The 125,431-nt window shown below is 44.3% G+C and overlaps 1 protein-coding gene across 2 annotated transcripts; it reads left to right on the top strand.

Moving 5' to 3' along the window:
- The first annotated feature begins 7,142 nt into the window (after positions 1–7,142).
- LOC121577550 (retinoic acid receptor gamma-A-like) lies at positions 7,143–110,091 on the top strand. 2 transcript variants are annotated; one of them, XM_041891253.1, is made up of 9 exons: positions 7,143–7,354; positions 23,549–23,897; positions 98,234–98,382; positions 105,721–105,862; positions 106,251–106,414; positions 106,495–106,671; positions 106,969–107,173; positions 108,139–108,297; positions 108,583–110,091. In XM_041891253.1, exons 2-9 carry the CDS (start codon positions 23,729–23,731, stop codon positions 108,897–108,899), a joined length of 1,482 nt encoding a protein of 493 aa, XP_041747187.1. In that variant the 5' UTR covers positions 7,143–7,354; positions 23,549–23,728; the 3' UTR covers positions 108,900–110,091. The 2 variants fall into 2 exon arrangements, with proteins under 2 accessions (XP_041747187.1, XP_041747188.1); XM_041891254.1 differs by lacking the exons at positions 7,143–7,354; positions 23,549–23,897 and adding an exon at positions 65,587–66,237.
- The last annotated feature ends 15,340 nt before the right edge of the window (positions 110,092–125,431 follow it).

The following is a 125,431-nucleotide window of genomic DNA, read 5'->3' as shown; positions in this document are numbered from 1 at the left end:
TTAACTGTTTTGCACAGATAGGACACATGGAAATTAAGTTGCTTAGGCATTAATCATGCAAACACATTTCTTTTTTATTGTGGCACGGCATCAGTGATTGTCAAACCTATGATCTTCTGTTCTCTATCCATGAAATTAGTCCACTGTGCCACCAGGATGGAGCTAGCATGCCATGTTTTTTTAACTCATACAAAGCTGTTCATTCTAGGCCTAGATTCAATCAGATCAAGCTTTAACTGGCGTTAGCTGACACCTGCATAGCTGATGTTTTGTCGGTGTCGGAGGTGGATCTGCGTTGGAGCTGTCAAATCGGTGAGCAGCTGCTCCTGATCATTGTCATGAAGTCACACTGTCCCACTCACATTAGACGTTCTGAACGAGAAAGTGTAGGTTATATAGAAATAATTACGCTCAAATTTCATTAGTCCATTGTTGATATAGTCCCAAAATGTTTTGCATGTCAGCAAAATGCAGCATCATATGATGCAAAATGACTTTAAATATAACCATGAGGAAGCCTGTAGAAAACGTTATGCTAAAGTACTGACATTCCCACAGAAGAACGTTGTTTCTTAACGTTCTCGGAACAATTTGAGAACATTACTTTAAATAGAACCATGAGGAAACCTGTAGGAAACATTATGCTGAAGTACTGAAATTCCCACCTAAGAAACATATGGTTTTCAGAACATTATGTGCTAGCTGGGTATCCTGCACCATTCCCAGAATGTTGTGGGAAGGTTGTATGCAAAATAACCATAGGACAACCAAGCTCTCACCAAGTGCTAAAAAACATATGGTTCTCAGAACGTTATGTGCTAGCTGGGCTGTTACCAGCAGTATGTAACAGTCTGCTACAGTAAGTTTCAGTCTTCATTTCATATGCTGGTCAGTTACCAGCCATCTGTAACAGTCTGCTAGAGTTAGTTTCAGTCTTAGGCTAAGTTCATTGTTAGAACCTTCGTAGGAGCATCGTTAAATCTCTAATTTGTTTCCCAAAACCATAGTTATTAACGTTACACTTGAAAATGCTCTAACGCCTGCCTCAGACCACTCGTAGAACAGCTACAGTGCCTTGGAAAAGTATTCATACCCCTTGGATTTCTTCACATTTTATTGTGTTACAAAGTGTGATAAAAATGTATTTAATTGATATTTATGGTCAACAATCTACTCAAAATAAAAATTAAACATGTGATAACTAAAATATAGTCATTGCATAAGTATTCAGCCCCTTTGTTCAGGCAAGCCTAAATTAGTTCAGGAGTCAAATTTGGCTTAACAAATCACATAATAAGTTAGATGGACTCACTCTGTGCGAAATAATAGGGGTTGAGATTATTTTTATATGATTAACCCATCCTCTGTCCCCCATACATACAACATCTGTAAGGTCCCTTGGTCAAGTATTGAATTTCATGCACAGATTCAACTACAAAGACCAGGAGCTTCAGGAAAACCCATTGAGACCATGGTCTCATTCCCAAGACTACCCCTGATCACATCAATACAACAACCAATACAATGTCAAACAAAACAGCAATCAATACAAAACACAAAATATATGAAAAACAGTTGAGAGACCTCACCTCTTGAGGTTCCTCGGGTCTCCACCGAATTAGGTAAATCCGCTTTTAGTTTTAATGCGCCTCACTGCTGGAACAATTTGCAGACCTCAATTAACACCCTAAACTGCCCAAGCAGCACCAGAACGTCTAATTGTAATGAGGTCTGCAAATTGTTCCAGCAGTGAGGTGCAGTAAAACTAAAAGGGGATTTACCTAATTCGGTGGAGACCTGAGGAACCTCAAGAGTTAACCAACCCTGTGAACAGGTTTGGTAACTCATGTTTTATACTTCAACAATGAAGTTAGGTAAGTCAGAAGCTTGTGTAGTAGAGCTTTGTAAACAAAAAGGGAATAGTGAAGTGATCTATGGGACTTTAATGAGGAACAGCCAAGCTTTTGATACAGGATGCAGTGATGAATATTAAAACTGTCACCTGTGATAAAACGAAAGGTTTAAGCGTAGTGGCTGAGGTGACTAGAGGACTCCCTCTAGTAGAATGAGATGAATTTTCAGAGAATATCCAAGTACATCACTGGGGCAAAGCTCCCTGCCATTCAGGACCTCTATACCAGGCGGTGTCAGAGGAAGGCCCTCAAAATTGTCAAAGACTCCAGCCACCCTAGTCATAGACTGTTCTCTCTGCTACCGCATGGCAGCGTGTACCGGAGTGCCAAGTCTAGGTCCAAAAGACTTCTCAACAGCTTCTACCCCCAAGCCATAAGACTCCTGAACAGCTAATCATGGCTACCGGACTATTTGCACTGCCCCCACCCCATCCTTTTACGCTGCTTTACTCTGTTAAGTATTTATGCATAGTCACTTTAACTCTACCCACATGTACATATTACCTCAACTACCTCAACTAGCCGGTGCCCCGCACATTGACTCTGCAACTGGTACCCCCTGTATATATAGCCTCCCTAATGTCACTTTATTTTACTGTATATATAGCCTCCCTACTGTCACTATTTTACTTCTGCTCTTTTTCTCTCAACACTTTTTTTGTTGTTGTTTTATTCTTACTTTTTTTGTTTAAAATAAATGCACTGTTGGTTAAGGGCTGTAAGTAAGCATTTCACTGTAATGTCTGCACCTGTTGTATTCGGCGCATGTGACCAATACAATTTGATTTGATTTGATTTGATTTGAAACAGGTGGCCAGCTGAAGGAAAATGGTCATTAAAAGCATCACAAATGTTGTCTAGTATGGGACCAGAGGCTGTCAGAACCTGCTAGGGCAATGAGGGGGTGGAGTTTTATTTAAAAGATTTGACCATTTTCCAGAAGTTAGCTGGATTACCACCACTCTCTGATACACAATTCAAGAAATATGTTGATTTTGCTTTTCTAACCAGAGACAGACATCTATTTCTCAAATGTCTGATGGACTGCCAATCAGACATAGAATCAGTCAGTCTTAGCCCAAGCTAACTTTATTTCCTAGATGGGTAACAATTATAAATCAGACATTGAATATCTCTTTAAGAATGGTCAAATTAATAATTATGCTGTGGATTATGTATTAAACCACCCAGACACATCAAAGATACAGTCATCCTTCTGAACTGTCCTGCAGGACAGGAATGAAACTGCTCAGGGATGCTACAATGAGGCCAGTTACAGAGTTGACAGAATGAAAAGACTGAAAATATACAGAATAAAAATATACTGCAAAGAAACACAGAAAAGGAATGCACTTTTTGGCCTAAATGCAAAGCCTTATGTTTGGAGCAAATCCAACACAGCACATCACTGAGTAACAGCCACCTTATTTTCGAACATGGTGGTGGCTGCATCATGGTTTGGGTGTGCTTGACATTGGCAAATACTGGGGAGTTTTTCAGAGAAAAAGAAATGGGATGGAGCTAAGCACAGGGAAACTCCTAGAGGAAAACCTGCATCAGTCTGCTTTACACCAGACACTGGGAGAGGAATTCACCTTTCAGCAGGACAGTAACCTACATACAACACAAGGCCAAATCTACACCGGAGTTGCTTACCAAGAAGACTAATGTTCTTGAGTGGCCAAGTTACAGTTTTGACTTAGATCTGCTTAAAAATCTATGGCAAAAATTGCTGTTTAGCCATGACCCCATCTTGACAGAGCTTGAAGAATTATGAAAATAATAATGGGCTAATATTGCACATCCAGGTGTGTAAAGATTTTAGAGACCCAAGAAGACTCACAGCTGTAATTGCTGCCAAAGGTGTTTCTAACGTGCATTGACTCAGGGGAGCTAAATACTTATGAAACAATTATATTTTAGTTATTTAATTTCTATTAATCTTTAAAAAAGTAAAACATGTTCTTCCAAGTTGAGTATTTTGTGCAGGTTGTTGACAAAACATCCCACTTTTGTAACACAATAAAATGTGAAGAAATCCAAAGGGTATGAATCATTTTGCAAGGCACTGTAAGTGCGTTAGATGATTTTTTTTGCCCTTCCGCGTCACTTTATACACAGATATCAAGATCTCCTCTAAACATAGAATCACATGATTTATCCGTCTCTCTGTGATAATCGATAACTTCTGAACAAAGTTGACTACAAATAGAAAGTTGCCAATGTCTTTGCAATTGAAACAAACAAGTGACGTATAAAAATATGCTTCGAAATGAAAACCGAGATGACCATTAAAATATAAACAGTAGGCTATAGGCCTATTTCAATCATATTGAAATACATTTCATGTTCAATCAATTGAGTTCTATTTTGCTACTTGTAGGCTACTGTCTGCAATTTGTCTCAATATATTTCATGATATGTGGCCTAACATTTCCACAATGATGTGCCAAATCTGTGATTTAGTGCATTTTTATTGGGTAAGCATTAGAACAAGCCACCTCAATATTTGCAGCCGTAGGTGGTAATACTCTCTCTAGGAGCTGATCAGTCATCAGTATTGTGAAATAATTATAATGTTAAGGTAAGATTTGAATGGAGAAAGCTGATCTGAGAGCAGCACTTCCTTTCTTTCAATCCTATCAGTATCGACACCCGCTCCAACACGCGCTTAGCGACCATTCTCTCTGCGTGGTGTTTTGGGAATGCATGTTACATCTTTGGCCGTTGTAGGAAAGATGCATCGTTAAAACACTGTTAATTGTAAGTTCCACCGCTATCGGGAAACCGGGCCCTGGTCAGTTACCAGCTGTCTGAACCAGTCTGCTAGAGTTAGTTTGTCTGTTCAGCCTGTTTCAGACTGGTTGTCTCATTGTAAGGCAGACAGACAGATAGGCAGGCAGGTGAGGCAGAGAGACAGACAGAAGAGACAGGCAGGCAGGCAGGCAGACAGACAGGCGACACTACACACAGACAGACAGACAGACAGACAGGCAGATAGACAGACATACACACAGACAGACAGGCAGACAGGCAGGCAGGCAGGCAGGCATTTAGGCAGGCAGGCTTGGGTCCTCTGGGGCAGGGCTTGATGTAATGACTGGTTTAATTGTACCTCCATCAAACGCTTCCCTTACCAGAAAACCACACTGCTGATTTGCCTAGGAAAATCCTGGAGGAGGAACAGAGCAGGCTTCTAAAGAAATGGAGTTAAAAGTATGAAACCAGCGTAGAATGAACCCATTGTCCTTTACAAATCAAAGTGTGTTACGCACTAGTACGTGTGTGTGTGTTTTTTGGTGTTGTCAGATGTGTGTTCATGTGTAGTCTCTAGTGTGTGTGTGTGTGTGTGTGTGTGTGTGTGTGTGTGTGTGTGTATGTGTGTGTGTGTGTGTGTGTGGGTGTGTTTGCATGTGTGTGTGGGATTGAGGCTGAAAGGGGATAGCAGGGTAAGGGGCTGAGGTAAGGGTGATGGGGGTTCAGGAGGTTAGGGGGTTCGGGGGTTCGGGGAATAGGGGGTGTAATTAACCCATGGTAATCAGTTCCTCTGAGTCTGAAAACCTGTGAAAGGAACAAGTTAGAGGAGAACACAGTTAGTGGAGAAAACCATTTACTGTACAAACAGACTAGCCATTTACACTGCACGTTAGTGCAAAGGACACATTGCATAAGATTGTTTTTTCTTGTGAAAACCTGGATATTTCTCCTAAACTGAACGAAAAAGACAGAAAAGGGAAAAAAGAAGTATCCTTCACTCTAAAAGGACAACGAATGTAATATGAAATGTTTTCCCCCCCTTGGGTTGTCTATTTCACCTTCATTCCGTTCATTCCATTTTCCTCTAAGCCATTCATTGACAGTGCTCAACCAGTGGTTCATTCCAACAGACAGATGTTTACAGTACTCCCACAATCCTTCACATCTCCAAATTCAGTAGTTTCACTGCTTGTATCAGCTTAGCTTTACAGTAATAGGGTTAAGTGATTAGTGTTTATTATTACATTTAGTTTAGTCACACTTCTTATTGGTTTACTGTGTGTTAGTTAAGAGTTTGCCCTACTGATGCTTTTTAAGAATACAGTAGAGTTATTACAAACAAAAGCTGTTATTCCTTAGCAAATAGATCTTTAGGACATTTAGGATAAATACTTTTCACTATTTAATTTGTAGATTAAAGTAGCCAGACTTATATATTTGTTATTCTTGTTAATAATAACAAAAAAAATGTAAAGTTTAATATGGTATCGGTATTATTGTTGTCACTATGTAAATGACCTGTGCTATTGAGTCAGAGTGAGTGTATTTCAGTGTGATTGGGGAGATTTAGTCAAAATAGTGTGTTCAGTGGTCCGTGGCTCAAGCCCCTCTTGGGCTCCCAGATCATTGGCCCCAGTCCCACAGTTCAGGCATGGTAAACATTAAGCAAACACCAAGGATTGATACGGATATCCCCAAAGGTGCACAGCCTTCTGCTGCGTGTGTGTTTGTGTATGTCTGTATGTCTGCTAGGTAATGACTGTTTCAGAGCATATGTGTGAGGCATGTGTGTGTTTGCCAGCCAGCCACCACACACACTCTGTACTCAGACAATAGGGCCTCTGCTTTGCCCACAGGCTGCTCACTCATATTGTGAATTGTCACTTTTGATGGATGGCTTCATTAGTCATACAAATGGCTGGAGCTGGTCTGGTGTGTGTATGACTTTAAATGAAAATAGAACTTAGGAACATAGAACACGACAGCATGTTGGGACTGAGAAGAAAAACGAACAAATTGGCATTCTCAAAACTTTTGACCACGACTGTACATTCACATGCATGCACGCACATGTACAAAGTTGGGTGGACAGTAATTTGTTTTTAAAGGAAAATGCATAAAGGGAGGTATGGGAACAGTCAAGGAAATGAATCATCCAAGAATAGTTAGGTAACTGACAGTCCAAAAGTGTAGGACGGAGAGTGAAGGGAGAGAGTGAGAGACAAAGAAAGAGGGAGAGAGAGGGATAAGGAAAGTGAGAGGAGGGGGGCTGAGAAGCTGAAACCTAAGCTTTCTGGACCCTATTTTCCATCCCTTCAGGCATTCTGTGGCTTGTAAAAAATGTGCTGTATATTTGAAGTGTTGGATCACGTGACAGAGGCAGGGTTTGTGAATCAAAGTGCATAATGATTTCAGTGGGGGAGAGAGCGAGCAAGCAGAGAGAGAGAGAGCAAGGAGAGAGAGAGAGTGTGTGAGTGACTGAGCAAGAGAGTGAGAGAGGGGGAGAGACCGAGAGAAGGAAAAAGCGAGAGAAAGGCGGAATGCAACAGGCCATGCTTTATCTTCACTCTGAGAGGGACTTCTGACTGACGAACTGAACTCCACTACACTTCTCCTCTGTTCATCTCTCCATTCACTCTCTTCCTTCATCTGTCCATCTGTGCACCAGACCCACTTCAGATCCGGTGAGTTTGGGTTTCTGATTGAACGTTACAGACCAAAACATCCCTCTTTTTTCCTCTTCTTTCTTTCTTTTTCTTTCTTTCTTTCTTTCTTTCTTTCTTTCTTTCTTTCTTTCTTTCTTTCTTTCTTTCTTTCTTTCTTTCTTTCTTTCTTTCTTTCTTTCTTTCTTTCTTTCTTTCTTTCTTTCTGTGGATTGAAAGAGAAGGAAAGAGAAAGAGAACGTGTCAGTGCAGGACAGAGACAAGAGCGTGTGTGTGTGTGTGTATCTCTTGGGGAAGTGTGTGTGTGTGTGAACGGGGAGACGATTGAAACAGTGTTTGTGTGTGTTTTGGGAGGAATGGGACGCTACGAGCGGAGAGTTTGAGTTTCCTGAGGACAGCTTTAATTGAGAACAGAGATTTAAAGAGAGAGAGGAAGGAAAACAAGTGAGAAAGACATAAAAAAGGAAAGGAAGGAAAGAAGATCGCCTCTTTCTTGTGCTCTTGTGCTTGACCGTTGTTATGTGTGTGAGTGGATGTGCAGTATTGTATGCGTGAGTGCGTGTGATATGTTCAGGTTTCTGTTTGTTCTTTGTGTTCTTGTGTGTGTTGCCGATTGTATGACAACTTCTATCTTTTCCTTTTTAAACATGCTCAAATTCCCAATGTGCCATACTGGCATGACATGAACACTGTGTTTCCTATTCGTTTGCATGACACGATATGTGAAAAAACAAATTCCTTTCATGTATGCATAAACTGATCAAAGTGATTCCTCATTCCATTTAAATATTCTCACATGACATTGGCCTACAATAACTTTATATTATGGGGACATATAATGTTTGTCAGTGTAATGCACCTCCATGTCTTTATAGTATGTGTACTTATATGTCAGTATAGTTCCTCCCCATGTCATTATATATGTGTACATATATGTCAGTGTAATTCCATCTCAATTACTTTATAATATGTGTCTTTATATGTCAGTATATTTCCACCCCTAATGTTATGGTCACACACAGCACAGTAACACAGACCTATTAAGCGGTAACTACTGTAGGAGTAGACAAGGCCAGCCACCATACAAACTCTGTACTCAGACAATAGGGCCTCTGCTTTGCCCACTGCTTTGTTTGTGTGTGTGTGTGTGTATGAGCAGAGGTGTCATGCAGCCTTTATTTTAGAGGGGGCGCGAAGTTCATGAGAAAGGAGGAGGTGGTGGAAGTTTCTAGAGTCATTGAGCCTAATTCTATATAAAAATATGTATTTTTCTGCGTAAGTTATCTAAGCATACCTCTTTACCTGTTCAATTGTTATTTACATGAGGGTGTCATTCTGACTGATGTAAATCATAGATCTCAATGTACTGCACTAACATGCCTAGGATATTACATCCACATTTCAACACAGTACATGGGATCATAACACACATCATCAATACAGGCACATATCATGGTATCATAATTAATACACAAATATCATAATATTATCATAAGGTGCCAGATTACATTTAAACCAAGTATTTTTCTGCATATTTAAGCATACCTCTTCAGATGTCTGTAAATAAAACATGTAAGAAACTAAATATGCTTCTCTGCAGTGTGCTCCCTCCACAAAATACAGCTGATAGATTTTTTTTATAAATAATTATGATAAAACGTGGGTTTATAAATGAGGTTTAGTAATTAATTCAGCAATCTGACAAATCAAAAATAGGAGTGGGAAAAAAAGGAGGAAAAAGGAAAAAGAAAGTGGATAAATCTGAGGGGGCACGTGCCCCTGTGCCCCTTAGGGTATGACGCTTCTGTGTATGTGTGCACACGCTTACATGTGTGAACATGTGTGTACGCTTTTGCGTGTACTTGCATACACACATTTGTGACCTACTCATACAGTGTGCATGTGCACAATTCTTGGCAAAAACAACATGTACCCATCAATTTTATTATAAATATACAGTATTGAGTTATAAACTGTATGAACATTGTAACCCTGTAAACTGTTAGTTGCACTGTTTACTTCATTTGTTAAAATGAAAACTTTTACTATCTTGTCTGTGGACAAAGCTGTAGTTAAGCTGTTGTCTTCCATCTTGCTTTGATATAATGCTGATCAATAACACGCAACAGCTCAGTGTGCTGACCTTGGTGTGCTGATCTATGGCATTTAGCTCTATGCTTATCCTGCCCCTTGCCAATGTAGCGGACTCCCGACAAATCTATTCCAGATTTATTTTCCTAATGTCTGATGGAATGTTAGTCAGCACATCCAGTAACTGTCTTGACATGGAGTGATGAGGAGGAGAGATGAACACAACACAACACAACGCCCCAACAGATCCACAGATGATGCAATCTCTATTGCACTCCACACTGCCCTTTCCCACCTGGACAAGAGGAACACCTATGTGAGAATGCTATTCATTGACTACAGCTCAGCGTTCAACACCATAGTGCCCTCAAAGCTCATCCCTAAGCTAAGGATCCTGGGACTAAACACCTCCCTCTGCAACTGGATCCTGGACTTCCTGACGGGCCGCCCCCAGGTGGTAAGGGTAGGTAACAACACATCTGCTACGCTGATCCTCAACACGGGGGCCCCTCAGGGGTACGTGCTCAGTCCCCTCCTGTACTCGCTGTTCACCCATGACTGCATGGCCAGGCACGACTCCAACACCATCATTAAGTATGCCGACGACACAACAGTGGTAGGCCTGATCACCGACAACGATGAGACAGCCTATATGGAGGAGGTCAGAGACCTGGCCGTGTGGTGCCATGATAACAACCTCTCCCTCAACGTGACCAAGACAAAGGAGATGATTGTGGACTACAGGAAAAAAAGAGGACTAAGGACGCCCCCATATCTCATCGACGGGGCTGTAGTGGAACAGGTTGAGAGCTTCAAGTTCCTTGGTGTCTACATCACCAACAAACTATCATGGTCCAAACACACCAAGACAGTCGTGAAGATGGCACGACAAAGCCTATTCCCCCTTAGGAGACTGAAAAAGATTTGGCATGGGTCCTCAGATCCTCAAAATGTTCTACAGCTGCACCATCGAGAGCATCCTGACTGGTTGCATCACCGCCTGGTATGGCAACTGCTCGGCCTCCCGACCGCAAGACACTACAGAGGGTAGTGCGTACGGCCCAGTACATCACTGGGGCCAAGCTTCCTGCCATCCAGGACCTCTATACCAGGCGGTGTCAGCCACCCTAGTCATAGACTGTTCTCTCTGCTACCGCACGGCAAGCGGTACCGGAGCACCAAATCTAGGTCCAAAAGGCTTCTCAACAGCTTCTACCCCCAAGCCATAAGACTCATGGCTACCCAGACTATTTGCACCCCACCCCCATCGTTTTACGCTGCTGCTACTCTGTTAATTATTTATGCATAGTCACTTTAACTCTACCCACATGTACATATTACCTCAACTACCTCAACTAGCCGGTGCCCCGCACATTGACTCTGCACCGGTACCCCCCTGTATATAGCCTCCCTACTGTTATTTTATTTTACTTCTGCTCTTTTTTTCTCAACACTTTTTTGTTGTTGTTGTTTTATTTTACTTTTTTATTAAGAAATAAATGCATTGTTGGTTAAGGGCTGTAAGTAAGCATTTCACGGTAATGTCTACACCTGTTGTATTCGGCGCATGTGGCAAATAAAATTTGATTTGATTTGATTTGATATGTCCCACCAGAGTGAGGGCCAGCTCTAGTAAAAGCAGTGTGTGTATAGTGCTTGGCAGACAGCATGGTCGGAGTGTGTCTAAATATACTCCACGGAGAGTCCCTTTCTCTTATTCTCTACCACCACTCTCTGTGTCACTTACTCAGACTGGATGTCTTTCTCTGTGTGAGTGAAGTCAGTGGAGTTTTACTACAGTCATTCCTCACTGTATATGTGATGTGTCAGAGTAGTCATGTTTTTGTGTGTTAGTGATCCTGGTATTTATGAGAAGTGCCAATCATGTGTATAATATTTTATGTGTGAGTCACTGTGAATTGCACCACTGAGTGTAAGAGTGTAGTTAGCTCTCTCTGTGTGTGGTTGGTGCGTGTGTGTGTGTGTGGTTGGTGCGTGTGTGTGTGTGTGTGGGTGTGCGTGCGTGCGTGCGTGCGTGTGTGCGTGTGTGCGTGTGTGTGTGTGTGTGTGTGTGTGGCTGGAGGTATGAGTTTGAGTTAAAGATTCAAACACTTGAAGAGATTTTCATCACCCTGTAATGTTCCCAGACCCAAGAAGTCTGGAGACTGTCAACTAATGGCCCTCAGCAACAATTCTCTCAGTCCCACCGAACTCCCAGGTCAGCCACTAGCACCCAACGGATAAGAACAGGTCTAGGATCAGCTTAGCCTCTCTAAACCTTAACCATCAGGGTGGAAAAGGATAAACTGACTCTAGATCAGTGTCTTAGGGAACTTAATTCTATACGCCAATGACTACCATCTCTATGATCTCGATTTTGTTAGCTACATTCCCTGATTCACATATGGGGATTAGTTTAGTTGGTTAGATATACTATACGGATTTAATTCTTATGTGTATTCAACTGTTCTGAGAGTCTGGAAATGGAAACCGTTGTATAGCATTTGTTTATGTATAAATGTGTAGACTTTTGTAGTTTAAACTCATTCCCCTCTCCTGTGTATGCGTGCATGTGTGTGTCTGTGTGCGAGTGTGTGAAAGCTTGTCTGTCAGCACTGTGTTTTATAACCAAACTCACCTGACCTGACAGACTGACGTTTCTGGTCCTGTCTGGCCACACGCTTTAGATATATTCCCAGTATACACCCATTTATAAAAATGGACACGCATGTGTCTATGTAATATTTTCTCACACATTGTTTAACAAATGTAACATCTTTCACACACACAAACAACACATCTTCAGTATTTGTGTGCTGGTTATTACTGCCTAACTCCTTTAACTGCATTACAATCTTTGTGTCTTTGTACCCTTTGCTTTTCAAGAATGACAGGCCCTCAGGCCCTCAGGCGCAGAATGCTGTCTTCTCTCTCTATTTCTTGCAAAGCATCTCTCTCTCTCTCTCTCTCTCTCTCTCTCTCTCTCTCTCTCTCTCTCTCTCTCTCTCTCTCTCTCTCTCTCTCTCTCTCTCTCTCTCTCTCTCTCTCTCTCTCTCTCTCTCGCTCTCTCTCTCTCTCTCTCTCTCTCTCTCCCCCCCACCTACCTACCTGTCTGTCCATACCATCCCCTTTCAAACTGCCCCCCCCCCCCAAAAAAAACCCACACACATCTGAACCTAAATAATACATTTATTTATTTGTTTGAGTGAACAATAGGTAACAGCAAAAGTTCAGCTTTACTTGCTCTAAAATGTAAATGTCTCTCCTTCTCTTTTCCTCCTGTGTGCCAGTATTGGCCCCAACGGTGTGAGCATGTGCCTATTTGAAAGTTTTGGTGCTGTTGTCGACCTCTGTGTTTTTTCCTATAAATATAAATGGAAATTTCAATGGAAAAGTAAATGGCTCAGTAGAACAGAATAAACATGTTAGCATAAGTATAATACAGGGAGGCACAATTTATAGTCCAATATTTACACGTCTTTTGGGGAAGGGGGGATTGGGGGGGCAAGTGTTTAAATTGTGCAGTATTTAGCAATCATAATAAGAGTCTGGTAGCAGCAGTTGTGATGTGTGTGTCGCATGAATGTATGTGTGTGTGTGTGTGTCTGGATGTGTATATGTCTGTGTGGGTGTGTGCGTATGTGAGTGCATGTGTACTAAGAGAGAGTCAGTGCAGGTGGTCAGTCCAGTTCAAGTGTTCAGCAGTCTGATGGCTTGTAGATAGAAAACAGTCTGTGAGCCTGTTGGTATCAGACCTCATGCTCCAATACCGTCTGCATGACGCTAAGGAGTGAACAGCTCGTGGCTGGGGTGTGTGGGGTCCTTGATGATTCTGCAGGCCTTTCTCAGGCACCGTTTTGAGTAGATGTCCTGGATGGGTGGGAGCACAGTCCTAGTGATGTACAGGGCCATCTTCACCACCTGCCTAAGGGCCTTGCGGTCTATTTAACAGCTCATCTGTGTCTGCATTGTTTAAGAAGAACTCTCTTCAGTGCAGCTACTCATTATATTTAACTCTTTCCAAATGATAATTATACTGCAAGTTTGTCTATTCTTCTTCTTGTTAAAAAAATGCTTTGCTTCACTTTGTGGGTACACTGCTATTTACTTCAAAATGTATGTCTCAGAATTTACCGTGTTTGGCTCTTTAACACTGTGTTTAAGTCTGTTGAATGGTGGTCATTGTCATCGGGTCAGGTTGTATCATCTGGCCACCTGGTGTATCAGTGAAGCTGCCCTCTGTCTGTGTGTTACTTTAATCCCAGCCTCAGGCCTGCCTTCAAATCAACATCCACTAGGGGGGGAAGAAGAGTGAGAGAAGAGAAAAGAGAGGTAGAGAGAGGGTGAAGAGAGGTGGTAACGCCAGCACTAGGGTAGACAGACACAAACCCACCTCAGCAGAGCTAAAAGGTGCCTACCAAATGCCTCAATTAGGCATGACCCCTGACTTCTATCCATAGCCTGGAGTGACATGGGGTGACCTCAGCCGCAACCTGGCAACCCCAGAGTCAGCCGGAGGGGGTGAACGCCACATAACGGCACCATTGTGCGTTTCATTTAAACATAATTATTATCATCCTTACCATCATTAGTGCTGCTATTGCAGTCACTACTATGATTACCATTAGGAGAGTAACAATATTGTTGGCGTATCTGTAATTACCATAATTTATGACATGGTTATTAAGGGATTGTATAGGTTGTGACAAAGATTGTAAGAGTAACAGTGGTTTTACAAAACTACAAGTCATTTTTATGTTAAGCTTCAAATCATTGTTTGCAGTGGAAAGTATAGAAGAGAGTATAGAAACACATTATAGGCGTGGTTGTATAAAACCATAGGCGGTATTATGAGGTGGTGTGAGAAGCAGTTACTGCTGCCTAAACAAAACCCATGTTTCTTTCTTTAACATCCATCCGTTTGACAGTGAGAGATGCAGTAAGATGACTGTGGCTAGAGGAGAGAGGAGCTGTGGTGATCATTTATAAAGATTATTAGGAAAACATTCCACAATAAAAAATGAAAAGAACTTTCACATGAGGCAAAACATTTCATTCACACAACAGTATTTGTTAGTACAAGAGTCTAGTTTTCCTCAAAGAAGTTAAGTCGTAAAAAGGGCAACCTCATTTTTTACTTACCATCTTGGTCATAAATAGTATCCAAATATCTCTGTAATAAAGGACATTTCAATGCATATTTATGCAATATATTATAGCTAATCCAACGACATAATAGCTTTCATAAATTAAAAGTTATTGTTCGCAAGCCTCGACCACAATTTTGGTGTTACGAGACCGAGAGTAGCATGAGTTTTAGAGAGCCAGCTATATTTTGAAACATCATAATTACAAATATATGCATATAATCTCTAATTGAATTGTATATTGTTTGTGGGTAATTTACCCTGTGTGTGTGTGTGTGTGCGTGCGTGCGCGTGTGCATCCGTGCGTGTGTGTGCGTTTGCGAGTTTATCTGTCTGTTTGTACGATTAGCTGTGTGTGTGAAACTTCCCAGAGTGTGTATTCTGGAGTGTGTGTTGTGAACGTACCACATCCTGGTTGGTTTGTGGTTAATACTCGCAAGAACACCATGATTTATGTTCCATATTACACTAGCCAATTACCCATTTACATTTACATTTACATTTACGTCATTTAGCAGACGCTCTTATCCAGAGCGACTTACCCCTGTTGAAGTAATGGTTTTCCAGACTTGTTTGTTTTTGTAGGGAATTTTTTTCCCATTCGCACTCATAATACATGGTCATTTATATTTCTGGTGGAGTTCAGGTGTCACATACAGTACAAAGAGTGGTGGTAGTTGTAAAAGCAGGTATTTTTGTCCTGTAGTTGGGTGCTATTCATCCAGCTCCAGCTCCACCCAGACTCTGCTGCTTCAGGGTGTCTGAGTCAAGTGGACCGTTTGACCCTGTGCTAACTCAGCCACAACAGACAACACTTCTGTTCTGCAGAGAGTGAAAACACACACACACACACAAACAAACACACACACACAGTTATATACTTTTAGTCTTTCGACTACATAACTCCACTCTAACAAATAGCCCCGTTAAAAAATCCAGACGGCTTGATTTTATACATTTGTAAATGTTTTAAATTTTAGTCATTTAGCAGATGCTCTTATCCAGAGCGACTTACAGTTAGTGAATATTTTTTTTTTTTTTATACTTGCCCCCCGTGGGAATCAAACCCACAACCCTGGCATTGCAAACGCCATGCTCTATCAACTGAGCTACACCCCTGCCGGCCATTCCCTCCCCTACCCTGGAAGACACTGGGCCATTTGCGCCGCCCATGAGTCTACCGGTCGCGCCGGCTGCGACAGAGCCTGGATACGAACCAGGATCTCTAGTGGCACAGTTAGCACTGCGATGCAGTGCCTTAGACCACTGCGCCACTCAGGAGTACTTATACACTTCTCATTCATCATGCTTGGGTAGATTTGAGGGAATTGGGGTTTGGAACTTTCTCAGTTTGTGTCCTGCTGCATTTCGAATTTCTCCATCTATCCGGTCTTAGTGCGTCAACTGTATGTAGTAACTGTATGTAGTAACTGTATGTAGACACTGTATGTAGTAACTGTATGACCTGGCAGTTTGGACAACCGAAATTCGAATCAGTTCTAATACCAGTTGGGAAAATGTATTAGATCGTAACCGTCTTGTTCTATAGAACATTTATGGACAAAATGTTGAATAGTTGAGCTGCATGAGTTTCTCTCTAAATTAAGGTGAGTTAACTTTGTTAATCCAACTGTACACATGGAACAGAGGTGAAAACATGAAGCCAGTAGGTGAAACGTCTGGCAGGCAGAGAGGTGATTTAATAAGTAATAAAGAGTGGACTTGTCAAAAGTGAAACTAAAGTCGTCTGGCCATGGGGTCACAGAGCACAGTTTTTATGTGTTTGATTAAAGCACTCTCTGCATGCCCACCTCAGTAATGGCCTGGTGTGTGTGTGTGTGTGTGTGTGTGTGTGTGCGTGTGCGAAGTGCGAGTGTGTGTTTAAGTCAGTAATTAGAGGCATATTAAACCACCCCTCCATATTACTCAGTGTGTTGCGTTGGCCACATGAAAGCTGGATACTTAAAATCACCCAGAGTAGTCTCGCTTTGCCTCAGAAACAAGCTGTTGTTTGGGTTTAACTCCGTTGGAAAACACTATTTACACTGTACAGTGGTACATGGCCCCTGAAGAACCAGAGGCGGGTGCAGTTCATAACACTTCAGGATGCTTTTATTTGTGGTTAACTTTTTTAACTGGCTTTTATTGTTTGTTTTATTTGTAAAGAAAATTAGTAGTAGGATTAGAAACATATCCAATGGTCATAGTTATATACGCAGTGGCAGGTCTAGGCTATAACAAGCCTATGCTACAGTATACCATTAAAGTGACAATATATGAATACATTTTATAGTTATAGACCAATGTCAAATAATGTTATAAAAAAGAAACATTTTCACGAGACAGCCAGTGTGAAGAGGCAAGACATTTGTGTTTGTTTGGTGTGTGTTGAGGTCCGCCCCTCAGTTAAAGGCCTTGGTGGAAAAGAGATGGAGGAATGGAAAGCCCCGCAACACACACACACACACACCATAGCTTTTAATTCCTCTCCATTTGGAAAGGGGGGTGTCAGTCACCTGTGTGCCCCTCTGGCGTGTGTGTGAGTGTGTGAGTGTGTGTGAGTGTGTGTATGTGTGTGTGTGTATGAAGAGGGGGTGGCTCAGGCAGTGGCAGGTTGAATCAGGTCGGGACTTGGGGCGATGGTGGGGAGGAGATCACTGAGACAGCCCCCATTAACCCAACCCCTCCCACACACACACACACACACCCTGGTATCCTGACACTAGAGCAGGGTGGTGTGTGTGTGTGTTATGTGTGCGTCTCTCAGAAGGGCCAGACAGCCCAGTCTGACCCGACCCAGCCCCATAAAGGCAGCATTGAGTCCTGGAGGCACAGACACGCACAGCACCGCTTTTGTTGCCCTGCCCAAGGTGTGTTCCCCCTGGAGGCAGGGAGAGAGAGGGATGAAGAGAGAGAGAGAGGAATGAAGAGAGAGAGAGAGAGAATGAAGAGAGAGAGAGAGAGAGAGGATGCCCAGGCTGGTGTGACTCATTAGAGAAAAACTGTTCCCTGGCTTGGAGTCTCATTATTTTGTGGGTTTATTGGGGGAAATAAAACAGTTTCTTAATTTTTATTTAAGTTTTTTGGTCCACCACTCCACTACCCCATCTGTCCTCCCCCCCCCTCTTTCTTCACCACAGTCCTCTCTTTTTTTAATGTGGGAGTAATTTATGAAACACTACTCACCTCCTACTAATGGAGGAAAGGCTCCAGATGCCTGAAACAAACTCTTTCTTTCTCTCTTTCCACTTTTTTTCCTTCCCTGCTTTTCTTTCTTTCTTTCCTTCTTTTTCTCTTTCTTTCATAGTACTAGAGAGAAACTTGATTCTTATTGAGTGAATTGTGTGAATAAGCCTGTTGGAAATGAAGCGACACCAGGGCTGTCTGCGGTGTGGTTCTTCTCGACACGTCCCGTATTAACTTAATCTCTCCTCCATACTTCACCTCTTCAGGGTCAATTTGAGATATCAATGAAGCCTCAGACTGACCCTTGTTCCCACCAAACACTTCCCCATAAGGATGCTTAGGGTCAATGTGTGTGTGTGTGTGCGTGTGTGTGCGTGTGTGTGCGCGGGAGTACGTATGTGTGTCTGAAGGGATGTGGTCTTTGCACCACTTACTTTCATTTGGACATTGAACATCAGTCTAGTCCAGTTTATACCATCCCACCATACTTCTGAACTATAAGAGATTCTTGTCTCTGGAGGCCAAAAGCCTTTTTCCCTCTCAGTAAAAACATTTGGAGGACAGAGCCCACATTGGCTCTTACAGAGAATCGAAACCCCTGAAGATCCAACATTTAAAGAAAATATGTCAATAAGAAGAATTATGGCTTGAAAAACAGAGTTCATGCTTTCGTTTGCGTGTGCATGCATGTGTGTGATTGCTGAATAATGAGTTAAGGGGATGGTTATTCAGAACAGAACACAACAAGACAAAAGCAAACAAAAGAACAAAACCATAACATCCCGTAAACCGCCAGGTCAGAGCTAGGCCTAATGACAGACCTGATGGAACAAACAGAACAATGAGAACCAGATTAAAACCCTGGCAGATGAGAGATGTAGAAAGGGAGGGGGGATGTAGTGCGTGGACTGATTGGTAATGGTTGAGAGAAGGAGGTTTAGAGATGGAGGAAGAGGTGATTGGAGAAGGGGGGGCATAGAAACAGGAAGAAGAGATGGAAGGGAAAGAGAGAGAGGGTATCAATGACAGCTGTGGTAATGATAGATGGGTCAGGGTATGGATAGGGGGTGTAGAGTATCCACTGGGTAGATTTAGTGGATTGAATGTATTGGGTTGAAGGGGTAAGGCTATCTGCATTGTGTAGGGGGTTGTTAGCTGACCAGGAAAAACTCAGGGCTCTATGTATTGTATACTAGGTATGGGTATGATATGGTACATGGACTAGCGTGTCTGTCTGTGTGTGTGTGCGTATGTGCTTGTTTTTCTACCTTATCAGGATGTCCCCAATGTCCTAATAATTCACCCAAATGTCCTGACAAGGTAGAAAAACAATAACGTTTTTGAAAAGTTGGGACTTTTTTCATGTCCTGAATTTGTTCAAATGCTAATTTAAGCTTAAGGTTTAGGGTTTTGAGGTTAATGTTAGGGTTAGGGTTAAGGTTAGTGTTAGGTTAAGGTTTAGGGGTAGGGTTAGGGTTAGGGGTTAGGGAAAATAGGATTTTTAATGGTCAAACATTTTTACTCCCCAAAAAGTCCAGAAGTTTCACGAAAATAAAGCTGTGTGTCTGTGTGTGTGTCCTTCCTGTAACGTGGCTGGGTTGGCCAGCCAGCCTGGCCCCACATGTGGAACAGTTTACTGGAATGGAACTTTAAATTAACGGTGGTCTGAGGCAGCCCGCTGCAGTAGGCTGTAATTAACTAGCTCTGTGAACGAGGGAGAGAGATGGAGAGAAAGACAGACAGAGAGGGGGAGGGAATGAGAGAAGGATTAGGAGTATGTGTTTGTGCCCATGTGTGCGTTTTCTGTGTTTGTTGTGTTATGGTCTTTTTTGTGTATGAGCGTGTATGCGTGCTTGCATTGTATGCCATGCTACTGCCCCCTGCAGTGCCCCCCAGTGTGTGGAACAGGTCACTGCAGAGTGAGTGTGTGTGAGTATGTGTTTTTCCACTGTACATCTTACAGTTTTTCTCGATTGCTAAGACACATTTCTTGAAAGCTGCTCTCCTTTTCTCTTAACTGTGAACACAAACCCAATTTTCAAGCTACATTCACAAAACCTCAGACTCTTCTTGCAAAACCAAACTTTCACCTCAAAACAGTTCAATCTGTGCTCAAAACTGAACTATGTTGTCAAATCGTGCCCCGAGTCAATCAAAATAAAAACACTACTGAACAGTCACTAAACACTACGTAGAAAAATAGAAAACACAATGCTCAGGACATGAAGCTGGAGAAATAAATGTTTATTGTTCACTGTAGGCTAAATGCATGTTGCAAAACAAAAAAAACCTGTGCATTTAGCACTTGTACAAAAAGACAAAACAGAAATATTGTGCATTTACATGTAGCACTTGTAAAAACAAACAGAAATCTTATGCGTTTGCCACTTGTGTACAGTAAGCCCATGTAAAAATAAAGTACAAAAATATACAAATAAGTGCATTACTCAGCCACAGCATCATGTCTCCGTACTGGGTCAGGCCACAGGACTTCATCCACATCACAGGCCACATTTTGTCTGGCCAGGCAACGGGGAAAAAACCCTGGCATGCCGTATCCAGGCTTGGCATGCCTCCACACCTATGTCACCACAGGCAAGTCCCATGGCTTGCAGGAGATTTACCCTGGTGTAAGGTTGGCGTTCATATACCTTCCACCGCCATGAGGAGAAGAATTCCTCAATGGGGTTTAGGAAAGGGGAGTACGGTGGAAGGCAAAGATTGATAAAACCTTGGTTCATATTGTACCACTCTCTAACCTGGAGGGCTCTGTGAAAACTCACATTGTCCCAAACAACAACATAGATGGGATGCTCATCCTGCTGCCCCTAACAAAGCATCTCGCATGTGATTGAGGAAAATGAGGAGCTGGTGAGTGTTGTAGGGCCCCAGGTTGGCATGATGGTGGACAACCCCATGATTGCTGATGGCAGCACATAATGTAACATTGCCACCACGCTGCCCAGGAACACCAACAATGGCCCGATGGCCAATCACATTACGGCCTCTCCTTCTCCTTTTTGGTGAGATTAAACCCAGCTTCATCCATGTAGATGTATTGATGGGGTCTTTCCATTGCATCCAGTTGAAAAACCCTCTGTAGAAATAGATATAGTTTTGTAAGTGATACGGAAAAAGTGATTTAGGCCACTACAGTAAATCACTACTTAGAGTAATCAACATTGAATGTGTCTGGATATATGCCAACCTGTACATACTGGAATCTTTGCTCTTTGACTCTGTCTGAGTTGCGATCAAAGGGAACTCTGTATAGCTGTTTCATGCGCAGTCTGTTGCGCTTGAGGACACGATCAACAGTAGAGAGGCTGACACTGTTGATACCCTCAAAATGTAAATGGTCCTCAATGATCTTCTGCTGAATTTAGCTCAGTTTAATGGCATTTTTCTTACAGACCATATCAACAATTAGGGTCTCTTGGTGTGTGGAGAACATACCTGTCCTCCCACCCCCATGTGGCAGTCTTTCAATTCTACAAAAGAGAACATGGAGTTACAAAAAAATATACATGGAATACTAGGCCTACAAACAGTTAGACCAACCCTCCATTACAATACTACAGTACATTGGTACAGTGATGTACTGAAACATATATTCACTTACAGTATACTGTGGTACAGTATATAGTATGTCATACAGTAATTGCTGTCAACATTTACATACTGTACTATAATGTCAAAAAAAGGTAATTACCTGTTCTCTTCTCTAAATCTTCGGATTATGGTGGACACAGTGAATCTACTGATGTTTGGTTGTACCCTTTGTCCAGCCTCCCTCATGCTCATACCATGGACAAGAACATGGTCAATCACAGTAGCTCTGATTTCATCAGATATTACTGTTCTTTGTCTTCGCTGACCACCTCGACCACCTCGACCTCCTCTCACACAAACTCTTCCTCTCAGATTTCTATCCATTGTAGGGCCTCACAAACCAGTGCTCTCTGAACTGGCTTACTGTATATGTTCCCTCACATCATTAGCCACAAGTGTGATCAATTTTGAGTTGTTGTGTTCAAGTGGTGATACCTGTGCTCTAATTGTGTTTGACTTTTGTCACATGTGCTCACCATTATGCAGCACGGGTGCATCACAATGAAAATGTGTTGGCAAGTTGTGTCTAAACAGGTGAAAAGTGCTTATGGTTTTGCCAAAGAGTGATTGATTCAATCAGTGGGTTCAGGCAACTGAGAATTTGGTTCAGACAATAGGGTTTAGTGTTTTAGCAATTGAGAAAAACTGTAATACATGGAGATGTTTTTCCCTGTTTTGAGATGGTACTGTAAGTTCCTCACCCTTCCCTCTCTTTCTCTCTCATCCCTCTCTCTCCCTCTCCTTCTCACCCCCCTCTCTCTCCCTCTCCTCCTCTCTCTTTCTCTCTCCCTCCATCTCCCCTACCTCTGATTCATAAGCTGCAGCAGGCCCCAAAAAACACTGCGTTCTTTGGCTCCTGTGTGTTTACCACAGCTCCACCAGAGAGAATGTGACCCCACTCATCACATCACTCTGTGGGGGGTGGGATGGAACACCAGAGAGACACTAGGGAGGGAGAGAGAAAGAGAGAGAGAGAGAGAGAGAGAGAGAGAGAGAGAGAGAGAGAGAGAGAGAGAGAGAGAGAGAGAGAGAGAGAGAGAGAGAGAGAGAGAGAGAGAGAGAGAGGGGGGAGAGAGAGATCAAAATCAACAGTTTTTCCCTGACCACTTGACCTCAACATGAAAATATCCAGATTTTACAGAATCACGTGTCTTGGGCTATCATGAAGGTTGGCCTTAGAAGAGGGGGAAAAGCATCCATGTTGTAATGGGTTAAGTGTGCCCATGTGTTGGGCACAGTTCCCTGGGCAGAGTGGCCATAATTTCAGGCTGGCAGAGAGAACACAGAGACTCTTTATGGTGGAGTTGAGCCGATGTATGGCATTGCACTCTTTTGCACTTTAAAAAAATTACAGAAATTAGACTTCTCTCTTTGTCTCATCCTCTCAGCCCTAGTTTGGACTTATTTTCCCTCTGCCTCTTTCGCTGTCATTCTCTGCCCACCACTGTCTTCATCATATTCCTACCAATCTATCTTCTTTTCCCCTTTTTTCCTTCATTCCTCCTCTTTTTCTTCTCCTTCAACTTTCTAACCATCTTTTTCTTCAGTTAGTTTCTCCATGAACGATGCCATCCCTCTATGTTTGTAACAGACTTCTCATTCAATCATATTTGCATTGATGCATTTTGATTGTACAGGTGTACGTTTCAAATGTTGGTAATTTATCAGACACTCTTATCCAGAGCGATTTACAGGAGCAATTAGGATTAAGTTTCTTGCTCAAGGGCACATCAAAAGATCTTTCACCTAGTCGACTTGGGGATTCGATTTAGGTTACTGGCCCTTTCAGTTACTGGCCCAACGCTCTTAACTGCTAGGCTACCTGCCACCCCTTAGGATCTTAATTTGAGCCAGTTTGCTACAGCAGGAAAATAATCCTGCAGCAACAGGAAATGTAAATTATTATGTGGATTATAATTCATTGACATTTTTGTAGGGGTTGATACGTTTTATGTTAGGGCAAATCAAGTCTGAGATTTCAAAGTGGAAATTAAAAACTTTAGAAGTCTTTTCAAAAACTCAAAGTTTTTAGTTTCCTGTGCAGGAAAATTCTCAGCAACAAAAGAGTGATCAAATTAAGATCCTACATCTGTAGGTGTGCTGTGTAGCCTACTTAAAACTGTATGCGATTAACAGACAGGCATTGTAACTAACCTCCTATTCTCATCTCTCCTTCCAGAGAGCCTGGATCTGAGGCAGCGTTGCACAGGCTTGGTGTCTCTTCTGTGGGTCCCACCTCAGCTCATCGCCCCTCCTTATCCCTTTCCTCTCCAGGCCCCCAGGACCAGCTCCAGTAAGAACTGCCTAAGAGGGACAGGAGACCAGAACTATCCTGGACCTAAATTATCCTCTCAACGCCATGGCAACCAACAGGGAACGGCAGGTGAGTCACATGACTGGCTTCTCACCTGCCGTCTACCCCTTCGCCTTCAACTCCATGAGGAGCCACTCACCCTTCGACCTGCTGGCCAATAGCAGCCTCTTTGGACGTTTTGGGGCGGACCTTCCGAAAGAAATGGCTGCATTGTGTAAGTACTGTTACTCATGTTTCATTTTCATTTCTACTTTTCATCTCTCCATCTTCAAGACATAATGTATACACACACCACATTAACGTACTCAAAAAGACACCCTTTTGTGATATGTTACTCAGTTACAACTCTTAATCTTGGGTTGGGATGGTTTTAGGAGTTTACCATAGGCTTTAAAAAGTGTAAAAAGCAAATTCCCCTCCCTTCACTTTTCGTTGTGAAATAAATATAGAAGAGGGATGCCAAAAGAAAGATACAAAAACGGACAGACAGAGAATTCTTTGTTGGGGTCCAGCATGTGGCAACGCTCTGTGATCATTACCCTACCCTAAAGAAAGAGAAGGACAAGTAGAGAGAGAGAGAAAAACAATAAAGCCAGAGAGAAAGAGAGATTAAGTATAACTATAAGTGTAGAAAAGTGGCATGGCCCTTCCAGGAAAGCAGGGTTTTTCCATGTGGTAAAGCAGGCAGGCGGCGGGGTGTGGGCTGGCGGTGGGTTGGCAGGGTACAGGGCCGGGGCCAGCCTGGCCTCTCTCTGGTCTGGAATACCAGCAGGCAGAACAAGGGCCCCTTTATAAAATGGCACTGCACACAGAGGTGAATCAAGTTAAAACATGAGAGAGAGTCTGACACACACACATCCAGCAGTCCCAATATACAGTAATTTCCTTGCCCCTGTTCTTCTCCAGCAGACATTTAGAGACAGAGCTGTGTGAGTATGAGCAGTGGAAATATGTCCCTGCCTGCTCTGTTATTAGTGCCCTGGCTCTGACTCTAACCACATGAAACACACAGGCGTCAATACTGTAGGAATGAGGCCTGGAGAGGAACTCAGATCAATGACAGATGGATGCTGAGGCACTGCTGGAGAGAACAAAGAAAAATGTAACACTACTAGAACGTTTTACTGGACAAAGTTAAGGACTAAGTTTTAGAGTAAGTTGCAATGGACTTGGAATAATGAGTCCTTTTAACTCAAATGGTTTGAGGGAACCAATTGCCTTGAACTGTTTGAGTTTGAAAGCATAAAAGGTTGAGTATTCTGTACTGACTAACATTTGAGTTAATTCAACACTCATCATTGTTGACACTACTTAAATACCAACTAGTATAACTTGAAACTATTGAGTTAAGTTGATACAATTTCATAATAGTACCCAGAGTTTTTCTTGGTCAGGTTGGAGGGTCAGGAAAAACTCCCTAACTATACAGTATAACTATTGAATAGTACTACATTAATCAAATAAAATCAAATTGTATTGGTCACATATACATATTTAGCAGATGTTATTGCGGGTGTAGCAAAATGCTTGTGTTTCTAGCTCCAATAGTGCAGTAATATCTAACAATTCACAACAATAAACACAATACACACAAAGAATGGAATTAAGAAATACATAAATTTTAGGACGAGCAATGTCGGAGTGGCATAGACTAAAATACAGTAGAATAGAATAGAATACAGTATATACATATGAGATGAGTAAAGCAAAAATATGTAAACATTATTAAAGTGACTAGTGTTCCATTATTAAAGTGGCCAGTGATTCCAAGTCTATGTATATAGGGCAGCAGCCTAGTGGAAGCAGCCTAGTAACCGGGTGGAAGCCGCCTAGTGATGGCTATTTAACAGTCTGATGGCCTTGAGATAGAAGCTGTTTTTCAGTCTCTCGGTCCTAGCTTTGATGCACCTGTACTGACCTCGCCTTCTGGATGATAGGGTGGTGAACAGGCAGTGGCTCAGGTGGTTGTTGTCCTTGATGATCTTTTTGGCCTTCCTGTGACATCGGGTACTGTAGGTGTCCTGGAGGGCAGGTAGTTGCCGTACCAGGCGGTGATACAGCCCGACAGGATGCTCTCAATTGTGCATCTGTAAAAATGTGTGAGTGTTTTAGGTACCAAGATAAATGTATTCAGCCACCTGAGGTTGAAGAGGCGCTGTGGCCACGCAGTCATGGGTGAACAGGGAGTACAGGAGGGGGCTGAGCACGCACCCTTGTGGGGCCCCTGTGTTGAGGATTAGCGAAGTGGTGGTGTTGTTTCCTACCTTCACCACCTGGGGGCAGCCCGTCAGGAAGTCAAGGACCCAGTTGCACAGGGCGGGGTTCAGACCCAGGGCCCTGAGCTTAATGATGAGCTTGGAGGGTACTATAGTGTTGAATGCTGAGCTATAGTCAATGAACAGCATTCTTACATACACTACCATTCAAAAGTTTGGGGTCACTTAGAAATGTCATTGTTTTCGAAAGAAAAGCCATTTTTTGTCCATTAAAATAACATCAAATTGATCAGAAATACAGTATAGACATTGTTAATGTTGTAAATGGCTATTGTAGCTGGAAACGGCAGATTTTTTATGGAATATCCACATAGGCGTACAGAGGCCCATTATCAGCAACCATCAGTCCTGTGTTCCAATGGCACATTGTGTTTGCTAATCCAAGTTAATCATTTTAAAAGGCTAATTGATCATTAGAAAACCCTTTTGCAATTATGTTAGCACAGCTGAAAACTGTTGTGCTGATTAAAGAAGCAATAAAACTGCCATTATTGAGACTAGTTGAGTATCTGGAGCATCAGCAATTGTGGGTTCGATTACAGGATCAAAATGGCCAGAAACAAATAACTTTCTTCTGAAACTCATCAGTCTATCCTTGATCTGAGAAATGAAGGCTATACCATGCAAGAAATTGCCAAGAAACTGTAGATTTCGTACAACGCTGTGTACTACTCCCTTCACAGAACAGCACAAACTGTCTCTAACCAGAATAGAAAGAGGAGTGGGAGGCCCCGGTGCACAACTGAGCAAGAGGACAAATACATTAGAGTGTCTAGTTTGAGAAACAGACGCCTCACAGGTCCTCAACTGGCAGCTTCATTAAATAGTACCCGCAAAACACCAGTCTCAACGTCAACAGTGAAGAGGCGACTCCGGGATGCTGACTTAGGCAGAGTTGCAAAGGTTTTCTAATGATCAATTAGCCTTTTAAAATGATTAACTTGGATTAGCAAACACAATGTGCCATTGGAACACAGGACTGATGGTTGCTGATAATGGGCCGCTGTACGCCTATGTAGATATTCCATAAAAAATCTGCTGTTTCCAGCTACAATAGCCATTTACAACATTAACAATGTCTACACTGTATTTCTGATCAATTTGATGTTATTTTAATGGACAAAACAAATGCTTTTATTTCGAAGACAAGGACATTTCTAAGTGACCCCAAACTTTGGAACGGTAGTGTAGGTACTAATCTTGTCCAGATGGGATAGGGCAGTGTGCAGTGCGATGGCGATTGCATCATCTGTGGATCTATTGGGGTGGTAAGCAAATTGAAGTGGGTCTAGGTTATCAGGTAAGGTAGAGGTGATATGATCCTTAACTAGCCTCTCAAAGCACTTCATGATGACAGAAGTGAGTGCTACGGGGCGATAGTCATTTAATTCAGTTACCTTTGCTTTCTTGGGTACAGGAACAATGGTGGACATCTTGAAGCAAGTGGGGACAACAGACTGGGATAGGGAGAGATTGAATATGTCCATAAACACTCCAGCCAGCTGGTCTGCGCATGCTCTGAGGATGCGGCTAGGGATGCCGTCTGTGCCAGCAGCCTTGCGAGTGTTAACACGCTTAAATGTCTTACTCACGTCAGCCACGGAGAAGGAGAGCCCACAGTCCTTGGTAGCATGCCGCGTCAGTGGCACTGTGTTATCCTCAAAGCGGGCGAAGAAGGTGTTTAGCTTGTAATGCTTACAATGATCTGGCCATTGAGCATACACTTATATCCAAAATGACTCATATCCCTTTCATACTAAGATGTTTTTCTGCCAACTTCATCATACCGCCAACTTTGTTCCGTCTTTTTCGATTATATTAGAAAAATTATTAACTATAAGCTTGGGTTACTATACAGATCTAAGAATTATTTTAATGTATCCATTATAAAGACCTTAGTAACCCAACTGCTGGGATCCTATCCTAGACTATGGTTACATAATCTATCAAAACACAACCAAGACCGTACTTTACGAATGAGATGTAATTTATAACAATCTTTGCAGATTTATTCTTGGATGCCATTATAAGACACGCCATTGCACAATGTCTGAATCACTAAATTGGCTGTCACGTCCAAACAGAAGACAACTGCATTGGTACCTATTTATTTTTTATTGTATCAATTTACATTTCCCTGTACCCTATATACTGTATTAAGGAACACCTAACTTTACAAGACTCACGCTACTCCTTTCGACAACAGCAGCAATTACAAATTCCAAGGGTAGCAACAAGCTCTCCCAGCCTCATGTCAGAATTAGAAGTTCATCCATGTTTCTCAAATGTCAAATTTCGAGGATGTTCCAAACGTCAAGTGTTTGGTTACTTCTATGCATAGTTTCAAGGTTAAGTTTATGCATTGAACTCTTAAGGTTAGGTATTAATTCCGAATGGTTAAGGTAAGGGTTAAGGTTTGGGATAGGCTTAAAACAAAAATATCAAAAACAACTTTCTATCACTGCATTCAAACATGCAACCGTTGGAACCAGATGCATACACCCATGCGCCACCCAAGTCCACAATTCCAGCTTTTTGATGGTGTTAATGTACGTTTCTTACATTTATTTTTTATAATTTCATTGTTATTATTATTAGACAGTAGTTGCTATATTATTCTTGTTACTAAGTGTTGTTTGTTGTGTTTTTTATTTTCTTCATTTGGACACTTGAAAATTAGAACTTAAGAGATTTCATCCTGCTAAAGTTCTAATAAATAAAATAATAATTTCGGTAAAGTTTTGGCTACCACTTAGTATGAAACGTAGCCATAATGTTGAAGCGGCTTTGTCACCATTTTGATTGGGACAGCACCGTTTTGATTGGGACAGCACCGTTTTGTTTGGGACAGCGCTATCGTGCTGCTTTGAGACAAGTGTGGGGACTCGTCTTTATCCCCTGCATCTCCGTTTGGATATTGGTTAGGCTACAATTAGGCTGGGAAAACGTTAGCTAAATTGAGGTTACGAAAAAAGATCGCAGTCAGAGTGCAGTATAACTGTAGTACACTAATATAACTGTAGTTAGAGTGCAGTATAACCGCAGTATGTTGCAATTACTGCATCCAAAATACCACAGTCAACTGCAGTTACTGCACTTTTACTGCAGTTTCAAAACTGCAATCTTTTTTTGTGATTTTGTTTCACAGAAACTCCGTCTGTATAGGCTATTTGGTGAATTGGTTTCTGGCTGGGTAAATAAGTGGAGGTGGTATAGCTCATATATTAATTTGCTCATCTACCACTGATCAGAAACATTTAGCATGCAATAATGTAGCCTAAATCAAGTGTAGGCCTATTATTTTGTTCAATCGCATATAGGCAACTGCAAAAGCCAGTGGAGGTTGTGAAATATGAACGAGACTCACATACTTTTGAAAATAGGATTGCTATTATTTTCTATCGGTATCATGATGAAGGTAAAAGCCTACGCCTGCTCCCTAAAAAGAGATGAAAAGTGGATCAAAAAAGCATGTGCATCGGCTCAAAATAAAACTTTTTACATGACAGCGGTTCCACACATTCCCGGTGACACAAGATGTGTGGGAAAAATGTGTGTTATATTTTATTCTGTTATATTGAATTGTATTCTTACTATAAAATATATGTGTGTTGACTGTGATCAGGTAGGTGTGTCTTATCTGTTTAATGAACAAATGAACAAACCATTGATTTACTTTGGATGATGCTGTGACACTCTGGCTCTAGGACTTTTGTATGTGAGCTAGAGTGTATGTTGTTTTGTTGGGGATTTGGGTGTTTTTCTATGTTGGTAGTTCTGTCGGGTGTATTTCTATGTTTGCAGGTCTGTGGGTTGTTTTTTCTAGGTGGTTGTATGTTGTAGTCAATGACTCCCAATCGGAGGTAACGAGTGTCAGCTGTCGGCTCGTTATCTCTGATTGGGAGCCATATTTAAACTGTCAGTTTTCACCTTTGTTTTGTGGGTTATTGTTCTTGTTCCAGTGTTGTATGTTCTGTCGGTGTCACAGAGGACTTCACGTATCGTCATTTGTTGTTTTTTCGTGGTTGCTTTAATTAAATAAAGTCATCATGTTCACTCCACGCGCTGCGTATTGGTCCGCTCCTTCAGACGATCGTGACAGAATAACCCACCAAAAAAGGACCAAGCAGCGCGTCCAGGAGCAAAGGGTCTGGACATGGGAGGAACTGTTGGACGGTAAAGGGTCCTGGACGTGGGAAGAAATCCTGGACGGCATGGATCGCCGTCCATGGAGCGAAAACAGAGGAGAGGCGACGGAGAGAGGAGCAACGGCGTCGGCAGAGCCAACGTCGGAAGGACGAGAGGCAACCCCAAGAAATTTTTTGGGGGGGCACATGGCTTGGGCGACGGAGCAGCAGGAGGCTGCCACAAGGCAGAGTCAGAGGGCTGCCAGGTTAAGGGGGCTGACGGAGGCAGAGAAGGGACGGATTCAGTGGGCTACCAGGTCAAGGGGGCTACTGGGTAAAGCAGGGAAGGAAGGTGTTGAGGCACGGCGTGAGGTACTGGGGTGTGTAACCAGTTCGGTCCGGCCCGTTCCTAGTCCCGAGGTGCAGCCAGTAGTGTGTGTTCCCCGTGCGGTACGGCCTGTTCCGGTCCCTCGCACTAAGTGTAAGGTGCGCGTCGCCAGCCCGGTTCGGCCTGTTCCTGCCATACGCACCAAGTATGCGGTGCGCGTCGCCAGCTCAGCCCGGCCTGTTCCTACTCCACGCACCAGGGATACGGTGCGCTTCGCCAGCCCAGCCCGGCCTGTTCCTACTCCACGCACCAGGGATACGGTGCGCTCGCCAGCCCAGCCCGGCCTGTTCCTACTCCACGCACCAGGGATACGGTGCGCTTCGCCAGCTCGGCCCGGCCTGTTCCGGCCACTCGCACCAGGGATACGGTGCGCGTCGCCAGCCCCGCCCGGCCTGTTCCTGCTCTCCGCACTAGGCGTGAGGTGAGTCCCCAGGGTCCAGCATGCCCTGTTCCGGCTCCCCGCACTAGGCGTTATGGGAGTCCCCAGGGTCCAGCATGCCCTGTTCCGACTCCCCGCACTAGCCCTGAGATGCGTGTCCTCAGCCCGGTACCTCCAGTTCCGGCACCACGCATCAGGCCTACGGTGCGTCCCCAGGGCCAAGCATGCCCTGTTGCTGCTTCCCGCACTAGCCCTGAGATGCGTGTCCTCAGCCCGGTACCTCCAGTTCCGGCACCACGCATCAGGCCTACGGTGCGTCCCCAGGGCCAAGCATGCCCTGTTGCTGCTTCCCGCACTAGCCCTGAGATGCGTGTCCTCAGCCCGGTACCTCCAGTTCCGGCACCACGCATCAGGCCTACGGTGCGTCCCCAGGGTCCAGCATGCCCTGTTGCTTCTCCCCGCACTAGCCCTGAGATGCGTGTCCTCAGCCCGGTACCTCCTGTTCCGGCACCATGCACCAGGCCTACGATGCGCCTCAGACGGCCAGAGTCTGCCATCTGCCCAACGGGGCCTGAACTGCCCGTCTGCCCTAAGCCTGCAAAGCCGCCCGTCTGCCATGAGCCATCAGAGCCGTCCGCCAGACCGGGAGCCGCTAGAGCCTTCCGTCAGACAGGATCAGCCAGAGCCTTCCGCCAGACGGGGATCAGCCAGAGCCTTCTGCCAGACAGGATCAGCCAGAGCCTTCTGCCAGACAGGATCAGCCAGAGCCTTCCGCCAGACAGGATCAGCCAGATCCGTCCAGTCGGCCATGAGCAGCCAGATCCGTCAGCCAGCCACGAGCAGCCAGATCCGTCAGCCAGCCACGAGCAGCCAGATCCGTCAGCCAGCCATGAGCAGCCAGATCCGTCAGCCAGCCATGAGCAGCCAGATCCGTCAGCCAGCCATGAGCAGCCAGATCCGTCAGCCAGCCATGAGCAGCCAGATCCGTCAGACAGCCATGAGCAGCCAGATCCGTCAGCCAGCCATGAGCAGCCAGATCCGTCAGCCAGCCATGAGCAGCCAGATCCGTCAGTCAGCCATGAGCAGCCAGATCCGTCAGCCAGCCATGAGCCGTCCAGCCAGGATCCGCCAGAGCCGTCCAGCCGGGATCCGCCAGAGCCGTCCAGCCAGGATCCGCCAGCCAGCCAGGATCCGCCATTTAGTCAGGTGCTGCCCCTTAGCTCGGTGTTGCTCCTTATCCTGGTGCTGTCCCTTATCCTGGTGCTGTCCCTTAGCCTGGTACTGCCCCTTAGTCCGGTACTGCCCCTTAGTCCGGTACTGCCCCGTAGTCCGGTGCTGCCCCTTAGTCCGGTGCTGCCCCTTAGTCCGGTGCTGCCCCTTAGCCCGGTACTGCCCCGTAGTCCGGTACTGCCCGTAGTCCGGTGCTGCCCCTTGTTCCGGTGCTGCCCCTTAGTCCGGTGCTGCTCCCTTAGCCCGGTACTGCCCCGTAGTCCGGTACTGCCCCGTAGTCCGGTGCTGCCCCTTAGTCCGGTGCTGCCCCTTAGTCCGGTGCTGCTCCTTAGCCCGGTACTGCCCCGTAGTCCGGTACTGCCCCGTAGTCCGGTGCTGCCCCTTGTTCCGGTGCTGCCCCTTATACCGGTGCTGCCCCTTATCCCGGTGCTGCCCCTTAGGCCGATGCTGCCCCTTAGTCCGGTGTTGCCCCTTAGTCCAGGTGGGGTTAGTTGGAGGGTGGTCATTGGGAGGAGGCTACCGAAGCAGGTTGTGACTGTGGTGGGGTGGGGATCACGACCGGGGCCAGAGCCGCCACCGTGGACAGAAGCCCACCCAGACCCTCCCCTAGTCCTGATGTTGGTGCGCCCGGAGTTCGCACCTTTAGGGAAGTACTGTGACACTCTGGCTCTAGGACTTTTGTATGTGAGCTAGAGTGTATGTTGTTTTGTTGGGGATTTGGGTGTTTTTCTATGTTGGTAGTTCTGTCGGGTGTATTTCTATGTTTGCAGGTCTGTGGGTTGTTTTTCTAGGTGGTTGTATGTTGTAGTCAATGACTCCCAATCGGAGGTAACGAGTGTCAGCTGTCGGCTCGTTATCTCTGATTGGGAGCCATATTTAAACTGTCAGTTTTCACCTTTGTTTGGTGGGTTATTGTTCTTGTTCCAGTGTTGTATGTTCTGTCGGTGTCACAGAGGACTTCACGTATCGTCATTTGTTGTTTTTTTCGTGGTTGCTTTAATTAAATAAAGTCATCATGTTCACTCCACGCGCTGCGTATTGGTCCGCTCCTTCAGACGATCGTGACAGATGCTATACTATTCTTTTGAAAATAAACATTATTAGTCTTACAATGTTTCTTAGGACCTGCCTAAACAAATGAATAATGGATTTATTTTTGATGGTGTAAAATCTCAATGGATTTATTAAAATAGACGCCCACCCACATCTGTACACCACTACTACAACTGTCCCCAGCATGCCGTCATGCTCATGGGAGGTATAAAAGGTGGGCCTGTTTGTAAGGGGGTCATGTAAACATTGGCCAATTTTTTTTACAGGCTAAATATCGTAAATCCTATGTGACAGCAGTAATACAGTAGCCAACCCTCCAATTCAGTGTACTGGTGATAAAACTGCAAAACAAAAAGTCATGATTCCCACTCTGCTCTCCCTGTCCTCCATGTCCAATCTTGTCTGTTTTCCTTGCCAGGCTTTTGCATGTCAATCACTCCTTCCTCCCTCCTTCTCTCCTTCCTCCCTCCCCCTCCCCCCCCCCTCCCACCCATCCTCCCTCCCTCCCTATACTCAGTTAATCCTCTAGGGATTTGAGGAAGAGGCAGAGCGCAGTAGAGAAGACTCCCCACTAATCCCTCTGGCTGAGCCAGGGCTGGGGAGGAATCTGACAACACATCCTGCGGAGAACACACACACAAACACAGACACTAACAGACGTGCACACACACATGCATGCAAGCACACACTGACAGATGCACACACTGACAGACGAGCACACTGACAGACACACACACACACAGACACTGAACGACAGGGGTACGCACACACACACACACACACACACAGACAGACAAGTTGGTGCAGTCTCCCATATCTGCTATGCTGGTATAATGTTTAGAAATACCTGTTGAGCACAGTGTCATTCAGAGAGACAGCTCTCAGAGTATAGTGTGTGTGTGTGTGTGTGTGTGTGTGTGTGTGTGTGTGTGTGTGTGTGTGTGTGTGTGTGTGTGTGTGTGTGCATTTGTGTGTGTGTGTGTGTGTGTGCGTGTGCGTTTATGTGTGTTCTGAGCTAACAGGTAGATTATCAACTAATCTGGCTACAGTGGCTGTTATCTGTTGATCTCTGCCATTATCTGGAGCCTTCAGACCAAATGGTAGAGAGTCCATTAGCACAATTTAATACCTGATAACATCTCAGCTCTGCCCCTCACAGAGAGAGAGAGAGAGAGAGAGAGAGAGAGAGAGAGAGAGAGAGAGAGAGAGAGAAATGGAGAGAGAGAGAAATAGAGAAAGAGGGAATAAAAGAGAGAGAGAGGGAGAGCAAAATACAGTCCAAGTGAGAGAGGGAGAGAAAGAGAGGGATGGAAAGAAGTGATGCAGAACTAAAGCATCCCCAGTCAGTCAGTCAGTCAGTCAGTTAGTCGCCATAAGAGACAATAAGCCTAGCTGTGGTCACACTCCACTGCTCCAGAGCCCTGGGCTGGTGTCATGTGTACACAGCTCTGGAGTCAAGAGGAAGTCATGGCTGCTTATTTTTGTTTAAGGTTTAAATATAATTTTTCAGTTAGGGTTATGTTGGTAAAATTGTATTTGAACTTATAGCCCCAGAAAAATACAAAGACTGTAGTAAGATATTTTAACGTGGTCTCAGGGCAATTTGTATTATTCTGTATGAAAATCTGTGACACTCCATTTAGTATGATATTAAGATCAAGATTAAGATAACTTTATTGGTCAATTGCACACAAGGTCTGTAACAACGGTAAATGTAATAACACCGGTAGACTAAATGTAATAACTTTTTTATTTGTAATAACTTTTCAATGTCTTATGTAATAAACCTGGTAAATTTAATAACTTGCCATTAAACGTAATAAAATGTTGAACGGTAAAAGTAATAACTTTTTCCACTAAATGTAATCAACCAGTGGTTATTACATTAACCTATGAGTAAAAACGTTTTTTCATTAATAATGTAATAACTTCAACCAATCATGTAAAAACATAACAAAATCTGTTTTTTTATTATTCTTTTTATTTTATTTCACCTTTATTTAAACAGGTAAGCCAGTTGAGAACAAGTTCTCATTTACAACTGCGACCTGGCCAAGATAAAGCAGTGCGATAAAAACAACAACAACACAGAGTTACATATGGAATAAACAAAACGTACAGTCAATAACAGTGAAAACAGTGAAAACACAATAGAAAATCTATAGACAGTGTGTGCAAATGTAGTAAGTTATGGAGGTAAGGCAATAAATAGGCCATAGTGCAAAATAATTACAATTTAGTATTAACACTGGCGTGATAGATGTGCAGAAGATGATATGCAAATAGAGATACTGGGGTGCAAATTAGCAAAAGAAATAACAATATGGGGATGAGTGTCACGTCGTTGATGAACGGGTCAGACCAAGGCGCAGCGTGATATGCATACATGTTTATTTGACTTATAAACACAACGACAAAACAAGAAACGAAACGTGAAGTCCAAGGTACACAAACAACATACCTCACACGGAACAAGATCCCACAACCCACTAGTGCCAATAGGCTGCCTAAGTATTGTCCCGAATCAGAGACAACGAGAGACAGCTGCCTCTGATTGGGAACCACACCGGCCAACATAGAAATTCAAATACTAGAATATACAACATAGACAATCACCACATAGAAAATACACACCCTGACTCAACAAATAAGAGTCCCCAGAGTCAGGGCGTGACAGTACCCCCCCCCCCCCAAAGGTGCGGACTCCGACCGCACAACATATACATAACAGGGTAGGGGCCGGGTGGGCATTCCGCCTCGGAAGCGGATCCGGCTCAGGGCGTGACGACCTCTCACTCTTCGCCTCCCTGTTGCGCCCCTGGTCTGGTCTAGACCTCGGCGCGTTGCTTCCCCTCTCCTTCCTCCCACTATACTCCAAGCCCTGTCTGGACCCTGGTGTGGGAGACCCCGAACCTGGAGAGGGGCTGACGTCTGGGTCTGGACTGGAGCCGCTGACCGGAGCTGGACCAGGCACCGGTGGAGCGGACTGCTCAGGCTCCGGGCTGGAGCCGCTGACCGGAGCTGGACTGGGCACCGGCGGAGTGGACTGCTCTGGCTCCAGAGTGGAGCCGCTGACCGGATCTGGACTTGACCGGGGTGGAGCGGACTGCTCTGGCTCCGGAGTGGAGCCGCTGACCGGAGCTGGATCAGGCACCGGTGGAGCGGACTGCTCTGGCTCCGGAGTGGAACCGCTGACCGGAGCTGGACTGGACCCCGGTGAAGCTGATTGCTCTGGCTCCGGAGTGGAGCAGCTGACCGGTGCCGAACCAGGCACCGGTGGAACAGGCACGGGCCATGCCGGACTGGACACACGCACCACTGGCTTGGTGCGAGGAGCAGGAACAGGCCGGACCGGGCTGGCGACGCGCACCACTGGCTTGGTGCGAGGGGCAGGAACAGGCCGGGTGGGGCTGGCGACGCGCACCACTGGCTTGGTGCGAGGGACAGGAACAGGCCGGACCGGGCTGGCGACGCGCACCACTGCCTTGGTGCGAGGGCCAGGAACAGGCCGGGCCGGGCTGGCGATGCGCACCACTAGCTTGGTGCGAGGTGCAGGAACAGGCCGGGCCGGGCTGGCGACGCGCACCACTGGCTTGGTGCGAGGGGCAGGAACAGGCCCGGCCGGGCTGGTGACGCGCACCACTAGCTTAGTGCGGGGAGCAGGAACGGGCCGGACCGGACTGGCGACACGCACCACTTGCTTAGTGCGGGGAGCAGGAACGGACCGGACCGGACTGGCGACACGCACCACTGCCTTAGTGCGAGGAGCGGGACTAGGTTCCTTTATTAACCCCTGCTCCTTCTGCTGCCTAACCAGCTCCTCTCGCCGTGCCTCTACACTTTCCTTCTCCCTTTTAGCCTCCTGTAGCACCTCCCTCTGACCGAATAACTCCTGCTCCCTCTGAACCAATAGCCCCCGTAACATGGTGGCCTCCTCTCCTAACCTGCAGATTCGCCCTTCCACGGCCTCCTGCTGCCTCGTCATCCACCCCGTGTGCCCCCCCCAAAATGTTCTTGGGGTTGCCTCTCGGGTCTCCGTCGTCGGCACTCCTCTTCCCGTGAGGACTCCTCCGGGAGCCCCCACGAGTTAGTGAACAGAAACTCGTCGTCGTCGTCATCCTCCGACTCCTCAGTATAATACTGTTCCCACTCCTCTTCCCATGGTCGTAGGGACCCAATCTGAAAACCAACCGGGTGCAGTGGTCGGGGCTCTTCTCTCTCGCTCCCCGACCACCCCTTTAGCCGCCCAAATTTTTTTTATTGGGGCTGCTTCTCGGGCCTCCTCCTCGGCCGGCTTCCGTGTTGCCGTTGCTCCTCTCCTTTGCATCTACCTTCGCCCATGGCCCTTTCCCCGCGAATATCTCTTCCCATGACCACAATTTGCCCACCTGTGCCATGGCTATTCGCTCCTCCTGGGCACGCTGCTTGGTCCTCGTTTGGTGGGATCTTCTGTCACGATCGTTGACGGGTCAGACCAAGGCGCAGCGTGATATGCATACATGTTTATTTGACTTATAAACACAACGACAAAATAAGAAACGAAACGTGAAGTCCAAGGTACACAAACAACATACCTCACACGGAACAAGATCCCACAACCCACTAGTGCCAATAGGCTGCCAAAGTATGGTCCCCAATCAGAGACAACGAGCGACAGCTCCCTCTGATTGGGAACCACACCGGCCAACATAGAAATACAAATACTAGAATATACAACATAGACAATCACCACATAGAAAATACACACCCTGACTCAACAAATAAGAGCCCCCAGAGTCAGGGCGTGACAATGAGGTAGTTGGGTGGGCTAATTACAGATGGGCTGTGTACAGGTGCAGTGATCGGTAAGCTGCTCTGACAACTGATGCTTAAAGTTAGTGAGGGAGATAAGTGTCTCCAGCTTCAGAGATTTTTGCAGTTCGTTCCAGTCATTTGCAGAAGAGAACTGGAAGGAGTGGCGCCCAAAGGAGGTGTTGGCTTTGGGGATGACCAGTGAGATATACCTGCTGGAACGCATACTACGGGTGGGTGTTAAGATAAGGCGGGGATTTTCCTAGAAGTGATTTATAGATGACCTGGAGCCAGTGGGTTTGGCGACGAATATTACATTTGACATTTTAGTCATTTAGCAGACGCTCTTATCCAGAGCGACTTACAGTTAGTGAGTGCATACATTTTCCATACTGGCCCCCCGTGGGAATCGAACCCACAACCTTGGCGTTGCAAGCGTCATGCTCTACCAACTGAGCAACAGGAGGCCCTATGTAGTGAATATGTAGTGAGGGCCAGCCAACGAGAGTGTACAGGTCACAATGGTGGGTAGTATATGGGGCTTTGGTGACAAAACGGATGGCACTGTGATAGACTATATCCAATTTGCTGAGTAGAGTGTTGGAAGCTATTTTGTAAATGACATCGCCAAAGTCAAGGATCGGTAGGATAGTCAGTTTTACGAGGGCATGTTTAGCAGCATGAGTGAAGGAGGCTTTGTTGCAAAATAGGAAGCCGATTCTAGATTTAACTTTGGATTGTAGATGCTTAATGTGAGTCTGGAAGGAGAGTTTATGGTCTAACCAGAAACCTAGGTATTTGTAGTTGTCCACATATTATAGTTGTCCACAAGTCAGACCCGCCGAGAGTAGTGATTCTAGTCGAGCGGGCGGGTGCAAGCAGTGTTCGATTGAAGAGCATGCATTTAGTTTTACTAGTGTTTAAGAGCAATTGGAGGCCACGGAAGGAGTGTTGTATGGCACTGAAGCTCGTTTGGAGGCTTGTTAACACAGTGTCCAATGAAGGGCCAGATGTATACAAAATGGTGTCGTCTGCGTAGAGGTGGATCTGAGAGTCACCAGCAGCAAGAGCGACATCATTGATATACACAGAGAATAGAGTCGACCCGAGAATTGAACCCTGTGGCACCCCCATAGAGACTGCCAGTGGTCCAGACAACAGGCCCATCGATTTGACACATTGAACTCTATCTGAGAAGTAGTTGGTGAACCAGGCGAGGCAGTCATTTGAGAAACCAAGTCTATTTAGTCTGTCAATAAGAATGCGGTGATTGACAGAGTCAAAAGCCTTGGCCAGGTCGATGAAGATGGCTGCACAGTACTGTCTAGTATCGATCGCGGTTATTATATCATTTAGGACCTTGAGCGTGGCTGAGGTGCACCCATGACAAGCTCGGAAACCAGATTGCATAGCGGAGAAGGTACGGTGGGATTCGAAATGGTCGGTGATCTGTTTGTTAACTTGGCTTTCAAATACTTTCGAAAGGCAGGGCAGGATGGAAATAGGTCTGTAACAGTTTGGATCTAGAGTGTCACCCCCTTTGAAGAGGGGGATGACCGCGTCAGCTTTCCAATCTCTGGGGATCTCAGACGATACGAAAGAGAGGTTGAACAGGCTAGTAATAGGGGTTGCGACAATTTCGGCGGCTAATTTTAGAAAGAAAGGGTCCAGATTTTCTAGCCCAGCTGATTTGTAGGGGTCCAGATGTTGCAGCTCTTTCAGGACATCAGGAGGTGACAGTATGAAAAATGTATGCACTCACTAACTGTAAGTCGCTCTGGAGAAGAGCGTCTGCTAAATGACTAAAATGTAAATGTAAAAATCAGCTAGGGGGGCATTGGCAAGCTGGGGGGGCATGGGCAAGTTGCAGCGGAGAGTGCAGAGCTGGTGGCCGGGGTAGGGGTAGCCAGGTAGAAAGCATGGCCAGCCGTAGCAAAATGCTTATTGAAATTCTCGATTATCGTAGATTTATCGGTGGTGACAGTGTTTCCTAGCCTCAGTGCAGTGGGTAGCTGGGAGGATGTGCTCTTATTCTCCATGGACTTTAGTGTCCCAAAACTTTTTGGAGTAAATGCTACAGGATGCAAATGTCTGTTTGAAAAAGCTAGCCTTAGCTTTCCTAACTGATTGTGTATATTGGTTCCTGACTTCCCTGAAAAGTTGCATATCGCGGGGGCTGTTCGATGCTAATGCAGTATGCCACAGGATGTTTTTGTGCTGGTCAAGGGCAGTCAAGTCTGGGGTGAACCAGGGGCTATATCTGTTCTTAGTTCTGAATTTTTTGAATGGGGCATGCTTATTTAAGATGGAGAGGAAAGCACTTTTGAAAAAGAACATCCAGGCATCCTCTACTGACGGAATGAGGTCAATATCCATCCAGGATACCCGGGCCAGGTCAATTAGAAAGGCATGCTTGCTGAAGTGTTTTAGGGAGCGTTTGACAGTGATGAGGGGTGGTTGTTTGACCGCGGACCCATTACGGACGCAGGCATTGAGGCAATGATCGTTGAGATCCTGGTTGAAGACAGTGGAGGTGTATTTAGAGGGTACATTAGTCAGGATGATATCTATGAGGGTGCCCATGTTTACGGATTTAGGGTTGTACCTGGTAGGTTCCTTGATAATTTGTGTGAGCTTGAGGGCATCTAGTTTAGATTGTAGGATGGACGGGGTGTTAAGCATATCCCAGTTTAGGTCACCAAGCAGTATGAACTCTGAGGATAGATGGGGGGCAAGCAATTCACATATGGTGTCCAGGGCACAACTGGGGGCTGAGGGGGGTCTGTAGCAAGCGGCAACAGTGAGAGACTTATTTCTGGAAAGGTGTATTTTTAGAAGTAGAAGCTCAAACTGTTTGGGCACAGACCTGGATAGTATGATAGAGCTCTGCAGGCTATATCTACAGTAGATTGCAACTCCGTCCCCTTTGGCAGTTCTATCTAGACCGAAAATGTTGTAATTCAATTTTTGGTGGCCTTCCTAAGCCAGGATTAAGACACTGCTAGAACATCAGGGTTGGCAGAGTGTGCTAATGCAGTGAATAACTCAAACTTGGGGAGGAGGCTTCTGATGTTAACATGCAAGAAACTGCTTTTACGGTTACAGAAGTCAACAAATGATACTGGGGGCTACAGGGCCTGGGTTAACCTCTACATCACCAGAGGAATAGAATAAGGATACGGCTAAAGGCTTTAAGAACTGGTCTTCTAGTGCGTTGGGTACATAGAATAAAAGGGGCAGATTTCCGGGCGTTGTAGAATAGATTCAGGGCATTATGTACAGACAAGGATATGGAAGGATATGAGTACAGTGGAGGTACACCTAAGCATTGGGTAACGATGAAAGAGATAGCATCACTGGAGGTACCGATTGAGCCGGTCTCCGCGTGTATGGGGGGTGGGACAAAAAAGGGGCTCTACAGTGAGGCTGGTTGAGCGGGACTGGGGGCTCTACAGTGAAATAGTACAATAAGAACTAACCCAAACAGCAATAGGCTAGGCATATTTACATGGGAGAGAGGCATAACGCAATCACAGGTGTTATTTGAGAGGGCTAAGACAACAACTGGTAATCGCGCCGAAAGTTTGGGCTGAGGCTAAACAGATAAACAGGATATGGTACCGTGTAAAGGAACAGTCCAGCAGGCATCAGCTGTGTAGCTGAGTGATCATAAGGTCCAGTGAACAGCAATAGGTAAGTCCGGGAGCAGTTCGTAGGCTGCTACAGCACAGGCGAGCAGGAGGCACGGCTGTTGATTGCGCATGCTAGCGGGCCGGGGCTAGCAGATGGATCTTCGTGATCGTCGCAACGGGAAGCCTGTTGAAACCACATCAGACGATTACGTCGGCAGACCAGTCGTGATGGATCGGCGGGGCTCCGTGTCGACACTAGGAGGTCCCGTCCGGTTGACAGAGAGGTAGATAGCCGGGAGATGGGCCTGGCTCGAGGCTAGCTCAAGGCTAACTGGTGCGTCGGGACAGTGGTGATTAGCCAACATCAGCTATTCGGTTGCAGCTAGCTAGTTGCGATGATCCGGTGTTAAGGTCCAGTGATTCAGTGATTCCGGCAGAAAATCCGATATGCTCTGGGTCGATAGCACGCTGTGCAGACTGGCCGATAATTGTCCAGGCTAGAGCTGGCTGGTAGGTAGTGCAGGCCACGGACAGTGGTGAAGACCGCTAACGGTGGCTAATAGCAAGTAGCTAGTTAGCTGGCTAGCTGGCTAGTTTCAGCCGTAGGTTCTTGATAAAAATAAAGAAATAATAGAATCCGTTCCACATTGGGTGAGGCGAGTTGCAGGAAAGTATATTTAGTTAAAGGATGGAAAGTGAGGGAGAAATATATACGAAAAAAATAAATAATAATAATCTGGCTATTTACACGAGGACACAACATAATACACAACTGCGCTCCTACACTATCTTGGATAATGTACCACTTCGCTCAATTAGATGCACATACCACCACCCGCTGCCAATTAGGCCTACAACACCAACAAACTCATGCACATCATACAGGAATACTTAGACATAGATACTCACAAGCACACATTGAAATGTACACACATGCACAGTCATACACACACACACACAGTATTGTATAACTAACCTTGTGGGGACACACAATTCAGTCCCGTTCAAAAACCTATTTTCCCTAATCCCTAACCGTAAACCTAAACCTAACCCTAACCTTAACCCTAACCTTAACCCTAAATCTAACCCTAACACTAATTCTAACCTTAACCTTAAACCCTCTAGAAATAGCATTTGACCTTGTGGGGACTATCATTATAAAATATAGTTTTACTCCATACTCCAAACAATGTATAGCCTCAACTATAGCCTCAACCATGGTTTATAGAACCACCTTCATTACACTACACCATCCATTTCACCTCCTCACAGATACCTATCCAGGTCACAGCACCAATGTGACCGACTGTCTAACCTAGGTCTCCTGCGGGCCACAAGACTGTGTTACCCTGCTAAGGTTAACCGTAGTCATTAGCGCAGGGAGCTTATTCAAATCTTTAGGTCTCAGTCAAGTTTAATTACACCTACATCACTTTTCAGGTGCTATCCCCTACTGCATTGGTGGCCATGAGTAAGGCACGTTGCCCCTTAACTGCTACAAGGGCAAGGCTGACCCTGTCCTTCTCCAAGCATGTTCTGTGTTTAGTGTGTCATAGGTTTGGGGACAGTGACAACTAAATGTTTTCATTATAAAATGTTGCCTGAATATGTGTGTGTGTTATTTTGTCATGTTCCTGTGAGTGTGTGTGCATGCGTGTGTTTGTAATACAGGTTGAGTCTGTATGTGTGGGTATATACCAGTATGTGTGTTTTAGCAACACCTAAGGGGGTATTCATATGCAATGATAACACCTTTATGAAATCATTCATAACCCCTTCATGAATGTTCCAATATCATTAATCATAACCTTCATACCCATAGAGATAGATGGAGGACGCCTCTTTATATCTGTGCCATTATAGCATCTGTGACAGCATGGGCAGCGCCATTGAGGCTGCAACCCATAGGAATCCCCACCCAGTTGACTACTTAGACTACTTTAAAATGGCGGAAGCATGGCGGAAACACTCAATGGCACTGCCCATGCTAAATTGGCCTTTTGGCCACTAGAGGCCTCTATCATTCTCTATGTTCATACCACATTAAACATCAATATGTAATCTTCAAAACAAAAGTCCTGTTTTCATTATAGTATTATAAGTTATTTTATAGTAGAAATATCTGGTTACTGGTGTTACCTACTGGTTTAGTTCTGCGCAGCACAAGGGATCAGTCTCTGCTGAGCTTAAGCCATGGTGTTAGTTTGTGGAGCTTCAGGTTTCAGGCAAGTTAACTTAACATGTTAAAATGACACCAATTGCCCTGGTGCCATCCAGATCTGCCATCCAGATTTGAAATCGTTCAAATACTTTGAGCGTTTACTTGAGCCTGCCAGGAGTGCCAGATTGATGGGTTTTGCACCTTTGGGACTATTCCATGTCCATCAAAATAAGGGAAATAATGCATAAAGAAATTGATTTTGGTATGTTATTACATGATCGGTTGAAGTTATTATTTTATTGATAAAAGGAGTTGCTACTGAAATGATAACGTAATACCCACCGGATAAAACAATAATAAGCTTGATTAATAATAATCAAGTAAATTGTGTGTGTGTGTGTGTGTGTGTGTGACTGTGCTTGTGAGTGTCTATGTATGAGTATTCCTATATAATGTGCATGAGTTTGTTTGTGTTGTGATTGGGAGTGGGTGGTGGTATGTGCATCAAATTGAGGGAAGTAGTACATACACACATTGCTTTTGGTTTGTTATTACATGATTGGTTGAAGTTATTACATCATTCATAAAAAAGTTGTTACTCACCGGTTAATATAATAACCACTGGTTAATGTAATAATTCTTACATTTAGCGGAAAAAGTTTACCATTCAACATTTTATTACGTTTACCAGCAAGTTATTTCATTTGCCGGGTTTATTACATAAAACATGCAAAGTTATTACAAATAGAAAAGTTATAACATTTACCAACCAAAATTGTATTTCCGCGTTTAACCCAACCCCTACGAAAGACACACATACATATACAGGTTTTGGAGAGGTGCAAGGTGCTGCCACACTGGGCGCCCTCTGGGAGTTGTTGTGGGGGGTTAAGTGCCTTGCTCAAGGGCACAACAACAGGCAATGATACCAGCAACACTCCGGTTTCCAGCTCACTTCCGACAGAATTTTCCCTAATGGTATCATACGTCTTAACCGGTCGTACAATAGCATACGAATTGGATGAAGTAACTTATCATACAACTTGGAGGACGTATGGTATTGCACGTCTTTATCTGAGAGAAGGTTGCTTGTTGCGCTGTAACAACAAAGGAGAATTATGGGGAGAATTTACGTTTGCGGTTAGGGGAACTAATGACAAAGGTTAGGAGAACTAAAACGACAAAGGTTAGGTGAATTTAGGTAGCAGGTTAGGTGAATTGGGTTGAGTTTAGAATAAGGGGAAAGGCTAGCTAAAATGCTACAATTGTCCCAGACGGGACTCGAACACGCAACCTTTGGATTCCTAGACGGTTGCGTATTACCTTCACCCCCTGACCAACCTCCTTACTTTTGTTTCTCTCAAGTAACGTAACAATTAGTAGGTATCATATGTCTTGGAGGTGCTCAGAAGTACGTAAAGTATATTTCGTATGGCTCTGAGGCCAGGGTGGATATTTTGGTTTGATAGTGGGGTCAAGTTAGCCCTGGCTGCCTAAACCAGTGGTTCTCCAACCTCTTCTCGGGGACCCCCAAACGTTCCATGTATTCTAAAGCTAGCACACCTGATTCAACTTGTCAACTAATCATCAAGTCATTGACCACATGAATCAGGTGAACTAGCTCAGGGCTACAACAAAATTGTGAAACTTCTGGGGGTCCCCAAGGAGAGGTTTGAGAATCACTGGCTTAAACAGCCAGATGTTGGGGGGTTGGTTTAGGGTTCAGTCAGGATATGGCATTAAGACATTTGGTATTTGTGATATGCAGCCTCAGAAAATATGCGTATTTTAGTTTAGTGTCCACTTGGAAGCTATGCATAGACTTAGTTTTGTTGAGCCAGATTTTCTTCTAAGCTGTCATTTTAATTAATTTGCAATTATCTCTTACCTTGAACTTCTAGCTTATATAAATAAGTTGCCTTTCCTTTGAAAATTTGTTCAACTACAGAATGTTTGCCCATCTCGTCTCGCTTTATGACTAAGAAAACCCACTGGGCACAGACGTCAGTTTGATTTACATTTGGTTGTTGTCAAACACCAAATGTCACCATGTTAATGGATTTAGGTTAAAAGTTGGGTGAAAGAAATCTGTAATGACCTTACATTGACTTTTTGCAAATCCAATCAGTTTTCCACGTCATCGCATAGATTTTCTTGGTTGAAATGACATGGAAACAACGTTGATTCAACCAGTTTTTGCCCAGTATCTCTTTGTCTTGAATATGGATCCATAGTATGTGACTTAAACATGTGCACCAAACAGACTTGAATCCTAACCCACAACTTTATCTGGTCGGAAAATCTGATAGAATCATTTAGTTCTCAACTGAAAAGCCTGTTCATTTTTACAACCCGCATAGTCCTTTCCAAACAGTTCATATGCAGTGCACCTTTAGGCCTACTATACTTCAAATGTGTGGAGAAATTGAGCTAAATGGAGATTTGATGTATCCTCAAGAGAAGTCAATAAAATTATACAGCATTACTAAGCCTGTCAATAATATGGCATTCAAGAGTGAAAACAAATGATATCTGAAATATGTTGTTTGTGTAAAGGTTAATAAAATCGCAAATCACTGTTTCTCACACAGGATAGCATTTATTATCAACAACATGATAGTTTGACCAAATATCAGATAGGCCTAGAGCACTCTCTGCTGCCACTTGTGGATGTGGAAGGGTACAATTATACAACCAAGTCTGTACATAAATACTAACACACACACACACACACACACACACACACATTCACACACATTCACACACACACACACACACACACACACACACACACACACACACACACACACACACACACACACACACACACACACACACACACACACACACACACACACACACAGACAGACACAGACGGACACACACAGACACACACACACGTTCTGCTGTCATATAAGCTTGTTGTTCTTGGAGGAATTTTGCCTCTTATAGGCGGTCTGGTAGGAAGTGGTCAGAGATGGAAGACGAAGCATTTCAAATGAATGTCACATTTTGATAGAAAAAACAGGATGGCCCAAAAGTAAAGGTTACTGTAGTACTGAAGGGGCCCAGGACAAACAACACATTGTGTCTAATTATTTTTTTATATAAAATAGGATGTGGAATTTTGGGTCTGGTCCCAGCCATCAACCAGCAGAGGCCTGTTTGTGTATGTGTGTGTGTGTGTGTGTGTGTGTGCTCAAGAGATGGATATGGAATGTGTATATAGAGAAAGATAATTGTATAATGTAAGTAAGTTAATTAAATCCTGGTTGAAAAATGTTGTGTTCGAGACAACCTAAAGCGAGACCGATTGAAGACAAAGACCGGAGCAAATTGAGTCCAAGTCAAGTCCAAGACTGGGAGGGAGTCGAGGGGTCCAAGACCAAGTCAAGACTGAGACCAGAAAAATGCGAGTTCAATTCAAGACCATGGTTGTAATTGTGTCAAATTGTCCCAAATAATAAGAGTTCAAAATGTCCAGTATTTATTTGTTCATATTTCAGATGAACATATGGATTCTTTAGACATTTAGAATAGTGGAGAAAAAAATGCATGCTGAGGGCAAATAGAGAGCCAATCTACAAATTATCACTAACCCAAACAAGTCTATAATGGATAAAAATACAAAATATGTTACAATTTCCCCCAGTCTCCCCTTACTAACAGTGAGGGTGCAACTTTCAAACAAAGTCCCCCACTCTTCCCTACCAGCAAATCAAGGAAATTCTGACAAGCAAGACAAAGTTTGAGGATATTTTTCAACGAAAGTAAAGGACAGTAATGTTACGAGTAAAGTAGGAAGTCCTGGTTTCAATAGTCGAAAATATATTAATGTATCATGAAAGGAGTGTGGATATTTGGCCTGGCGAAGCGGTTTTATGGGCTGACTGAATGAGAGCTGATAATTAGGAGTTTTTCACACCGCTTGTCTCAGTTAGTCTGGCAAGAAATTACATGTCCTCATTGTCCGAGACCGAGTTTAGACTGAGTAAAAATGTATCCAAAACGAGTAAAAATAAATCTGACACGAGACAAGACCGAGACACTCAATATGTGGTCTCGAGGCCGAGTGCTAGTCTACAACACTGGAGGAGGGTAGATGATGGTGATGGAGTCTACTGATGATCTTGTAGAGGGCAAGTCTTGGAAACAGCCTGAGTCTTATAGCCAATGGACTTCTCCTCTTCCACCCTGTGTAACAGAGTTCAGAATAGGAGCCAGTCATCCTCACTACAAGTCCTCTGACTCAGTTCTGCTGTATTCCTCTATCTCCCATTCCTCTCACGCTTCAGGCGACTCCTCAAATGATCAGGAACTGGCAGCCAGGTGAAACATGGTTCAGTGGTTCCCATGATGCCATGAGGACGCCTAGGCAAAGAGCTCTGTAAACATTGTACATATTTATTTTTAAGTGTTTTTAATTACATTTTTCAATAAACTTTTTTAGTTTTTGTTAACTTAATAAGGGTTGATCTGAAATATCTGGTGGTAAACCACGGAGTTGCAGGCCTAATGACGGCAAGTCCGTTTATTTGGCTTGGCTAGTTAACTAGCTAGCTAGCTAGTTAGCTGGCTAATGGTATTTGAATGATGCATTCACATTACCGGCTTTTTGTTCCACCTGTCCAATTCCTGGAAAGATGTGGACTGCGATGTGAAGGAATGGCAGAGGCTCGCCTTGTAGGGGACTGTTCCAGACTGTTGAGGTGTGGTGGTCTTTTCTGGCACTTTTAAGCCCCGTTTCCACTGGCACTTAAAATTAGGGCTGGCTCAAATTGAATTCTCAAATTTGAGCTGGGTCAAGGGAAACCCGGGCCAACACAGTCCAGTTTCTCAACTGGTGCCAGCTCAATTAGTATTCGGGCTGGTGATGCTGTTACTATGAAACCACCAGCTGGTCACTGCTGGATGCTGACACAACATTTAGCTAGGTTGTCTGGGCTTGTTGCGGTTAGCTAGTGTGGTATCGCGTCGAATGCTGTTGGGTATTGCTGTCGATCAAAGAATCCCCTTAGGCTGTATCGTGTTTTAGAGACTTTTATTAATACCACGAGTTACAGCATAAGTACAGACCCACGTTGTCCGGAGAACTAGTCCCAAATAAATCTTACTACGTTCTAACTCTCCGCCGTTCTTCCCCCCTTTATATAGCCTTCCAAGAGTTGAATGGCTCCCTCTACTGTTCAATCCCCGTATCTTACAACCCACTTCCTGTCTGTCATATGTGGCGTCACGCTAAAACCTTCCCTCTTGATACCAAAAATCAACATTCTTTCAGTTCCATTTAAAAACATTTAACACCATCATATTGTCAATACACTACATTCCCCCCTTTCGAGACAACCTAAACGTCTCGAAACCAAACAGAATAGGATTATAACAAGTAACAATTTATCTTCTTGAGTATCTTTAACATTAAACCAAAAACATTATTCTCTAGAGTGTAAATACCTTTCTATGCAATAACTGTTTATGAAGTGGGAATACATTACTATGACATATGAAGAAATCTCTATGGAGTGTAAGAGCGAAAAACTGTCCGGCAGCCATCTTTTCAGATATCCATCCATCAATCAAGACAGTAAAATTCTCTCACGGTCCCTCTGCCCCAGGCAACCACCATTCGGTACTCCAGATAACCTCATAACTCATGTAAATGCATTTGAAAGTATGATGCAACTAAATACACATGTAAGCCCCTGCAAACAAAATCCTATCCAAAAACATCCACTCTAAAGGCTGGTCAACCCATTGGACCTCAAAAGTGGACCTCTCCCTACCTAGACTTTCTGTCCCTAAGCATTCACCGAAATAAACAAAAACATCTAAGATCCTCACATGTATTCAATAACATCAAACATCATTCTACAAAAATTAATACCTAAAAATATGACACAATTATGTATTACACATGTCTATATTTCATTGCAAACACTGGAATGTAGTCCACTACACTTCATCTCCCCGTAGTCTTGACTTGGATGAATGGATTGTTGATGATGAAATCAGCCACACCCTCCTTGTTTCATCTCCTCCAGTCATATTGTCCCTTCATATTGTCTTTGTTTGAGTATTTCAATCTCCACATGTTCTCCCAAATGCTTCTGGAATGAAAAGAAAAAGACCAAACAGTATCTTTTCCAAAAAACACTTTCAAATTAAACATCAATATCCACTAAGAATCTAAAAATGATATATCAATGATGCATGAATCACATAAACCCATTCCCCCCTTTGATTCATAAAATCATACTAAAAATCACACTAATATTGAACAAAATTGAAAAATGATCAAATAATCAAAAAGGATATTTATCCATCAGTAGTCCATCTAGATCCCCTCGTCCATCTTCGTCAAGATCAGGAACAATCAACAACGGCATCTGAGTGTTGTCTCCAGGCATCACAACACCAACCCATCTTAATATCATAGCTTTTGCAAAGGTCAGTAACAAAGTACAAAAGCAAAACATGACACACAACGCTATCAGAGCTGCGACTAAAATCTGAACCATCACTGCTCCTATTGGGCCTAACTGATCTTGCAACCAAGACTTCGCTGACCATCCAGCTTTCTCAGATCTCCCAAATGCATCCCTTATATTCTTCAAGGCATCTATAACACTCGTGATATTATCGGAACTATCTGGGATCAAAGTATAACAATCATCCCCCGTCAGATTCATAGCCAAACATAATCCACCTTGTTTTGCCAAAATATAATCAAGAGCCATGTCATGTTTCAACAACGTCAGTCTGTGACTTCTTTGAGTATTTGACAGAAGGTGAAACCCTCTTATTGTTTCATTCGCAAAGCCCTGCAACGTATATGTAATATTATCAATATGATCTGCTAAAATGTTACACCATACCATGGAAAAAGACCAAGTCCCCACTTCTCTCCCAGACTTATTCTCCAATGGTAGGCTTCCAGATTAGTAAATTTAGCCATGTCTCTTTTAACCCTATTTTCAACAGTAGTTTCAGATTGATCTGTGTTCGGTGCTACTCCTCTTTTAATTGTGAAAACCTCATATGGAAGCTTCAACGTTGACATGTAACAACATCCTTTCCATCCATAGGGTAAGAATATATATGCTTTATCACCACAAACCCACCAAATATCTCTAAAATTCCCAATAGTTACATTCATAGTGAAAAATTGATCTCTCACCATCAAAGTCCTGCCCTTCTTACTACCTGGTGCATAAAAAGTTACATTATATTGGTCACCTTTCCCCTTTTGTCCATGTTTATCCAAAGTCATCATATAATCATCACAATCTGATATTCCCATGAACATACCATTTACCTCATCTGTATTATTAGAACAAACACAACTTTTAGCCCTCACTGCCCTCACCTCAAATGCTTCAGGGATCGCTGTCACCTCACTTTCTTTACCATCCAACATATTCACATAGGGAAATTCACTTAACCAAGAACACTTATACCTAGGCTTAAACAAATGTTGTGACAACGACATGTCTTTATCTGTCAATGCTCGTTGATGATACAACAGCCATCTCATCGCATAGGCCTGACACCCACCCGACAATGGTTGCGCGACCGTCTGTAAAATTGAACCCCACGTCTCTGGTGCTGGAATTCTCAACAGACATGGACCCTCAAGATTCCTCACTGATCTTACAGCATGAGTTAATTGCTGAAACCAAAGATTTCTCCCTGCCCATTGATCTTTAATTTTCAAAACAGCCGAATCAAATCCATATGCTTTCCATTTAGCGTCTCTTTTCCCTACCGAGCGATATTGATCAGATGTATCTTCTGATGTTAGATTGACCCCAAAAAACTCCTCCTGTACTTCCATTATATTATCCTGTACTATTTCAGATGAACCTATATTGTTCTCTACCACTATTTGCTGAGTCATTTCTGTTACATCGTTTACTTTTAGAAAAGTTGTCGGTGTCGGTATCATACCTCCTACATTTGTTATTGCCGTCGTACCCTCAAATCCTTCCAAAGTTACCATTAAAGTAGTTGATTTAGTTAATGTCTTTTGTTCTAACATTGGTGCTGACACTATTGGATCCCTTGTAATCGAATGCGATATATTTATGGCTTTACCAACTGTCAATGTTGAAAGAGTTCAATTGCTTCCTACTGTTGTTATACCAGACTGACGTGTTGGTGTTATTGTTGTTACTTCATTCCTAGTTTTCGTAACGTTTTGGTCTGACTTTTCTCCTAACTGGTCTAGGCCTATTTTGTCCAACCGAATCACTAGCTTCTCCTTTAACAGAGTTGCCCTTGGTGGTCTCAGCTGCTTCACATCCCACTGAAATATTCCCTGTTGCTTCTGGGACGTATTGAAAATCAATTTCCCCAAATCCCCTTTCCTTTCCATCCCCTGCATAGTAATCTCTGGCATCATCAGAAGTGTTACCATTATCAACATTAACCCCAACATTGACAGTCTCTCCCTCTTCCTGTTCTCCCCTATCTCCATCCTCTCTCTCTGCGCGTGGCACCTCTTCTGTAGGCGCTTTAACACAATGTGACAAATGATACCACGTAGGAGACCCCTTAACCTGGACAGCTGTTCCAGTACTACGAACCACTTCAAATGGTCCTTCACGACGTTCGTTATACCACTTCCTTCTGAATACCTTTACAAATACTTTGTCTCCCGGTTGTACTGTATTCCTTTTATCCTCCTCAGGCACCTTCTGCACCTCTTCTTGTCTTTGCCTGTCAGAAACATATGTGGACAACTTTTTATGAAAATTGGCCATATATGTAACGTACGCTCTCATTTCATCTTCCAACAGGGCCAAGCTTGGACCCTTTCCGCTTGTTCGCAAACAAGGCGTTGGCATCCTTCTTCCGGTTACCAACTCATGGGGTGTCATACGTAGATCACGTAACTCACTTGAGCGACACACCATTAGTGCTAAAGGAAGCGCCGCTATCCAGTTTAGACCTGTATGTTGACAAATCTTCACAATGCGATTTTTCAAGACACCATTCATTCTTTCACACATCCCCTGACTTTGTGGGTGATAAACTGCTCCAAGACGTTGCTTAATTCCCAATTTTTGCAACATCAATTTTACTGATTTATCCACAAATTCTCTTCCATTGTCTGAGGATATTCGATCGGGTAATCCCCACCTGCTTATGACTTCTCTACATAAGAACTTGGCAACCGACTGAGCATCCTTACGCTTGGTTGGACAAGCTTCCGTCCATCGTGTAAATCTATCTACAACCACCAACATGTATCTTTTCCCATCAACTGGTTGTATCATATCAACAAAGTCAATGACCAACTCACGCATAGGACCCCTTGGTGTAGGAATGTAACCTGGATGAACAGGTATCCCTCTTCGAACATTATTTTTAAGACAGATAGTGCATCTTCCTATCAAATAATCAATTTGTTCAAACAAATATGGAGCCCAAAAACCATATTCCTTTGTGATCTTTCTGTGAACCTCCCCCCTCGCAACATGAGCTAACCCATGTGCTTCTTGAATCATCAGACCTAAAAGGTCTAGAGGCGCTACTATCAACCCCTCATGGTTTCTCCACAGACCAGTAGCATCTTTGACCGCTCCTCGGTCTAGCCATAGCTGTTTGTCGATCATAGAAGCGGCTTCTTGCATCAAAATTACATCTCGAAGCGTAATTTTGTCTTCCAAGTCCACTACATGAGTGACCAGCAAAACTTTCCCCAATTTATCCGCTCCTGCGACGGCTTTTGCAGCTTCATCAGCAGCTTTGTTCCCTTGTGTCACTCTGGACATATCTGTCTTGTGAGCTGCACACTTAGCTATCGCTATCTCTGTAGGCTTCATCATAGCATGCAACAATTTCATTATTTGTGCATGATGTTGTATCGGAGAACCATCCGTTTTCTTGAACCCTCGACCTTTCCATACCGCCCCAAACAAATGACATACACTATGTGCATATGCTGAATCAGTGTATATGGTTACTCGCTTTCCTTCTGCTAACAAACATGCTTCTGTTAGCCCCACAAGTTCAGCAAGTTGTGCAGACGCAGGCTGTGGTATTACTTCAGCCTTTTCAACAACAAATCCCGTCCCTCTGCCTCTAACTACTGCATAACCAGCACATAATTTATCTCCCACCCGATAGCAAGACCCATCAGTCCAATACTCCAGGTCTGCCTCACGTAATGGAAAGGCTTGTAAATCTGATCGAAGCCTCGAATATCTCTCTGCTTCTTGGACACAATCATGTGGCTCACCATCCTCGGAAGTTGGTAAACTCTCGGCTGGATTTACTGTATCACATCTCACAAGGGTGACATCCTCCTGCTCTAAGAGTCTATGATAGTCTCTGAGCCTAGGCATAGTCAATGTATACTTCCCATAGTTCAGAAGATTTCTGAGACTATGATGAGTAAGAATTGTCACGGGGTAGCCCATCGTGACCGATGATGCTTTGTCATACATTGAATATACCCCAACCATTGCTCTGTAGCACAGTGGTAACCCTAGTTCTACCTCTGAATAAGCAGTAGAGTAGTAGGAAATAGGCTGAGGATTCGTCCCCATGCCTGTCGGTTGACAAAGAACCGCACACGCATATTTACCTCCAGTAGAAGTAGACACATATAGCAAAAAGTTCTTCGAGTAATCTGGTAGTGCAAGTGCAGGTGCCTCCTGCAACCTCTGTTTGATCGTTTCAAATGCCACATGGCCTTCCTGTGTCCAGGAAAGATTGCTATGGAGTTGACCACTCTCAGTACCCCTCACCATAGCCCTCAATGGAGCCATCAAACTAGTATAATCCTCTACCCAAGCTGAGGAATAACCAGCAATACCCAGAAATGTCATCATTTCTCTGACTGTTCTAGGTTTTGGAGCCTTACGAATAGTTTCCACCTGCTTGTCCGAAATGTTTCTGTGGCCATGAGTTATGTTTTGACCTAAATATACAACTTTCTCCTGACAATATTGCAACTTTTTCTGTGACACCTTGTGTCCCTTTTCTGCCAATACCTGTAGTAATTTAATTGAGTCCCTATGACATGTTTCCTTATTTTGTGAGCAAACCATTATATCATCCACGTACTGAATGACAGTGCTCTGCAATATCTGATCTATCCCTACCAAATCTTCCTTCAGTACTTTATTGAAGATATGCGGCGAATGCCGGTATCCCTGTGGCATTCTATTGTACTCATAGAACTGTCCCTTATAGGTGAACCCAAATAAATCCTGACTCTCTACACTAAGTGGAACACTGAAAAATGCTCCACATAAGTCCAGTACTGTAAAATGTGTCGCATCCGGAGGAACTTGAGCTAACAAGGTATGAGGATCTGGCACTTCTGCTGGAAAGTCAATCACTATCTCATTTACTGCTCTCAAATCATGAGCTACACGATAACTTCCATCTGGTTTTTTTACAGGCCACAAAGGCGTGTTACTCCGAGGGTTTTTTGTTGTCTTTAAAACCCCTGCTGTCGAAAGTCCATCAATTTGTGGTTCAATTCCTTTGATTGCTTCCTCTTTCAATGGATACTGATTTTTCCATGGAGGTTTGGCTCCTGGTCGAAGTTCAACCTTCACAGGTTGGGCTGATTTCACAAGTCCAATATCAGTACTATGTTGAGACCACAACCCTTCTGGAACTTGTTGCAACATCTCCTCTTTCATAGGATCTGAATCAATTTTTCATATGGTAAATAGATTCATGTGTCATTCCTACAGCCTGTGGCTCTCCTTGTCCTTGAGCCGAAATCATTATTTTAAGAAATTGTTGATCTTCACTTCTCCAGATCGCCAAATTGTCTTTCATTGGTCTGAAACAAAGTTTCTCTGCTTCTGTCATCATTTCTCCTATTTGCTTTTGCTCATAGCCTTCCGAAACCAACAAGGTAACATGTGGCACACTCTTCTCAATATCAAATTCTCTATTCAGATAATCGTCTGTGTTTATCTTCATAGCTGCTCCTTGTGGTCCTAAAATAATGCAACTTGAGCTAAGTTGAACATTCTTCGGTTGATGACTCAACCATTCCTCTGAGTGTGATTGAGCAGCATTCTTGAAATATTTGAGCGTACAATGGAATGGATATTCCGGAAGCTTCGCATCCGGCATATTTGCAACAATAAATCTGTCCCATATCTTAGCCTGCTTCATAAAATCTTCACTAAGATTTCCAATCCAGAATACTGAAGACGAATCCATCTCCGTCATCATCGACAATTGGTAAACCCTTTCCTTTGGCATTTCTATCAGACAGCCGTCTGGTGTACATCTGATTGTACAGTTCAACTTACACAATGCATCTCTTCCCAATAATGCCACAGGTGTATGTTCTGATACCAGTATGGGTATTGTAATTTTCTGATCTTTATAGCAGAGCTCAATTGGTTCCGTAAGAGGAATCAGCTGTTTTACTCCCTCAAATCCGATTGTCCTAACAAGTTGATTGGACATAGGGAGATGTGTAGCATCTTCAGGTCGAACACAGGTGAACGCTGCTCCGCTATCCGCCATCACTTCCAATGGTCGATTGTTTATTTTCACCTCAATTGTTGGATCTTTTTCTGATCCTGACGCTACCAGCTGACACCCCCCTTTCGAATCATCTAGGCACCTCTAGAATCCTGGCTCCGGACCCCTGTAGGGGTTCACCGGTCCTCTAGATGATTTTGACTGGCCCCTGTATCTTCCTCTGAAATTCCCTCTGATGTTTCCTCCTGACCAATTGCAGTGCCTGGAATAGTGACCATCCTGTCCACAATTATAACACACATCTTGAGATTGCTGGAAGTGTGGCTGAAACCTTCCTCTTTCTTCAAAGCCTTCTCGTCCTCTTCCTCTCCAATTTTGTGTCTGTCCAGAAATTGGCTGTGAATATGAATCAACTGGTGCCGTCCTTGGTGACTGATACACTTGCGGTTGGAACTGGTCTGGTTGAAGCTGTGGCAGTGATTGTTGGTTTGGTGCATACTGACTCTGCATCACCACAGCTTGTTTCTTATCCTTTTTATTCTCCCCCAGTTGTAGTTGATTGAGTTTTCTAAGAGTTTCTTCGTCCTGCTCTTTCTGGTTGAGTTCCTTCTTCCTGTACAGATCCACTTGATGAGCTATGTGATCTGTATAGACACCTTTTGTCATGCTTCCAAGTCCAACCACTTCTGCCAGTTTGTTTCTTACTGGGGCGGGCAGTCCCATTTGCAGTTTAGCTCTCAAAATTGACTGCTCAATTTGACTCACATCTGGATCATTTCCAGTAATATTTCTCCATACTTGATGAACTCTTGACACATAGGCTCTCGGATTTTCTTGTTGTCCTAGTGGGTCAATCAGAATATTATCAGGATGCACATTTGTTGGAAATGTATCTTTCAATGCTCTCCACAGACGATTCCTACTTGCAGCCAACAATTCAGGATCGTTCACTGCCGTCCCAACATATCTCATGAGTCCAGCCCTCTGGAAGACTTCTTCCATATCTGGAATCCCAATGAGATTAGCCAACAGTCTTTTAACGTCTCCTATGGCAGACTGTGTTCCCACCGTAATTTCTTCCAATTTCGAAATCCAAGGATAAGCCCCATTCTGAAGAATAGGCAGCTTCTCAAGTATGTTCGACATATCGGTATTTTGCAACGGCTTATATTCAAAGTTTTGACCTCGAATGATAACTGGTACCATTTTGCTCGTGCTATCTTTCCTTGACCTTAATGCATATTTTGTCTCATCTTTTTCAGATTCTCTTCTCAGCTGTCTCTCCTTCCGTATGGTCAGCGTCTGGAGTTCTTCCTGTAGCTCTCTTACTTCTCCTGCAGTCCTTGCACTCTTCAGTTCTGATAAGCATTGATCTATATCTCCTTCTAGTTCTTCTGCGACAGTCTTTGCAGGATAAACTCCTTTCGAATACGCAGCACCTTCAGTCTTCTCTTTATCGCTGTCTTCATCTTTGCTTCCCTCAGCACTCGAATATATTGTATCCTTCTTCTTCGAATCTTCCTCAGCACTGTAATATCTTGTATCCTTCTTCTTCAAACCTTCCTTACCCCTTCTCTCCGTTCTGGCCAACCTCCGTTTGATGACCGGATCATATCCACCCATGATCCCCTCTAAATCACTCTGATCATCATCGTCCTTCTCCAGTTCCATCCTACTTAACCTCATACCACCCTTAGTTTTCAGACTTCTCGTTTTCTTTCCACCTTTGGTGCTTGGATGCATTTTTATGGTCGTTTCTGCTTGTCCTCTCTCTATTATTTGTTCATCTTCATCTCTGATGTAATAATCCCCCTGCTGGAGGATCACTGGAAGCTGAGGATAAGCATCCCTAAGCTCGACTTCCTTCTCATAAGGTGGGGGTCTTCTCGCCGAATCCGTATGTGAGAAAGGTATACCAACCTCTACCCTCAGTTTCTCTGTCGACGTCTCTTCCTTTAGCCTTTTCTCCATACCTTTACTTCCCTTGTCGCTGGTATCTTTCATCCGTTTTTGTCCTTCATCTTCAAACAATTTAAGAACACCCAGCTCCCTTTGTCTCTTCTCTTTACGTCGTTCCTTTTGTTGTCCCTTCTTCTGATCTGCCTTGTAAATCGACAGAAGCACTTTCATGATGTTGATAACATCCGGATTAAGAGTCCCTTCCACTGGCCAGGGTTGTTCAATGTCAGGCCAACGTTTGTTCCATTTGCCGGATAATGTCGCAATACCCTTAACTAAAGGATTACTATGTTCCACTATATTAACCGGTGTAATAACTTTGATAGCCTTGCTATCCTTTCTCCCCATTGTAAGTACTCTTTTATATTCCTTTATTGTGAACAATTTTATTCTATTTTAGCCTATATAGCCTATGGCTTCTCCCCCTTTAATTATTAATATAACCTAAACAACCCGAGAAAAAACAGAGAGAGAAAACAAAATTATTATTATTTTTTTTTTTTTTTTTTTGGGGAAAATATGAATATATATAATAAAAATTAAAAAAAAATTCAAAAAAAAAAAAATTATGAATATAAAAAATTTAATTCTCAATAAAAAAAAAAAAATTTAATCAAAAAAATTTTTTTTAATCAAATATTATTATTTAAAAAAAAAAAAAAAAAAAAAAAAAAAAATCAATTAAATTATTCAAAAAATAAAAATATCAATCAGAAATATCATTTAAAAAATCAATTAAAATTTCAATTAAAACCTATGAATAATTATGAATAATTAAGACCAACTTTTACTTTTACACCTATTTTACCAATTAATCAATTAATGGCCCACTTACCTTAACCCCTCCGGAAAGTGAATACCAGTAGTCAACTCCACAGTAATCCAAACAACATGGAATTCCAATCTACAACATTATCACCCCAATAAATTCCATTGTTTAATATGCACCCAAGTATTTTAATATCACAGAATAAAGGACTTCCAATCTACAACAATACCACACCAATAAATTCCATTGTTTAATATGAACCCAAATATTTCAATATCACAGAATAATGTCAGTACCTGCTTTCCAACCGAACCCTCCAGTCAGGCCCAGTAATGCACAGAGACCCAAAACTGTAACTTTTATTCACTGATCAGTCCGTTGCCAAGCGTCTAAGAGAGTGTCATTGCATCCAACATCCTAGGGAAAGATTTTGTAGACAAAAAAGCACTAGCCTGATTTTGAATGATCCTCTGCCTGCGTCACACCTTGTCACGTCACGTCACGCACACGTTAGCCCCCCTCTCTCTCCTTTGCTCCGTTCTATAGCCTCATATAACAAGGGAAGAAAACAATACAGACAAGCATTTAAAGTTTACACTTAACCAAGTTATTCACATTCAATATTCCCCACTCATATTTGCTACCAAACTGAACCCAGGAATAAATAGATCGCTCAAAACATTTTAATTTTATTTTAATCCGTCATTCAATTCAATGCATTATACTTCGTCAACATATATTTAATTTATACATTTACTACATCTCAACAAATAGTTTAACGTTCAAATAACAGTTACTTTAACGATTTTAAAAGATTCGTGTCCCCCTTTCCTTCTTGGTAGCTATTAAACCCCTGCAAGGAAACCCCAAAGCCACCATTTTGTTTTGTAGGCTCAGCGCGACCGCATGTCGTAGTTTTAGCCCTGTAAAATCAAGCCCAGGCGCACATCCATTCAAGCCCATGCTTACCACACAATAGAACGCCAATAGAACGCCAGCATCCTACCTCAGTTTCTCTATTTTACACTTACAATCAGACAATTACACAACAGACCTTACATTTGCGTAGAACTCTGAATTCCACCCAAATGCAAACAAATTTAAGAGGCTTGAATCCATCGCAATGGACCTCCAAGGATACGTTAGCATGTAGCACACAACACAATTAGCATTAGCATTTACCTTAGCCACTATGTAGAATGTAGCATGATTCACACTTTAGCATTAAAAAAAATTAGCCTTAGCAACGATGTACCACGTGGCCTGAAACAATCAAGCATTAGCCTTAGCCTCTAGCTAACTGCGGCCTACTACACAATCACACATCCTGCGCTTCAACCTATCATTGTCTATCGTTACCAATGAAATATAAACCTATCAACCTATCATTGTCTATCATTACCAATGAAATATAAACCTATAAACCTATCATTGTCTATCGTTACCAATGAAATATAAACCTATAAACCTATCATTCCTATCGTTACCAATGAAATATAAACGTATCATTCCTTTTGCTCTAAATTTGTCATTGCCACCCGTTACCAATGAAATATATTTTAGAATATTTTTAAAGACCCGTAATCGACCGCAACACCCCACATCAACAACGATCCAAGTATTTTTAATCTGTACACCTTCACTGTCCTCTCCCCAATCAACGAAATCACTAATGCCCAAATTTTGTGAGTAATCTCACCTTTAGCCGGCTTGGACAGTAGTCACCTCGCGTCTCAGGCAGGAAACAGCACAATGCAATCAGAATCTCGGTAGGACCTCCATTTGTGGTATCGCGTCGAATGCTGTTGGGTATTGCTGTCGATCAAAGAATCCCCTTAGGCTGTATCGTGTTTTAGAGACTTTTATTAATACCACGAGTTACAGCATAAGTACAGACCCACGTTGTCCGGAGAACTAGTCCCAAATAAATCTTACTACGTTCTAACTCTCCGCCGTTCTTCCCCCCTTTATATAGCCTTCCAAGAGTTGAATGGCTCCCTCTACTGTTCAATCCCCGTATCTTACAACCCACTTCCTGTCTGTCATATGTGGCGTCACGCTAAAACCTTCCCTCTTGATACCAAAAATCAACATTCTTTCAGTTCCATTTAAAAACATTTAACACCATCATATTGTCAATACACTACACTAGTACATGGACAAGCAGTACTGCAGTAGTCAGACATTTCACGACTTACCACCATAGCTGGATCCTTCATTCATTTTTGCAGGGTGAATTAAATTCTTCAACATCTTGCTAGCTAGCTAGCTAGCAACATTCGATGCCAGCTGCACATCACATATTGGCTACCTAGCTACATTACATAATTTCTAGGTGGGTGTTACACTTTGATTGTGGATGATCCAGCCTACTTACGGAGGAGGAGACGAGGTGCGTGATGAAGAGCTCCAGGCCTGTCTACCAGTATCTGACTGACGATTTCTCCCTGCCTGTCTGTATCATCGATGCTCCCTCCACTCAAGCTACTGCTACTGCTACTGACTGCCTTTCTGAACTGCCTGATCCCTACATTTGTTTTTGTTTTCAAAGTGACTTTGAGATTCTTGTTTGTAATGAAAAGCGCTATATAAAATACATGTATTATTATTATTATTATTAAACAAAAATGTGGTACTGTGTCCAGATGCATTTTTTCAAACAAAAACATTAGCCAGCTAGCTAAATAGTTAACCTGTTAGTCAATCTGCAAATCCGTCCCACTGGGAACACATTGGTTGAATCAAAGTTGTTTCAGGTAATTTCAATAAAATTAAATTGAACCAACTGTGGATTAGACTTTGAATTTACATCTGTGCCCAGTGGGGTGGCTCAAAAACACCAGATATATGCAATAAAGAGTCATTGTAATCAACAACAACAAAACATTGGTGCCACAAAAAAAAAATATGTACAGACCTCTGCCTAGGCTTACTCACGGCGCCATAGCAAGTGGCAACTATGGAACATAGGCTACTTCAACAGAACAGGATGCACAACAAGACGAAATACACAGAAATCAGAGAACGAGTCCATTCTCTCTGAAGAAAACACTAATTGTTATTTGTATTCATTTTTAAATGTAGTTGTTTAGAAGAGAAACTTGAGTAAGGCACAAAATCAAAACAAATGTACAGAGAGGCCGCACGGGGAGCGTGGGCGACTTTGCATGATGACAGATGAAGATAAAGGACCCTTTGACAAGAGATGGACACAAACCAATGAAAATCAGTGGGGTCTTGAGAGCGAGGTGGTCCAATGGAGTTCAGTGAGTGGTTGCAGTCCGAAGAGGAGGGCGGAGCATAGGCGCTCCAATTTGCACTGTTGTACGCCTGTGCTGATCTCTTCCTGATCCAAAGCTCTTCCTGGCTTTGTCCATCATCCTCAGACTGTGTTATTTCTTGCTCCAATGTCAAGATGACTATAAGCTTTCTCATTTAGAATGATCCACAGTCTGATACACAGGCTTGGACTGATGAGCAAATGCTTTAGGCCTGTTCTATTCTCACAACACAATATACACCCATTTTGAGCTAGTCACACATTGTTCTCTGTAATGTTTAAGTGTCGGGCCTCGACTTGGGTGTGTGTGCGTATGTGTGTAGCGGAGGGCTTGTGTGGTGGGGAGGGCTTGTGTGGTGTTCTGTGTCTCTGTCATCACATGCACTCAGTTTCAGCATGTCCACACACACACACACCACTGCCAGCTTGCTCTCAAAGGAACTGAAGGCTGTGCATTCCAACACAAGCAAATGCCACACAAAATGCAGACAAAAGTTCCCTAGTCCCGTAATTGCGATCATAATTATGACTGCAGCCTTATTGATGAACACATTGTGACTTGTGCCCAGGCTGTTAGTGCTGGTGTTATGACAGACTGAGAGACCATTGTTCTGGCCTGTGTGTGTTTGTGTCAGAAATGACAGCAGGATGAATAGCTGAGAAACCAGATACTGAAATGCCCTGTGAAGCGCTGGAATGTGACTGTGTGTACTATGTGTACTATGTGTGTGTGTGTGTGTGTGTGTGTGTGTATGTGTGTGTGAGCGTGAGTGTGTGTGTGTGTGTTTGAAAAATTGTTGGAGAGAGAGAAAGAGAGAGAAAGAAACAGAAAGAAAGAAACAGAGAGAGTGGGAATGGGCCACCCTTTTCCTGTCTGCATTCCCTCTTTCGTTTCTGTTTCTTTTTCCTCAGTCCTGGGCCAGGGGGCTGTAGGGGTGGGATGGTTGAGGGGGTAGGGGGGAGGGGGGCTGTAATTGTCTCAAGGTGTGGAGAGAACAGACCAGGCTGAGATTTTGCAGCTACGCTCCCTACTGTATCACAGACAAGTGTGTGTGTGTGTGTGTGTGTGCCTGCGTGTTGAAAGACAGGTAGAAATGTTGAGACTGAGCGAGGGAAAAGTTTTGAGGGGGACACATAGGGGAATGCTTACATGAACAAAGCAAAGCTGAAAAGGCAAAAAGAGGCCATAGCATCACGAAAATAGGTTTTACTATTGTTCCATAGTGAGATAAATGAGGGACAACAGAGAAAAAGAGAGGAGGAGTAAGAGAGTAAGAATAATAGAGAGAAAAAATGCAACAGTACATAAACAGAGTGGTGAGAATATTGACATAACAGTAAACCTGTGGTTATACAGAAAGGCAAAATCTAATCAGATAATGAGAAACTAAATGTAAAAACAGAGAGATCGGACGAAAAGTGAGCCAGGGAATGAACAGAAACCAGGGAGGGAGGGAGGAGAAGGGCAGGATAAGTCTGGAGGGGGGAGTTAGTTCCCCAGTGGGGGTTTCTTCCAGAGTTCATCTCTCTTGAACGAGGGAAGGAAAGGGAGAAGGGGCGGGGCGGGGGGGTTGTTGGTGCGGCGGAGTTAACCATATAAAGAGCGTATGAAGTATCCAAAGTCACGGCACCAGAGTTAAGTTGGCTTGCGGGAGAAAGTGTGGTTTTAATGTGGCTGAAGTAGCCAATAACCCCAGGGCTGGTCAAACCAACTGAATTGATTTTAACTGAATTGAATAAATTGAATTAGAAAAGCAACACAAGCCAGATGAAGTGGAAAGAGTGAATCTGAGAGGTGAAAACACAAACCCACAGGAGTGAGAGAAACAGCGAGAGAAGGGGAGAGGGAGGAAGAGAGGGGGGAGAGAGGGAGGGGGAGAGAGGGAGGGAGGGAGAATTATAGATTGACTGGAGAACATACTGTACACACAGCTGACAACATGCTTGTGTTGATTTATGGAACATGCTCCTCTCTTAACATGTTATGAAATAACTTCTGTATCAGTAAAAATGACTTTCCCTCTCTTTAACACATCAAGGCTCTATAAGCATGTCTATTAGGGTCAGTGGTTGAAACTTTGTCAGTAGCAGTTTAGTCTACGTTGCTGCTGTGGTTTTTGATGTGTTTGGTCAAACCCTTTTTTGTGTTTGAAGTCGGTAATCAGAGAGGAAAAGTGAACGATACAGTGTGTTCTAGTATGGGCAGCAATAATGTGACCTGAGATTCATTCCAATAAAAGCAGGACATAATTAAGGAGGGTAAGGGTAGAATGAGAGAGTGAGGAGAAAACAAAGAGAGAGGTAAGGGAGAATAAGACTGTGTGTGTGTAGCCTAGCGGTTAAGAGCGTTGGGCCAATAACCGAAAGATCACTGGTTCAAATCCTAGAGCTGACTTGGTGAAAAATCTGTTCATGTGCCCTTGAGCAAGGCACTTAACCCTAATTGCTCCTGTAAGTCACTCTGGATAAGAGTGTCTGCTAAATGACAAAAGTGTGTGTGTGTGTGTGTGTGTGTGTGTGTGTGTGTGTGTGTGTGTGTGTGTGTGTGTGTGTAAAAGAGAGGGGAGAGATGGGAAGGATGGAAAAGTGTATGATTGTCATCCAGAGAACAAAGAGGAAAAGCATGATATAGAAATTAGGAAGTAGATATCAGATTGCCCCCTTAAAATGACAGTAAGCTATAGTCATCATGGGCAGTTGTTGCATAATCCACTTGCTTGGGAAAGTTGCACAATACTGTGTGATTGCACGTGTAATTAATTAAAACCCCTTTCTGGTTCAACTGTGTGTGTGGTTTCCTCCCCATGGCAATGCCCTCTGAGGTCTCTGTGGTGCCTCTGACTTAAACCCTCACCCTACATACAGTGACTATCAGAAATGATCCATCTGTCACTAAATGCAAGCAAACAGTGTGGTACAATCAGTCTGAGCATTAATTTACAATAGGATGGCACTCTTGTCTTAACATTGTGTGTTGACTCAATACATGTGCCCTCCCTTTGGGACACTATGAAGTGGCATTGGGGACACATTAATGCCTTTGTTGTTTGAACCCTTGAGATGAACGGTGGAGCCTCAAGTCTGTGTGGGAGGGAGCTGGGGGGCATTGCTTTTCAATTGAGAAAGGTGTGAAAGGAGAGGGGCTGAGAGAAAGAGAAAAAAGAGAGGGAGGCAGAGTTTGTTTTCATTTGTAAAATATGAAATATGAGGAGGAAAGACGCCGGGAAAGCCGATAGAGAAAATAGGAGCAAGAGAAAGTTTGTGACCAACCAGACTCCTAGAGCCCGCCCCCGGCTCTCTAGGTCCCTCCCTCCTTCACCCCCTCCTCCCCTCTCTTCCTCCCCCATCTCTGCTGAGAGAACAGGCCGTTGGTTCGCTCCACAGTGTCACTGGCTGTGTGTGAGAAGCCCAGAGAGCTGAGGAGAAGGGGGTGTTTAGATCAGTTACAGCAGCGAAAGAGAGGGGAGAGAGAGCCCGAGAGACTGACAACTGTGTGTGAGAGTGTGGGAAGCAGTCTGGAAAGAAAGCTGTTCCACTCCAAGACCAACACACACACACACAGAGAGAGAGAGAGGGAGAGAGGGAGAGAGGGAGAGAGGGAGAGAGGGAGAGAGGGAGAAGGCAGTCAAGGACTTTATCAGAGTGGAACCAAGCAGGGGTTGAAACAGACAAACAGCAACTGGACAAGGCTCACCCTGACTGGGGCTCGGAGTGACAGAAGTCCCCTCCGACAACAACCACAAGCCTGGAGAGCCAGTCCTGCTCTGAGCTGCTCTTGTTTTGTTCTGGGTGGAAATTCCTCTGAGACGTCACTGCTAGCTGAGCTCAGCTGAATAACCACAGCCGAGGAAGACTGTTGTGGTTGCTGGTCAAACTATTGTGTGTGTGGAGCTAGAGAGAGGAGCATGTTTGACTGTATGGAGGCTCTGGCCCCCCGGCCACTCTTCGACGTGTCCACTCAGGGGTCTTGCATGTTGGGCAAGGCCACCCCCTTCTTCCCTGGTCTGGACCCCTTTGCCTGGGCTGGGATGGCCAGTGTTCAGTGTAAGTGACGTGTTTGCTCTGTCTCCTCACTTGACTCATCAGACTGGAAAAGCTTGACTGTGTGTGTGTTGTGTTTGTGTGTGTTTGTGCAGGGCCAGGATTTTTACTCATTAGACTGGTGGTGTTATTGTAATCATCCGGAAAGAGCGACTATCTCAGTGTGTGTGTGTGTCCTTATCAGAGTGCTGGTATTGTTATCATAGAGCTCTCTCCACAGGAAGAGCCAGATTCCATCGGATTCTCTGTGCCCATTCTCACCCTCCAGTTTGTTTGTTTATGTGCTTAGTGTGTGTGACTGTGTATTTATTCATCATCATGTTTGTTTTCTTTCTGAATGACTTCAGATGAATGATTTAGCTTTCTCTCACAATATGGGCCCTCTGACCTTGTGAGGTGTTTAGAATCTAACAACCAAAGTCAAAATGAAAATGTATCCTTAAAAGGGATCACAAGAGGCCTATTGATGAAAGCCTATGACACATTTCAGTAGAGATCTGGGTAACTGATGCAATGCGAATAACTACTTAAAAACATAATTATCATTTAACTTTAAGGTTAATTTGAGGGAAAAACTGTTAATGAAATAGTAATAGATGCATGAGTAAGTAGGACAGTACAGCTTTACCCAGTAACAACTGAGGCCTTGGTGTACAACAGGACTCTCTCTCTCTTCCTGGAGGCTTTGCTCTTTGCTAACACACATAATGCCTGTTTGAGTGAGATAGAGTGAAAGAGAATGGGTGTGAGATGTAGCCTATCTACCCTGACCACTCTATTTCATATAATACTCTGGCTCTGGACACATGGAGTTTCTGGCATGCTCATTTGAATATGAAAGATGAGGGGGCCTTGCCATTGAGCTAAAATAACGTGTTCCAACCTAGACGCACAGTAACATAGTAAATGTAAATCCAGGACACTCCAATTAGTATGATATGTTACATTTCATATGGTATGTATTAATTTGTGGATATCAATCATCCATTCCGTATAATATGTTACAAATAAAAATGGGTATGATATTTTCTGAATTTCCATTTGTACAATATGTTACACATTTTTGAGGGGGTGCTGCAGCACCCTCCGCTCCCATACTTCCCATGGCTATGCCTCTGACATGCGGTAATGATAAAAAGTGGTGTAATAGCCTACAGTTGTCCTGACGTTTTAATTATTGTGATTGGCTCATGTTTTACCGGTACAGCGTACCACCACTATTTATTTTGCTGGGACGCCGTACCGGACCACACCGCCTTACTTTCACCCCTGGCCTCAAGTAACCTTTTGTCTTATGTAACCATACCATACCAAATGTAACATATCATACTAATTTGAGTGCCCCGGATTTACATTTACTATGTTACGTCTAGTCTATGAGACCAGGCTGCGTGAAAAGACAGGGAAAATGATTAGAGATTATCAATTTTATCCAGTTGGCCTACAAACTTTTATGCAAGGCTTTACTCCTTAGCGCCTTTTGTTTAGGTTTAATAAAGGCAAATTCAACTTCATGGCAGTAGGCTACACTGTGTGCTGGTTAGTTTCAGTTCTTCCAGGTGAAAGACCTATATATTTTAATTAATCGTGAAGACACTGGGGTTTCATGCGCTGTCAGCCCCACAGTGTTTCCCTTAAATGAAGACGGATGAGCTGTCAAGGCGAGCAAGGCCACAGCCGGTCTCAACTCGCTAAATACAATCGCCAACTTCTGAAGGGACAGAACAACAACATACTACATACTATACAATTAGCCTATACTTCAACATCGAAACTATGGGCATTCCTTTGGCAACACGTTAGGTCCTATAGTGTCCTTATTACAGTGTAATTACATTTATGTTTGCGCAAATGTGCAGAGTGGCCATCACAACACTTTTTAGTTGAAGAGAACAATATTTATTTTTCCACTAACAATTTGAGCTAATTAAGTTCTGAATATAAACTAATTGTCTCTTATCGTAGTCTACAACATTTGGTTGTCTTCACAAAATAGTATCTGTTGTTAGGGAGTTTGAGAGAGAAGGAGAACACAGGATATAGACTACAAAAATGTCCTTTGATAGGTGTCGAGTTTGGTGTGGATGGCCCTGGTGGTGGAAAGAGAAGAGAGAGAGAGCTAGAGCGTTGAGTGTTTTTCTTTAGACCGGTGTTCTGTTTCAATCCTCTGTTCCCAATAACTTTTGAAGAGGTGTAATTCCCCCACTATATTCACACCGGTTAGCCCTCATTGTTGCCCTTTCAGATGGATGAGCTGGCTATGACATCCTCACTTTGCCAAACATGGAAAGGTTGGACTAAAATCACGTTTAGGGAGTAGGATAGCATAGTAAGCAGTAAGCACTCATTCAAATGCTAAAATCAGTGGGTCTTGATGTTTGAGTTGATTGCCCTCGGATGGTGAACTATAATGTGTCATTGTTTGGCATTGACAAAAATGAGGTCAATGATAGATGAGAGGCTTGTTAACAACGAACGAGGCCATCACTTTTGCACAAAAACACAACCAAAGCTCATATTCAGCTCTATTACGCTGACACACAGCATTGTGTTTTATCGAATTTGATAACGTAAATATTCTGAAGGCTGTAGGTCTTTCTCATATGACACCAGCAGAGTAGAACATTTGGCCTAAAGGAGAGCACAAAGTATCAGCACTAGTATCAACACAGCCAACCTGTGTGTGGAGGATCCATCCAGGGGGTAGATTGGAATAGAGTCTCTGTCACAGTGTGGAACTTGATCATGTTACTTCTCTAAATTCTCATAATCTGGGATAGGCATTCAGGGGGCCCTGGGATGTGTGTGTGTCTGTGTGTGTGTGTGGCTAGCTTTCCTGTTTTCTGTTGTTTATATGTGGGAGTTCAAGACCTCTCTGCCTCCCTTTGTTTCAATGTCAGAGGTTATGGAGAGAGCACAGACAGGCCAAAGACAGGACCTATGTGTGTGTGTGTGTGTGTGTGTGTGTGTGTGTGTGTGTGTGTGTGTGTGTGTGTGTGTGTGTGTGTGTGTGTGTGTGTGTGTGTGTGTGTGTGTGTGTGTGTGTGTGTGTGTGTGTGTGTGTGTGTGTGTGCGTGTGTCCCTCTTTGCAAACTGGTGGGCTTTCTAATAAAGAAAGAGAAAGGGATCATTTTAAACACTACTGAATATAAAGTAGGCACAGTATTGTACAATGATGAAAGCAACACCAAAGAAGTGTAACTGGTGTGAAATGGCTAGCTAGCGGTGCGCGCTAGTAGGTGATGTCACTCGCTCTGAGTCCTTGAAGTAATTGTTTCCCTTGCTCTGCAAGAGCCGTGACTTTTTTGGAGCGATAGGTAACGATGCTTCGTGGGAGGCAGTTGTCAGTGTGTTCAGAGGTTCCCTGGTTCAAGCCCAGTTTGGGGTGAGGAGAGAGACAGAAGCAACACTTACACTGAAGCAACACTTTTACATACCATTATTTTGAGTGCTTATGAGTTTGCTGCTGTGTGTGTATCTGTCTCACTGAATCATGCATACAGCCGGGTCTTGTGTCTTGTCAGAATCCGTCGACATCATTTGTTTGCCTTTAATGAAGGCCTTTAATTATTCAATTATAATAACAAAAGGCTCAATTAAGAGATTAAACAGCCTGCGGTGATGTGGCAGTGAGAAGAGAGAGATGAAAGAGGAGTGAAGGCGGAGGCATGGGGGTTTGATCAGGGATTAAGATTTACCCCCTACAATTCCATCACTTCTTCTGTACTCAGGTGGTTTCATCCATTCAGCAGAGAATACACCAGCATGTCTTCTCTGTGAGTGATCGCCTGACTCTCTCTGATTCTCCCCTCTCTCCCCTTGATGTCTTATACAAAACCGCCTTGATGGTCATATAGCCACATTATTTGTGACTCGTTTCAGGAAACTAGCCGTATGTCGCGCGACACTACTTCACAGGAGAGCCATTTGAACGTAAACTTTATTTTTTTAAATAGAAATGCCTTCTGGAACATGTGAACTTTCATGTGCCTTAATAACAAACTTGCATGCCATCTGTAAATACGAATAAAATTGTTAAATTATGAGCCTAGTTGGTTTACCCATGGAAAAAGACAGGAACCTTCCCGCTAGCCATGATTGGCTGAGATAATAGATGGGCTGGACATGCCGAGAGATGTTCAGATTGGTCTGCCATGTAGCACGCTTCTGTCTATAACATGAGCTGGTCAGTATTTTGTATTTCTAAATCTGCTTTTTTTAAAGATATCAAAGTGTTGCTCTCCACTTTCTGGAGGACCGAGTTTTGAAATCAGTGGAAGGTCTGGTAGAATTAGAGTATGATAGCTAAGGAGATGGAGAAAATGCTGGCCTTTGATTGCAAATATGCAGAGGGAGTCGAAAAGAGAACACACAGAAGGCTGTATAAAACACCTGCCTCTGGATTACATCTACAAACTAAGGGCAACCATGGCATTCTTGACAGGGAGAAGCATCCATCCATGTATATGCGTAAAATAGTCTAGCTAGCTACATTTTCAGATATTACACGTTTCAAATTTTGTCCAAAAGTCGTTTTCATTTCAAGTTAAAGCGTACTGTTAGGTAGCTAGCTAACGTTAGCTGGCTGGCTCGCTAGCTAACGTTATGTGTATGATCTGTGTAGCAATATTATTCGTATCGCAGATCCATTTGCATTGTTAGTTATAGCCTAATGTCAGCTAGCTAACATTGAACCTGGTTGGTTAGCTACCTGCAGATTCATGCAGGGTAGTAATGTTATGAGTTGGGATCATGTTTCATTATTTAGCTAGCTAGCAACATGTCTAAACAAAGACTCCACTATGCAAGCAATCATTTCAATAGAATGTTCATGATGTCACTGCGACAACTGTCGATAAACGTAGCTGGTAAATTCGCTCTGGCTATCTACATTTTACATTTACATTTTAGTAATTTAGCAGACGCTCTTATCCAGAGCACTCTCGTCTGAATAACATAAAAACCTGTAGTATAAACCAGTCTTTAGTCTTGAAATCTTTGGTTGTTTAGTACATGGCCTCACATGTTAATCCTATTGGAGATGGGCAGGGCTAAGGTTTAAGAGGGTATGAATGATGCTGAATAGGTGTAGACAAAGAAGAGCTCTCCAGCAGGTTTACCAAAACATTCAAGGGCCATTTTCTTAAAAGTGAGGTTACAAGTTTATCAAATTTCAAAGCAGAATTACTTTCCCATTGTTCCTCAACTGTAATGCCTGATATACCATTTTCTAGCACTGTCTCTACTTTCATCCAATGTAAAAAACACAATTTCAAATTTTGCTACATAGGACCGAATCGAGTCGGTCGGTCACATGTCATAACTATGTTAGGAAGCTCAGGTGAAATAGGGTTACATTTTATAAACTATAAATGCAACATGGAACAATTTCAAAGATTTTATTGAGTTACAGTTTATACAGTGAGGGAAAAAAGTATTTGATCCCCTGCTGATTTTGTACGTTTGCCCACTGACAAAGAAATGATCAGTCTATAATTTTAATGGTAGGTTTATTTGAACAGTGAGAGACAGAATAACAACAAAAAAATCCAGAAAAACGCATGTCAAAAATGTTATAAATTGATTTGCATTTTAATGAGGGAAATAAGTATTTGACCCCCTCTCAATCAGAAAGATTTCTGGCTCCCAGGTGTCTTTTATACAGGTAACGAGCTGAGATTAGGAGCACACTCTTAAAGGGAGTGCTCCTAATCTCAGCTTGTTACCTCTATAAAAGACACCTGTCTACAGAGGCAATCAATCAATCAGATTCCAAACTCTCCACCATGGCCAAGACCAAAGAGCTCTCCAAGGATGTCAGGGACAAGATTGTAGACCTACACAAGGCTGGAATGGGCTACAAGACCATCGCCAAGCAGCTTGGTGAGAAGGTGACAACAGTTGGTGCGATTATTCGCAAATGGAAGAAACACAAAATAACTGTCAATCTCCCTCGGCCTGGGGCTCCATATAAGATCTCACCTCGTGGAGTTGTAATGATCATGAGAACGGTGAGGAATCAGCTCAGAACTACACGGGAGGATCTTGTCAATGATCTCAAGGCAGCTGGGACCATAGTCACCAAGAAAACAATTGGTAACACACTACGCCGTGTAGGACTGAAATCCTGCAGCGCCCGCAAGGTCCCCCTGCTCAAGAAAGTACATATACAGGGCCGTCTGAAGTTTGCCAATGAACATCTGAATGATTCAGAGGAGAACTGGGTGAAAGTGTTGTGGTCAGATGAGACCAAAATCGAGCTCTTTGGCATCAACTCAACTCGCCATGTTTGGAGGAGGAGGAATGCTGCCTATGACCCCAAGAACACCATCCCCACCGTCAAACATGGAGGTGGGAAACATTATGCTTTGGGGGTGTTTTTTCTGCTAAGGGGCAGGACAACTTCACCGCATCAAAGGGACGATGGACGGGGCCATGTACCGTCAAATCTTGGGTGAGAACCTCCTTCCCTCAGCCAGGGCATTGAAAATGGGTCATGGATGGGTATTCCAGCATGACAATGACCCAAAACACACGGCCAAGGCAACAAAGGAGTGGCTCAAGAAGAAGCACATTAAGGTCCTGGAGTGGCCTAGCCAGTCTCCAGACCTTAATCCCATAGAAAATCTGTGGAGGGAGCTGAAGGTTCGAATTGCCAAACGTCAGGATCGAAACCTTAATGACTTGGAGAAGATCTGCAAAGAAGAGTGGGACAAAATCCCTCCTGAGATGTGTGCAAACCTGGTGGCCAACTACAAGAAACGTCTGACCTCTGTGATTGCCAACAAGGGTTTTGCCCCTTGTACTAAGTAATGTTTTGCAGAGGGGTCAAATACTTATTTCCCTCATTAAAATGCAAATCAATTTATAACATTTTTGACATGCGTTTTTCTGGATTTTATTGTTGTTATTCTGTCTCTCACTGTTCAAATAAACCTACCATAAAAATTATAGACTGATCATGTCTTTGTCAGTGGGCAAACATACAAAATCAGCAGGGGATCAAATACTTTTTTTCCCTCACTGTATAAGGAAATCAGTCAATTGAAATAAATTAATTAGGCCCTAATTTGTGGATTTCACATGACTGGGAATAGAAATACGCATCTGTTGGTCACAGATACCTTAAGAAAAATGCAGGGTCAGTATCTGGTGTGACCACCATTTGCCTCATGCAGCGCGACACATCTCCTTCGCATAGAGTTGATCAGGCTGTTGATGGTGGCCTGTGGAATGTTGTCCCACTCCTCTTCAATGGCTGTGCAAAGTTGCTGGATTTTGGCTGGAATTGGAACACGCTGTCGTACATGTTGATCCAGAGCATCCCAAACATGCTCAATGGGTGAAATGTCTGGTGAGTATGCAGGCCATGGAAGAACTGGGACATTTTCAGCTTCCAGGAATTGTGTACAGATCCTTGCGACATTGGGCTGAGGATTTCGTCACTGTATCTCTGTGCATTCAAATTGCCATCGATAAAATGGGTTTGTTGTCTGTAGCTTATGCTTGCCCATACCATAGCCCATACCATAACCCCACTGCCACCATGGGGCACTCTGTTCACAACGTTGACATCAGCAAACTGCTCGCCCACACAACGGCATACACGTGGTCTGCGGTTGTGAGGCTGGTTGGACATAGTGCCAAATTCTCTAAAACGACATTGGAGGCGGCTTATGGTAGAGAAATTAACATTTAATGCTCTGACAACAGCTCTGGTGGACATTCCTGCAGTCAGCATGCCAACTGCACGCTCCCTAAAAACTTAAGACATCTGTGGCATTGTGTTGTGTGACAAAACATTTTAGAGTGGCCTATTATTGTCCCCGACCAAGGTGCACCAGTGTAATGATCATGCTGTTTAATCAGCTTCTTGATATGCCACACCTGTCAGGTGGATGGTGTCACGATCGTTACATGATGCGGACCAAGGCGCAGCGTGATAAGCGTACATTATTTTATTAAAGTACACCAAACGAACAAAACAACAAAACGATACTAGAAGTCCTAGGTAAACACAAACCTTTCCGGAACATGATCCCACAATAAACTGTGCCAAACAGGCTGCCTAAGTATGGTCCCCAATCAGAGACAACAAGCTACAGCTGCCTCTGATTGGGAACCACCCTGGCCAACATAGATATACACGAACTAGAACATAACATAGAAAACTATAACATAGAAAAATCCACACCCTGGCTCAACATATAAGAGTCCCCAGAGCCAGGGCGTGACAGTAACCCCCCCCAAAGGCGCGGACTGCGACCGCGCCACACAAACACAAGAGGGTAGGGGCCGGGTGGGCAATCCGCCTCGGAGGCGGATCCGGCTCCGGGCGTGACCACCACTCTCTCTCCACCCCCCCGTAGCGCCCCTGGTCTGGTCCCGCTGGCTGGAGCTGGACTGGACACCGGTGGAGCGGATTGCTCTGGCTCCGGTGTGGAGCAGCTGACCGGTGCCGGACCAGGCACCGGTGGAACAGGCACGGACCGTGCCGGACTGATGACGCGCACCACTGGCTTGGTGCTGGGAGCAGGAACGGGCCGGACCGGGCTGACGACGCGCACCACTGGCTTGGTGCTGGGAGCAGGTACGGGCCGGACCGGGCTGACGCACGCGCACCACTGGCTTGGTGCGGGGAGCAGGTACGGGCCGGACCGGGGCTGACGACGCCGCACCACTGGCTTGGTGCTGGGAGCAGGAACGGGCCGGACCGGGCTGACGACGCGCACCACTGGCTTGGTGCTGGGAGCAGGTACGGGCCGGACCGGGCTGACGACGCGCACCACTGGCTTGGTGCTGGGAGCAGGAACGGGCCGGACCGGGCTGACGACGCGCACCACTGGCTTGGTGCGGGGAGCAGGAACGGGCCGGACCGGGCTGACAACGCGCACCACTGGCTTGGTGCGGGGAGCAGGAACAGGCCGGACCGGGCTGGTGACGCGCACCACAGGCTTAGTGCGGGGAGCAGGAACGGGCCTGACCGTACTGGGAACAAACACCACTGGCCTTGTGCGGGAATCAGGAACGGGCCGGACCGGACTGGTGACACACACCACTTGCTTGGTGCGAGGAGTGGGACTGGGTTTCCTCATAAACCTCCGCTCCCTCTGCTGCCTAACCAGTTCCTCTCGCCGTAAAGCATGGAGGAGGAGGTGTGATGGTGTGGGGGTGCTTTGCTGATGACACTGTCTGTGATTTATTTAGAATTCAAGGCACACATAACCAGCATGGCTACCACAGCATTCTGCAGCGATACGCCATCCCATCTGGTTTGGGCTTAGTGGGACTATCATTTGTTTTTCAACAGGACAATGACCCAACACACCTCTAGGCTGTGTAGGGACTATTTGACCAAGAAGGAGAATGATGGAGTGCTGCATCTGATGACCTACCTGGCCTCCCCCGACCTCAACCAAATTGAGATGGTTTGGGATGAGTCGGACCGCAGAGTGAAGGAAAAGCAACCAACAAGTGCTCAGCAGATGTGGGAACTCCTTCAAGACTGTTGGTAAAGCATTCCAGGTGAAGCTGGTTGAGAGAATGCCAAGAGTGTGCAAAGCTGTCATCAAGGCAAAGGGTGTCTATTTGAAAAATCTAAAATCTAAAATATATTTTGATTTGTTTAACATTTCTACAATGTAGGAAATAGTACAAATAAAGAAAAACCCTTGAATGAATAGGTGTTCTAACACTTTTGACCAGTAGTGTATATGTTTTAGTTTCCATAATACGTTTCCTGTATGCACAAAGGCAGCAGTTCGTAAAGTAATAGAATACTCAAACATACTAGGGCCAGTTTGATTGAATCTGTCTAAGACAAGGATAGGGAGACAGAGTGAAATACTATTTGTGAGGTAGATGGTAGCTGATTGGGTTTAGAGGGAGAATGAGAGAGAATACATCCCAAAGTGTGTGTGTGTTTGTGTATGTGTGTGTGCTTTCGTGTGTCTGTCCCAGCGCTTAGACGGCCTTCCCTCTGTGTGCCTGCACAGATTTCACAGGCCCCTGATGGAATTCGGTAATGGCATTTTATATGGGCTGTCTGTCCATGGTGCATCCACTCCTATGGGTCCTACATAGTGTCCTGGGATGTCTCTGGGCTGGCCTTCCCATAGTGCCACTGGGCCAGGGCCAGTGGAGAAGGACTCCATGTTACGCCCCATCACTCACCATGAACTTGAGTATGTCTATGTGTAGTAGTAGTAGTGTAGCCTAGTAGTAGCGTGGTAGTGTATGTTTGAGTTGCTCTCGAGTTATTAGCTGGATCATATTCTGATGTTCTATACCAGCCGACCACACAAAATGGATTGATTTTGAGTGACTGATACGTTGATTTACTGATTTAGCATTTCACTCTTAAAATGCAAACACATAGTTGCCATGGATGCAAGTGAGCTGAAATGCCTTGTGGGATTTGTAGCTCGAACCTCGCTCAGTCAGATGAGTACTTTAGTAATTGCGATGACTGAACCACTTTGACAGTAATGACAAATTGTTTGCGAATTTCAGTGTAACTCAAACAATCTTCAAAGTAATGGGATTAGCTTGGGAAAGTTATTGAGAACCAGTTAGCATGAGGCAGCAGCCAGCCAGGCAGCGCTGCGTCACCCGTTGAAGTGAATAGTCTGTTCCACCCAGTCTTGTTCCAGCTTGTCTCACACTCTTTAATTCCCCTCTTTGATAAGTCTTTCCCATCCATGGCCACAACACATTGACTTCAATGGTTGAATGTTTGGAAACAATGGGAACATTTGGGAATTTGGTAGACTGTGTGTGTAGGTCTCTGTGTGTGTGTCTTAGTGTTGTCAAGGTGGGTTTAGGAAGGCATGGCTGTTTGAAGTATAGTGTTGGTCGTCTGACAGGAAAGTGTTGTGCGGATAGTAGGTCTAGTTGGTGAGTAGGGGAGATGAGGGGTGGCCAAATGTTGACTCTGTTTCATCCAAAAAAGGTGCAAAATAAAAAGATAGCTTTATGAGGTGTTGTAAAGAAGAAAGGCTGCCTTGCATGTAGGCCGGTGAATGAGAGGGGCAATCCCTCACACATCACTCTTCCTATCGGGAGATTTCACATGCTGGATAAGAGGTAGCCTATCGAAAACCGTCATCATGTAACCATGAGGCCAAGAGGATATTAACCACAGGTAATTACTATTACCCCCCCACCACCCTCCACACAGAGAAGCCCTGCCTTCCTGTCTCTGTTAGGAGAAAAACATATGGGAGTAAATATTACATTAAAAAAACTGCATCAGATTCTGCACAGTTGTATTTATAGAGTTAGCATTTACAATAGTAAAACATTAAGGTTTTCTGAGTGCGATGATTGCACAAACTCCGCTGTAGGTGAACTTGCTGCGTTATGCTCCACATTATCTGTCAGTGTGTGTGTGTGTGTGTGTGTGTGTGTGTGTGTGTGTGTATGTATGTGTGTGTGTGTGTGTGTGTGTGTGTGTTTGCTGTATAGTCCACGGCTGTGTGTCGTTCTAGTAAGGGTGTGATAATTCCTCCCAGATTGTGTGTGCGCATGCACTGGTGTGCGCTCATGTGTTTGTGTGTGACCCCCTCTTGCCTGTGCGTTTGGTGTTGCTGTTTTTATGGAGCCATCTCCTGGACAGTAGCCTGGTTTTATCACAGCCTTTCCTTTCAAAGAGGCTCCCAATGACAGGAAGGACTCCTCCTCCCAACAGGGCAGGAAGGCTGGAGGGGTGAGAGAGGTACAGAGGGGGAGGGATATGGGACAGGCCAGGCAGGGGAAGGGAGGTGAGGGAGGAGGGGGGAGGAGGGGTGTTGCAGGTATTAAACTGAAGACAGCTGATGAAAGGAAGTGCCACTGTTCCACATTTGACTGAAATCTCATCCCCCCCCCCCCGCATGCACATGCACGCACGCACACAGCACACACACATACACAGTCAGCATATCCTCTCCTGGGGTTCAGGCCTATCTTTTTCCTATAGATTATCTGTACAAATAGGCCTATAACCATCCATTAACCTCTACGGGATCGGTGTCCCATATACGGGACGGTTGAGCTAACGTGCGCTAATGTGATTAGCATGACTGTTGTAAGTAACAGCAAACTTTCCAGGACATAGACATGTCTTATATGGGCAGAAAGCTTACATTATTGTTAATCTAACTGCACTGTCCAATTTACAGTAGCTATTACAGTGAATAAATACCATGCTATTATTTGAGGAGAGTGCACAACAACTGTCACGCCCTGACTCAGGGGACGCTTATATGTTGAGTCAGGGTGTGCATATTCCTTGTTGTGCTTGTTCTATGTATGAGGATCTAGTATGTCTAGTTCTATGTTGGCCGGTGTGGTTCCCAATCAGAGGCAGCTGTCGCTCGTTGTCTCTGATTGGGGACCATACTTAAGCAGCCTATTGGCACTGTCTAGTTGTGGGATCTTGTTCCTTGTAAGGTATGTTGTGTGTTCTACCTTGGACTTCACGTTTCGTTTTGGTTTGTTATTTTGTCGTGGGTTTATAAATCAACATGTACGTATATCACGCTGCACCTTGGTCTGACCCGTCATTCAACGAACATGACAGAAGATCCCACCAAACGAGGACCAAGCAGCGTGCCCAGGAGGAGCGAATAGCCATGTCACAGGTGGCCGATTTGTGGTCATGGGAAGATATATTTGCGGGGAAAGGACCATGGGCTAAGGTAGATGCCCAGGCAGGAGAGGAGCAACGGCAACACGGAGGAGGCCGGTCGAGGAGGAAGCCCGAGAAGCAGCCCCAATAACATTTTTGGGGGGGGGCACACAGGGGTGGTTGGCGGAGCCTAGGGTTAGAGCAGAGCCAACTCCCCGTACTCACGCGAAGAGGCGTATGACTGGGCAAGCTCCGTGTTATGCGGAGCTACGTACTGTGTCGCCAGTGCGCCGGCACAGTCCTGTACGTCCTGTGCTTGCACCACGCACGTGCTGTGCGAAGATGGGCATCCAGCCAGGACGGGGTGTGCCGGCTCAACGCTCCTGGTCTCCAGTATGCCTCCTCGGTCCCGCATATCCTGCGCCAGTTCTACGAACTGTATCGCCAGTGCGCGTGCACAGCCCAATGCGTCCTGTGCCAGCGCCCCGCACGTGTAGTGCGAAAGTGGGCAGCCAGCCAGGACTGGTTGTGCCAGCTCTCCGCTCCAGACCTCCAGTCCGCCTTCACAGTCCGGTCCGGCCCGTTCCTACTCCTCGCACCAAGCCAGTGGTGCGCGTCGCGAGTCCGGCCCGGCCTGTTCCGGCTCCTCGCACCAAGCCAGTGGTGCGCGTCGCCAGCCCGGCCCGGCCTGTTCCTGCTCCTCGCACCAAGCCAGTGATGCGCGTCGCCAGTCCGGCCCGGCCTGTTCCTGCTCCTCGCACCAAGCCAGTGGTGCGCGTCGCCAGCCCGGCCCGGCCTGTTCCTGCTCCTCGCACCAAGCCAGTGGTGCGCGTCGCCAGCCCGGCCCGGCCTGTTCCTGCTCCTCGCACCAAGCCAGTGGTGCGCGTCGCCAGTCCGGCCCCGCCTGTTCCTGCTCCTCGCACCAAGCCAGTGGTGCGCGTCGCCAGTCCGGCCCGGCCCGTACCTGCTCCTCGCACCAAGCCAGTGGTGCGTGTCGCCAGTCCGGCCCGGCCCGTTCCTGCTCCTCGCAGCAAGCCAGTGGTGCGCGTCGCCAGTCTGGCCCGGCCCGTTCCTGCTCCTCGCACCAAGCCAGTGGTGCGCGTCACCAGTCCGGCCCTGCCTGCTCCTCGCACCAAGCCAGTGGTGCACGTCGCCAGTCCGGCCCGTTCCTGCTCCTCGCACCAAGCCAGTGGTGCGCGTCGCCAGTCCGGCCCGGCCCGTTCCTGCTCCTCGCACCAAGCCAGTGGTGCGCGTCGCCAGTCCGGCCCGGCCCGTTCCTGCTCCTCGCACCAAGCCAGTGGTGCGCGTCGCCAGTCCAGCCCGTTCCTGCCCCTCGCACCAAGCCAGTGGTGCGTGTTCCTAGTCCGGCCCGGCCCGTGCCTGCTCCTCGCTCCAATCCGGAGCCAGAGCAGTCCGCTCCACCGTTGCCTGATCCAGCTCCGGTCAGCGGCTCCACTCCGGAGCCAAAGCAGTCCGCTCCACCGGTGCCTAGTCCGGCTCCGGTCAGTGGCTCCAGTCTAGACCATGACGTCAGCCCCTCTCCAGGTTCGGGGTCTCCCACAACAGGGTCCAGACAGGGCCTGGCGTATCGTGGGAGGAAGGAGAGGGGAAGCAACGTGCCGAGGTCTAGACCAGACCAGGGGCGCAACAGGGAGGCGGAGAATGAGAGGTCGTCACACCCCGAGCCGGATCCGCCTCCGAGGCGGAATGCCCACCCGGCCCCTACCCTGTTATGTTTATGTTGTGCGGTCGGAGTCCGCACCTTTGGGGTACTGTCACGCCCTGACTCAGGGACGCTTATATGTTGAGTCAGGGTGTGTATATTCCTTGTTGTGCTTGTTCTATGTATGAGGATCTAGTATGTCTAGTTCTATGTTGGCCGGTGTGGTTCCCAATCAGAGGCAGCTGTCGCTCGTTGTCTCTGATTGGGGACCATACTTAAGCAGCCTATTGGCACTGTCTAGTTGTGGGATCTTGTTCCTTGTAAGGTATGTTGTGTGTTCTACCTTGGACTTCACGTTTCGTTTTGTTATTTTGTTGTAGGTTTATAAGTTAATAAACATGTACATATATCACGCTGTGCCTTGGTCTGACCCGTCATTCAACGAACGTGACAACAACAAAAAACTTATCACGGCAACTGGTTTGATACATTCACCTCTGAAGGTAAATAATGGACTTACATTCAGTAATCTTGCTCTGATTTGACATCCTAAGGGTCCCAGAGATAAAATGTAGTGTAGTTTTGTTTGATAAAATCAATTTTTATATTCAAATGTAGGAACTGGGTTCTACAGTTTGAACCCCTGCTGTCTCTGGCTGCACACCCACCCTGCCCGGCCATCTAGATGTGTGAAAGTTAGTGTATAAGCTAATGATCCATCATGTATGACATTCCTGGGAGTGTGTAAACTTACATTTTTTATTACCATATTTTTGTATGTTCTCTATAGTTATGTACTTGAAAATGTATCAGTTGTCCAATTCGGCACATTTGGGCAGACTTGATACAAAATAGTCCAGAGGTTAAATCATTTCATACATTCATACTGCCCACAGCATGCTTAGTTCAAAGAGTGAGTGGTAATGGTAGAGGATATGGGTTTGAAGACACACATGGGATTATTTTTCCTGTTTGTTGGTATGTACCGGATGGGATGACTGTTAATGTAGTCTCCATTTTCTCCCTCAGATCAGGCTTTAGGTGGTGTGTGTGTTGTTCTCCTGTTTCATACTGAAAGTCACACTGAAAACCGCTACACACATTTCAACATGTTCATACGTTGAAGCCAGCCCACACTCACACACATTCACAAACACACACACATTCCACAGCACACTCCAGAACATTTTGTGAGGCGAGAAGTTATGTAAAAGGTAAATTTGCTAACCAAATTAGTCTTTGGAGACCTGACAGCACCATAGATTGGAGCATGGCCAAGTTAAAACTGAGCGCTTACAGTCTTGTACTGAGATTAAATAATGTTGCCACAACAGAAATGTCTAGAAAATGCCATTGCATATTGATAATTAGAACTACATAACGTCATGGGACCTGACCAGGGGAAACTACTATTATGTATTTACCAGGTATAACTAGGACATGGAGTTTTTCCTGGTCAGATCACTGGGTCAGGAAAAACTACTGCCCCTAGAACTATTTTGTTGATCATCCAAAATGTGCCTCTTGTAAGGATTATTAGAGAAAAATACAAGGGAAGGCAAACGTAGACAAAATCACAAGGCCACTTTAAGAAATATAGACTTGTGTAGATACTCCATAGTAACATCCATCGGAGAGGGTCTGTCAGCCCCCTATTCTGGCTGAAGCCCAACCCTGAGACGTCTGAGCTGCTCCTCAGGCGATGTGTCACACTGTCGCCCACACAACCACGCTGAAGACAGCGAATGAATGGAGCCCTTCATCATGGCATACATTCAACACGCTGTGTGTGTGTGTGTGTGTGTGTGTGTGTGTGCCCACAAGAATAGTAAACAAAATGTTTTTGGACCAACTGGGGACATTTTGCCAGTACCCACAAGGAAAAAGCGTTAGGGTCAGGATTATAATTATATTAGGGTTAGAATTAGGGTTAGGGTTTAAAGGTTAGGGTTAGGGCTAGGGCTAGGAGTTAGGGCTGGGGTTAAGGTTAGGGTAAGGGTTAGGGGTTAAGGAAAATATTACTTTGAATGGGACTAAATGTGTCACCTCCCCACAAGGTTAGTGAAACAAGCAGTGGTGTAAAAAGTACTCAAATGTCATACTTGAGTAAAAGCAAAGATACCTTAATAGAAAATGACTCAAGTAAAAGTGAAAGTCACACAGTAAAATACTACTTGAGTAAAAGTCTAAAAGTATTTAGTTTTAAATATACTTAAGTATCAAAAGTAAATGGAAAAGTATAAATAATTTAAACTTCCTTATATTAAGCAAACCAGATGGCACAATTTTATTGTTTTCTTTTTATTGACGGATAACCAGGGGCACACTCCAACACTCAGACATAAGTTAAAAACGAAGCATTTGTGTTTAGTGAGTCCGCCATATCAGAGGCAGTAGGGATGACCAGGGATGATCTCTTGATAAGTGTGTGAATTAGACCATTTTCCTGTCAAAATGTAACGAGTACTTTTGGGTGTTAGGGAAAATGTATGGAGTAAAAAGTACATTATTTTCTTTAGGAATGTAGTGAAGTAAAAGTAAAAGTTGCCAAAAATATAAATAGTAAAGTAAAGTACAGATACCCCAAAAAACTACTTAAGTAGTACTTTCAAGTATTTTTACTTAAGTACTTTACACCACAGGAAACAAGACTGTGTATGTGTGTGTGTGTGTGTGTGTGCGTGTGCGTGTGCTTGCGCGCGCATGCTGGATATTTCTCACCTCTAAGATCCATGTGACATACAGTAACCTCCGTAAATTGGTTAGCATGTCTTGGGGGTATGATATTTGTGTGTCTGTAACTTTCTCATTCATCATTATTCACGATTCATTTAGGATTATCCATAATCATGGTAGCATCCACATTAATGTGGAAGTGTTTAGAAACATATTATATTCTTATATACAATAAAAGTGACTCCAAAATGACACAATACATAATTTACCATTATTTTCTATTGGGCACAAAATAATCTGAAACATAACCAAAACAAACAGCAAATGCATCCAACAAATGTGTAGAGTAGTCATTGAATGCTATGAATATGAGACCAAATACTTTTAACTACTTTAATGCACATACAGTTGAAGTCGGAAGTTTACATACACCTTAGCCAAATACATTTAAACTCAGTTTTTCACAATTCCTGACATTTAATTCCCTGTCTTAGGTCAGTTAGGATCACCACTTTATTTTAAGTATGTGAAATGTCAGAATAATAGTAGAGAGAATGATTTATTTCAGCTTTTTATTTCTTTCATCACATTCCCAGTGGGTCAGAAGATTACATACACTCAATTAGTATTTGGTAGCATTGCCTTTAAATTGTTTAACTTGGGTCAAACGTTTCGGGTAGCCTTCCACAAGCTTCCCACAATAAGTTGGGTGAATATTGGCCCATTCCTCCTGACAGAGCTGGTGTAACTGAGTCAGGTTTGTAGGCCTCCTTGCTCGCACACGCTTTTTCAGTTCTGCCCACAAATGTTCTATAGGATTGAGGTCAGGGCTTTGTGATGGCCACTCCAATATCTTGACTTTGTTGTCCTTAAGCCCTTTTGCCACAACTTTGGAAGTATGCTTGGGGTCATTGTCCATTTGGAAGACCCATTTGCGACCAAGTTTTAACTTCCTGACTGATGTCTTGAGATGTTGCTTCAATATATCCACATAATTTTCCTTCCTCATGATGGCATCTATTTTGTGAAGTGTACCAGTCCCTCCTGCAGCAAAGCACCCCCACAGCATGATGCTGCCACCCCGTGTTTCACGGTTGGGATGGTGTTCTTCGGCTTGCAAGCGACCCCCTTTTTCCTCCAAACATAACGATGGTAATTTTGGCCAAACAGTTCTATTTTTGTTTCATCAGACCAGAGGACATTTCTCCAAAAAGTACGATCTTTGTCCTCATGTGCAGTTGCAAACCGTAGTCTGGCTTTTTTATGGCGGTTTTGGAGCAGTGGCTTCTTCCTTGCTGAGTGGCCTTTCAGGTTATTTCGATATAGGACTTGTTTTACTGTGGATATAGATACTTTTGTACCTGTTTCCTCCAGCATCTTCACAAGGTCCTTTGCTGTTGTTCTGGGATTGATTTGCACTTTTCGCACCAAAGTACGTTCATCTCTAGGAGACAGAACGCGTCTCCTTCCTGAGCGGTATGACAGCTGCGTGGTCCCATGGTGTTTATACTTGCGTACTATTGTTTGTACAGATGAACGTGGTACCTTCAGGCATTTGGAAATAGCTCCCAAGGATGAACCAGACTTGTGGAGGTCTACAATTTTTTTTTCAAATTATGTCAATTAGCCTATCAGAAGCTTCTAAAGCCATCACATCATTTTCTGGAATTTTCCAAGCTGTTTAAAGGCACAGTCAACTTAGTGCATGTAAACATCTGACCCACTGGAATTGTGATACAGTGAATTATAAGTGAAATAATCTGTCTGTAAACAATTGTTGGAAAAATTGCTTGTGTCATGCACAAAGTAGATGTCCTAACTGACTTGCCAAAACTATAGTTTGTTAACAAGAAATTTGTGGAGTGGTTGAAAAAACGAGTTTTAATGACTCCAACCTAAGTTGACTCCAACCCAACTTCCGACTTCAACTGTAAGTGAATTTACCCCAATACTTTTGATGTCCTAAAATGGGTGGACTATGTACAAAAAGTGCTGTAATTTGTAAACGGTTCACCCGATATGGATGAGAATACCCTCAAATTAAAGCTGATAGTCTGCACTTTAACCTTATAGTCATTGTTTGAGTTCAAATAATGTATTTTTAGTGTAGAGCCAAAATAAGAAAATTGCTTCACTGTCCCAATAATTATGGAGGGCACTGTATATGACATATGGATGAAAAGTTAGCGTAAGGTATTGACTAAAGCTTCTTCACGGGTCGGCTGTTGTAGCAACCAAACTGTACTAACTCAGGCTATAGTCTACATTGACAACAAAAAAAGTATTGTGTAACTGACAAGCCTGTATCTACAGTACATTGAGGTTAATTCAGAAATCTAATAAGTCAAGAAAACGCTTTTGACACCTTGTAGAGTCCATGCCCCAGCAAATTGAGTCAAAAACGGGGGACGACACCTTCAGAAGGGGGGACCTTCAGACGACTAGTTTGAGGCCTGTGGGCATCCTAGAGCAAACCAACAACATGTACGTGTTCGTGAGAGTCTCCCCTTTCCACAGAGTGGTGTCAAGTGTGTAGTCCAAACGGTTTCGGACGCTACAGACAGAAGTTGGCAGATCGGCTGTACTGACTTCAGACAAGTCCCAATTCGCTTGTGGGGGTCAAAGAGTAAACACCATCGTGTATGTGAGAATCTCATCGTTCCATAGAGGGGTCCTAATTTGTTTGGGCAAACCGTTTGGACACCAGACGATTTTGTGAGAAGACCAATTTTTGGGATGTCTTATGGTCTGACAAACACCACTCTAGTTCTGTCACCACCTTTCACCACAGATGCAGAAGTGCGACATTGGTGGATGCGGTGGATTGAGACGCACCCAATGCAGATATATCTAACTTAAACTGACAGATTTGTATGGGGATTTTTTATTATATGCTTTCTTGAGTTCTTAGATTAATTGTGACTATTTTGAGGAAGTGCAAAAAACTGGCTACAGAGTCTCAAGATGGGCAAACAGTACTATTGCCGCTTTTTTCTCATTTTTCAAGCAAAGGTATTTTAAGGGAGAATGCCAGCACACTCTTTCGGTTTGCCAAGCCAAACCGAAACATGCTGAAGGCTTAAGACAGACCTACAGTATGCTGCATGGTGGAAAGACAGAGAAAGAGGGGGATAGATAGGTGAGAGTGTGAAGCCCAACTGAAGGTAGAAAGTGGTGCATATGAGTGACGGGGGGGGGATTATGAAGACAAGGGGCCTTGTAGTGGGTTCACCTAACCCCCTCCCTCCCTCCTCTGCACACAGAAGCCATGGCGAGACAGAGGGGATTAGGGGTAAAATGATATATGCCATTTAGCAGACGCTTTTGAATGGTGATGGTTTTGCTGTACCTGCCCTCCACACCACCACCCTTCATCAGAGCCCAGGCTGACACACGGCACTCAGGACAAGGATTGTTATGCTAATTGAGTCCCAGGCTGATAAGGAAGGCCTCAGGTTTCACAGGAGCTTTTGTTTTCTAAACAGTGACGTGTCACGCTGAGGAGACATACTGGAGGAGAGCAGAGCGAGAGAATAAAGCCCTTTGAATGAGGGAGAGAGAGAGGGAGATAGGGGGAGAGCGAAAGAGAGCAAACTGCAGGTAACTAAAGCAACAAAGCGAAAAAGGTGGAAGGAGGTAGAGAGGGGTAGACAAGGAGGGAGAGAGGGAGGTGGGAGAGAGCGAGTGGGATAAAGTGAGATGGAGGGAGTGGTGCGGAGTGGATCTGGTCTAATTTATTTTCTGTTGGTAGTCTTATGGAGGTGTGCTGAGTGATGTAGTGACAAGCCATGAGGTGAGCCATGGGTGAAGAGCAAGAGAGAGAGAGACAGAGAGATGGAAAAGGAGAGAGGCATTTTTTCAGGCTTAGGCTCTCTTCCAGTCAGGTGGATCTGGGATTGTCCCTCTCTTTCTCTGCATTTCAGTGTACATAATATGTACATACAGTGCCTTCAGAAAGTATTCACACCCTTTGACTTCTTACACATTGTGATACAGCCTGAATCAAACATTTATTAAATTTATATTTTGTGTCACTGGCCTACACACAATAACCCATCATGTCAAAGTGGAATTATGTTTTTAGAAATGTTGACAAATTAATTAAAAATGAAAAACTGAAATGTCTTGAGTCAATAAGTATTCAACCCCTTTGTTATGGCAAGCGTAAATAAGTTCAGGAGTAAAAATGTGCTTAACACGTCACATAATAAGTTGCATGGACTCACTGTGTGCAATAAGTGTTTAACATGATTTCTGAATGACTACCTCATCTCTCTACCCCACACATACAATTATCTGTAAGGTCCCTCAGTCGAGCAGTGAATGTCAAACACAGATTCAACCACAAAGACCAGGGAGGTCGTCCTTCCTAACTCAGTCGCCGGAGAGGAAGGAAACCACTCAGGGATTTCACCATGAGGCCAATGGTGACTTTCAAATCAAATCAAATGTTATTTGTCTCATGCGCCGAATACAACAGGTGTAGACCTTAGTGAAATGCTTACTTACAAGCCCTTAACCAACAATGCAGTTTTAAGAAAGAATCCCCCCCCCCAAATAAGAAATAAAAGTAACAAATAATTAAAGAGCAGCAGTAAGATAACAATAGTAAAATAACAATAGCGAGGCTATATACAGGGGGTACCGGCACAGAGTCAATGTGCGGTTTAAACTCTGTAACTTTAAAACAGTTACAGAGTTGAATGGCTGTGATAGGAGAAAACAGAGGATGGATAAACATTGTAGTTACTCCACAATACTAACCTAGTTGACAGCGTAAGAAGGACATTTCAAAACATGCATCCTGTTTGCAATAAGGCACTAAAGTAAAACTGCAAAAACTTTGTCTCTGACGAGTACATGAAGAGGCAGGACGCAGACGCAGGAATTAACAAGGTCAAGGTTTACTTAACAATGAGAAAGATAAATAACAAAGAGAGTAAACGACACGAAGCTTAACAATCACACACAAAATCATACAGAACAGTCCAGGGCTAAATAGGGGTGGTGATGAGATGAGGTGCGCTGGAGGTGATTAGGGGGCATTGGGTTTCCATTCCGGTGTTGCCGAGGTGGTGTGCTCAGACCGGTGGCTCAGTAGACCGGCGAATCAGAGCGCTGGAGGGGAGCAACGGGAGGAGACGTGACAATGTCCTGAATACAAGGTATTATGTTTGGGGCAAATCCAACACAACACTGAGTACCACTCTTCATATTTTTAAGCATGGTGGTAACTGCATCATGTTATGGGTATGCTTGTCATTGGCAAGGACTAGGTATTTTTTGGGATTCAAATAAACGGAATAGAGATAAGCACAGGCAAAATCCTAGAGGAAAACCTGGTTCAGTCTGCTTTCCAGCAGACACTGGAAGACAAATTCACCTTTCAGCAGGACAATAACCTAAAACACAAGGCCAAATATACACTGGAGTTGCTTACCTAGATGACATTGAATGTTCCTGAGTGGACTAGTTACAGTTTTGACTTAAATCTGCTTGAAAATCTATAGCAATGGCTGTCTAGCAATGATCAACAACCAACTTGAAGAATTGTAAAAATAATAATGTGCAAATATTGTACAATCCATGTGTACAAAGCTCTTAGACACTTACCCAGAAAGAGTCACAGCTGTAATTGCTGCCAAAGGTGATTCTAATATGTATTGACTCAGGGGTGTGAATACTTATGTAAATTAGATATATGTATTTTTTTTAAACATTATGGGGTTGTGTGTAGATGGGTGAGATTTTTTTTTATATTTAATCAATTTTGAATTCAGGCTGTAACACAACAACATGTGTAATAAGTCAAGGGGTATGAATATTTTCTGAAGGCACTGTAATTCACATTAGCATTGACAGTCTTACTACACAGCTAAAATGTACCTTTAACTGTCACAGTAGCAACTAGTCAGTAGGCTAAGCATGCAAACTATTCAACTAGCTATGCAAGCAACTTTTCATGCATCTACCATATTACACTCTTGATTAATGCAACAAAACCATATTACACTCTTGAAAAATGCAACAATACACAAGCATGTGCAGACTTTAAATGTTTTATTTTCTCATCCATACACTCATTAATTTAGCTGCAAGACAATAACACAGCCAAAGTGGCACAATAGCTAATGTTAGCTAGCAACATTTGCTTAATCAATTGCCAGAAGATACCGACCCTACAGCCGTTACTCTTGTTTACACGGAGCTGCACTGAGGTCGGAATGCAATCATGGTTACATTAAGACACCGTGGAGTCATATGGGTCTTAAAACGTACCTCAATGCAGGGATGGGATATGCCACTGTACTCCAAATCCACACTGCTCCATCCAGAAGATTGAAATACTGATAGTTTTCTGGGAAAACTGCCCTTTTCGTCCTCATGCTAGCTATCAGTAGCCACAGCAGCCATTATGAAATGGCACATTGCATTGAACTACAAAGGAGCTGATTGGCAGACACGACCATTCCAAAATGGCTGGGGTGGCTACTGATAACTAGGGCAGTTATTTGTAAAAACAAGCATTATTTTTATCTTCAATGGAGCAGTGTGGATAAAGGTACAATTTGGAGTACAGTGGCATATCCCATCCCTGCATTGAGGTACGTTTTGTAACCATGTCTTAATGTAACTGTCACGCACTTTGAGAGACGGGTCGGACCAAGGTGCAGCGTGAAAAGCGTACATGTTTATTATATAGAATAAACATACAAAACCACGTGACGTGAAAGTCCTATGGGCTATACAACAACCAGCCTACACGGAACAAGATCCCACAAACAAGGACTGCAACCAGGCTACTTAAGTATGATCCCCAATCAGAGACAACGAGCGACAGCTGCCTCTGATTGGGAATCATACCCGGCCAAACATAGAAGTATAACAACTAGAATCTAAACATAGATATACAACAACCTAGAACTAAACATGCACGCCCTGACCAAACTAACTAGAGTTCTATAGGTCAGGGCGTGACAGTAACGATGATTGCGTTCCGACCTCGCAATGTTCTGAGATTCCCTTTTAGCTACAGCATCAATTTCAGAGTAACCGGCTTTTACTGCAATCTCTGGTAAAACCTCAATAAAAAAATATAAGAAAAATGCCTAAACATTTCAGCTGTTAAAAAATATTGCTCTGCTATTACAATTTTTACTGTAGGAGTGTTGGGCTCAACGAGACAATTATGTTTACACTGCCCTGCTTGGAGGGAGCCCACTGGGCACAGACGTCAATTCAACGTCTATTCCACATTGGTTCAACGTGATTTCATTGAAATGACGTGGAAACAACGTTGATTCAACCAGTGTGTGCCCAGTGGGGGGCAACTGTCGGGTGAGCTTTCGAGACATGACATGTTTACATTACAGTAAAAGGTCTATTCTCATTATTATTTTTGATACTGCTCGACAATCTCTTTCAACTCTCGTCAAGATAAAAAGGGCCTCAGCCACTACTAAAGCTCTGCTACCAGACCCGAGCCTGATGGGCCCCGACATTATACATCGGGTTAGGGCCGGGTAGGGCCTGTTTTTTCATCAATAACTAGTGTATGGGTAAGGCTTGGGGGTCACTAAATTGATCATTAACATTTTGAAGCTGAGCCATTTGCTTTTGCTCTGCTGCGCAATACATATCATGGTGTCAGAAGTGCTTCAACCTCATCAAATATAAGACCAGAACATTGTCCGAGTCCACAGGAGAGATTATTTTACCAAAAAGAATAATGTTACTTGAGAGTTTTGTCGGAATGACCAAAAGTAGCTAGTTTACAGCTAGCTGCTCTCTGTCCCGTCATTGAGCAGAACTGCAAGCAGAGGCGTTACAATGGATACTTACACAAGGAGAGCCATGCACATAGTGCATGCAGTGCAGGGAGCGAGTGACAGAAGAGCAGCTAATGGCTCTAGAAGCCAAAACAGCCAAATACTCAATTTAAACATGAATCAATTCTCAATTAAGGTACGGTTCTAGAAACATAAATCCCTCTACTTTCACATCACATCAAAATAATTTCACAAACGCAAAATACACACTTACTGTACACTTTTTTTACCGGTTTTAACAAAGTTGCAGCCGACAGTATTTTTCAGTGACAACACGTTTGTGGCGTCTGTCTTCCATTTACACACAGGTGTTTGGAGAAGCATATAGCTAATTAGCACAGGTAAACCACTCTGTCTTCCGTCTGTTTTCCGTAAACATGCGCTGTAACATGGAAATATGGCCATATGGGAACCCTAACCCTATAAAGGTGTGTTTAAATGTAACCTTTTTTAATTATTATTATTTCTCGCCGATATGAAAGATAAGGTCCTTATGCTTCCAAAACCGTACCGCAAGCGATGCGTGTTAATGTTCAGACCGAGCGTCGTGGCTCTTAACAAAACTCCCCACTAAAGAAGACGCCTTCATCCAATGACTCGTATGTGTAATGTCATGGATCTGAGAGTAATGATAAAGGCTATTGGTAGCTAGTACTAATGGTATTGGTAGTGGTTGTAGTAGACTGTAAAAAAAAAAATCTACTTCATATTCATCATCTCCAGCACCACCCCAACATCAACATATGTGAAAATTGCTTGTTTCTATGTTTTGTAGTAAAAAAGAGAGGAAAATAAGTGTTTCCAATGACATCATAGATGTGCATCGTGTGATTTTAACCAATTATGAGTAGGCATTGCCTACTAATTGGTTGATGATGTCATTGGAAACACTTATCTTCCTCTATCTTTTTTACTACAAAGCATAGAAACGCGCCATTTTCACATATGTTGATGTTGGGGTGGTGCTCGAGATGATGAATATGAAATATTCATGAAACACACCAATAATCCCACTGCCAATAGACTGCCGATAGGTACTTTTCACAGTGGGAGGCCGTTCCTTCTCTTGCTAGAACAAAAGTGATACTTGCTACGTGCCGACCCGGTAGCGACGAACCTATCGTTTCTATTTGAAGAATCGCAATGCTTGTCAGTGGACAACAACTTGACTTTGAGACAATCAGAGAGCACGAACCCTGACTTGGGGGAGCCAACAGGGAAAAAGAGGGCATTTTCTCCAAACATCCACAGATGACCCAGTCATACTTCATATGCAATGTAGGCTATGGGATGGTAGCTAGCTAAGTGCACAGACCCAATGCACACAACACTAAATACTTCCTCCAAGCTAGCTAACCACTGTAGCTAGTATTGACATTATAATTAAATCACAATGGATTAGCTTGTTTCCATGAAACAGCTGCCTGTGTTTGCTGCCGAGTTAATCAAATCAAATCACATTTTATTGGTCACATGCGCCGAATACAACAGGTGCAGACATTACAGTGAAATGCTTACTTACAGCCCTTAACCAACAGTGCATTTATTTTAAACAAAAAAAGTAAGAATAAAACAACAACAAAAAAAGTGTTGAGAAAAAAAGAGCAGAAGTAAAATAAAGTGACAGTAGGGAGGCTATATATACAGTAAAATAAAGTGACAGTAGGGAGGCTATATATACAGGGGGGTACCGTTGCAGAGTCAATGTGCGGGGGCACCGGCTAGTTGAGGTAGTTGAGGTAATATGTACATGTGGATAGAGTTAAAGTGACTATGCATAAATACTTACAGTGGGGAAAAAAAGTATTTAGTCAGCCACCAATTGTGCAAGTTCTCCCACTTAAAAAGATGAGAGAGGCCTGTAATTTTCATCATAGGTACACGTCAACTATGACAGACAAATTGAGAAAAGAAATCCAGAAAATCACATTGTAGGATTTTTTATGAATTTATTTGCAAATTATGGTGGAAAATAAGTATTTGGTCACCTACAAACAAACAAGATTTCTGGCTCTCACAGACCTGTAACTTCTTCTTTAAGAGGCTCCTCTGTCCTCCACTTGTTACCTGTATTAATGGCACCTGTTTGAACTTGTTATCAGTATAAAAGACACCTGTTCACAACCTCAAACAGTCACACTCCAAACTCCACTATGGCGAAGACCAAAGAGCTGTCAAAGGACACCAGAAACAAAATTGTAGACCTGCACCAGGCTGGGAAGACTGAATCTGCAATAGGTAAGCAGCTTGGTTTGAAGAAATCAACTGTGGGAGCAATTATTAGGAAATGGAAGACATACAAGACCACTGATAATCTCCCTCGATCTGGGGCTCCACGCAAGATCTCACCCCGTGGGGTCAAAATGACCACAAGAACGGTGAGCAAAAATCCCAGAACCACACGGGGGGACCTAGTGAATGACCTGCAGAGAGCTGGGACCAAAGTAACAAAGCCTACCATCAGTAACACACTACGCCGCCAGGGACTCAAATCCTGCAGTGCAAGACGTGTCCCCCTGCTTAAGCCAGTACATGTCCAGGCCCGTCTGAAGTTTGCTAGAGTGCATTTGGATGATCCAGAAGAGGATTGGGAGAATGTCATATGAAACCAAAATAAAACTTTTTGGTAAAAACTCAACTCGTCGTGTTTGGAGGACAAAGAATGCTGAGTTGCATCCAAAGAACACCATACCTACTGTGAAGCATGGGGGTGGAAACATCATGCTTTGGGGCTGTTTTTCTGCAAAGGGACCAGGACGACTGATCCGTGTAAAGGAAAGAATGAATGGGGCCATGTATCGTGAGATTTTGAGTGAAAACCTCCTTCCGTCAGCAAGGGCATTGAAGATGAAACGTGGCTGGGTCTTTCAGCATGACAATGATCCCAAACACACCGCCCGGGCAACGAAGGAGTGGCTTCGTACGAAGCATTTCAAGGTCCTGGAGTGGCCTAGCCAGTCTCCAGATCTCAACCCCATAGAAAATCTTTGGAGGGGAGTTGAAAGTCTGTGTTTCCCAGCGACAGCCCCAAAACATCACTGCTCTAGAGGAGATCTGCATAGAGGAATGGGCCAAAATACCAGCAACAGTGTGTGACAACCTTGTGAAGACTTACAGAAAACGTTTGACCTGTGTCATTGCCAACAAAGGGTATATAACAAAGTATTGAGAAACTTTTGTTATTGACCAAATACTTATTTTCCACCATAATTTGCAAATAAATTCATTAAAAATCCTACAATGTGATTTTCTGGATTTTTTTTCCTCATTTTGTCTGTCCTAGTTGACTTGTACCTATGATGAAAATTACAGGCCTCTCTCATCTTTTTAAGTGGGAGAACTTGCACAATTGGTGGCTGACTAAATACTTTTTTCCCCCACTGTACTTAACAGAGTAGCAGCAGCGTAAAAAGGATGGGGTGGGGGGGCAGTGCAAATAGTCCGGGTAGCCATGATTAGCTGTTCAGGAGTCTTATGGCTTGGGGGTAGAAGCTGTTGAGAAGTCTTTTGGACCTAGACTTGGCACTCCGGTACCGCTTGCCGTGCGGTAGCAGAGAGAACAGTCTATGACTAGGGTGGCTGGAGTCTTTGACAATTTTGAGGGCCTTCCTCTGACACCGCCTGGTATAGAGGTCCTGGATGGCAGGGAGCTTTGCCCCAGTGATGTACTGGGCCGTCACGCACTACCCTCTGTAGTGCCTTGCGGTCAGAGGCCAAGCAGTTGCCATACCAGGCGGTGATGCAACCAGTCAGGATGCTCTCGATGGTGCAGCTGTAGAATTTTTTGAGGATCTGAGGACCCATGCCAAATCTTTTTAGTCTCCTGAGGGGGAATAGGCTTTGTCGTGCCCTCTTCACGACTGTCTTGGTGTGTTTGGACCATGATAGTTCGTTGGTGATGTGGACACCAAGGAACTTGAAGCTCTCAACCTGTTCCACTACAGCCCCGTCGATTAGAATGGGGGCGTGCTCAGTCCTCTTTTTTTTCCTGTAGTCCACAATCATCTCCTTTGTCTTGGTCACGTTGAGGGAGAGGTTGTTGTCCTGGCACCACACGGCCAAATCTCTGACCTCCTCCAAATAGGCTGTCTCATCGTTGTCGGTGATCAGGCCTACCACTGTTGTGTCGTCGGCAAACTTAATGATGGTGTTGGAGTCGTGCCTGGCCATGCAGTCATGGGTGAACAGAGAGTACAGGAGGGGACTGAGCACGCACCCCTGAGGGGCCCCCGTGTTGAGGATCAGTGTGGCAGATGTGTTGTTACCTACCCTTACCACCTGGGGGCGGCCCGTCAGGAAGTCCAGGATCCAGTTGCAGAGGGAGGTGTTTAGTCCCAGGATCCTTAGCTTAGTGATGAGCTTAGAGGGCACTATGGTGTTGAATGCTGAGCTGTAGTCAATGAATAGCATTCTCACGTAGGTGTTCCTCTTGTCCAGGTGGGAAAGGGCAGTGTGGAGTGCGATGGAGATTGCATCATCTGTGGATCTGTTGGGGCGGTATGCAAATTGGAGTGGGTCTAGGGTTTCTGGGATTATGCTGTTGATGTGTGCCAGTGAGTTAGTGCAGTGTCCTTAGCTAGCTAGCTATGAATATGCTAAAGTTAGCTAGCTAGCTAAACATTTGTCAATGTGCTGGCACTGGTAGTATGGGATTATGGAGAGTGAATTAAATTGTTTCTTCGTCATCTTGCTAGGTAATTATCTATCTGTGGCCATCTGTCTAGTATCAACAAGGGCTTTCTACAAAATAGCAACATTAGCGCAGCTAGTTTGGAATGTAGACCATAAGCAACACACACGGACATGCATTGCCAAACAACGCTATTGCCACCTTCTGGTTTGGAGTATTTTAACAAGGCTGAGCGGCTGATGACTTCCAAGGTCTTTGCTGTGTGAACACAAAAGAGATTGACTGCCGACACTCTGTTCAGAGGTGCTAAATACTGTTGGCAGGCAAACATTTACATTACATTTACATTTACATCATTTAGCAGACGCTCTTATCCAGAGCGACTTACGTTTGACAATCCTATCGGAGTGTCTAAGCTTTTAGGCTTTTGGTAGCTAGTACTTCTGTTATTGGTAGTGGGAGTAGTAGACTGTTAGGGCTCAGACACAGAATTAGCGTTTGCTGGCTGACAGTACTTAGCACCTCTGAACGTCGTTTTACATGTAGAATTGTGTGAAAATGTTTGGCAGTCAGACGTCTACAGCGGGTGGTCTCTAAAACACGGCGCGCTGAACAATTGGCAGACAAACGCTAGATCCACATTCAGTGCGATGTGTGCGAACCTTAAGGCTATTGGTAGTTAGTACTAATGGTATTGGTAGTCAAGGTCAAAGCTAAAGGGTCAGAGTTTTATTCCACCTCTCTAGCCACTGGGAGCCCTCTGTCCTCTAACCCATATCTTTCCCCCTCTTCTTTTATTAGATTATTCCTTTATGCCCTTTTCTCCTCTTTTTGAAGTCTTGCCACTCTTGTTAAACGCAGGCCCCAGTGTGAGAGAGGGGGCTGGAGGGGGATCGAGGAGGAGGGGTGTGGGTGTGTAGAGGTCGACATTTGGGCCAGCGCAGTTCTATCCATTCAAGGTGGCAGCTAGGACGGGGGCTGTGCGTGGCTTTGGATTATTGACCCCTCCATTTTTTGTAAAATAAAAAAAATAAGGGGCAGGGTTGCGAGAGTCCAGCTGGTGGTGTGAATGGCTGTCCAAGGTGACTGGATCCCAATAAAGAGGCGGTCAGCCTGGCCGGGGGCCTCCTTCCCAGCCCAGACACAGCCTTTATAGGCTGGCTTACGAGCCTGGGCCTCTATTAAACCCTGTCCAGCCTGCGCTGAGGAATTTAGGGCCAGGAAACAAGAGAAAAACAGTGGGGTTCGGGATGGGCACGGGGGAGGTGAATTGGGGTGACTGAAGGTGAAAGTTCAAAGGCATGTTAGAGGGGATTGGTTTGGGGGCTTGGTCGGTGAATGTGGCTAAATGTATGGGTATATGAGCTTTTTTTACCATTTATAAATGTGTGTGTGTATATCTATGCAAATGTATGCTGATGTGTTTTGTGTGTGAAGTCAGGGTAAACACAGTGCATTTGAAGCTATATTTAGTAGCTAGATGGTGCATAGACCTGAAATGTTCAGTGGTGAAAAAGGTGAATAGAAATAGAGTTTTTCCAGACATGGACAAAGGTTTCCCTCATCTGGGCTCCATCAGTGTCGCGTTGTCTCTTTGTGCGAAAATGTTTGTCAGTGTGTGTGTGTGTGTGTATATTACGTTGTTTATTTTGCTGGTAGCAGTTGAATGACTTTGCCTGTGGCACAGCAAATGGTGTTATATTGTGTTCCATTTTCCCCCTGCGAGACAGAAGGGAGGGACAGAGGGAGACAGCAGAGTCTCATAAACACCTTCAGTCTGTTTGTTCAAATGTGGCTAGAGGTATACAAGCATGTCGGGTTGGGCAGGCATTCAAATAAAAAAGACACCCACACACCATTTAGCGGTATGCTCCACCCCCACTACCCAGTAGTGGAGACGCCAATCAAATCTAATCTGCCAATCAGCATTTTATCAGTGTAGCCATCTGGCCATCAGCTAATTGTGTCTCTTTCCCTCTTTTGTCAATCAGTGCTGCCCCCCTGGTAGAGCTGAAGGGTTAGTGGGGGGTTGGGCTATTTTTTTGTCATTTAGCAGACGCTCTTATCCAGAGCGATTTACAGGAGCAATTAGGATTAAGTGCCTTGCTCAAGGGCACATCGACAGATTTTTCACCTAGTCGGCTCGGGGATTAGAACCAGCGACCTTTCGGTTACTGGCACAAGGCTCTTACCCACTAAGCTACCTGCCGCCCTGGCTTGTATTGTACCTTCAAAGATATTTGTGGGCTTCAGAAAGAAAGAAATGTGTTCATGTTCATCCTCTGACATGCAGTGTACCTATTAGCTGCAATACTGAAATGTGCAGTAAGATAACGTTTGTCTTTTTTGTCCCCCTTCTTTCTTTCTTTCTTTCTTTCTTTCTTTCTTTCTTTCTTTCTTTCTTTCTTTCTTTCTTTCTTTCTCTTTCTTTCTTTCTCTCTCTCTCTCTCTCTCTCTCTCTCTCTCTCTCTCTCTCTCTCTCTCTCTCTCTCTCTCTCTCTCTCTCTCTCTCTCTCTCTCTCTCTCTCTCTCTCTCTCTCTCTCTCTCTCTCTCTCTCTCTCTCTCTCTCGCTCTTTCTCTCTCTGAGCAGCAGTGGAGACCCAGAGCACCAGCTCTGAGGAGATGGTGCCCAGTTCACCCTCTCCGCCCCCTCCTCCCCGCATCTACAAGCCCTGTTTCGTGTGCCAGGACAAGTCCTCTGGCTACCACTACGGGGTCAGCTCCTGTGAGGGTTGCAAGGTGAGACACATCAAAACAGAGAGACACAATATACCCAGTCATAAGTGCCTTCAGAAAGTATTAATAGTATTCATACCCCTCCACATTTTGATGTGTTACAGTCTGAATACAAATTTGTTTTTTTTCCCCCTCAACCATCTTCACACACTACCCCATAATGACAAAGTTAAAACATGTTTTTAGAAATGTTTGCACATTTATTGAAAATGAAATGCAGAAATGTCTCATTTACATAAGTATTCACACCCCTTTGCTATGACACTCCAAATTGAGCTCAGGTGCATCCAATTTCCTTTGATCATCCTTGAGATGTCGCGACAACTTGATTGGAGCCCACCTGTGGCCAATTTAATTGTTTGGACATGATTTAGAAAGAAACACACCTGTCTATATAAGGTCCCACAGTTGACAGTGCATGTCAGAGAAGCAGACGAACAGGAGTGCCGTTGGCGAGATGAGGAAGAGCTAGCTGAGGTTGCAGGGGAATGGGTTCAAGAAGATGGCGGGCAAGGGAAAAAGGAAGAAACTGGGACATATTATGAATAAATATGGAGTGAGGGATGGTACAAACCTTCTGGAAGACTTGGTGAAGGAGAAGATTGCAGACAAGGGAAACAGAAGAAAAGTGAAATATGTCCTGAGTGAATATGTAATGGAGGACTGCACAGAACTTCTGGAAGAACTAGAGAAGGAAATTGAACATGACAAGAGTGAGGGTGAATCAATTGTGGTGGCAGGTTTAGTGATGACAGCCGAGAATGAGTTGTGTAGAGGGAAGTGGGGTGATAAGGAAGGTTGGCGAATCTGGTCCAGTGGGAGTGAGATTGATGGAGAGAGTGGATCCTTGCAGTTTGGCTGAAGAGTGGAAGACAGTGATAAGGGAAAATGGAACAAAAAGGGCTAAAGTTGTTAATGAGTATAGGTTTTTGGTTGGAGTAAGGTTCACTAACAATTATGCTTTTTTGGGAGATCCGTTTGAAGTATCAAGGATGGTAAGGGATGCATTGGGAAAGGTGAAGTCGGTCAGAGTGACCAGAAGTGGTTTTGTTTTGATTTCTTGTGTATCGAAAGAGCGGAAGGAAAAAACATTAAGGATCAACAAACTATCGACTTATGAAGTGGAGAGTTTTTATTTTTGTAGCAGAGCACCATTAAAAGGTGTCATCTCTGGCGTCACGTTGGATGTGGAGGCCTCGTGGTTTACGAGGAGCATACCAGGAGTAGTTGGAGCACGCTGGCTAAACCGTGTAGTGGATGGGGAAAAAGAAGAAAGCCTGTCGGTATTATTGATGTTTGACGAAGAGCATCTCCCTTCACATGTGAAGATGGGATATGTTAGATATGCAGTGAGAGCTTTTGTGTCGAAGCTGTTGTTTTGGCAGAATTGCAAAAGGTATGGACATGTATCAAGTGTGTGCCGAAGGAATGTTGTTGAAGAATCTGAGGGTGTACGATGTTGTAATTGTGATGCAACCACGTTCCCAATTCCCCGGAGTGCCCGGTTAGGGTAAAGGAGTACGAAGTGGCAAGGGTCAGATCTATACAGCAGGTCTCCTACACAGAGGCACGTGAAATAGTTGAAGGAGCGAGGGGAGATGAAGATATGGCGGTGGATGCTCCGCAGACTGTGGAGATTCAGAGTGTTGTTCAACAGTTGAGGGAAACTGATATGCTGATTGTGGAGTGTATGGTGTTTATCATGGATGTGATTAAAGCATTTCACCAATCTAGGCATATGGGAGAGTGGCCAGACAGATGTCATTCTTGAGAAAAAGGTACATGACAGCACGCCTGGCGTTAGCAAAAAGGCAACTAAAAGACTCTGAAGAGCATAAGGCAAAATATTCTGTGGTCAGATGAGACCAAAATGGAACTCTTTGGCCTGAATACAAAGTGCTATGTCTGGAGAAAACCAGGCTCATCACCCGTCTAACACCATCCCTACCGTGAAGCACGGTGGCGGCAGCATCATGCTATGGGGATGCTTTTCAGCGGCAAGGACTGGGAGACCGGTAAGGATGGAAGGAACAATGAATGGAGTCAAATACATGCAAATTCTTGATGAGAACCTGCTTCAGAGTGCAAACGACCTTAGACTGGGGTGAAGATTTACATTCCAACAAGACAATGACCCAAAGATGTGCAAAGCTGATACAGACATACCCAAGACGACTCAAAGCTGTAATCACCTCTAACCGTGCTTCTACAAAGCATTGACTCAGTGGTGTAAATAGTTGTGTAAGTGAGATATTTCTGTATTTCATTTTCAATAAATTTGCTAAAATTTCTAAAACATGTTTTCACTTTGTCATTTAGGGTTATTGTGTGTAGAGATGGGTGAGGGGAAAAATCTATGTAATCCATTTTGAATTCCGGGTGTAACACAACAAAATGTGGAATAAGTCAAGGGGTATGAATACTTTCTGAAGGCACTGTACACAGAAAGGATGTATAACACAAGCAAATACATGACATATACAGAAAATGCATACACAAACAAACAAGCCAGAAAGTCAGACCGGGGGCCTGTTGCACAAAACTAGGATAAGGGATTAAGCCAGGATATCTTGGTGATCCTGGCTCAATTGATCCGTAATCCGGTTGCACTAAAGATGGATAGGGGGCAGGAGGATATGTTATGGTATAAATTACCATGGAGATTTATTCTGTGGAGCTAGCCTGCTCCAGACCAGGCTAAATTCCAGGATCTATTTAATCTCATCCCTAATGTCAGTCAGCAGTCACCACAAATGGAAACCAATAGTTATTTCACTGCTCACTATACATTGTTATCACATATAACTAGACCCACTGTCATTATTTAAACGTTTGTGATCATTAATTTCAATGATTTTGGATAAAAAATGATTTTTAGATGATGTTGCTATCATTAGATAATTTACAGTTTCCCATAGACTATAAGGCTATATATAAAATGATAGAATATTAGGGCCACAGAGGGGAAAAAAACACAAGTCATAATATTGTAACCAGTTGTTTTAAAGGAGGACAGTTGTTAAAAATGACAGATGTGGGGCATTTCGTGAAATTGTACTTCAGTATGGTTTCATAAACAAAGACATGCTGATGTGCCAGAATATTAAGTATCACATTGTCATAAGTATCAAAACTGTAAAAACAATATGTAGCTTTTCTGCAGAAAGAACCAGCCTCATAAATTTATGACTTTATCCTTTTTCTTCAGTGTGGCCCTAGTACTCTGTCATATAAACAAATACACATTCCATATGAATATAAAAACACAATGTGTAACATTATGTTCCTTTATTGAATAAGGACAAAACAAAGCAGGTAAACCATCAGCTCCTTTCGAAACTGAAGTCACAGTGACTCTACAAGATGGAAAGCACAGAATCCAAGCATATTATACAAAATGATACATACACATTCAAAGGTCTGTATATAACACACCCTGCATGTCTGCACACTAAAATAAATGCAGGACAAATCCATACACATCAACTGAACAGACAAATGAATGGATGCAGTAGCCTCCCTGCAGCCTTGTATTACACACAGTATACCGCACAAACATCATAAGAGGCCAAATTCGTAAAAAAAACGAACCCAAAAAACCCAAATTCCTCTGCCACCGCAGGTATATTTAACCAAAATTGAAAGCACACATACTAACTAAAATAATTCAACACATATTGGTCCCTCAGCAGCCGACCACTGTCGTCATCAGGGAAGATTGCCGGATTGTCCCAGTCCATGGCTGGTGGCACTCTGGGGGCCCTCTCCTTCCTCAGGCAGGCCACATTGTGGAGGACAGCACAAGCCACAGTAATATCACATGCCCTAACAGGGCTGACCCTTAATTTGTGAAGGCAGTGAAAGCGTGCCTTCAGGAGGCCAAAGGTCATTTCAACTCTGGCCCTGGTCCTGGCATGGGCATGGTTGTAGGCCTGCTGTGCTTCCTGGGGGTCTGTGAAAGGTGTCAGGAGAAAAGGCTGGCAGCCATACCCCCTGTCTCCCAGCAACACACCAGAGAATTCACCTGTCAACACAAAATCTCATCATTACTACCTCATAAACACAGTGATATTCTTGACACAGCCATGATGGTTATAAATAGGGGTTGTGTGGCTTACCTTGTGATAGGCACTGATAGATTTCAGAGGCCCGAAAGATTCTGGAGTCATGGACTGAGCCAGGCCATTTTGCCACAACATTGCTGATCACACAGTCAGCATTGCAGACCATCTGAAATCATAAGATGAGGAATATTACACCAATCAATGCACATCACTGGCAATGCAGAGTGTTCGTCAATGGACAATATCAAAAAGTTATGTTCACCTGAACATTAATGCTGTGAAAGGATTTCCTATTCACAAAATCGGCCTCATGGGCACCTGAGGGGGCTTTTATCCTTATGTGTGTGCAGTCCACTGCACCAATGACATTGGGGAAACCTGTCACACAAAGTAATGAGTATCCTACTATGTGTTAACAGTTGTCCTGTAATTTGTAGATCCTCTTACCTGCAATCCTATAGAACTCCTCTTTGATGTCACAGAGTCTTCTGTGGCCAGGGAAGGAGATGAAGACATCTGCTAATGCTTTGATAGCCAGACACACACTCCTTATTGTGCGGCAAATTGTGGCCTTGTTCAGCTGTTCTGCATCCCCCACTGAGTACAGGAAGGCTCCACTAGCAAAAAAGCGCAAGGCCACACAAACCATTTGCTCCACACTCAGTGCATGGCTCCGTGCAGTGCGGTGCTTAATCCTGGGACCCAGTAGTCTGCATAGATACCTGATGCCATCTGCAGAAAACCTGTATCTTTCATATAGATGGTCATCAGGGAAGGCCAGTGGGTCCAACCGGTCCCTGAAGACCCTTTCTCGCCTGAAGGCTCTCCTCAGCACAAGTGCTTCTTCATCCACCACATCTCGCACGAATGGGCATGCCATTGTCAGAGCAGAAAGGAACACACAATTTTGGGCCTTCATATAGGCTAGTGGCCACACCTGGTGCTGGGGGGGTGGGCAAAAGAGGGCGATGCCTTATAACGATGACTTGGTTGTACTGATTGCTGGGAAAAAAAAAAAAAAAAAACTTAGAAAGATGCCACCGTCCTGTGTGCTCACAATAAGAGCTCATATGTCATGGCTCACTTGACTTTACGAGAATATACCTAATTTTTATTTTGAGCTGTGTCATCTTCTTGGAGCTGGGGGAGGAAAGAAAAATAATGATTAATACATTTGTGTTACAGTTAGCATACAGTGTACATTGAAGGCATATCTCACCTCCCTCTCAAGTTTTTTTATTTCAAGGTCCAGTTTCCTAATTGTCCTCTTTTTTTATTTCGGACTCCAGTGCAAGATTTTCCATCTTTTTCTTCTTGTACTGAATGTCTATGTCTGCCAGTTCTATTTGGCGCCGGAGGTGCTTGCCATACAACTTTCTGATAGCTTGTGAGCTCTGTGAACACAATACAATTAGCGCAGCTGGAATTTGGCAGGATGTGGTGTCCTTTTATTAATACGCACTATGTTGCCAGGCTGGTTTTCCCACTGTATAGCATCTGGGTCCTGTAAAAGAAATTAGATTTTTTGATTTTGATGAGGACTCCTCACCATTGTAGAGTAAATAGTACTTTCACAGTCTTAACATGATACCTCATGCCTTCTGGAATCCAGAGAGATGGTCTCCTCCTCATCATCGTCTCCATCATGTGCTGTTGCTGCTGCACTGGGGCCTTCACCCTATCACATTTAATCGGATTCATATTGAAGCTAGTAGACAAGACATGCCAGGCCTACAGTATGCCTTTGATGGAGTACTCACTGGATCAGCATCGTCTGGTGCTTGTGCTGGTGGCTCTAACAGGAACACAGTGCTGCCAGACACTGCAAGGCAATAGGTAAACCAAAGTCAGACAGTCCAAATTGATTCAATATGAATGTGGTTGTATCCCATGTAGAGATGGAAGGACATACCTTGAATGAAGCGGGTGGCATCTTGGGAGGAACCTATGCTCGTCTCTTTCCCCCCAGGGATCCCCTCTAAGACGGGCCTGCCTTTATTTAGCTCCAAGGCCATGTCCTCTGCTGGGGTAAGGTCAGCCTTTGGTGACCCACCACCCGTGCCTTGTCTGTGGGTATTCTTTTTCACTGCTAAAACAGTACAGACAATGTGTGAGCAGGCACCTTCTGGGTACAATATATGCTTGTGCTTTGTTAAATATTAGTCAGGGACCATACCATTCTGCAGAATGTTCTTGTATTTGATTTTGACCTGCTGCCATGTCCGTTTTGGCCCGTTCATGTTTAATCTACACACACACACACACACACACACACACACACACACACACACACACACATTTAATGGAGTCACACTGCAAAAAATTACTTGGTATTTTTGTCTTGTTTTCAGTAAAAATATCAAAAAATTTATCATAGCTTTATACAGTGTGATGGAGTTACTTTACACAATTTCACTCATATCTGCAGTGCATTTCAATTAAAAATTTAACCGTTTCATAATTACAGTACAACTGCATTTTTGGAGATGTGAATTAAATATTTGAATTGTAATTGTGATGTTTCAGCGGAGCGGTGAGTGTGTAATTGTGCACTACTTACGCATTCAGGCGGTCTGCAATACTTTGCCACGCTTTTTCTCTTTGCTTTATCACTGTGGCGGTGTTGCCTTTCTTCTTAATTATATATTTTACCTCCTCGTATGCCTCCATGAGGATTTGTGCTTCCGACGGGGAAAAGTACGCGGCTCTAGTTGCCATGGTAAATCAGTTAATCTGTGATCTGTGGCGGGGTCTATTTGAGTGAGCCGTGAGCGCGCACCTATCCAGGATTGGTTTCACCTGGCTTAATGAATCCGTGTCTGCTCATCCTGGCTTGGTCTTTGTGCAACCAATTAAGCCTGGACGCACATGTTTTGGCTTCATTGAGCTCAGCTGAGTCATTTATCCCGGATGTCTTAATTCTACTTTTGTGCAACAGGCCCCGGGGCAAACAGACAGTCTTCCATATTTGTTTCCATGCAGTTTTATCCCTATTCCGAGAGGTTCCACGATGTAAAGACGCCTGTGCTGCCCTCTGGTGGAATCTTTATCTAAGAATAAGGGCATGGGCTGAAATAACCTCCTGTGGCTATGGAGTGAGACATATTCCATCTATGCTCCAGACATATGGCCTTGTGACCATTAAGAATGTTTTAATGCCTGATTTCTCTCTCTTTTACTCTCTCTTGGTCTGTCGGTTTCTCTCTGTCTCTCCCTCCCTCGGTCTCTCTCTCTCTCTCTCTCTCTCTCTCTCTCTCTCTCTCTCTCTCTCTCTCAGGGATTCTTCCGGCGCAGTATTCAAAAGAACATGGTGTATACCTGCCACCGAGACAAGAACTGTCAGATCAACAAGGTGACCCGTAACCGCTGTCAGTACTGCCGGCTGCAGAAGTGCTTTGAGGTCGGCATGTCCAAAGAAGGTGAGTGCCATTTTTGTCCAGTTTGCCTGCTGGGTATGTTGTGCTCAAATGTAAAGGTGTGAGGAGATCAGAGACTGTTTGAATACAGAGAGGTTGTGAGAGTGATTGGGTGGCAAATCATTTGTAAAGGGATCTCACTACAGTTTATGTCTGTAAGTGTGTGTATTGGGATAGCTATGGATTACACTGAAATCACAATATGGCCCCTCTATAAGTGGAAATTCTGAGAGGAAGGAACGAGTGGTAAGGGGTAAGTGGGAAGGGGTGAAGCATGAGGGATGTGTTTCTCTGTCATTCGTCAACGAAAGACAACAACAAACACCACCAATCCACCACTTTCCCTTACTCTCTCACTTATCCTCGCTCCCTCTTTTTCTCCACCATGCAGCGGTGCGTAACGACAGGAACAAGAAGAAGAAAGATGTGAAGGAGGAGGTGGTGTTGCTGGAGAGCTACGAGCTCAGTGGAGAACTGGAGGAGCTAGTCAACAAAGTCAGCAAGGCCCACAAAGACACCTTTCCCTCACTCGTCCAGCTGGGCAAATACACGACAGTAAGTCAAACACACACACACACACACACATACACACACATACACACACACACACCTCAGCCCTCTCTCTCCTGTTCCAGAACTCCAGTTCAGACCACCGTGTACAGTTGGACCTGGGGCTGTGGGATAAGTTCAGTGAACTCTCCACCAAGTGCATCATCAAGATAGTGGAGTTTGCCAAGCGCCTGCCAGGCTTCACCACCCTCACAATTGCTGACCAGATCACTCTCCTCAAATCAGCCTGTCTGGACATACTGGTACCTAAACACCTCTCTCCCTCCACCTACACTCTGTCTGTACTCCTCTCTGCCTCACTGCTCTCTCCCTCCACCTTCACTCTTCTCTCCCTCACTACAACCTATCTACTCATCTCTCTCCCTCACAATGCTCTATCCATACTCCTCTTTCCCTTAACACACTATCCACATGTCACTGTCCTCAATCCTTTGTCACTCCCTACACTTTACAATCCCCCTCTTCCTCACCCTCCCTTTTCATCATCCTTGTTGTCATTATTCCCCTAACCTCTCCATCCTCTCCTCTCCTCCTCTCAGATGCTGAGGATCTGCACTCGCTACACTCCGGAGCAGGACACAATGACCTTCTCCGACGGGCTGACCCTGAACCGGACCCAGATGCACAACGCAGGCTTCGGCCCTCTCACAGAACTGGTGTTTGCCTTCGCTGGCCAGCTGCTGCCTCTGGAGATGGACGACACAGAGACCGGCCTGCTCAGCGCCATCTGCCTGATCTGCGGAGGTACTGCTGTTAGTGTGTGTGTGTGTGTGTCTGTGTACACGCACAGGTGTGTCTCAATCAGGGCTCTAAAGTGCAACCATTTTGGTGGCATATGCTCCTAACCATTTTGCTGTGAGACCTGGAATTTTTATTTGGGAGAACCGATGCATCTAGATAATTGTTGTAAGGATTAGGCTTCGCTCTACCGTTGTTTCTGAGTGCCCTAGAGAAAAAAGCGAGTGCATATTCGTTAGCATCATGGTTGTACCATTACTACAGCGAAAACAGCTTGTTTCTTCGCATTTTACATTCATTTGTTTACACTTTGTTCAGCCCTGTTACCTCATTAGCTAGCTAGCTGGCTAGCTAACAACCTGGTAACTTTACTAATAGGCTATATCCGAACATTTGTGGGCACAGAAATAAAGTTACATGGATAGCTTCTTCAGGAGATCAGTGATCATAGCAATGAATGAATGACTAATCTCTTGCATGTTGCCACTCACAAACAATGTTCTAAAAGAGACAGTGTACAATTTCACTTTTACACAATTTAGAAACCTAATATTCTACAAACAACTTTGTAATTTCAATGACAGGTATTTGTATCAACATTTTAGCGTTTTATAATACACATTTATTTACAGGGTTACATATTAGTTTCTAGAGAACAATATCAGAAGTAGCTAGAACACAGTACATACAGGCCAAATATAGGCTATATCTCAATCGGTGCTCCTAAATGTTATGTTGTGCTCCAAACTTTTATAAGTTGGGAGCACCAGTGCTACCAATTACTAATTTGAATTTAGAGCCCTGGCTCAATATACTAAGTACAATACACTTAGCAGACTCTTGCCTCTTCTCTTTGTGTTCCTGTCTTTTCTTTCCTTCTCCCTGACCCTATGTCATTGGCTGCTAACTCTTTCATACCCATCATTGGCTCTCCCCCTTCCTGACCCTGTGTGATTGGCTCTCTCCCTCAGACCGTATGGACCTGGAGGAGCCCCAGAAGGTGGACAAGCTACAGGAGCCCCTCCTGGAGGCCCTGAAGATCTACGCCCGCCGCAGACGCCCCAACAAGCCCCACATGTTCCCCCGCATGCTGATGAAGGTCACTGACCTCAGGGGCATCAGCACCAAGGGTCAGTACAGATAAGGATGTAGTACACAGGACAGAGATATGGCACAGCCTAGATCTCTATTCATAACACAGTTATACTAACACAATACTGACACATAGATTAATATGCATGTATGGTAGAGCCTCAGACTCCTACATTCAATCAGTATTGATAGAGGCATAGCGCCCAAAATAATTAACTATTAATAACTGATTGTAAGTCACTCCAGATAAGTCTGCTAAATGGCTAAACTGTCAATGTGAATGTAAACTCATGTTTATGCGTGGATCTCTCTGGGTACTCTAGGTGCTGAGAGAGCCATCACTCTGAAGATGGAGATCCCAGGCCCCATGCCTCCTCTGATCAGGGAGATGTTGGAGAACCCTGAGGCCTTTGAGGACAGCAGCGACTCTGGGGACAGCGCCTCCGCCCCCCCTGCCATCCAGGCCATCAAGAAAGAGAGGGAGGAGGAAAAGAGCCTGGAGGAGGAAGATGAGGATGAGGAGGACGAGTGGGGGGACGAGGAAAGGGAGAGAGGGGCGGACAGCGATGGGGAGCCCTGGGGGGAGGCTGCAGCGGCAGAAGCAGGGTCCCAGAAAGGGGCGACTGGGAGATCCCAGTAAGAGAGACATAGTGATGCACTCTGACCCATTCACGTAACCTCCTGCTCCACCACCCTCAGACAGACCAACACACCCTGTCCTATCACACCAAGTCATCTCCCTACATGAGCAGCCCATCCTATAACAAGGGTCTACTCCAAGACCTAGCACTCACCTCTGCTGTTACACCTGTTAAACTACCCCCCACCCATCTATCCAAGCACACGCACACATACATTTACACATATACACATATACACATACATACTGTATACCCATAAGAATTCCTCCTTTGCTCTAGATAGACAGTGAAGTAAAGGCTCTATGTAGTGAACCTACTCTGACACTCCAGGGTGAAACTGGCCCTCTCTACAGGAACAGGTGGAACATGTAGTTAGGGAAAAAAGAGGAGAGAGAGAAAAACTAAATCTCACATACTTGGGACAAGGGCCATGAGAGATCACTTTGCCAACCATAAGACTGACCGACCCAATGTTACTTTACAATGCTGTCTCCACACAAAGAGAAACACAGGAGATGCTAAACTGAGTGGCAGCAGCTTGGAGTGGTGGACTATATGAAATGCACTCACCCACTTTCCTTAAGGGCTACTCTGAGTGCAAGAGCAATGATGAAAACGACAACTGCAACAACCAAACTCTTAACGTGAAAACCATTCGCCACAAATGCCTTTGAGAATTGTATTTTTCTTTTCTTTTCATTGACATTTCTTTTCATAAATGTTTTTCTATTGTATGATTTTCCCCCAAAAAAACATTCATATTTGATCATATATTCATTTGTATTACTATGCATTTTTCTCTGTTATTGTTGTCTCGTTTGTGCTTCAGTCATGCTCATGTTTGACGAGCAATCTCAAACTAGCGATAGATTTTCAGTTTGTAAGTTGGCAACTCAACTCACAAACTGGCAACTCTCTTCTGATCGTTACATCAGCTGTGCTTCACTCATTGGGACAGAGCTTACTATAGATCTCTGCTCGATGAGACAAACAAAAACAACAAGGATTTGACCAATGGACTACGGCACATTGTAAGCTATAGTTGTGAGCTACACATATACTTAATAAACACACAAACACACAAACACACTCCTTTAACATCTATAAATGTGTGCAGCAGAGGTGGGACAAAGTCATTGTTATGCAAGTCACAAGTAAGTCTCAAGTCTTTGCCCTCGAGTCCCGAGTCAAGTCGAGTCAAAGATGAGGCAAGTCCCAAGTCGAGTCAAAAGTCAAAGCCATCAAGTCTCAAGTCGAGTCCAAAGTCCTACATTTTAGTTTCGAGTCATTTCAAGTCCTCTTAGCAAGTCTTTGCAAGTCATTACAAGTCCTCGTAGCAAGTCTTCTCGAGTCATAAGGCGCAAGTCCAAGTGAAGTCACGAGTCATTGATGTTAAAGTCCAAGTCGAGTTGCAAGTCTTTGTACATTTTGTCGAGTCGAGTCTGAAGTCATCAAATTCATGACTCGAGTCTGACTCGAGTCCAAGTCACATGACTCGAGTCCACACCTCTGGTGTGCAGGGTCAATTTTATGCAATTTAATGCCAATGCTTTGACTCAGGGTGACTCTAGAGATGGACCGAATCTCACCAGTGTGAATGTTCAAGAAAATCACAACAAGGAAGTGTGGGGTAGCATCGACGGTCCGCCACTCTCCCTGTTCTCTTCATCAACAAGCCATTCAACAGGGATCTGAATGTGAAAGAGAACTCTTTTAGTTCTCGTTGGAGAACCTCCTTTGTTCTCAATGAAATGCCTGGCAGTCTACCATGGGGATCAGATATCTGGGTGGGCAGAATCCAGAACATAGCTGAGTATCTGTGATTTTGAAAGTAGGTGTCTGCTCCCAGCCATAGCCGCGGGAAGTAGGGGTGCTGAGGGTGCTGCCCCACCCCCAAACATCTTCCCAAGACATGGCTCAGGTGGTGTGTTGATAATAGTACAGCATAATAAGCCATAATGAGCAGTGTTATGAGTCAGAATACATGGACTGGATCACTAACACAGGACCAGTTTAGTCTTAGGTCCATTCATTCAATAGAACAACTCATGTATAAGTCATAGTTACACATATTATTGATGTCAATGAAGTCTCACCCTCATACAGTGATGATCTCGTAGATGAATAAGCAATATTGGAATTATATGCAAAGCCATGAATCAGGAAATGAATGTGTCTGGGGTATGTAGATGTATTTGTGTGTCGGTGTGTGTGTGCACGCACGTGTGTCTCTCTTTGTGTGTTTCTCGCTACTTGTATAGCGTAATTGAGTGTTTTATGCTCGTTCTACCATAGAATAAATGAGATAGTATTTTGGAAACTGTCTACATACATAAACTGGGTTCTAGGCGTTTTAGTCCATAGTGCTGTCCAAGAACATGCACAGAGCCATATGGTTGACTTCATTACTACAGTCATATAGAAAATTCTTCAATCATAAAGTTAATCTACGCAAACCCAGGGTTTTGTAAAAAATAAATAACAGTTTTTCTTACTCATGTTATTTCACTTTTATGCTTTACACATGAAATAGAAATTTAGATACATTTGTCCTTTTAGAATGACTGCATTTAATTATCAAAAAGTCCACAAGTGAAATATTCCACCCAGTTCCTCTATAAACTTTCCTTCCTGCTCCAAGCATTACTGTACAAGATCTTACTTTAATAAAGGAGCAGGGTTTTATGCTCATGATATCTCAAACTCCAAATCTACAGTGTATTCAGATTGCATACCGTCGGCACCATGCCGTTGGTCTCTTAGCTATGTCCAACAGGCACAGCAGTGGACTTGTAAAAGTCTGTGGTTGTAAAGCATTAACATGGACCTCAGGCTGAGTAAGACTTCCAGTGTAAGGAATGGATTTGGAGTTAATCCCCAGTGTACATTGAGACCATTAGTTATTCTGAGAGAGTGATTTACACCTTCACGTCAGCAGCCACTGCACAGGCCTACCTCTTACTCAGTACTCAGCCAAGCCCTCTTGGAGTAGGGGGAGAATTTGCCTATACAGTCACACCCTGATGCATAAACCTCAACCCTCACTGCAGCGCAGTTCACATAGCCACTCTAGTGCGATATCTGATATCACTTGTTTAAAACAAAAGCCATATTTACTGTGTGTATGCTATTTATGTATGTGTGTGGCCTCAGAATGCTACAGAGGACTCTGTCACTAGCTAGATTTCCATCCAATTGGCAACAGATTTCCATGTGAATGTTCTAAAATCAGCATAAAAACGATATGCGCATTTTCCCACCAGAGATGTGTTCCCATCAAATTGACTTGTTGCAGTCTGTGTGTGATGACATATGCACATAAAAATAACTTGCGCAGTTAAATTCCCATGTACTGAATAAAAAATTAAAGGTAAATGGGTTTCCATCGCATTTTCAACTCTACTGATAGTTTTGTAACAGTACATCACCTGCTCTCTAGCCAACAGCTCGCAGATAAAGTGTGGGTATAGGCTACCTACATGATGAGTGCGAGATTGTTTTTATTTGTCAAATGGCAGCCAAGCATCGATCATCATGTCACCAGAATAAGACCATCAATATTTATTGGAAAGGAGCATCAAGCTCATCAGCGTGCACTTTCACCACCCTGTGAAGTTTACCATAATTTATTTCATCTAGCCTAATACACTGCATGCTCTACTGAGTCGTAGTGGGATGAACACACAATATAATCGCCTGACTCCAAGTTAACTTCGATATGATAGTTAATATATCAATATTAAACGCTTTTTCTCTCATCATTCATTTTACCAACACAAAACGATCCTACCTTGTATAGCATATTTTGTTTTGTCAACATTTGGAAAGTTTACCGATAAATGTGCTGTTTCCATCAGGCCTGTCTGACATGTACTTACTCGCATAAAAAGGTTGCAATGGAAACCTGGTTTCTGTCTCACAATATTAGTTACATTACAATATATTTGATACCATGGTCATACCCCTAAATTATATATGAAATCAGGTTCATTTGACTCCTGAGGGGTTTCTTGGAATAGCAGTAATAAATAAAGGTATGATTTAAGTATTTGTTCATTGTTTCCTTGTTATATAGTCAATGTTTTGTTTGAAGATAAGCAGATGTAGCAAAGAGCCATGGTGCTTGTGCATTTAGCAAGCACAACCAATATAGAAAGGGATGTAGATGTGTGAATCTGCATTTTCCTAGCTATATTTGAAGAAAATAGGGCATATATTTTGGACAAAAACTTTTCAAAGACAGCTGAAATACAGTAGTGATTATTTGATGGCAATGATAACTGAAAATAGATTGACCAAAGAAAAAACAATTACACCAGTGTTATCATTCAGGAATAATTTCAATTAGGCACATTATTTGAAATGTGTGTGCTATTGTCTGAGTTTGTATTTTTGTTCCATTTTACAGCTTGGAGTATTATTGATAAGCTCTATCTTTTTAATGCTTGAGGATTGTTGGGTATTTTATGAGATAACGAATTGCTTTTGAGAATGTACTATACTTGTCTTAATTTTCATTTTTTTCTTATTTGTTGGTGTTCATAGCCATAATATAACTTTACTTTTTCATTTTAATCTGTAAAAACATTATGCTTTTTTAAAACTCTCTAAATTCAGGGATTTCAAAATCTGTCTATGATTTGTATTTCTGTTTGTGTAAAAACATGAAATCCCCAGTTTGTGTTTGTATGCTCTTGTGAGATAGAATATACTGGTAGTTTGTGTTTGTATGCTCTTGTGAGATAGAATATACTGGTAGTTTGTGTTTCTGTTGTTTCATGTCGGCTGTCCATTATCAAAGTTTCTCAAAACAACGCTTTGTGTAGCCTGTCTTTGTTGTCCCTTAAAACATGTTTTATTGTCATTAAGGTGGTTGTCTTTTCTTGTACGTTTGGATGTTGTTGTTTATATTTTGATATTATAAAGAAACGTATCTTTTATATGTGTGTGTTCATTTGTATTACATGTGCACTGTATCATCATGTCAGATGCATACCTGGTCAAAACACATGGACACTGGGGGGGCGATGTAGTTCTGCCATAGCAAGGTGAATCCACTGCTACTCTATTGGGAATTAATGGGGGGTTAAATCACCACCCATTTCACACTATCGAGTCAAGGTGAGCCGAGCTGTACTGCGCTGGCCTGGTTACATATCCACCACAGTTGCTGGAACCTTGCTGGAAAGGACAATGTTGAAAGAAAACATCTGAGCCAGCACAGTACTGTATAGGTCAGAAAGATACTGTAGTGTGTAAAGGTTATTATGATATGATCAAACCAAGTCATTGGGTTGAATTGGCCATGCAATTGTGGACATACTAATATTACCCATTTTTGTATTAATCAGTGCTAAATTAGATGAATTTATCAGTGGCTTGCGGTTTCGCCTGGCCCATTGACTACTTTAAAGGTAAAATATAAAATAAATGTAAGTGAAAAATTACCAAATGTGTCCTATAATGACAATATACTGTAGACAGCAGAGACCAGAGTTGAATGTGCAACACTTATTTTTTATTACATGGGCTCGAACCGGGTGGCCTAAAGGGTTCTTCGGCTGTCCCCATAGGAGAAACCTTTTTGGTTCCAGGTAGAACCCTGTTTTGCTCGCTTGGATGCTTTCTCCAGTAAGATCGTTTCAGCAGAGGAAGAGGCGAAGCGAGAGGTCTCACACTCGCAAAAATATGTCCAGAATAAGGCCAATGCGTTTCTATGGCCATAATATGCAGACCTAAGCTTGTCGCCTGCCCTCCCGCCTTTGGGACAACGACTCCCATTGTTAGGGCGGAGACATTAGCAACTCGTCATTATATACAGATCTCTGGTTTCAGCCTTTTGCGAATTGGAAAGTAAAGTTGGTAGGTGCACAGTGCACTGTTCCATTAGCAGTGAGTGGGTAAAATCACTGGAGAAGCAAAGACAGAAAAAGAAAGTCATATTACAACCTATGTGTTGTGTTAATTGTTGTTTGCTGTATAACCTGTTAGTTAATATGCCATGCCACCGTGATATATAGGCCTAGGCCGAGACAATAAGAAGACACAGTGGCAGAATAAATTCAACCACACATTTGTTTCATCACAAAACCGGAGAGCAACCTCTGTCCGGTGGTCCACAAAGCATATTGTATGTAACAAGCAGTTACATGACCTACAGCATGGTCAAGTAAGTTAATGTTGCTGACATTTTCGGACCACTAAACAACTATTGATTTAGAACCACAGAGAGTTACCACAAGTCAAAAGAAAAGGAGCTGCCTCCACTATTCCAGCACCATTTCAACTACAACATTTCAACATCATCAAATCACCTATGCTTAGTGTAATACAGTGACAACTAAATGATACGAAAAACCATTTAGTCCAATCAAAGTAAGCTAAATATGATGTGGCTGTCCATGGTTCTGATTTCTGTGTGTGTGTGTGTGTGTGTGTGTGTGTGTGTGTGTGTGTGTGTGTGTGTGTGTGTGTGTGTGTGATTGCGCGTGTGTGTGAGTGTGTGTGTTTGTTCGTGCAAGTAGAAAAAACATATTGACTCGCCCTCTCTTTTACAGTGGCTTGCGAAAGAATTCACCCCCCTTGGCATTTTTCCTAGTTTGTTGCCTTACAACCTGGAAATAAAATTGATTTTTTGAGGGTTTGTCCCATTTGATTTACACAACATGCATACCACTTTGAAGATGCAAAATATTTTTGTGTGTGAAACAAACAAGAAATAAGACATGCTCTACAACATTCGCAGAGTACGACCCTACCTTACACAGAAAGTGGCACAGGTCCTAATCCAGGCACTTGTCATCTCCCGTCTGGATTACTGCAACTCGCTGTTGGCTGGGCTCCCTGCCTGTGACATTAAACCCCTGCAACTTATCCAGAACGCTGCAGCCCGTCTGGTGTTCAACCTTCCCAAGTTCTCTCACATCACCCCGCTCCTCCGCACACTCCACTGGCTTCCAGTTGAAGCTCGCATCTACTACAAAACTATGGTGCTTGACTACGGAGCTGTGAGGGGAACGGCACCTCCTTACCTTCAGGCTCTGATCAGACCCTACACCCAAACGAGGACACTACGTTCATCTACCTCTGGCCTGCTAGCCCCCCTACCTCTACGGAAGCACAGTTCCCGCTCAGCCCAGTCAAAGCTATTCGCTGCTCTGGCACCCCAATGGTGGAACAAGCTCCCCCACGACGCCAGGACAGCGGAGTCACTGACCACCTTCCGGAGACACTTGAAACCCTACCTCTTTAAGGAATACCTGGAATAGTAATCCTTCTACCTCCCCTTTACTACCACTGTCTTTTGTCTAAACTAATACCTGACTTATTTCACCTGCTAGCACTGACTTGTATAAAGACATTTACTTATTGTGATCGAGATGTAGTTGTCCCTGATTGCACTGACTTTGCTCACAGCTGCTTGTTTGAAGAAGTGTACTTACTGTGATCAAGATGTGGTTGTCCCACTGGCTATGCTAAGTTGAATGCACAAATTTGTAAGTCGCTCTGGATAAGAGTGTCTGCTAAATGACTTAAATGTAAATGTAATAAAAACAGAAAACTTGAGCGTGCATAACTATTCACCCCCCCAAAGTCAATACTTTGTAGAGCAACCTTTTGTAGCAATTACAGCTGCAAGGCTCTTGGGGTATGTCTCTATAAGCTTGGCACATCTAGCCACTGGGATTTTTGCCCATTCTTCAAGGCAAAACTGCTCCAGCTCCTTCAAGTTGGATGGGTTCCGCTGGTGTACAGCAATCTTTAAGTCATACCACAGATTCTCAATTGGATTGAGGTCTGGGCTTTGACTAGGCCATTCCAAGACATTTAAATGTTTCCCCTTAAACCACTCAAGTGTTGCTTTAGCAGTATGCTTAGGGTCATTGTCCTGCTGGAAGGTAAACCTCTGTCCCAGTCTCAAATCTCTGGAAGACTGAAACAAGTTTCCCTCAAGAATTTCCCTGTATTTAGCGCCATCCATCATTCCTTCAATTCTGACCAGTTTCCCAGTCCCTGCCGATGAAAAACATCCCCACAGCATAATGTTCTCAGGTTGATGAGAGGTGTTGGGTTTGCGCCAGACATAGCGTTTTCCTTGATGGCCAAAAAGCTCAATTTTAGTCTCATCTGACCAGAGTACCTTCTTCCATATGTTTGGGGAGTCTCCCCCATGCCTTTTGGTGAACACCAAACGTGTTTGTTTATTTTTTTCTTTAAGCAATGGTTTTTTTCTGGCCACTCTTCTGTAAAGCCCAGCTCTGTGGAGTGTACGGCTTAAAGTGGTCCTATTGACAGATACTCCAATCTCCGCTGTGGAGCTTTTCAGCTCCTTCAGGGTTATCTTTGGTCTCTTTGTTGCCTCTCTGATTAATGCCCTCCTTGCCTGGTCCGTGAGTTTTGGTGGGCGGCCCTCTCTTGGCAGGTTTGTTGTGGTGCCATATTCTTTCCATTTTTTAATAGTGGATTTAATGGTGCTCCGTGGGATGTTCAAAGTTTCAGATATTTGTTTATAACACAACCCTGATCTGTACTTCTCCACAACTTTGTCCCTAACCTGTTTGGAGAGCTCCTTGGTCTTCATGGTGCCGCTTGCTTGGTGGTGCCCCTTGCTTAGTGGTGTTGCAGACTCTGGGGCCTTTCAGAACAGGTGTATATATACTGAGATCATGTGACAGATCATGTGAAACTTAGATTGCACACAGGTGGACTTTATTTAACTAATTATGTGACTTCTGAAGGTAATTGGTTGCACCGGATCTTATTTAGGGGCTTCATAGCAAAGGGGGTGAATACACATGCACACACCACTTTTACGTTATTTATTTTTTAGAATTTTTTGAAAAATGTAATTTTTTTCATTCCACTTCACCAATTTGGACTATTTTGTGTATGTCCATTACATGAAATCCAAATAAAAATCCATTGAAATTACAGGTTGTAATGCAACAAAATAGAGAAAATGCCAAGGAGGATGAATACTTTTGCAAGGCACTGTATATCCAGTGGTAACGTCAAAAAAAACAGCTGTCTGTCCCGAGCTCACTGGCGTGGGAAACTCTAGGTTAGTTGATACGTTGCAAGTTCTCGAGCAACAGCTTCAGGCTGGACCCAATTGATGATTTGATACAATGTTGCACTTCACTAGCGGTAGCTCAAGTCAAGGCAGGTAGAAAAGGAGGCAGACAGGCGGAATAGAGAGATGAATGTGATTGAAATTAAAGAAGTTAAAGGTTTTAATGTAATGTGCACAAGTACAGTGAAATAGCTTTCTTTTAAGCTCCAAACTCAACAACACAGTAATCAATATCAATATAGCACTAAAAATAACATAATGTACATCAAAAACACACAAGAAAATAAAAATAAGAAATAAAAAGATAACGAGAAAGTAAGAAGCTATATATAGGGTCAGTTCCAATACCATATTTATAATGTCCAGAGATACTGGAGTGATAGAGGTAGATATGTATAGGGGTAAGGTGACTAGGCATCAGGATATATGATAAACAGAGTAGCAGCAGCGTAAATGATGATTGTATGTTAGTGTGTGCGTGTGTAGAGTAAGTATAAATGTAAAGTACCAGTCAAAAGTTTGGACACACCTACTCATTCAAGGGTTTTTCTTTATTTTTTACTATTTTATACATTGTATAATAATAGTGAAGACATCAAAACTATGAAATAACACATATGGAATCATGTAGTAACCAAAAAGTGTTAAACAAATCAAAATATATTTTATATTTGAGATTCTTCAAAGTAGCCACCCTTTGCCTTGATGACAGCTTTGCAATGTAGAAAATTTTAAAAATAAAGAAGAACCCTTGAATGAGTAGGTGTGTCCAAACTTTTGACTGGTACTGTATGTGCATGATATGTGTGTTTGCTGGAGTGTCAGTGTACGCGAGTGTGTCGAGTCCTGTGAGTGTGCATAGAGACAGTGCAAAAATACAATTACAATACAAGGGTCAACTCAGATAGTCTGTGTAGCAATTCTGTTAGCTATTTAGCAGTATTATGGCTTGGGGATAGAAGGTGTTCAGGAGCCTGTTGGTGTCAGACTTGATGCACCGGTACCACTTGCCGTGCGCAAGCAGATAGAACAGCCTATGGCTTGGGTAGCTGGAGGCTTTAACGATTTTCAAGGCCTTTTCCAGGCCATGCGATCGAGGGCGGTGCTGTTGCCATACCAAGCAGTGATTCAGCCAGTCAAAATGCTCTCAATGGTGCAGCTGTAGAACATTTTGAGGATTTGAGGGTCCATGCCAAACCTTTTCAACTTCCTGAAGGGGAAGAGGCGCTGCGGTCCCCCCTCTGAGAACACGCCCAGGAACACCGTCCTTGCAGGTGTTGACCTGATTAAAGACCTTACTCACGTCGGCCCCGGAGAGAGAGATCACCCAGTCCTCTGGGTCGGTGGGGGCCCTCATGCACGGTAGGGTGTTGTTATTGTCGAAGCATGCATAAAATGCATTGAGTTGGTCTGGAAGAGAGGCATCGTTGGGCAGATCACGGCTGGGTCTTCCTTTTTAATCCATAATGGACTGTAGCCCATCCCACATGCAGCAGGCGTCAGAGCCTGTGCAGTATGATTACAACTTATTCCTATATTGTCCTTTTGCTCATTTGATGGCTCTGCAGAGGTTGTAGCGGGATTTCTTGAACTTGTTCCTGTCCTTAGCCGTAGCCTCAAGGTTGACTGTGATAGCCCTGTGTGTAGTAGCGCTGTCCTTTAGTTTAACAACAACCTCTGTGTTAATCCAGGGCTTTTGATTTGGGACACAGCAAACCTTCACTGTGGGGACAACATCCCTAATGCAGTTCCTTATGAAGCCGGTGACGGACGTGGTAAGCTCGTCAATGTTATTGGTGGAGTCTCTGAACATATTCCAATCAGCACTCGCAAAGCAGTCCTGTAGCATAATCTCTGATTCTGATGACAATTTCTCAACGGAGCGGAATCATGGGTACTTCCTGTTTGAGCTTCTGCTTGTAAACAGGAGTATGGAGTCATGATCTGATTTGCCGAATGAAGGACAAGGGGGGGCCTTGAATGCTTGCTTGTGGGTAAAGTAACAGTGATCTAGGACTTTATCACCCCCAGTGGTGAAGGAGACATATTGCATACACCAAAATTTGGGTCGGAATTACAGAAAGAGCCCAGGGCAGATGAGTCGAAGTCGAAGTTGAATTCCCATGTACCGAATACAAAAATACACGTTAAATGGGTTTCAATCACATTTTCAACTCTACTGACTTCTCACCAGAAATGTTGCGTTATATAGCATATGTCCACTCTGGTATTGGCATGTGCACTCTAGCCAACAGTTCACAGATAGGCTACTGTGTGGGTATAGCCTACATGATGAGATTATTATGGACAAAAAAGCAAGATTATTTTTATTTGTCAAACGGCAGTCAAGACTCGATGATCATGTCACCTGAATAAAACCCTCAATCTGGAAAGGAGCATCAAGCTCATCACCGTACACTTTCACCACCCTGTGAATTTCATCATAATTTATTTAATCTGTAGCCTAATAAACTGCATGCTTTCCCTACAAGTCGTAGTGGGAGGACCACACAACATGTCATTGTGTGACTTCAAGTTTACTTCGATATGATGGTTAGTATATTAAATATTTAAGCATAAAAGCATTTCCACCGACATTTCTCGCATAATTCATTTTACCGACACAAAAAGATCCCACCTTGTCTAGCGTATGTTGTTTTGTTGACATTTGGAAAGTTTACCAAAAAATGTTCTGTTTCCATCAGGCCTGTCATGACATTTTTTATTCAACATATCCTTTACTCGCATGATAGATGTGCAGAAGATGATGTGCAAATAGAGATAATGGGGTGCAAATTAGCAAAATAAATAACAATATGGGGATGAGGTAGTTGGGTAGGCTAATTACAGATGGGCTGTGTACATATGTGTGTCAGTTTGGCACCGATGTGGATGTGATGAGGAGTCAGGCGCAGGACACAGAGGTTTAGTCCAACAAACTTTACTATAGTAAAGTGAACAATAATCAATACACGACCTCAAAAATACAGAGGCGAGAACAGTACGCAACATGCGTAAAACAAAACATGTAGAGCGCAAAACACGCAGCTCAAACGACACGCGGACAACAACACACAATATAACTAACACAAAACAGGGAACTTATAGGACACGTAATTAGGACACAAACAGACACAGGTGTACCAGACAGACCAAAGCAATCAACACACGAAACATACAACGGTGGCAGCTAGTATTCCGGGGACGGCGAACGCCGAAGCCTGCCCGAACCAGGAGGAGGAGCAGCCTCGGCCGAAACCGTGACAGTACCCCCCCTTGACGCGCGGCTCCAGCCGTCGCCGACCCCGGTCTCGGGGACGGCCAGGAGGACGCGGACCCGGGCGCGTGGGATGCCCACGGTGGAACTCTGTCAGGAGGGATGGGTCGAGGATGTCCCTCCTAGGCACCCAGCACCGTTCCTCCGGACCGTACCCCTCCCACTCCACGAGATACTGGAGACCACTCCTCCGGCGCCTGAGAAGAGACACATGGAACGAGGGGTTAATATTTTTGTACTCAATAGGCAGTTGTAATCTGTAACACACCTCGTTCAATCTTCTCAGGACTTTGAAGGGCCCCACAAACCGCCGACCCAGCTTCCGGCAGGGCAGGCGGAGGGGCAGGTTTCGAGTCGAGAGCCAGACTCGATCTCCCGGTGCGTACACCGGCCCCTCACTGCGGTGGCGATCGGCGCTCGCCTTTTGTTGACGGATGGCACGCTGCAGATGGACATGGGCAGCGTCCCACGTCTCCTCCGAGCGCCGAATCCACTCGTCCACCGCAGGGGCCTCGGTCTGGCTCTCGTGCCACGGTGCCAGGACCGGCTGATACCCTAAAATACACTGGAAAGGTGTTAATCCGGTGGAGGAGTGGCGGAGAGAGTTCTGGGCCATCTCTGCCCAGGGATATACCTCGACCACTCCTCCGGCCGGTCCCGGCAATAGGACCTCAAAAACCTACCCACATCCTGGTTAACACGTTCAACCTGCCCATTGCTCTCTGGGTGGTACCCCGAGGTAAGGCTAACCGAGACCCCCAGGCGTTCCATGAAAGCCCCCCAGACTCTGGAGGTGAACTGGGGACCTCGGTCGGACACAATATCCTCGGGGACCCCATAGTGCCGGAACACGTGGGTAAAGAGGGCCTCGGCGGTCTGTAGGGCAGTAGGGAGACCCGGCAGTGGGTGGAGACGACAGGCCTTAGAAAACCGATCCACAACGACCAAAATGGTGGTATTACCCTGGGAAGGGGGTAGATCGGTCACAAAATCCACCGAGAGGTGGGACCATGGTCGTTGTGGAACGGGCAGAGGATGTAACTTACCCCTGGGCAAATGTCTAGGTGCCTTACACTGGGCACACACCGAGCAGGAGGAGACATAAACCCTCACATCCCTGGCTAACGTTGGCCACCAGTATTTCACGCTAAGGCAGTGCACCGTCCGACCAATACCAGGATGTCCAGAGGAGGGTGATGTATGAGCCCAAGAAATAAGCCGATCACGAACCTCGAGCGGAACGTACGTCCGCCCCACAGGACACTCGGGGGAGTAGGGTCGTGCACGCAGCGCCCGCTCGATTTCCGTATCGACCTCCCATACTACCGGAGCCACCAGACAAGACTCCGGCAGTATGGAAGTAGGCTCAATGGACCTCTCCTCTGTGTCATATTGCCGGGACAGGGCGTCTGCCTTACCGTTCTGGGACCCAGGGATGTATGTGATCTTAAAAACAAACCGGGTCAGGAACATGTTCCACCTAGCCTGACGAGGGTTCAATCTCCTAGCTGCCCGGATGTACTCCAGGTTACGGTGATCAGTCAGAATGAGGAAAGGGTGTTGAGCCCCCTCAAGCCAATGCCTCCACACCTTTAGGGCCTGGACTACAGCTAACAGCTCCCTGTCCCCAACGTCATAATTGCGCTCCGCCGAGCTGAGCTTCTTAGAGTAGAACGCACAGGGGCGGAGCTTAGGTGGCGTGCCGGACCGTTGTGACAGGACTGCCCCAATACCGGTCTCGGACGCGTCCACCTCTACTTGGAAAGGCAAAGAGGGATCCGGATGCGCCAGCACTGGGGCCGAGGCGAACAGGTTCTTCAGCTTGACAAATGCCCTGTCCGCCTCAGCTGACCACCGCAAGCGCACCGGACCCCCCTTTAGCAGGGACGTAATGGGAGCTGCAACCTGTCCAAAGCCCCGGATAAACCTCCGGTAGTAATTAGCAAAACCCAAGAACCGCTGCACCTCTTTTACGGTGGTTGGAGTTTGCCAATTACGCACAGCCGCTACCCGATCTACCTCCATCTCCACGCCAGACGCGGACAACCGATAACCCAAAAAGGAGACGGACTCCTGGAAGAACAGGCATTTCTCTGCCTTGACATACAAGTCATGCTCCAACAGTCGTCTCAATACTCGGCGCACCTGGGCTACATGCTCGGCTCGTGTAGAAGAATACACTAGAATGTCGTCAATGTACACCACTACACCCTGCCCATGCATGTCCCGGAAAATCTCGTCAACAAAGGATTGGAAGACTGAAGGAGCATTCATTAACCCGTATGGCATGACGAGATACTCGTAATGACCCGAGGTGGTGCTAAATGCTATTTTCCATTCATCCCCCTCCCTAATGCGCACCAAATTGTACGCGCTCCTGAGATCCAACTTTGTGAAGAACCGCTCCGCGTAATGACTCCGTCATCGTCGCAATCAGTGGAAGTGGGTAACTGTATTTTACTGTGATCTGATTGAGACTACGGTAATCAATACACGGGCGCAATCCCCCGTCCTTCTTCTTCACAATGAAGAAACTCGAGGAGACCGGAGAAGTAGAGGACCGTATGTATCCCTGTGCCAAGGACTCGGCTATGTAAGTCTCCATAGCCGCAGTTTCCTCTTGAGACAGGGGATACACATGACTCCTGGGAAGAGCTGCTCCGGTCTGGAGATTTATCGCACAGTCCCCCTGTCTATGAGGAGGTAGCCGTGCTGCCCTCGATTTGCTAAACGCTAGTGCTAAATCCTCATACTCGGGGGAATGCGCAGTGCGGGCACTTGGTTCGGACTCTCTACCGAGGTCGCCCCTATGGAAACACCTAGACATCTCCCTACACACTGGGCAGACCACTCCATAAGAGCCCTCTGTTGCCACGCTATGGTAGGATCGTGGGTGCTTAACCAGGGAAGCCCCAACACCACTGGGTACGCAGGAGAGTCAATCAGATAGAACTGAATGATTTCCTCATGACCCCCTGCGTCATCATCGTCAGCGGTGCTGTGACATCCCTGATCAGACCCGACCCCAACGGCCGGCTGTCTAATGCGTGGACAGGGAATGGAACTTCTACCGGCCGAAGGGGAATTCCTAACCTAGCACAAAATGCCCGATCAATAAAGTTCCCAGCTGCGCCTGAATCTACTAGCGCCTTATGCTGGGAATGAGGTGCCACCTGTGGAAAACGCACAGGAATACTCATGTGACCAACAGAGAGCTCTGGGTAAGTGGGGCGCCTACTCACCTGAAATGACTCCCCAGTGCGTGACCTGTTGTCCCCTCTCTCAGAAGACCCTCCCCAGCACCTGGCCGCGGTGTGTCCTCCACGGCCACAGTTGGTGCAGGGGTGGCCCCCCTCGGGTTCTCCCTCCTCCTCTCTCTAGCGCCAGCACCCCCGAGCTCCATAGGAATTGGCTCGGAGGTGCTGGAGGATGGAATGGACGACCCCCCACTCGGGGACGTCCGCGGGTGGCCAGCAGGGTGTCAAGCCGGATGGAGATGTCCACCAGCTGGTCGAAGCATAGGTTGGTGTCCCTGCAGGCCAGCTCACGACGAACGTCCTCTCGCAGGCTACACCGGTACTGGTCGATGAGGGCCCTCTCATTCCATCCTGCATCCGCAGCTAACGTCCGGAACTCCAGTGCGAACTCCTGTGCGCTCCTCTTCTCCTGTCGGAGGTAGAACAGACGCTCCCCCGCCGCCTTCCCTTCAGGTGGGTGATCGAAGACTGCCCGGAAGCGGCGGGAGAACTCAGCGTAGGTGATGGTAGCTGCGTCTATTCTCCTCCATTCGGCGTTGGCCCACTCCAACGCCTTTCCGGATAGACAGGAGATGAGGGCGGAGACGCTCGTATCCCGAGGGCGCTGGGTGTATAGTAGCCAGGTATAGTTCTACCTGCAGGAGGAACCCCTGACACCCGGCTGCAGAACCGTCATATGCCCTCGGGAGCGAGAGCCGAATACCACTGGGTTCCGGCGCTGAGAGAGGAGGACTGACCGGTGGTGATGGGATGGTGTATGAGGACGTGGGCACCTCTCCATTAGCCAACCGGTGCAGAGTGTTGGACACCTCGCCCAGAACGGCCTCCAGTTGCCGGATCATGGAGTCCTGCTGACTGAGCCGTTCTTCTAGCGACCAGGTTGTCGTCGCTGATCCTGCTGACTCCATAGATGGTGTGTTGTTC

Source organism: Coregonus clupeaformis, unplaced genomic scaffold (genome assembly GCF_020615455.1).
Source record: "Coregonus clupeaformis isolate EN_2021a unplaced genomic scaffold, ASM2061545v1 scaf0005, whole genome shotgun sequence".
NCBI lineage: Eukaryota > Metazoa > Chordata > Actinopteri > Salmoniformes > Salmonidae > Coregonus > Coregonus clupeaformis.
This window is presented reverse-complemented; position numbering and strand designations above follow the sequence as displayed.

Coding starts and splice junctions, on each gene's coding strand:
- LOC121577550 (XM_041891253.1), top strand. CDS start 23,729: ATGGCAACCAACAGGGAACGGCAGGTGAGTCACATGACTGGCTTCTCA. Junction 105,863..106,250: donor GGTCGGCATGTCCAAAGAAG/GTGAGTGCCATT, acceptor TCCACCATGCAG/CGGTGCGTAACGACAGGAAC. Junction 106,672..106,968: donor CAGCCTGTCTGGACATACTG/GTACCTAAACAC, acceptor TCCTCCTCTCAG/ATGCTGAGGATCTGCACTCG.